This window comes from Hevea brasiliensis, chromosome 5, assembly GCF_030052815.1.
Source record: "Hevea brasiliensis isolate MT/VB/25A 57/8 chromosome 5, ASM3005281v1, whole genome shotgun sequence".
Classification (NCBI taxonomy): Eukaryota; Viridiplantae; Streptophyta; class Magnoliopsida; order Malpighiales; family Euphorbiaceae; genus Hevea; species Hevea brasiliensis.
The window spans coordinates 4,526,320-4,670,498 of record NC_079497.1 but is presented as its reverse complement, the minus strand read 5'-3'; the positions used below and the strand labels follow the sequence as shown (position 1 = coordinate 4,670,498).

Genomic DNA, 144,179 nt, shown 5'->3' with positions numbered 1-144,179 from the left:
TTTATTAAACTTTATCCTAAAAATGCAATTCTAATCCTACACACGCAAGTAATTCACAAAAGGATTGTTGTTTACACACAATTTTCATGCACAAGTAATTCCTATCTATGGGGTTGCTAATTATTTAAATGATATTTACCAGATGACTAAAATTAATTTATTATTGAGAATTTAATTTACAAACAAATTCAATTTCAAATAACCCTACGTTTCTATTTAACATAATTAATTAATTTCACCAAGTTACCCTAAGGATAATTAAACTAAGTTAATTATGTACATGTGTAATTTATTCTAATATCACATAAGGCCCAAACAATCACAACCTAATAAAGATTTCTAACATGCAAATTTATTTTACAATTACCAAGTATTAAATTAAATTTATTTACATGCCAATGTTAATTTAATTTACAAACAAGATTAATTTTAATTTACAAAGTATTTATTTAAATTAATTACATGCAAAAGTCAGTTAAATTAAAAACAAAGTTAATTTTAATTTACCAAATAAAAGTTCTATTATTACTACAATTTCATGCCAATGGTTATTCGAGAAGTTTAGAGCTACTTACCTGTTGTTAAATGCAGTTGCCATTGGGGCAAGCTACACTTAAAAAAAGGGTCTTCTCTTCTAGTATGACAATGATATCCCTGGCTTACTCCCGTTTAGCTCCATATAAGCTCCACGCAAATGCCCTCTTTGGTACTTACCTTAGAGCTACTTACCAATTTTGTTTGTAATAAAAAATAAAGAAACTAAAGAAAATAAAAGAAATAAAGAAAATATTAATAACAATTTACATTGGATTCTAACTCTGGTCTCCTAAAGGGTTAAGACTCTTAATTAGTTACAACTATCTAATAGTCTAAGTCTTCTAACATGATCCAAACACTTTATAACACTTCTTGAATTAAAAGAATACAGAAAATAGATCAAATATCAATTAAAACCTAAGAAAATACAAGAACATGCACAAATATATAATTTTCAAATTCTGGCAGATTAACAGTAGCAACAAATTCGATTTTTTAAAAATAGTTAAACACGCCTAAAAATCATAAAAAAATTACAGAAGACAGCCTATATATCATACAATAACATAAAATTTATAAATCAAACAAAACCCTAGCCGAATGATCTACATAAATCGTAACTCTTCTAAGTGACAGAATCGTACTACTTTTTTGTAAAATTCATAACTCATTAACCACAAAAGATATGAATGCAAAACCAATTGGAAAAGATTCATAAGATTCTGAAGTTAATTTTAGACACTAGATTTGCACAAAAATATTAAGGAACAAGGGAGATATGGGCTCCACAAGTCGGATATCCTGCAAATCAGATTTTACAGGAACCCTAACTTCAAACAGCCATAACTTACAAAATATTAAAGCTTTTTTAGTGATTCTTGAGCGTAAAATTAATGGAATTTCGTGTAGAATATGAATATAATTTTTACAAATTTTTTACAGATTCAGAAAATAAAGAAAAATAATAAAAATACGAGAGACAGAAACTAAACATGTGCAGAGTTGTGTATCCCCTCAAATTAAACATGATTACATGATCAATATGAACGTATAAAATAAATTGAAGACAAAGAGCATAGAATTAAAATATTGTGTGGCATAGATCTTGAATCTTGAAAAGAAAACAACAAAAACTGACCTTCCAGAAATCTTGTATGAAAATCTTCTTGAAGAAAAGAAAAAATAAGGAAAAACTCAAAGAGTCTTGAATATCTCCAAATTTCCTGTAGCTCTGAATTTTCTCTTCCTCTTTCCTTTCATCCCCCTCTTTTTTTTTTTTTTTCTCCAGTAGGGTATTTATAGGGTTTTGGGAGAGAGGTGTGATAGGGTTTGGAGTCTTAGGATGATAAAATTTAGATGACTTAAACAACTACGATTGTAGAATTCGAATAAGACTGGGATATGGGAGAGGTGTTTCAACCAATAGGAAGACAGGAAAAAATGGAAGGCACCAATAGGGAATGAGGAAGAGGTGTGGTAGGATTTGGAGTCTTAGGGTGATAAAGTTTAGATGACTTAAACAATCACATTGCAGAATTCGAATAAGATTGGGATATGGGTGAGGTGTTTCAACCAATAGGAAGACAGGAAAAAATGGAAGGCACCAATAGGGAGTGAGGAAGAGAGTGGGGTCAAGGAGGAGAGAGATATTTTGTTATTTTAATTTTTAGAAAATAATTAAATGGGTCCCATTTAAAATTCCTAACTAGGCTTTCTTAGGCCCATAGAGCCCAATTAAACTTAATTAGATTCATTTAAGAACTACCCATATTAAATTTAAACAAAATAAAATTTTATTTAAATTTAATTAAATTAATTTCCCCAAAATTTTATTATTATTTTTATTTTTTTCAAGATCATGCCACGGAATTAATAATTCAGCTCCATGCCTCCAATTACATCTTACAGTCATATAATTTTTCATCATCGGGTTTCCCACGGCCTCAATGTACATACTCATCACAAAATAAGGGTCTACACCAACATATAGGGTGCCTTCCACGACTACAAGGATCTCTGTGGCACGAGGATGGGTGTGAGGAGGATTTAAGCCATCATTGGGTGCAAAGTCTAACCGAGCGAGAGAAATACCAAGAGTATTAAGTCCAAATAGTTTATCAACATTCACGAGGGTGACATTGGATCCAACTCGATTTCCTGTATTTCCAGGAACATTGAGTCCCGGAAAAAAGAAATCTTCAGCTACAGTAAGGTTTGGGTTCTTGCAGAACTTCCCATTGACAAACACTGCATTAATATATCAAAGTAATTGTCAGTAACCATTGAACATGCATATAACAAAATGAGAAAAAGATTTCTATACAGGAAATACTGATATTTATAGGATAATGCTATGACAGAAACATGAAAGAAAGCCGAAAAACTGAAAGCAAGCTTATATATACCAGCATTCTTAGGTTCAGGTATGGCAACACAGAAGTCCTGGAGAGGGCTAGGGTCAAAGGCAGAGGCAAAAGAGAAAGCCAATGCCAGAGACAATAAGACAAGGAAATGAAAGCTCTTCATTATATGACTACTTTCTTTAGCCTTTAGTCGTTGAGGGGAAGATGTGAAAAATCTTGCATGAATAGATGAGTATTTATAGATGAAAGTCTCTCAAAATTCTCTAATGTGAAAGGTTGCCAGGTAGTCGTTAATGGTTACCTTTTTTTTATTTCACCAATGACCAATTCTTCTACAATTGTATATGCATACATTTAATCATTAAATCATCCCTCCTTTTGAATTAATTTGCAATATCAAATTGGACTGATTCAACTCTTTCAAGCTTCTGAGAGTTGTGATGAAGTTCTTCATTTTCACCTCCTAGAGTTAATTAATTTTCTTTTTTTCACCCCTGTTTTTGCTTCAAGGGCGAGAGAGGGTATAAGGATTTGTACAACTTTTTCCATTATAACATAAACACAGACACACACACACACAGACACACACACACACACACACACACACACACACACACACACACACACACACACACACACATATATATATATATATATATATATATATATATTTTTTTTTTTTTTTTCTTTTTTGAACTGCCCATTTTGATATTTAAAAGCTCAAAGTTGTCTACATTATCCTTAATTACTGTGCGTGAAAAATTAGTTAATAAAATGGGCAACTAAAATTCAATAAAACTTTGGTAAAAAAAATTTGATAATATATTGCACAACCACTCGATTAAAGTAAAGTAATTTAATTTTGGCACAAAAAATTAATCGTTGTAGCTTATGTGATAATAGAAACGTATTTGGATTAAGGATCCTTGAATTAATTAAAAAGAAAATTTCATATGCTATCGTGGATTTAATTAATTGGATTGGATGAGTCAAAGTAATCTACTATTAATTAATTGTGATAGTTGGATTAAGATATCCTTAAGATTATAATCATGCACATAAAGTCGAATGGTAAGGACTTTGAAAGTCAATAAAAAATAAATTACTTAAAAATAATCAAGCACATAAAGTCGAATTGGCTTTTGTTGTCCTTCTATGTTGGTTTACATTTTGAAAGCTATGGCCTCCAAACTGCACTTTCTATCTTCAGATAATTAGGAAACCCACCAACAGCGGGCATCGAGTCCCTAAGATTTTAAAAGTTTGCAGGAGTGTAGTGGTAATTTTTCAAAAATTAATTTTTTTCCTAAAATAATCTATAATTTCATCTTTGATATTTGGTGAAATATATAATTTAGTTTCTATATTTTTAAAATCAAACAAGTTAGTCCTATTTTTAATCCATCAAGAAAATAGTACTTATTTTTAATATACTCTTAACACAAATTTCAATTGAAACAATTTAATTATTATCATTTTGACGAAACCAATAATTTAATCTTTATATGTTTAAGATTAAACAAATTAATTCATTATTTTTTAAATTTTATATTTACATAGTTAATATATTTTATATTTAAATAATTATATACATATATTATTTCGCAAATGTAATAAATATAATTTTTTTATTAAAATATCATGTATGTATCGTATCTTAAATTATTACAATTAAATGTGCTAAAATATATGTATTCATGTTTATAATTTATAGATAAATCCATTAGATATATGTAAGTGTAATCAAACACATTTACAATTAGGATGGTTAAAATAATTTTTTAATATTTTTTTTGAAAAAAGAGTAGATTTTAAATAAATTGGACAAGGTTTTTTTTTAATTGTAAGTCATTAATATATATTTAAGTTCAATAATTTATAATATAAAATATTCATTTTATTTTTGAATTTATAACAAATCTATTTAATTTTTAACAAATTAATTTTGTTGAAAAAAATTAAGATGTTTATTTTTATCACTATAATTTATTTATAACAGAGTATTAACTTTTTCTCTGTTAACTTATATTTATTTTATTTATATTATTTTTACAAATTATAATTTAATTAGATTTTCCTAAATTAAATTTCTTTGTCTGTCACCACCCGCCTAACACATGTACATTTCATAGTCCAGCAATTCAAGCAATCTTAAAATATATGTAATATTTTAATTCATTAATTAAATTTTATTTAATTATTTTAATAATATAATTGAAAATGAGAATATACTCCTGCTTAGAATATCTTTTATCGAGGTCAGATACATAATGCATATTTAAGGACGTGAAGAGTAGTTGGATTCCTGAAAAGGATAAGATAACTTGAGCTGACTATTTTAACAAACATTAGTATTGAACTCACCCACCCATTGCTTTCTATTTACATTACATGAATGATTAGGCACTCTTACTTTTATAAGATAATAATTTAATGATAATTATTCATAACTGAGATTTTCAAAATCAAGAGATCCTTCATATTTATATTTGCAGATTTTATTTTCTCTAATATCTGAATAATTTTTCACCAATAAAATATTTTTTTTGGGTGAAGTTTATTTTATCAAAAACAAATTTTGTTGGGTCTCTTAAGATTAGGGCCGCCATGCATTTGCATTGTATTTTTACTGATTTTTGTCTTATCAATAATTCAAGGTCCCTGAATTATATTGAAAACTGATCACAATGTTGACAGTTCAACAGAAGATTAAAAAAATGTTTGCATATTTGTAACGAAACACATATAATTAAATCTGTAATTGCACCTAATCCAGAACATAAATTATATATACAGAAGAACACGGGACATATTATATATAGTCTTACGTGATCCTCTTTACTTATTCAATCCATGATAACAGGCATGTCTCTTTATTTTTTTAATCCATAAAGAATATGACATTAGGTAGCTACCTTAATTAGTCTTTGGTAATTTCCTCTTTAATTAACATTCACCACATTTTTTTTATATAGAAATGAAAAATATTTTATTAATTAGGCATAAAGTTAATATATATATATATATATATATATATATATATATATATATAATATTCAACATATTATATTTTTACATAAATGAAACTAATCACTCGTATAACAAATAATATAAAAATTTTGAAAAATCCAATAGTATTAATAGAGTATGTAAATTTACTAATATACGGGTTGCGCATTCTACTCTTCGACTCTATGGTCTTTTTTATGAATTGATATATGCATTTTATATAGTCATTTGGATTAAATTTCATAGTCATTTTACAGTCATAAGCCCTTACCTTTTCACATTAGTTTTAGATGAACTGACGAAACATATACAAGAGAGTATTCCTTGGTGCATGATGTTTGCGGATGATATTGTTCTGATAGATGAGACATAAGAAGGAGTCAATAGGAAGCTAGAACTTTGGAGAAGTACTCTAGAGTCAAAGGGTTTTAAGTTAAGTAGAACGAAGACAGAATACATGCATTGCAAGTTCAGTGAAGGCCAAACTGGTGATAGGGAAGGATTTAGTTTGAATGGAGTGGTACTGTCCCAAAGTAATCACTTTAAATATCTAGGCTCAGTCCTTCAAGTAGATGGGGGATGTGAGGAGGATGTTAGTCATAGGATTAAAGCCGGATGGTTGAAGTGGAGACGTGCCACAAGAGTTTTATGTGATCGTAAGATTCCCAATAAATTGAAAGGAAAATTTTACTGTACAGCCATACGACCGGCTATGTTATATGGTAGTGAGTGTTGGGCACTGAAAGAGTCGTATGCATCTAAGATAAGAGTTGCAGAGATGAGAATGTTAAGGTGGATGAGTGGCTATACTAGACTAGATAAAGTCCGTAATGAAAGTATTAGAGAAAAGGTAGGAGTGGTGCCAATTGAAGATAAGTTGAGAGAAGGGAGATTGAGGTGGTTTGGTCATGTGAAGCGTAGACATACGGAGGCTCCAGTTAGACAAGTAGAGCACATTAGGTTAGAGGATAGAAAGAAAAAAAGGGGTAGACCTAAATTGACTTGGAGGAGAGTAGTACAATATGACTTAGAAGCATTACACATTTCTGAGGATTTAATCCAAAATCGTTCAGAGTGGAAAAAGCGAATCCATATAGCCGACCCCAAATTTTTGGGATAAAGGCTTAGTTGAGTTGAGTTGAGTTGAGAATTATCAATTTTTGGACTAATTTGTAATTTTTGCTTTTGTTTTGTAGATTAAATGGTGTTTTTGAGGAACTAAAAAGTAATTGTGCAAGTAAGGAGTGATTTCAAGATCCAAAAGTGCTAAAACGAAGCTTGGAAATTGAAGAATGCGAAGTTGCAGAAATCTGCACAACTTATTGCACAGGCTGTGCAGTTTTTACACAGGAATCAGAAGAAATTATAAACCTACTGAAAAGTGCACAATATACTGCATAGCTTATGCAGGCCTCTTATGCAGCTTCACGAAAGAAATCTTGCACCTGTTGAAATCTGCACAACGTGCGGCACAGCTTGTGCACTTTCACACCTTCACTTGTGCAGTTTCACGGAAGGAATTCCTAACTGACTGAAACTTGCACAGTTTGCTGCATAACCTGTGTAGCTCGATTGTGCACTTTTATGGAAGATTTCAAAACATGTAGGAACTTGCACAGGCTCTGGAAACTATCAGATTTGTATAAGATCTTGCATAACCTGTGCACATCTTCATAAATGAGCTAGAAAGGAGATTCTCCCATGTGAATCATTACCTTACACACGCCATTTTAGGACTTTTATCAGGGAATATAAATAGAGACATTTTACCTCATTTGACAACGGGAAGAAAAGGAGGAAGACAGAGAAAAGGAAAGGAAGCAAGTAGCAGCCGGCATTTTTCTATTCCTTGCCCAGATTTGGAAACATCTTATTTTTTTCACCATTTTTCTACATTTCTTTCACTAGGTTTCTTAGTTCTTAGATCATTTTCCAAATTTACTGCCTAATTTGCTTAGAATTCTTTCTATTAAATATGGATAGTGAGTAGTTTTTCCTAAGATTCTGGAGTTTGGGTACGTAATATTTAAGATATTTTATGGATTTTAGTTGGGTAATCCACATTTTATGGTTTTTATTAGGTTTTATTTATTTCTTGTGTGCCTAATGACATGCTTAGTGTAGGATCCTATTAAGTATTGTTCATAATCCTTAATTGAAGCAGCGAAAGGAGAAAATCTTATGAAAGATAATCAAGAACTTGGACTTAATTAACTTAGATCTAGAGATAAACTAAGGATTAAGAGGATTAATAGATTTATTAAGGAACCTAATGGGTTTTAGTTAATTTCAACTCCACGAAAGTAGGATTGAGTTAATTAAGACACTCATTGTCGGGAAAATTACTGTACGGGTGTCTCATGGAAAAGAAAATATGGAAAAAGCGTTGAAAATTCAAAAATTATCAGAACGGGGTGAGTTGAAAATACAGACGCGAATCAAAATAATATTTTTAGTTGGGACGCTATCAAGGATAGCGTACAGAGGCAAATCAGTTGGAACAGCGTCCCAAGAAATACGACCATTCCCGTCCAAATTTAAAAAAAAAAAAAAAAAAAAACTAGACGCTACTTATAGTAGCGTCCAGCTTTTGTTTTAATTTCTTTTAATATTTTAAATAAAATATAAATATTATTTTAATAAATAATATTATAATAATTAATATTATATATTATAATATTTTTATTATAAAAAATTATTTTTTAATTTAAAATTAAATTAAATTTTAATTAAATAAAAAATTAAAATATAAAATATTATTATAGTAAAAGAATTAAAAAAATTAAATAAAAATCTGGACGCTACTTATAGTAGCGTCCAGCTTCTTATTTAATTTTTTCATAATTTTATTTTTATATTTTAAATAAAATATAAATATTATTTCAATAAATAATATTATAATAATTAATATTATATATTATAATATTTTTATTATAAAAAATTATTTTTTAATTTAAAATTAAATTTTAATTAAATAAAAAAATTAAAATATAAAATATTATTATAATAAAATAATTAAAAATTAAAATAAAAAATCTGGACGCTATTTACAATTGCATCCAGATTTTATTTTTCATAATTTTATTTTATATTTTAAATAAAATATAAATATTATTTCAATAAATAATATTATAATAATTAATATTATATATTATAATATTTTTATTATAAAAAAATTATTGTTTAATTTAAAATTAAATTTTAATTAAAGAAAAAAAAATTAAAATATAAAACATTATTATAATAAAATAATTAAAAATTAAAATGAAAAATCTGGACGCTATTTACAATTGCATCCAGATTTTATTTTTAATTATTTTATTTTATATTTTAAATAAAAATATAAATATTATTTTAATAAATAATAGTATAATAATTAAAATTATATATTATAATTTTTTATTATAAACAATTATTTTTCAATTTAAAATTAAATTAAATTTTAATTAAATAAAAAATTAAAATTATTTTAAAATTAAATTAAATTTTTTTTATATTTTTTTAATTTAATTTAATTTTAAATTGAAAAATAATTTTTTATAATAAAAAATTATAATATACAATTTTAATTATTATACTATTATTTATTAAAATAATATTTTTATTTTTATTTAAAATATAAAATAAAATAATTAAAAAATTAAAAATAAAATCTTGACGCTATTATAAATAGCGTCCAGATTTTTTATTTTAATTTTTAATTTTTTATTATAATAATATTTTATATTTTAATTTTTTTATTTAATTAAAATTTAATTTTAAATTAAACAATAATTTTTTATAATAAAAATATTATAATATATAATATTAATTATTATAATATTATTTATTGAAATAATATTTATATTTTACTTAAAATATAAAAATAAAATAATTAAAAAATTAAATAATAAGCTGGACGCTACTATAAGTAGCATCCAGATTTTCATTTAATTTTTTTAATTCTTTTATTATAATAATATTTTATATTTTAAATTTTTATTTAATTAAAATTTAATTTAATTTTAAATTAAAAAATAATTTTTTATAATAAAAATATTATAATATATAATATTAATTATTATAATATTATTTATTAAATTAATATTTATATTTTATTTAAAATATTAAAAAAAATTAAAACAAAAGCTGGACGCTACTATAAGTAGCGTATAGCTTTTTTTTTTTTTTTTTTTTTAAATTTGGACGCGAATGGTCGTATTTCTTAGGACGCTGTTCTTAACAGCGTCCCAACTGATTTGCCTCCGCACGCTATCCATGATAGCGTCCCAACTAAAAATGTTACTTTGACTCGTGTCTGTATTTTCAACTCACCCCGTTCTAATAATTTTTGAATTTTCAACCCTTTTTCTGTATTTTCTTTCCCATGAGACACCCGTACGGTAATTTTCCCCTCCTTGTCTCACTCGAAAGAGTATTCAAAAGATTTAAGAATTAATCTCCTTGAAACCCATAATTTTCATTTGTTTGGATAACTGATTTAAAATTCCAAAATAGTTTGAATATTATACCCTAAACTCCGAAATAACTTTATTATTATTTTTGATTGTTAGTTAATTTTAATTGATTACTACTTTAATTCTTGCCTTATTTCATTTGTTGAGTCTATTTCCTACGATTTTAGTTAAATTTTCCATTTAGGTTATTTCTTAGTTGAATTTGCTATTATACCCCTTAATTCCTAATCTCTTCCTCTAATTACTTTTTAGCTAAAATTTAGCTAAAATTAGTTAATTTTATATCAAAAATTCAATCATTAACACAACTCTTCGAGGGAACGATATCTTATCTACATTACTTGTGTGACCCGTGCACTTACAGTTGAGCCACATCATGAACCCATCAGTTAACCTACAAATTTAAATCTCCTATCAAAAGATTTGCATCTTACATAATACTCTTATATGAAGAAACAAAATATTCTAATAACAAAAACACAATAATTTTATTGAATGAGAGAAAACACCACAAAAACTTAAAATCTACCAAGATAGATTTGAGGTTTATTCACTCAAAAGCTATTAATAATTATAAATATTAGTAAATATGCCTAAAATTTTCAAATGGTCACATATTTGAAAGTTATTAGAAAAAATAAAATAAAATAAAGGGAGAAATTGCCATCGGTGAAAACACTCACCGGTAGCTATCCAAAAAAGAGATTAAAGGAAGGAAGGATGGAAGAAAGAAGGAAAGATAGGAAAAAATGAGATTTCTAGAAAGAGGGCAGAATCCCTCTCTCTAGAAGCTTAATTTCAACTTCATTTCCTTCGTTTACTACATCTGATTATTTTCTTAATCAAATTGATTTTTTAAATAAATAAATATGTTATATTTATCAATTGAAAAACAATTATTTAAAAATTTATAAACTTAAATGGGATATTTTATTATATCAGTTCTGTTAATTTCGACTTGAGAAAAACAAATTACAAACATGGCCTATTATCAAGGTTAGCTTAATATTTAGAGGTGGGCTCAGTTTAGGGTTTGAAAAATTCCGAAATTCAATTCAAACTCCCTTTTTTTTTCTATAAATTTGCGCAATTACTATTTTTCTAATTTTTTAAATTTCTAATTTTAAGAGAATTTTAATTTAAGTTAAATTTTTAATTAATATATGGTTTAAAGTTATCAAATTGAATCAAAATAAAAATTCTATAACATTTAAATTTTAAATGTTTAATACTGTTAAATATAAATTGAGAGGAAAATAAGAAAGGGATATACGACCATTCATGGTGTAAATAGACTAACTGATGTTACAGTAATGGGAGGGCAGGAAATCAACAGACGACAGTGACGTTGAGGCTGCCGGAGGAAGTCCATCACAAACAAATCGATTTTGTTTTTTGTACCGGATGTGCATGCTTCCATAAACCCAACATTGTGAAATATATCTAACATTATTTTTTGGTTTTTTATCACATAAAATATCAATTTATAAGAATTTTCTATCAATTCAAAAAATAATAATTTTTTTAAAATAAATATATAAATATTATAATTTAATCATATTTTTTAAGAAGAATATTATATAATTATGATTTTGATTATTATATAATTTTAGAATAATATAAATTCTATTATTTAAAAAATCACAATATCAATTGTATTATACTAACTTCACGGACATAAAAGTAAAAAAATAAATATAAACTATATAAAAAAAATTAGTTTAGATAACATGATAATACAAGAAATAAAAAATTATTATTGAACTAATAATTGGCCATTTATCTTATGGCACAAGAAGTATCAAAAGAAATAATAAAATTTATTAGGCTTAGCTTGATGATGGTTGATGTGTCTCAACCGCAAGTGCACGGGTCGTTCAAGTAATATAGAAAAATATATCGTTCCCACAGAGAGTTGTGTTTTCAATTGAATTTTTGATATAAAATAAAATATGTTAAAATTGTATTTTAATCAAATAAATAAAAGAAATTTGGGAATTTGAAGCATAAGGTATGAAAATGCAAAACTAAATTCAAACAATGGCTAATTTAATAATTTGCAAAATAAAGAAATTGATAATATTAATAATGAAAATTAATAAAATGAGATTAAACTAAACACTCAAATGTAAAATCCAAGCAATAATTGATAAAAAACGATTCTGGAGTTAAGGGTTCATATTTAAGTCATTTTGGGATTTTTCCTAGCTAGCCCAATCCATGAAATTTATGGGTTTAAAGGAGATTAATTCTAAAATCTTTTGAAAACTCTTTCGAGTGAGACAAAGAGTGCCTTAATTAATTTAATCATACTTTCGTAGAGTTAAAATTAATCAAGACCCATTAGGTTCTTTAATCAATCTATTAAAACCCTCTTAACCCTTAGTCTATTTCTAGATCTAAGTTAATTAGGTCTAATTTCTTGATTAACTATCATTTGGTTTTCTCATTTCAGTGCTTCAACCAAGGATTAAGAACATAACTTAATGGGGCTCTTCATTAAGCATGTGAATAAGCACACAAGAAATGGATTAAATCTCATAAATTTCATTAAATTGAGACTAACCCAATTCAAATCTACAAAAATAACTAAAATATTATATCCCTTACTCCAGAATCAAAGTAAAAGAGGAAATAAATCATGAAAATAAACTAAAACTAAAGAAACTCGGTTGGAGAAATGTAAAAAATGGTGAAGAAAAGAAGAAGAAGCTGGATTCTCCTCCCCAAGAATGAAAGTCAACTGCTCCTCTGTTTTTCTGCCCCCCTTTTTTTTTTTGTCTTCCTCTCCTTCTTCTTATCGCCAAAAATGAGGTAAGGGCATTATTTATACTTTCAGACAAATAACCCTAAAAATGGTGTGTTTGAGGAAGGGATTCATGTGTAAAAATTCTTTTGCCAGCTCATTATGAAGACTTGCACAAGTTGTGCAAGCTCCTTATGCAGATTCTGAGCAAATTTGGTAATTCCAAGTGCTTCCCGTGAACCTGCATAAGCAGGGCGTGAACCTGCATAAGCAGGGCGTGAGCCTGCATAAGTTATGCAGGTAAGTCATGCAGATTTCGGCAGGTTTAAGAATTTGCTTTTTCTCCCTGTGCAAAACTGCACAACTTATGCAGCAGGTTATGCACATTTCAGTCACTTTGCATTTTTCAACTTTCAAGTTTTGTTTTTGACATCTTTGGCCATAGGAATCACTCCTCACTGGCAAAATTACTTTTTAGTCCCTTAGAAACACCATTTTCACCTATAAAACAAAAGAAATTACAATGTAACCCATAAATTGACAATTATGAAAAATCATCTAAATAACTAATAAAATTAGCTAAAAGTGACTAACAAATAAATGAAATGGCCATGAAATTAAACCTAAATGACTATGCAAAATGCATGTATCAAATACCCCCAAACTCAAATCTTTGCTTGTCCTCAAACAAACTTTAAAATATAATACAATTTTAGGGGTGCCTTGTCCAAAGAGCTATGAAAGTCACATATTAAAGTAACTTAACATACCTTTAGCCATACCAACAATCTATATACCCGTCCTTCAAGATGCAAAGAATCTAATGCTTGTCCAAGCTTTCACCGTTTAGCCATCAAGTCAATTATCATCCAAAATTCCCAAACCAACTAATCAAAAGAGAGAGTCATGCTCAAAAAGAACTATAGAACAATCAATAATCAAAGTGTCTCTATATAGAATGATGGAATTGAATGAATGAATGAGTAAGCTCCAATCCTATAAGCAAACTTCCTACCCCTATCTCCACTAATGTAGCAAGTACTATTAAGAGATCAAAGGTCTTTTTAGGAATGTAATGGGCCATGGGGTTCAAAATGAGGTTAAGAAGAAGAAGGATAAAAAGGATTCAAAGCATGAGAATATTTTCAATCTTGAAAGCATAAGGTACACTTCTTATTTATTTTTTTTCCTTTTTTTTTCTTTTTCTCTTTTTTTTTTATATATAAAGAGGAGAGAAATACACAATGAGAATTTTCAAGTGCTAGCATATTTTACAAAATACATAAAAAACACCACCCCCAAACTCATTTCCTTTAATTACTTTGGGTGGATTTTCTTTCAATTTGAATGACAATAATGAAAAATACATACATTCTAGCATTTTTACAGCATGATAAGCATTTCTTCTCCCTTTTATTATTATTATTATTATTATTTTCTTTCTCCCCCCCCTTTTTTTTTATAGTGTACCTAATATTATAAATAATTATTCTCATGAAAAGGGTTGGAGTGTTTGGTTCATTGGCTAGGTAGCAATAAGAGTTTCAAGAAAAATTAGGAATATAAAGGCTTAAAGGGGTTTACAAGGGTTAATTTTAATTGGGAAAAAGGCCAAAGATTTAAAATGAAAAGGTTTAAATTAAAGAATGCCTAATCATCTCTCTTTTCAAGTACAAGCTAGTATTTCACCTCGAAAGGTTTAGAAAATTTGTTCTAAGATTGGTGAGACATCACTAGACTACTTTTTATCCTATAGCTGCCTCTAAACACTTCCATGTTTAAATGACTAGTTGGGTTGCTTTTTGGCTAAGAAAATATAGGCAAACGATAAACACTTCAAAACTTTGCACCTCTTAGGAAACTTTCAATCCACAAACCCAACTAAAGGTAAGTCAAATGACTCTCATAAGCTACTTCTCATTACTCAAGGGATTTGGCAAAAGATTTTATGCAAAAATTTTATTGCATGAATGCATAGTTCCTAAAAATGAAAAATGCATTAACTAAGCAGAAGAAATCTATTTGTATGCAATATGTACAATTTTTAAATGGTTACTGTATGATGTATGGTATGTATGTATGTGTGTATAAAATATTTACAATATGAATATATGATGCATGGAATGAAATGAAGTGCATTTAGACTAAAAATGCTAAAATTTTTAAGCAAAAATAAGTGAAAATCTTACACCCCCAAACTCAAAATTGGACATTGTCCTCAATGTCTAAGGTAGTGCATAGTGAAATTCAAGACAAAAATGAATAACCAGGTATTAGTGAAATGAAAAGCAAAGGTGAAAGGTTACCTGGCATAGGATAGTGATTTAGCAACTTAAAGTGCATAATGCATGTTGCATAAGTAGATTGCATAAGTTATGCAGTAGGAATGCTCTGTAAAATAAGTGCATAAGTAGGCTGCATAAGTTATGTAGGTTCTTATGCAAGTTTTGGCAAAAATGAAATAACAAGAAGTTGAGTAATGTGAAACTGCATAAGTTATGCACTAAGTTGTGCAGGTTTTGGCAGAAATGAGAAATAGGGCAAAAATGAAGTATAAAAACTACATAAGTTGTGCAGTTTGCCTATGCACAATTCAGCAGAAACAAAAGTTGATAAAATCACTTTGCAAATTTGGAAATTGCAAGGGAAAATGACTTTTAATGTTTAAACTTCATTAAAAATGAGAATTTTTAGCCAAAAAATTGCATGAATCATTAAAAGTTAACATAAAAATTCATTAACATATGCAAATCCAAATTAGTTGCACATTCAAGTTCATGATAGCAAAAATTTCTGCACAAAAACTTGTGAGCAATATCATTTCAACTCAAAACCTGCAGCTTGACATTAATCACATCTTAAGCTTAGCAAGAACCAATACCACTGCACTACAATCAGAAAGTTGCATTTATCCACAAAAGCAAATCATGCATACTCAGTTTTTCCAATCAAATGCAGCATCATAAAATTGAATGACACAACCCAATTGAGCCCACAATCACAAAAATGAACCACTCACCATAATACTAACATTAAAGGCACAGAAAATAATACACCTAGCCTCAGCTAATAAGAATAACCAGATAGTTGACAGCTTATATTGCAGAATTAGCACACAGAAATTTCTTTGCACAAGCCTAAAAGGATCTGCAACAAAGGCAATTAAAACAAATCAATTTTAGAGAAGTAGACAATCAAAATATCAAGTAAGAATAACTTCCCAACAGTGCAATAGACTCTAGTTCTTCAAAATGAATCTATAAAAGGAAAAATTCAATAATGTCAAAATTGAATTTGAGGGATATTTAAAACAAAACAAAAATAATGCAAATAGAATAAACTTAATAAAAATAGAATAAAGAAACTTGGGATGCCTCCCAAGAGCGCTAATTTATGGTCCTTAGCTTGACCTTTGTGATGTTTCATGGTGGCTGGAATTGGAATTTATTGCCTCTATTTCCAATAGGTGCTTCAATGAATCTATACTTCATTTTCTTTCCATCACATGAGAAGATCCTTGTTGCTTTGTCTAAAAATCCAACCATTTCTTTCTTGACAACCTTTGGTGCATCTTTTTCTTTGAGAGATGGTTGTTTGACCTCACTTTTCTCCACTTGCTCAAGTTGAAAGATTGGTGCCATATGACAAGGTGGATTACTCTTTAAATGTTGTGCAAATGTAGCCTCTTTTGGATTTTCATCATTGATAGTCCCTTCATGGACAAGATAACTTTCAAGAGAAGCCTTTGGATAACTCTTTCTAAATGGCTCTTTTGCTAACTCATCAACTATATCAATTCTCAAACAAGAGTCTACATCTTCATATTGCTTCTTTTTGCCATTGCCAATGTTGAAGACTAACAGATCCTCTTCGACTCTAAGAGTAAGCTTTTTACCTTTCATGTCAATCAAAGCACCAGTTGTAGCCAAGAAAGGCCTCCCTAAAATGATTGGCATATGAGAATCCTCTTCCATGTCCAAAATGACAAAGTCAACTGGGATGTAAAATTTTCCAACCTTCAGTGGTATATTTTCCAAGATCCCTTCTGGATACTTAATTGATCTGTCTGCCAACTGAAGAGAAATGTGGGTTGGCTTAAGATCTCCCATGTTAAGCTTCTCATAGATGGAGAGGGGCATAAGGCTTACACTAGCCCCTAAATCACATAAAGCTTTTATAGAACATGATTCCCTAATGTGGCATGGAATTGAAAAACTCCCTGGATCCTTGAGCTTTGGAGGAAGTTTCCTTTGGAGGATAGCACTGCATTCCTCAGTTAAGGCTACAGTCTCATAATCTTCAAGTCTTCTTTTGTTTGAGAGAATTTCTTTCAAAAACTTAGCATAAGAAGGCATTTGGGAAAGAGCATCAATAAAAGGCACATTTATATATAGCTTCTTCAAAACCTCTAAGAACTTCCCAAATTGCTTATCAAGCTTGGCTTTTTGAAATCTCTGTGGAAAGGGAAGTTGTGGCTTGTAAGGCTCTGGAGGTATATATTTTTCTTCTTTCTCTTCAACCTCCTTCTTACCTTTTCTTGCACTCCCTTTTTCACTCTCTTATTTTTCATCTCCCTTAACATTTTTCTCATTTTCTCTCTTCTCAACTTTTTCACTCTTCTCATTATGCACTATTTTACCACTCCTCAGTGTGATGGCATGACACTGCTCCCTTGGATTTTCTATTTGACTAGGAAGTCTTCCCATTGATTTGGTACTTGAGGAGCTTGCTTGTTGTGCAATTTGATTTTTTAGCATCCTATTGTGTGTTTGCATTTGTTTCAGCCTTGCTTTCATCTCTCTCATCTCCTCATCATGCTTAATTTGATTGGTAAGAATTTGTTGTAACAAAGCTTCAGTTGTAGACCCTTGTTCTTGCTGTTTTGGTAGAGGTGTAGGATTTGCATTCCTTTGTTGAAAACCAGGTGGTGGTTGCCTAGGTTGTTGGTATTGATGCCCTTGTTGTTGTAGTGGAAAGTTTTGAGTTGAAGATTGATTTTGTTGATTCCCCCATGAAAAATTGGGATGATTCCTCCAAGCATATGAAGGATAATCTACTCTACAACTCATTATTCCTTCTACATAAGTAACTTGTTGAGAACTTCCAGAACATGATGATGAACTGACTAGCATACTTAAATCCTCCATTTTCTTAGCAAGGACATTAGTGAGTGCATCAAATTTGGCATTGATCATGTTTAATGGATCAAGCTCATACATTCTAGCAACTTGCCTTTTTTGAGTTAGAGTTGACCCTTTTGGACTACTCCATAGATGACTGTTCTTTGCTATTTTCTCTAACAACTCATAAGCTTCATCTTCATGCTTAATGATGAATTCCCCTCCAGTTTGAGCATCAATGATTCCTCTGATAGCAGGAGTGACATTTGTGTAAAATTTTGGTTTATCATCCATTTAGGAATGGCATGAAGTGGACATTATCTCTCCAACTCCTTCCATCTCATCCATGACTCATAAAGAGTCTCATATTCTCTTGGTCTAAAAGTAATCATTTGATTCCTCAACTCTTGAGTTTTTCCAGGTGGAAAGTATTGGGTGAGAAATGCATCAGTGTGTGATGCCCTTTACCTGTCTACTGTATAGCCGAGCAAGAAGTGCCACATTCGGTGCCGGAACACTCTATCTTGTTTTATCATATCTATTATAAACTTTTGATGTCATTTAAAATATGTATTCTATGTGAAGAATTTTTTTTTTGTTTTTTATATCTTATTTCTGTGGAGACCCAGACAGAGCCTCCCCTGTTTTATTAGCATCTGGCGGGTTCCGCTAATCACCTGTTAACATGTTCATATTCATTTCACAAATTTCCATATCATATCATTTACAATTGTTTATGAGATCTAAAAATGAAGTATCATCTATTGCATTCATATAGAAATTCATAGATAATAAATTACAAGTTTTCATTTCAATCTCAAAGTTTAATTACAAGGAAATACATCATGACTAGATATAATGAACCAAAATACTAGTCTATACATGGGCCCTACCAAAATACAAAAGACCGGTGAGGTGATTCTGGACAGTGGCAGATCTGGTCGAAACTTTGTCCGAACACTACTGTGGCGGCTGCTGCTGTGATGGCTGCTGATCTCCAGTACCTACGCGATGGAAAACCAACGCGCTAAGCATAACGCTTAGTGGTGCATAATTTATAATAACAATAATTTAACAATTGAAATAATAATTGCAATTCGTAATTTCTGGGTCTTTTACATTTTTTTTTGTTACACTTTGGAAACAATTAACATTATCGAGATCTTTTATGATTACTTATTATATTTTAAGTCTCAATTAATTTTTATCAGTGCCCAAGAAACCTATAACAAATTATAAAAGCTGGATACACGGGTGTATACTAGTTAGACAGCTATATATCTATCCAGTATACGTCTGTCAGGCACGAGGCCAGCTGTCGGGCATGAGACCCGCTGTCAGGCTTGTAAAGCCAGAAATAAAGTAGGCACAATGGCCAATAAGTAGGCATATAGCCTGTATAACAATCATGCCAGACATATATTGTCAGTTCATGATTTTCTCGGTAGGCAGTACTGCTATCTGTAGTCCCTAATTGGTATACCAATTTATCCAAACTAAATAAATAAGTCTAGGTATACTATGGGCAATTAAATATTTTTTATTATTTTAGCACTATTCACTGTTATTATTTTCTGGTACTGTTCGTTGGTACCATTAATTTCATATTAATAGGACATTAGTCCCAATTTACATATTCATATCATTTTTAATATTTAATTATCCTCATGAGTATTTTAATTATCATATATAGCATTTTTTTCTCATGAACCTTTCTTTAGGTTCATTTTCATGTATTATTTTATCTAGGAATTTGACTAGGTTAGGATGTCTATTTGGTCACACTTCCTGCATAACAAATGCTCCTCTATGTTTAAACTTGAATTTTAGTTTTTGAATCACTGAATTTGGGGTTATAGAACTCAAGTTATGATCAAAATACCATAATTGGTCCCTTTGCCTCTAAGCTGTCTAAAATTTACAATTTCTGGTCAATAAACTTTGACCAATCATTTGATCATTTTTTGGTCATTTTTAGACTTAGGTTCCTTCACAAGATATGTTCCTCTATGTCTTAGGGACTCCCAGGTACAATTTCATAATTTTTCAAGCTTGGTATAGTGAGTTATAGTCAATGTATTAACCTGGACTCTCAATCCTATAAGGGCAATAACCTACTTCAGGGCAGTATATTTGACCCTCTTTTTAGGGTCTTTACACTTAGAATTTGGCAAAGGTGTCTAAATCAATGTTGTAGCCCTAAGTATCATGTTTCTAGATCATATTGGCACATCTCAAATGGAATTTCCTTGTGGGAGTTATGGCCAAATGAACACACGGGTATCAAATGGCATTCTGGGTTCAACTTAACATTTTCCAGATTTCAATTCGTAACTTTGGCTAATATTTTCCCTAGGATGCAATGGTTTCTAGAGCTTGGTCAAAACATAAAAATTGTTGTGCTATGTCTTATAAAACTTTTGGCACTAGTTTCACTCAATTTGCAGCTTTGGAGACCAAGTTATGGCATTTTTGCCAAAACTGGTTAAGCATACCAAAGGAACAATATTTTGGACAACTTCTGGGTTGGCAGTTTTAGTGACTTAAATTGTACTAACAATTTGATTTGGTTAAAAGCAAAACTGGGTCAAGTGGTCTTCATGAAAAGTGTATCCCTATGTCTAAGCTTTCCATTGATGAAATTTTAGGTCATTTGGACTAGTATAGAGAGAGTTATGACCAAATGAACACGTACTGTTTATTTGGTCATTTTCTGGGTTGGCAGTTTTAGTGACTGAAATTTTGCTAACAATTTGATTTGGTTAAAGGCAAAACTGGGTCAAGTTCATGAAAAGTGTAGCCCTATGTCTAAGCTTTCTATTGATGAAATTTTAGATCATTTGGACCAGTATAGAGAGAGTTATGACCAAATGAAGTACTGTTCATTTGGTTATTTTCTGGGTTGGCAGTTTTAGTGACTGAACTTGTGCTAACAATTTGATTTGGTTAAAGGCAAAAATGGGTCAAGTGGTCCTCATGAAAAGTGTAGCCCTATGTCTAAGCTTTCCATTGATGAAATTTTAGGTCATTTGGACAAGTATGGAGAGAGTTATGACCAAATGAACACATACTGTTCATTTGGTCATTTTCTGGGTTTGGTGCAGGGTAATCCGGATTTGGGCAGTATTTTGGTCAAGTTTTGAGCAGAATTTAGGCATGATTTCTTTATGGAAAATGGGCCATGTTGAGTCTAATTTCACCTCCAATTGGCCTCATACCAATTGGAGTCACACATTTTCAGTTATGGGTCAATAAACCCACTGGACTCATTGAGTCCAAACCTACTGAAAATTGAACACTCTCAATATCTCAATTCCTCCAACTTCCTTACATCAATTTGCATGCAATACACTTCTATAAGCAACAATCTCAAATCAATAGGTCAATTTCAATATTTTACACAAAGTCCTCAACATTTACAAAAACCCTAGTTTTCAAAGTTTTAAATTTACACAAACACTACACAATCAAACTCCCATCCATTTCAACTCATCACACATTCGCATGGAACCATTTTTCATCACTTAAAAGCAACAAACCTCCAGTTTCATGGCTGCCAAAAATTCAAGGGTTCTTTGCTCAAGATTTTCTTTTTATTTTCATGGTATTTATACTTGGCTAAATTTGCTTTTCATGTTTAATAAAGAGAAGAAGAGGGATTAGTGCACTAACCTTACTTGAGCTTCCCTAACTTCAAATTTCTTGCTTCCAATGGGTTTCTGTAGCTTCCTTAGGGTGTGGGGAGTATTTTTTGTGAAGTGAGCTATGGGTTTTGGTGTGTAGAAGCTTGGGAAATCAAGCTTGGAAGCTTGACAACAATGGAGGAAATGAGGGAAAGAGAGAGAGAAGAAATGGAGGAAGACGATGGAAGTGGGTGAGAGTTTGTCCTCTAGTGCCTATTTATATATATATATTTTTTTTGAATTTTCCTAAGCTTTTTCTTTTCTTTTCTTTTCTTTTCTTTTCCTTTCTTTTCTTTTCTTTTATTTTCTCATCTCATTTTCGTAATCTATTTCATAAATTTTAATTAATATTAATTATTTTATTCTCTAAATTTTTTTTTTGACATTTAGGTCAAAATTTACTTTTGGGGGTGAAATGACCAAAATGCCCTTAGTAGTGCATATTGGGTTATTTTTATTATTTTTGTATCAATTTATAAATTCTCTAAACTTTAAGTTATTTTTTTTCTCTACATTTTTTCTATATTTTTTTAACATTTATTTCTTCGATTTATGCCTCCTCACTATAGTCTAGGTGTAGTTCTAGACATTTTAACTGTCCGAACAGATATTAGTTGTCGGAATAGTAAAATGTATGGACTACCTACAGTGAGGGCATTACAATTCTTCCCCTCTAAATAAAATTTCGTCCTCGAAATTTACACAGTGTAAATAATCGAGGGACCACTATCTCCTTGTCTTTTCACCTTTTTGTGTTATAATACTTTACTTTTTCTTTAGTCTGTCTTATTAATCCTAGCTCTACAATCTTATCCTTATCTTGATTTACTATTGAAAATACGTAGCTCTACACAATAGTCCCAAGTTGGTATTGTAATCTGCAGCTTACAGCACAAACATCAAGAGCATTGCATAGTTACCACGGTATAATCCCAATAGACTAACTCTTTTTTTTTTCAACCAGTTTTGTACTCATCTTCTTTCATCTTATATACAGCCTCCTTCTCATTTTGATCTATTATCTTTGATACGATCCTTTTCGATTGATAATCTACCATAACCTTATGATTCAAAGGGTTGGTGACAAGCATGTCATCTTCTAACCTATCTCTCGGTATCCTCTTTTAACAGGAGGTACAATGTATATATAGGGGTGAATATAATTAGGGTCTATCAATACATACTTAAAGGTATTCTAATTAAGAAATGTACCTCTGATAACATTTACTGGATTTGGCTCATCTCGAGCCATAGCGTACACACGGGGTGCTACTCCAACCTCGGGCCGTTCTGTAGTCTCAGAAGCCCTCTGTAATGTACCAGTTATCTCAAGCCTCACAGGTCTTCTACCCCTTTACACTATCGGGTAGACCTCTCAGTCGGTGTTAGTGTAGTGGGAGCACTCCCTTATGGACAACTTCGTATGAAATGATTCGTAGACCCACATCTAAAACATCCACCAATCAACAGTCGACACTCCCCTCTGTGTATCCTGCCACAGTGGGTACATTCTGGCACTAAAATTGATTCTCTTGTTACTGTACCCGGGGAACTAGCTATAGATACTTCAGACTGGCCCCTCTGGCCTTGTGTCTGGCTCTGTGAACCCTTATGCTTCTTACTACTAGTAGCTGGTGCACTAATCTAGCCCTGTCCAGGACCTCTCTTGCGTTGCCTATCCTTTCTGGACTACTCTTCATTTCTGACTCTCTCCACATCAAGGGCTGATGCTACCAACAGAGAGAAATCTATGAAGTGATGAGATGTCACTATCAACCTGATGTTGTCATTCAGTCCATCCTCAAACCTTCTGCACTTATCAACCTTTGTAGGCATTAGCTCTAATGCATATCTATTAAGTCTCATGAATTCCTGCTTATATTAGGAGACTGTCAGCTGCCTCTGTCTCAGTGCCAGGAATTCTCTCCTTCTGGCCTCCAAGTACACATGACTGATGTATTTCTTTCTGAATTCAGCCAGAAAGAACTCCCATGTGATCTGTGCAGGTTGTACTACTCTAGATACTGTCACCCACCATCTATATGTATTCTCCTATAGAAGTGACAGAGCACACTCTAACTACTACTCTGGGGTGTAATGCAACTGCTGCAATACCCTCTCTGTCCTCTCCAGCCAATACTCTGCTGCGGCTGGATCATCATCCCTCTTACCTCTAAAGTCAACTGTCCCATACTTCCGCAGTCTCTCTAGTAGAGATTTGTGTACAGGTTGCGATTATGGGGGTGGAGGTGGCTGTATAGGTGGTGGTGGTGGTGGCGGCTGTGGCTGTGGCTGTGGATGTGGAGGTGGCTGTAGCTGAGGAATGGCTCCGGCGACCTGACGGAATAGCTGTGTCATCTGTTCATAGAAGGCCTGTTGTGCCCTACTCACAGTACCTTGAGATAACTCTGCTTTACTACCACTTCTCCCCTGACTAGGAGCAGGTGCGTGACTCTCTACTTCCTCCTCTATCGGTCCTGGAGGTCCGTGCTCTGAAGGATCAGATGCCATCGATCCTATAAAACAGACAAAGAACAGATCTGCATTAGTGTCACCTCGACTCTATCTAAAGGCCCATGCATGTGATGCAACTATTTCTTTCTATCTATTTAGGTCTAGGACCGCCTAAACCTCTGCTCTGATACCACTAAATGTGACGCCCCTTACCCATCTACTGTATAGCCGAGCAAGAAGTGCCACATTCGATGCCGGAGAACCCTATCTTGTTTTATCATATCTATTGTAAACTTTTGATGTCATTTAAAACATGTATTCTATGTGTAGAAATTTTTTTTTGTTTTTTATATCTTGTTTCTGTGGAGACTCGGACAGAGCCTCCCCTATTTTATTAGCATCTAGCGAGTTCCGCTAATCACCTATTAACATGTCCATATTTATTTCACATACTTCCATATCATATTCTCTTGTATCATATCATTTACAATTATTTATGAGATCTAAAATGAAGTATCATCTATTGCATTCATATAAAAATTCATAGATAATAAATTACAAGTTTTCATTTCAATCTCAAAGTTTAATTACAAGGAAATATATCATGACTAGACATAATGAACCAGAATACTAGTCAATACATGGGCCCTACCAAAATATAAAAGACCGGTGAGGTGACTCTGGACAGTGGCAGATCTAGTCGAAACTTTGTCCGAACACTACTGTGGCGGCTGCTGCTGTGATGGCTACTGATCTCCAGTACCTATGCGATGGAAGACCAACGCGCTAAGCATAACGCTTAGTGGTGCATAATTTATAATAAAAATAATTTAACAATTGAAATAATAATTGCAATTCGTAATTTCTGGGTCTTTTACGTTTTTTTTTATTACACTTTGGAAACAATTAACATTATCGGGATCTTTTATGATTACTTATTATATTTTAAGTCTCAATTAATTTTTATCAGTGCCCAAGAAACCTATAACAAATTATAAAAGTTGGATGCACAAGTGTATACTAGTTAGACAGCCATATGTCTATCCAGTATACGTCTGTCAGGCACGAGGCCAGCTGTTGGGCATGAGACCCACTGTCAGGCTTGTAAAGCCAGAAATAAAGTAGGCACAATAGCCAGTAAGTAGGCATATAGCCTGTATAACAATCATACCAGACATATATTGTCAGTTCATGATTTTCTCGGTAGGCAGTACTGCTATCTATAGTCCCTAATTGGTATACCAATTTATCCAAACCAAATAAATAAGTCTAGGTATACTATGGGTAATTAAATATTTTTTATTATTTTAGCACTATTCACTGTTACTATTTTCTGGTATTGTTCGTTGGTACCATTAATTTCATATTAATAGGAAATTAGTCCCAATTTACATATTCATATCATTTTTAATATTTAATTATCCTCATGAGTATTTTAATTATCATATATAGCATTTTTTTTCCCATGAACCTTTCTTTAGGTTCATTTTCATGTATTATTTTATCTAGGAATTTGACTAGGTTAGGATGTCTATTTGGTCACACTTCCTTCATAACAAATGCTCCTCTATGTTTAAACTTGAATTTTAGTTTTTGAATCACTGAATTTCAGGTTATAGAACTCAAGTTATGGTCAAAATACCATAACTGGCCCCTTTGCCTCTAAGCTGTCCAAAATTTACAATTTCTGGTCAATAAATTTTGACCAATCATTTGATCATTTTAAGGTCATTTTTAGACTTAGGTTCCTTCACAAGATATGTTCTTCTATGTCTTAGGGACTCTCAGGTACAATTTCATAATTTTTCAAGCTTGGTATAGTGAATTATAGTCAATGTATTAACCTGGACTCTCAATCGTATAAGGGCAATAACCAACTTCAGGGCAGTATGTTTGACCCTCTTTTTAGGGTCTTTACACTTAGAATTTGGCAAAGGTGTCTAAATCAATGTTGTAGCCCTAAGTATCATGTTTCCAGATCATATTGGCACATCTCAAATGGAATTTCCTTGTGGGAGTTATGGCCAAATGAACACACGGGTATCAAATGGCATTCTGGGTTCAACTTAACATTTTCCAGATTTCAATTCCTAACTTTGGCTAATATTTTCCCTAGGATGCAATGGTTTCTAGAGCTTGGTCAAAACATAAGAATTGTTGTGCTATGTCTTATAAAACTTTTGGCACTAGTTTCACTTAATTTACAGCTTTGGAGACTAATTTATGGCATTTTTGTCAAAACTTTTTAAGCATACCAAAGGAACAGTATTTTGGATAACTTCTGGGTTGGCAGTTTTAGTGACTCAACTTGTACTAACAATTTGATTTGGTTAAAAGCAAAACTGGGTCAAGTGGTCTTCATGAAAAGTGTAGCCCTATGTCTAAGCTTTCCATTGATGAAATGTTAGGTCATTTGGACTAGTATAGAGAGAGTTATGACCAAATGAACACGTACTGTTTATTTGGTCATTTTCTGGGTTGGCAGTTTTAGTGACTGAACTATCTTTCTAATGGTTAAGTAGTCATTTTCTGGGTTGGCAGTTGTGAGGTAAAGAATCAAACCAATCCAATGATCTATCTTTCCAGGAGAATGGAAACAATTTTAGCCTTGCTGCATCATTAGACACTCCTGGCCACTTTTGCATGTCACAGATCATAACAAACTTCTTAAGATGAGTATGAGAATTTTCTGAAGGATGTCCCCCAAATTGGAAATTTTGAATCATTTGTAATACCCTAAAATCCATTTTGTAGCTGTTTGCATCAATTCTTGGTCTTGCTATACTCTCTCTCAAATCATCAAAATGAGGAAATGCATGATCCATCATACTTCCCCTAGGCACATTAGCATTTACAACCTCTTCACCTTGGACTGCATTTTCATTGTTTCGATCATTTTTAACATTACCACCACCAATTCTAATTCTTTCATCAGCCATTTCTGCCTCGATTTTAGTTGCTCTCAAGGCTTCTTTTCTTTTTTTGGTTTCTTTCTTATTGGCTCTACAAAATTTCTCAATTTCAGGATTAAACAATAAGGATGTGTCACTTGTGCTTCTAGCTCTTCTCATAAAAGATTAAGAGTACCTAAAAAGAACAAACAAACACAAAAAATGAAAAGATAACAAAAGTAAAAAAACTATAAACAACTAAAATAATCAAGAATTCAATCTTAAACAAACAACTCCTTAGCAATGGTGCCAAAAACTTGATGTGTCCCAACCGCAAGTGCACGGGTCATTCAAGTAGTATAGAAAAAGATATCGTTCCCACGGAGAGTTGTATTTTCAATTGAATTTTTGATGTAAAATAAAATATGTTAAAATTGTATTTTAATCAAATAAATAAAAGAAATTTGGGAATTTGAAGCATAAGGTATGAAAATGCAAAACTAAATTCAAACAATGACTAATTTAATAATTCGCAAAATAAAGAAATTGATAATATTAATAATAAAAATTAATAAAATGAGATTAAACTAAACACTCAAAAGTAAAATTCCAAGCAATAATTGATAAAAAGACGATTCTGGAGTTAAGGGTTCATATTTAAGTCATTTTGGGATTTTCCCTAGCTAGCCCAATCCATCAAATTTATGGGTTTAAAGGAGATTAATTCTAAAATCCTTTGAAAACTCTTTTGAGTGAGACAAAGAGTGCCTTAATTAATTTAATCCTACTTTCGTGGAGTTAAAATTAATCAAGACCCATTAGATTCTTTAATTAATCTATTAAAACCCTCTTAACCCTTAGTCTATTTCTATATCTAAGTTGATTAAGTCCAATTTCTTGATTAACTATCACTTGGTTTTCTCCCTTCGGTGCTTCAACCAAGGATTAAGAACATAACTTAATGGGGCCCTTTATTAAGCATGTGAATAAGCACACAAGAAATGGATTAAATCTCATAAATTTCATTAAATTGGGACTAACCCAGTTTAAATCCACAAAAGTAACTAAAATATTACATCCCTTACTCCAAAATCAAAGAAAACTACTCACAATCCATGTTTAACACAAGAAATTCTAAGTAAAAGAGGAAATAAATCATAAAAATAAACTAAAACTAAAGAAACCCAGTTGGAGAAATGTAGAAAATCGTGAAGAAGAGAAGAAGAAGCTGGATTCTGCTCCTTAAGAATGAAAGTCGACTGCTCCTCTATTTTTCTGCCCCCTTTTTTTTTTTTTGTCTTCCTCTCTTTCTTCTTATCGCAAAAAATGAGGTAAGGGCACTATTTATACTTTCTAACAAATAACTCTAAAAATGGTGTATTTGAGGAAGAGATTCATGTGTAAAAATTCCTCTGCCAGCTCATTATGAAGACTTGCACAAGTTGTGCAAGCTTCCTATGCAGATTCTGAGCAAATTTGGTAATTCCAGGTGCTTCCCGTCATGTTGCATAAGTGAGGCATGAGACTGCATAAGTTATGCTGCTGGTTATGCACATTTTGACAAGTTTAAGTGCTCTTCCGTGAAGCTGCATAAGCAGGGTGCGGGACTGCATAAGTTATACAGTTTTCTGTGAAGCTGCATAAGCAGGATGTGAACCTACATAAGTTATGCAGGTAAGTCATGCAAATTTCGGCAGGTTTAAGAATTTGCTTTTTCTCCCTGTGCAGAACTACACAACTTATGCAACAGGCTATGCACATTTCGGTCACTTTGCATTTTTCAACTTTCAAGCTTTGTTTTTGACATCTTTGACTATAGGAATCACTCGTCACTGGCACAATTACTTTTTAGTCCCTCAGAAACACCATTTTCACCTATAAAACAAAAGAAATCACAATTTAACCCATAAATTGACAATTATGAAAAATGATCTAAATAACTAATAAAATTAGCTAAAAGTGACTAACAAATAAATGAAATGGCTATGAAATTAAACCTAAATAACTATGCAAAATGCATGTATCAATGGTGTAATATTTGATTTGGAAAAATTAATTTGAGTTCATTCCCTTCCTTTCTAGTACAGCAAAGCCCAAATTGGTGTCCCCAATCTTCTTTATTACTAAACAAAAAGAAGCCATCCAAATGTCAAAATTTATTGGTGAAACATAATGAGGGTCCTTGGATTGAAAAGTGAAGTTGATGTGTTATCGTGTAGTTGATTAACTGGATTGGATGAGTCAGACTAATTAATAATTAATTAATTAATTGATTACAATTAAAATGTAATAGTGATGTATCCATTTCAAGTGTGACGTAAGCTTCTTTTTACCTTTTTTACTATCAAATTTGGATTACCTCAGTTTTAAACGTCACTTTGATTGAATCTATTTCGATTTATCATTTATATGGGTCAAAACACAAATGTATTTAAATTTTATTTTAAAAAATTTCTGGGTGAGGCCCATAACTATCGGATAATGTTACCTTACATTGGTTTGAGATAAATAATTTGTGATAAATATAAGACTCAATAAACTTCATTCCCTTTAGTTAGTTTTTGGAATAGAGTTAGGTCCGATCTATTTTGTTTAAATGGTATCAAAGCCTCGCAAATGTTTATGCTTGCAAATGTTCATACTTGGATGTGAGACGTGCATTGTCAATTTATGCTAAATATAAGAGTTGACTTAACTTTTGATGTGAAATTAGGCCCGATCTATTTCTCTAGTAATCAGAATTGACAATTTAATTGTCAGCCAACTTTCAATAGATATTGAAATTCTGGTCCACTGAGCTGCTGAAAAATAGCAGAAAAGCTTATATGACAAAATTCCAATATTTCATACTACATCCAAAATGAACATAGACAACAGCACGTGATAGGAAACCATTCCTTCGTTTTATTCTATTCATGGAATTACAATAAGGAATATTGAACAACATTATCAAGCAATTAAGGTTACTATTCTTTTATTATTATTATTATTATTATTATTATTATTATTATTATTATTATTATTATTTGCATGTCACCCAACTTGTCACCAAACTTCACCCGAATATTTTTGACAACTTTCTTATCCAGCCGGAAGGCCTTAGCCAGAACATCAGTGTAACATCCCTAATTTTTAAATTATTTATTTTATGGGTAAATATAATATTTTATTTTATTAAAATTTCGAGAAATTATTTGAAATTTTTTAAATTTTAGTAATCGAGTTTGATTTTTTCAAAATCAATAAACTTTGTTAATTTTTACAAATTAATTTAAAGACCACGTGGCAAAACTAAAAATATATTTAAACTTTACAAATTTTTCTGAGTTTTCTGAAATTTTTGGGCATCGTTTTTTGTCTCAAGGCAAAATAAAAATTTAATTTTTGGTATCCTGAATCGAACCGGCCGAATTGAACTGAATCGAATCGAACCAGTCTCCTTCCTTCTTTTCTTCTCCTTTCTTCTCTCTCCCTGATGCCCCAATTCTCTCTCCTCCCTCTCCCTCCGCGCTAGCCATCGCCTCCACTCTCCTCCCCTCCCCCCATCACCAGTGACCTTCCCCGCCCCTCCCCCACCGCCGACTGGCCTTCAGGTCACCGGAAAACCGTGCCAAAAACCTCCCCTGTGCGAGCACGCCGGTTCAACTTCCCAGGCAGATTTTGGCTGATCCGGCCACCAATTGGACCAAGTCTTGTCCCAAAACCTATCTACACCTCAAGAGCTTTCCATAGACACTAAAAATACAAAAATCCATCTAACAGTTTATCCAATTATTATTCGGGAAGTTTTAGCCCATTTTGATTTTTGGGCTAGATTTCTCACAAACCGTGAATCCCATAAAAAATTCAAGAGTATCGGAGTGCTCCCCTAGATGAAAGCTTTGCGGCAATATCTATTTCAAAATTTTCTGACATCATTTTTCGGTGGATCCTATGAAACTTTGTAGTGTTTTTTCGGGCATTAAATGAGCTTAATAAATTCCGTAAAAATTATGTATTAACCCCCGTGTTATGAGCTTCGCGTTGGTATGCTCATTTTGCAAAAATTCGACAGTTGCTCGGGTCTGCAATTTTAGGTCGGGCAAGCAAGCTACCAAGAAAGCTTCAAAATTGGGTCAAGATTTTAGACTACCCCATCATTTTCAGACGTCCTGGAGGAGTCCTAAGGGTCGAAATTGGCATAGGTAAACCCGAATCCTCATTTTTCTTAATTATCTAGGCTTGATTTCGATTAAAAATCTATAAAATATTCGTAGTAGGTTAGAAAATTATAATTTCTTTTATATTAGCTTAATAATATTGCTAAGGACCACATGGCAAAATTTTAAAATTTTTAGAGCTCATTTGGGTAATTTTTACAAAAGGATTAGTTGTAGGGACTAAATGGTAATTTTTTAAATTGTTGTTGTTGACTGTTTGGATGGGCCTAAGAGGGGCCATGTGATAATTAGGGAATTAATATCTTAATCATAATTTAAAAAAAATATATCTTTAATTAATTTTTCTAAATGATAATAAAACAGAATCTTGTCTGCTGTCTAATTTCATTTGGCAAGGAACATGCTACACGTGGGTGGTTGAGCAGTCATCGATTACCGAAAAATGGGTACATCATTTGTGAGCTAATAGCTGCTGAACAATATTGTCTTATAATATTTATCCAAAAAATTTAATCGGAAGCTTTTTTTTTTTCCCGCAGGTGCTGCTTTGGCGTACCTGTAAATATTTGTATATTTTGGGAAGTCAAGTCATCAAATTACGTTCATATATTAGTGGTATTAATTAAACATTGAATTCTAACTAATTAAGAGCATATTCAAACAACTTTGAGCATCTATCTAAAACATTATGTTATGTTAAACAAAAAAAAGCAACAACAACAACTACTTGATGTTGAACACGGCGTTAACACATGGGACTGACCAATCCGTAAGACTAGAGAATCAGTGAAGCAAACTAGTGTAATTATATTTTTGTTAATAACAGTTAAAATAATAATTAGTATAATGATAATGCATTATTTGAGTTGATTTCAGATCTCCTTCCCTTAGAGAAGTAAATGAATAAAAATGCAATACTGTAACCAAAATAAATCAACACACACACACACACACATATATATATATATATATATATATATATATATATATATATATATATATATACACACATATAGGAAAGGCAGAACAAGAACACATCTCTCTATGTCATTAGAGTAGGCACACCAAGAAATTACATCATTTTATTTTATTAGGATACGCTTGCTCAATTATTGGAGACACTGCATCGAACATAACTAAACTTTATTCTTAAACAGTGAGCAGCACTGACTTAATTTAAATGGTTGTTTTATGCATTGGCAAACAGTTTCTGAAGTTTTACCACTTCATCGTTGTCCAATTGGAAGGCCTTAGCAAGAACATCAGGATTAATGGGTGGATTAGGCCCGAAGATTGCATTTGCTATCGTGATGACACCTGGGTTTTGGCTGCTTAGACCAGCAAAGGCAACTGCATTGGTCTTTGCAATATTAAACTGGAAGTGAATGAGACCAATTGGAAATACAAAAACATCTCCTGGGTATAAGACTTTAGTGAAAAGGCGATTATTAGGGTTGGATGTCACAAAGCCAACATAAAGGGTGCCTTCCACGACTACAAGGATCTCTGTGGCACGAGGATGGGTGTGAGGAGGATTTAAGCCACCATTGGGTGCAAAGTCTAACCGAGCGAGAGAAATACCAAGAGTATTAAGTCCAAATAGTTTATCAACATTCACGAGGGTGACATTGGATCCAACTCGATTTCCTGTATTTCCAGGAACATTGAGTCCCGGAAAAAAGAAATCTTCAGCTACAGTAAGGTTTGGGTTCTTGCAGAACTTCCCATTGACAAACACTGCATTAATATATCAAAGTAATTGTCAGTAACCATTGAACATGCATATAACAAAATGAGAAAAAGATTTCTATACGGGAAATACTGATCTTTATAGGATAATGCTATGACAGAAACATGAAAGAAAGCCGAAAAACTGAAAGCAAGCTTATATATACCAGCATTCTTAGGTTCAGGTATGGCAACACAGAAGTCCTGGAGAGGGCTAGGGTCAAAGGCAGAGGCAAAAGAGAGAGCCAATGCCAGAGACAATAAGACAAGGAAATGAAAGCTCTTCATTATATGACTACTTTGTTTAGCCTTTAGTCGTTGAGGGGAAGATGTGAAAAATCTTGCATGAATAGATGAGTATTTATAGATGAAAGTCTCTCAAAATTCTCTAACGTGAAAGGTTGCCAGGTAGTCGTTAATGGTTACCTTTTTTTTATTTCACCAATGACCAATTCTTCTACAATTGTGTATGCAAACATTTAATCATTAAATCATCCCTCCTTTTGAATTAATTTGCAATATCAAATTGGACTGATTCAACTCTTTCAAGCTTCTGAGAGTTGTGATGAAGTTCTTCATTTTCACCTCCTAGAGTTAATTAATTTTCTTTTTTTCACCCCTGTTTTTGCTTCAAGGGCGAGAGAGGGTATAAGGATTTACAACTTTTTCCATTATAGGATAAACACACACACACACACACACACACACACACACACACACACATATATATATATATATATATATATATTGTTTTTTGAACTGCCCATTTTGGTATTTAAAAGCTAAAAAATGTCCACATTATCCTTAATTATTGTGCGTGAAAAATTAGTTAATAAAATGGGCAACTAAAATTCAATAAAACTTTGGTTAAAAAAATTTGATAATATATTATACAACCACTCGATTAAAGTAAAGTAATTTAATTTTGGCACAAAAAATTAATCGTTGTAGCTTATGTGATAATAGAAACGTACTTGGATTAAGGATCCTTGAATTAATTAAAAAGAAAATTTCATATGCTATCGTGGATTTAATTAATTGGATTGGATGAGTCAAAGTAATTTACTATTAATTAATTGTGATAGTTGGATTAAGATATCCTTAAGATTATAATCAAGCACATAAAGTCAAATGGTAAGGACTTTGAAAGTTAATCAAAAATAAATTACTTAAAGTGATGTCCCTCGAATTCAATACCTTATTTCCAGGATTTGAATTGGCTTTTGTTGTCTTTCTATGGCCTCCAAACTGCACTTTCTATCTTCAGATAATTAGGAAACCCACCAACAGTGGGCATCGAGTCCCTGAGATTTTAAAAGTTTGCAGGAGTGTAGTGGTAATTTTTCAAAAATTAATTTTTTTCCTAAAATAATCTATAATTTCATCTTTGATATTTCGTGAAATATATAATTTGGTTTCTATATTTTTAAAATCAAACAAGTTAGTCCTATTTTTAATCCATCAAGAAAATAGTCCTTATTTTTAATATACTGTTAACCCAAATTTCAATTGAAACAACTTAATTATTGTCATTTTGACGAAACCAATAATTTAATCTTTATATTTTTAAGATTAAACAAATTAATTCATTATTTTTTAAATTTTATATTTACATAGTTAATATATTTTATATTTAAATAATTATATATATGTTATATTTAAATATAAATATGATATATACATATATTATTTCGCAAATGTAATAAATATAATTTTTTATTAAAATATCATGTATGCATTGTATCCTAAATTATTACAATTAAATGTGCTAAAATATATGTATTCGTATTTATAATTTATAGATAAATCCATTAGATATATGTAAGTGTAATAAAACAAATTTACGATTAGAATGGTTAAAATAATTTTTTAATATATTTTTTTAAAAAAGTAGATTTTAAATAAACTGGATAAGGTTTTTTTTTTAATCGTAAGTCATTAATATATTTTAAGTTCAGTAATTTATAATATTAAATATTCATTTTATTTTTAAATTTATAAAATTTCATTTAATTTTTAACAAATTAATTTTATTTAAAAAATTAAGATGTTTATTTTTATCACTATAATTTATTTATAACAGATTGTTAATTTTTCCACTGTTAACTTATATTTATTTTATTTATATTATTTTTACAAATTATAATTTAATTAGATTTTCCTAAATTAAATTTCTTTGTCTGTTCCTACCCACCTAACACATATACATTCCGTAGTCCAGCAATTCAAGCAATCTTAAAATATATGTAATATTTCAATTAAATTTATCATTAAGTAAATTTTATTTAATTATTTTAATAATGTAATTGAAAATGAGAATACACTCCTGCTTAGAATATCCTTTATCGAGGTTGGATATATAAATGCATATTTAAGGACTTGAAGAGGAGTTGGATTCCTGAAATGGATAAGATAAATTGAGCTGACTATTTTAACAAATATTAGTATTGAACTTACCCACCCATTGCTTTCTATTTACATTACATGAATGATTAAGTACCCTTACGTTTATAAGACAATAATTAATCCTTAATTTAATGATAATTATTCCTAACTGAGATTTTCAAAATCAAGAGATCCTTAATATATATATATATATATATATATATATATATATATATATATATATATATATATATATATATATATATATATTATTGTTTTATCAAAAACAAAATTTGTTGGGTCTCTTAAGATTAGGGCCGCCACGCATTTGCATTTTATTTTTACTGATTTTATTTTGTCTTATTAATAATTCAAGGTCCCTGAATTATATTGAAAACTGATCACAGTGTTGATAGTTCAACAGAAGATTAAAAAAATGTTTACATATTTGTAACAAAACACATATAATTAAATCTCTAATTGCACCTAATCCAGAACATAAATTATATATACAGAAGAACCTGCGACATATTATATATAGTCTTACTTGGTCCTCTCTGCTTATTCAATCCATGATAACAGGTATGTCTCTTTACTTAATCCGTAAAGTATATGACATTAGGTAGCTACCTTAATTAGTCTTTGCTAATTTCCTCCTTAATTTGTTCACCACATTTTTTTTCATGGAAATAAAAAATATTTTATTAATTAGACATAAAGTTAAAATATATATATTATTATTATTTTGCATAAATGAAATTAATCATTCATATAAAAAATAACATAAAGAATTTGAAAAAACTGATAGTGTATCAGAGCATGTAGATTGACCAATAAGCATACTGTGTACTCCGCTCTTCGACTTTATAATCTTTTTATAACCTGTTAGAAAACCTTCAAATTTAAATCTCCTATCAAATGAAGCCTATGCACCTCAAAAACAAAATATTCTTATTACAAAAACACATAATAGCTTTATTGAATGAGAGAAAACACCACAATGATAGATTTAAGGTTTATTCACTCAAAAGTTATTAATAATGATAAATATGAGTAAATATGCCTAAAATTTTTAAACGGGCACTTTTCTGGAGTTATTAAAAAAAAAAAGAAAATAAAGGGAGAAGTTGCCAGAGGTGAAAATACCTTATCTGGAGTTATTAAAAAAAAAAAAAAAGATTTTAGTGGTTTACCTGCTTCAAGACGATCCAAATCAAACCTAATATGAATTTGGTAGTTCAACCCTTCAATGTGGCGTTGGACCAGACAATGACCATTTTTTGTGATTAATTAATATTGTAGATTATATATAAAATAAATTATATATACCTTTGAATATTTCCATTTTTAGTTTATCTTAATGTTTTTAATTGAGCTGGATGCACGGATAAAAACCAAACATGTATATGCATATATGCATTTTTTTATTATTAAATTTAAACTGCGAATACATCATTTCACCTTAATTTTTATTAAAAAAAGAATTATTTAACATTTCACCTTTAGTTACAACCCATTACCTTTAGTTACAACCCATTTAATAACTAAACTTTATAAAAATGTAAATAATTTAACCCTTAATATTTACACAATTAAGTCATTTGACATTTGATTTTATAAAATATTAGTTATTTAATCTTTATAATTGGTAACTTACATTCATTTTGTCGTATATAGTAATGATGACTTTACTAAGTTCATTGAAAAACATGGACAAATTAGGCTTAGTTAAATAATTAAAAAAATAATAAAAAAAAACGAACATGGACACAAAAGTGTCTAGTTCATCCCCTTGCACCTTTTGTTTTTAGCTTGCGAGAATTTGATGTTGTGTATTGTAATCCGCAAGTGCACGGGCCACAGTAGTATAGTTTTAAAAAAAAAAATGATATCGATCCCACAGGGAATTGTGCTTAAATTGGAAATAAAAGTATAAGCTAATTAGAATGACAAAATTTAAAGATGTTAAAAATGAAATTTGAAATTAAAATTTGTATTTGAAGAATTTAAGCTAAATCAAACAATTAACTAAATTAATTAAACTAGATTACCAAGATTTAAATTGAAATTTCTATTTATGAAATTGGGAGGAATTAAATCTAAATTCAATAAAAATTAAAGTGATTCTAGAGAATGGATTTTCAATATTGTTTGCATGTGGTTTATCCCTAATTTAGCCAAACACATGAGAATTGCAATTTTGAGGGAAATCAATTCTTAAATTTTTGAAACCTTTTTCAAGCATCTCAAAGTTAGTTTTCATTAAATCAAACCCTGTTTTCACGGTATTTCAAACCTAACAAAAACCCAATTAATGCTCTAATTGATTTTGGAAAGTCCCCTTGATCCTCTTAGCTTATCTCTAACACCAAGAAAATAAAGTTTATTGCAAGATTATCTATCCCTAATATTCACTTTTCAATCCATCTATTAAGGATTAAAGCTTAACTTAATGAGGGCCCATTCATCAAGCAAGGCAACAAGCTCACAAGCAATAAATCAAAATGTAACAACCTCATTTAAATGGCTAAATCAGTTCAAAACCACAATACAAAACAATATTTACAAACCCATCTCTAGAATCTCAAATAACTACTCACAAATCATAGTTTCTAAACAAACCCAAATGTATAAGTGAAGAAATAATGGAAATGTAAGCTAAGGAGTAGAAAAACCCAGAAAAATGCAGATGAAGCTGCTGCAGAAAAGTGCAGAATGAGCTCCTGCTGCTGCTGAAAAAATGAATCCCGTGCTCCCTCCTTCTCTCTTTCTTTTCTTGCCAAAAATTGCCTCCCTTCCTCTTTGTGGAAAGAAAATGATAAAGGAGGCTTTATATGGGTTAGGGATCTGCCCTAGAATGGGTAAAAAGGGGGAAGGTTCCAGAGAAAGTGAGGTAAAAAGTCAGAGTAATGCAAATGCCACGTCAGCCATTTCCAGTAAAAACGACATAAGCTGGATCGGTTGTGTCGCGGGTTGTGTTGCGGGTTGTGTAGCTCTCGGCCTGAATATCTGACGATCGACACAAACTGCGACATAAGCTAGTTCGGTTGTGCTGCAGGTTGTGCAACAATCTGCCTGAATATCTGACGATTCGACACAACCTGCGACATGAGCTAAATCGGTTGTGCTGCAGGTTGTGTCGCTCTCGGCCATTTTTTTACTCAACTTCAAAAATTTTTGCAATTCAACTCTAATCTCCTCCAAATGGCTACTCTGATCAAAATACATCAAATTTCTCCAAATTTAACCTACAAAACAAATAAATTCTAGAAATTAAACTAAGAAGTGTGAAAATTGTAAAGTTGACTAAATATGTGCTAATATCTATAGTAATAGCTATGAACAAGGGTAAATTATGTGTAAAAATTACACCTAAATGATGATATTAAATGCATGCATCAAATTCCCCCATACTCAAACTCTTGCTTGTCCCCAAGCAAAAATTTCATTGAAACTCATTTGGAAGGGAATAGAATCAGTCTTTGAAAATACAAAATTCACTAATCCAAACTACCAACTTACCTCTAGCCACCAACATTCCAAATTCCCACCAGCAAAAGCACAAAGAATGAAGCAAGCACTCTCAACAATTACAGAATAGCTAAGAATTAACTAATCAACCCAAGCAACAAATACCAACCAACTACAAGAGTCAATTGTGCCAAAACAAACCTAAATGAAATAGATAGCCAATGTGTCTCAAATAGATGGTAAGTAATGTATGGAAGATTATATTGCCAAACCCATATGCAAGCATAAAAGATCTAACTCTACTAATGTAACAAGCATTTTTCAAAGAATCATTAGGTCTTTTTAAGGGTTGTAATGGGGTCAAATAGGGTAAAATTGTGGTTAACAAAGAAAGGGAATAAGGTAAACAAAATATGAGAATAATATTAATCATGAAACTCAAAGTGCATCCATTTTTTTTTTATCAAGAGGAAAGAAATTCACAATGAATCTCAAGTGCTATCACAATAAAGAGACTACTTTTACAATATATATATATATATATATATATATATATATTTTTTATTTTGTATGCGTCCCTATTTCATGTCACACCCAAAATTACTTTTGGGAAATTTTGGTGACCTTTTTTTTTTTATCAACTTTTCACAATTACTCTAGCACTTTTCAAGATGTTTCAATCCTCCATGTTTTTTTTTTTATAATTTTTTATGCACTTAATTGCTAAAATATTATTCTCATAAATAGGTGGTAGTGTTTAGGTTTAATGGCTAGGTAAATGATTTGGGTTCCAAAGAAATTAGGGAATTAAGGTTCAAGGGGGTTTGCAAGGGTTGAAATGAAATTAAGGTAGGTTAAGGCTAAATATGAGGTTTAAAATATGAAGGAATGCCTAAGTCATATTCTTATCAAATGCAAGTTAAAAATTTCGCTTTGAAAGATCTAGGACGCTTGTTCTAGCAATGGTGAGATGACAATGACCATTTTCTTCCTTAAAGGCTTATCCAGACACTCAAAAACTCAAAATAACTAATCAGAATCTGCATACCTAGATAGATATATTAATTTTCAGCTATTAAGTAAGAGAAAGAATAATGCTTAAGACTTTGTACCCAGCTGGAACTTTCATTCCACTAACCATCTAAAGGCAAGTTGGATTGCTTGAATAAGTGGCTTATGGACTTCAAAGACTGGTTTAAAAATTCAAAAAAAAATTTAAATGAACAAATGAAATGCATGAATGTATAAATGTATAGTCAACCTATATGTAACTAAGTATGTATAACTAAGTGTATGAAGCTATATGCAGTGTATATAGGTGAATATGTACAAGTATGAAGTAATGAGTGTGTCGCTATATGCAAATGAAAAAGGAAAAAGTAATTTTTGCAAAAAATTTACCCTCTCCCCCATACTCAGAATGAACATTGTCCTCAATGTTAAAAGAGTGCAAGGAATGGGATAATTGGGTTATATGTGCAGAAAATGGGTAGCTCATGTGTGCATAAAGAATTATTACCCTGTTGCATAAGCGATAGCACAACTTGTGTTGAAAGGGACACAAGCTGAGATGAGAATTGTTACCTCATTGAAGTGCAGCCAATTTAATTAGATAAAATTTGGACAGCTGCTGCGCTCATTGCAAAAGAAACAGTGCAATGGAATCCATTAAATCAATTAAACTAAAAAATTTGGAATAGGGAAGTTAAGCGCAAAAATATAACCATGAAGTGTAAATTCCGAAGGAGCATATCAAAGCAAGTGAGCAATGTACTAAAGATATAAAAGAAAAATGTATTTTATGAGGAACTAAAAAAAAACTGAATAAGTAAATGGTTCAAGTAAAGGAAAAACAACACAAGCAAAATATTAACTAAATAAGTTCAAAATACTAATTAATTAAGCAACGAAATTAAAGACATGAAATGTAAATGGAGAATAAAAGCTGGTCAGTCAGGTATGAGAACTCCTTTGCCCTTGCCATCTTGTGGAGGTTGTGGTGCTTTTGGTGGTTGCTGTGGAGAGATGATGCTCAAAATCAGTGCCTGGTTTGTTTCGATCTTCTCCAGCTTAGCTCGTATGACTTTCAACTCGTCTTGCATTTCAGCACTTCTATCCAAATATATGTCAGCTAAATCTCGTAATGTCTGAAAAGAGACATCCGTCATTTGCCGAAAAGAATAGATCTCATCACTCAGATTCTCCATGAATGTCAGAAGAGTTGCTATGGATGGTCCAGAAGCTGTTGATGAAGCAGGTTGGACAGCTGGTGGAGCCTGGCGTGAAGGATGTGTAAAAGGCTACTCAAATGGTCGCTTAGATGCTGAGGAGGAGCTAATTGCAATGGGAGAACCAGGTGGTGGTTTTGTTAGTGCAGGATTCTCATACAGCTTGGTAACCTCATTTTTGATACAAAATTTTTGGTTGGCCAAATGAGGTCCATCCAAAAATAGCAAACCAGTTGGAAGAGCAGGACACTTGTGAATTTGAGGATTAAAGCCAAAATAATGTGCAATGGGTGTGACCAAACCTCCAAACACAATGTTACCAGTACCCCTAGTAGTCTGGCGGATCACATGACGGCAAAAATAATAACCAGGGGAAGCCCTTTTGCCAGTTTTTGCACACCACAAAAAGAATAGATCATACTGTGACATTGTGCCAACACTAGTTCCTCTTCCTAAAATTGTATTTGCAATTAGTCGCTGAAGCAATCTCAAGGCATGATTCTCAATCTTGGAGGCCTTACTGTGCCCCGGTTTGAAGGTACCTGCTGAAGGTGCAATTTGCTGCCAAAATTCATACCCATTATAGTCCCTTTGGCTAGCAGGTATTTTGAACAGACCATCAGGTGGAAAGCCAAATATATGGTGAAAATTATCCATAGACAGCACCTTATCTTGACCAAGGCATCTAAAATTGATTGTCAAGTCATTATCCAATGCAATTTTATGCTCATTAGTGGACAGGGAGGCCATAAATTCCTGCACTAAAATGGGGTAGACCAGTTCCTGTTTATGTGCAAATCGCACCCAACCTAAAGCATCTAACAGAGTCTGCATTTCATCATATATCTTCAAGGATTTAAGTGTAGACACATCCAAATACCGAGTTTGGACCATTTGTCGAGCTACGACTCTTGCCTTATTTCTTTTCATGTCGGCAGTAGGTAATACCCAGTGTGTAGCAGTAGGCAAAGAGGAGGGAATTGCAAAGTTACCTTTAGATGTACCGGGACGCTTGACCGCCGACTTTGGGATGCCACGTCGGACAGCAGGTGCGGCAGGCATCGGAGGCGGGATTGGGGGTTGTTGTGTGGCCGGTTCGGGTCGCTTCCTCTTGACGCCGCCCGTTGATTTGTGTGGCTTAATGCTTTTCGCCTTTTTCTTCTTGTATGTGGCGATCGGGGCGTCACCAGAATTGGCCGGCGATGGGTCAGCATGCATTGGCGGGGTGGTTTGGGGCTGCGGCGGCTGTGAGGAGTGGGGAGGTGAGTTTTCGAAGGATAGTGGGGAGTCGGGCATGGCGAAATGGAGGGGCGTGATCGGAAAAGGAAGAGAATGCAGAGAAGTAATGATGGTTTGGATGGGGGTTATGGAGGTGACGGTGAGGATGAAGATTACGGCGAAGAGAGAGGGCTGTGTCGGGGGCGATGTCGAGAGGAAGAAGGAGGGTTATGGGTTTACGGGTTATGGGCTTGGGGTATGGGGTTTAATCGGTTGGGCTATGGGTTTTAGGTTTGGTTTTGGGCTTGGGCTTATGGGGTTTAATCGGTTGGGCTATGGGTTTTAGGTTTGGTTTCGGGCTTGGGCTTATGGGGTAGCTACTGGCCCATTCTGGTGAAGCAAGTTTTTATCCTGCAAAACAAATAGGCGACACAAGTTAGAACATAAGGATAGGGGGGTTATGTCGCAGGTTGTGCAACAATCTGCCCAAAAATGTGCCCAGCGAACATAAGCGGTGACACAAGCAAACCCGGTTATGTCACAGGTTGTGCAACCTGCTGCCCAAATTTGACCAGATTTCATAGCACCTAAAAAAATTGAAACAAATTAGATTTCAAATGATTAAACCTTCATAACATGAATTCTAATTGTTCAATTTGTCATGTTCATCAAATACTCATAAAAAATAATTTTTCAAAGCACCAATTCACACATCCAAATAGTTTTCCTTTTAAACCAAGATGTCAAAATTTGGAAAAACTTTCTCTTAAAATTAACCAAAAGGGCAATGAATCCAGCAATATGCACCAGCAAATACTCAACAATAGAAAGATGAAAATGGTAAGTGAACAAATTTAAAACTAAAATTTAAAGCTAAAATTTAAAGCTAAAACTAAAGCAAAATTTTTAATGCTCATTTGCTTGCAATGCATTGCATCCCATCTGCACAAGGAAATTAGAACAATGTTAAACTCTGAATAAGGAGTATAGAAAAACTTAAAACAAATATATATATAAAGGAAATAAGGAATCAATGAAAAATTTTGAGTTATGCATAAAAATGCTAAGTTTAGGTCTTTAGCTTGACCATACTCACTCAAGATGTTTATGGAGAATGAGAGAGATAGCAAGTTGCTATCTTCTCAATTGGCTCACCAACTGAATAGTGCCTCAACCTTTGCCCATTTACCTTGAAATTACCGGATTTTTCACCAAAGATTTCCACAGCACCATGAGGGAAAACTTTTATAATTTTGAATGGACCGGACCACCTTGATTTTAATTTTCCTGGAAAAAATTTCAACCTTGAATTGAATAAGAGAACCAAATCTCCTTCTTTAAAGTCCTTTTTCTTGATATGCTTATCATGCCATTTTTTAGTTCTTTCTTTATAGATCCTAGCATTTTCATAAGCATCAAGTCTCAATTCTTCTAATTCATCAAGTTGCAAAAGTCTTTTGTGTCCAGCAGCTTGTAAATCAAAATTGATTGCTCTAATGGCCCAATAAGCTTTATGTTCTAACTCTACGGGCAAGTGGCATGATTTCCCAAAAACTAACCTATAAGGTGTAGTTCCTATGGGGGTTTTAAATGCTGTTCTATATGCCCAAAGAGTGTCATCTAATTTAAGGGACCAATCTTTTCTGGACTTATTGACAGTTTTCTCCAAGATTTGCTTGATTTCTCTATTTGTGATTTCTACTTGGCCATTTGTTTGAGGGTGATATGGTGTGGCAATCCTATGCCTTACCCCATACTTTCTCATCAATTTTTCAAATTGGTGGTTGCAAAAATGGGTACCACCATCACTGATTATGGCACGTGGGGCACCAAATCTGGTTAAAACAAATTTTTTCAGAAATTTTACCACAACTTTTGCATCATTGGTAGGTGTAGCAATAGCTTCTACCCATTTAGATACATAGTCCACTCCTACCAAGATATATTTATTCCCATAAGAAGATGGAAATGGCCCCATGAAATCAATTCCCCACACATCAAATAATTCAACTTCTAATATGGACTGTTGGGGCATCTCATCTCTCTTGGAAATGTTGCCTACCCTTTGACACCTATCACACTTGCTTACAAAGTCTCTCACATGTTTAAACATTTTAGGCCAATAGAAACCTGATGTCAAGACATTTTCAACAGTTTTTGAGACACTAAAATGACCACCATATTCAGAGGAATGACAATGGTAAATAACATCATTTATTTCTTCCTCCGGTATACATCTCCTAATTATTCCATCATTACATCTCCTAAACAAAAGAGGTTCTTCCCAAGAATAAAATTTAACATCATGCAAGAATCTTTTCTTTTGCTGCCAAGATAAATCAGGTGGCAAGACACCACAAGACCAGAAATTCACAATATCGGCAAACCAAGGAAGTGAAGATTTCAACACATACAACTGCTCATTCATGAAAAACTCATCAATTGGCACAATTTCATCATATCTATTTTCAGTTTTTATCCTAGAAAGGTGATCAGCCACCACATTCTCAACACCTTTTTTATCTCTTATTTCCAAATCAAATTCTTGAAGTAACAAAATCCATCTAATCAACCTAGATTTAGCTTCTTTCTTGCTCATTAGATACCTTATTGCTGCATGATCAGTGAAAACTATTACCTTTGAGTTGACCAAATAAGAACGAAATTTATTGAGTGCAAATACCACCGCAAGGAACTCCTTTTTAGTTATAGCGTAATTGACTTGAGCTTCATCAAGGGTTCAGCTTGCATAGTAAATGGCATAAGGTTTTCTATCTTTTCGCTGGCCAAGGATAGCTCCAACAGCAAACTCGCTTGCATCACACATGATTTCGAACGGCAAAGTCCAATCCGGGGGTTGCATGATAGGAGCTATTGTTAATGCCGTCTTCAACCTGCAAAAAGCAACCATACAATCTTGATTAAAATCAAATTTAGCATCATGATTCAAAAGATTTGTTAAGGGTTTAGCAAGTTTAGAAAAATCCTGAATAAATCGCCGGTAAAACCCAGCATGTCCAAGAAAACTCCGCACTCCTTTGACAGTGGTTGGAGGGGGCATTTTTTCAATAATTTCTATTTTGGCTCTATCCACTTCAATTCACCTATTTGAGATCAAATGCCCTAAAACGATCCCCTCTTGGACCATAAAGTGGCATTTCTCCCAATTCAACACCAGATCATTATCAGCACATCTCTGCAAAATTTTAGACAAATTAGTCAAGCATGAATCAAAATTAGTGCCATATATTGAAAAGTCATCCATGAAGACCTCCATAATTTGTTCAATAAAATCAGAAAAAATAGCCATCATGCACCTTTGAAAGGTTCCAGGCGCATTACACAATCCGAATGGCATCCTTCGATAGGCAAAGGTGCCATAGGGACAGGTAAAGGTAGTTTTTTCTTGGTCATCAGGATGTATTGGAGTTTGAAAGAAACCAGAATATCCATCTAAGTAACAAAAGAAAGAATGCTTGGCTAATCTCTCTAACATTTGATCCATAAAAGGAAGGGGAAAATGGTCTTTTCTTGTAGCATTGTTCAACTTCCTATAGTCTATGCACATTCTCCAACTGTAATGATTCTAGTGGGTATCAATTCATTATTCTCATTTTTAACAACTGTCACCCCACCTTTTTTTGGTACAACATGCACAGGACTAACCCACTCACTGTCAGAAATGGGGTAAATAATTCTAGCAGCTAGTAACTTTAGGATTTCCTTTTTCACAACATCCTTCATTGTAGGATTCAATCTTCTTTGGTGTTCAATGGAGGGTTTACTATTTGGCTCAAGGAAAATCCTATGCATACAAACTGTTGGACTAATTCTCTTTATATCATCAATTCCATAACCCAAAACTCTTCTATATTCTCTCAAAACTCTCAACAATTTTTCATTCTCAATATCAGTCAAAGATGCATTAATTATAACAGGATATGTTTCATTTGGTCCAAGAAAAGCATACCTGAGGTTGGAAGGAAGAGGTTTAAGATCTACCTTTGGGGCATCCACTACCTTTAATGATGGTGGTTTGATCTCCAAATTTTGCACTCCTTCAAGTTGAAAAATTGTGGCTTCAGGATTTGGTGGAGAACTCTCCAAGTGTTGTGCAAAAGCAGCTATGTTATGATTATCATCATCAATGCTCCCACCATGGACTAAGTAATTTTCAAGTGGGTCTTGTGGATAGCTTTTTCTAAAATGCTCTTGAACAATCTCATCAATAATGTCTACCCATAAACAAGACTCAACTTCTTCATGTTTGCTTTTCATGGCAGGATTGATGTTGAATATCATTTGATCATCTCCCACTCTAAGTGTCAATTTCTCACCCTTTACATCAATTAATGCACCAGCTATTGCCAAAAAGGGTCTTCCCAATAAGATAGGAACTTTTGTGTCTTCTTCCATATCCAAAATGACAAAGTCCACCGGAATGTAGAATTTCCCAACCTTGATAGGCACATTTTCAAGAATGCCTTCCGGATATTTAATTGAACGGTCAGCCAATGAAAGATACATGTTAGCGGGCTTTAACTCTACCATATTCAACTTCTCATATATTGAAAGTGGCATTAGGCTGACACTAGCTCCAAGGTCACATAAGGCATTTGCCACACAATTATCACCAATATGACAAGGAATGGAAAACACACCCGGATCTTTGAGTTTGGGAGGTAAGTTCTTATGAATTATAGCACTGCATTGCTCTCCCAAGTTGATGGTATCATAATCTTCTAGCCTTCTCTTGTTGGAAAGAATCTCCTTCAAAAATTTGGCATAACTTGGCATTTGGGATAGTGCCTCAGTGAATGGCACATTGATATATAACTTCTTTAGCACTTCAAGGAATTTGCCAAATTGTTTATCTAGCTTATGCTTGATGAATCTTTGAGGGTAGGGAAGGGTGGGCTTGTAAGGTTCAGGTGGGATGTATGGTTTCTCTCCCTCATCTTGCTCACTTTTGCTTTCTTCTTCTTTTTCATTTTTCTTGCTCTCAACTGTATTTTCTTCTTTTGTGCTCTCTTTTTCTTCACTCTTGTTTTCACTCTCTTGACCAATTTTCTTACCACTTCTCAAGGTCACAACCTTACATTGTTCATGAGGGTTTTGTGGTTGGCTAGGTAATTTCCCATAGGATTTGCCTCCCGATGAGCTTGCTTGTTGCGCCAATTGAGTCTCCAACATGCGGTTGTGGACTTGTAATTGATCCATGGTTTGTCTCATGTGTTGCATTTCTTCCTCCAATTTGCTATTCATCTTGCTTTGTTCAGCAAAAAATTTCTCCATCATGCTTTCCAAGGTTTGCTTCGGTTCATGAGGTGGAAGGGATTGTTGTGCTCTTGCTTGATATCCAGATTGTGGCTGCCTTGGGGGCTAAAATTGAGGCTAAAACTGAGGCTGAAATTGAGGCCTATTCTGCTGCATATACTGCTGGTTATGAGCATAGTTTGAGCTTTGACCTTGTTGAGCAAAAGTTGCTTGTGGTCTCCATGTTGAGTTGTTCACATTAGAGTAAGCATTTCCCATAGGTTTTTGTTGATAACCTCCTACATAAGTAGCTTGTTCTTGCAAATAATCATCACCATAAGAAGAGTAATCAACTCCACAACTTTGAGTTCCATCTGTGTAGGCAACTTGTTGCATAGTTGTAGGAGTTGAGGTAGTTGCTTTTGTGCAAAAATCACTAAGAAGCTGAGTCAACTGATCAAATCTTGCATTCATATAGTTAACTGAGTCAAGTTCATAAATCCCAGCCTTCTTTGGCTCAAGTGCTCTAGGATTTCCCCATAAATGAGTATTATGAGCAATTTTCTCTAATAAATCATAGCATTCTTCACTTGTCATTCTCATGAAATCTCCTCCTGCTTGTGAATCAATTGTGTTTCTTATGGCTGGAGTAACTCTGGTGTAGAAATTCTGAACAATCATCCATTTGGGTATTTCATGATGAGGACATTGCCTTTCAAGCTCCTTAAATCTCATCCAAGATTCATACAAAGTTTCATCATCCCTTGGCTTAAAAGCTACCATCAAATTCCTCAAATGAGTGGTCTTCCCAGGTGGGAAAAATTGAGATAGAAAAGCTTGAGATAGCTGCTCCCAAGTAGCTATAGTAGCTTGTGGAAGTGAGTCATACCACTCCAATGCTGAATCCCGAAGAGAGAATGGAAATAAGGTGAGCCGAATAACTTCATCTGAAACTCCAGGTTGCCTTTGTGTACCACATATCATCAAAAATTTTTTCAAATGAGAATGAGGATTTTCAAGTGGACTACCTCCAAATTGTGAATTCTGAACCATTTGAATGAGACCAGTCTTTAACTCAAATTGATTAGCTCCAATGATAGGTCTGTTATCTCTCACATCTGCACATCTAGGAAAAGCATAATCCAACATGGATCTTCTTTGAGGATCATTTTGATTAACAACTTCATTTTGCCTATTTTGCTCATTTCCTCCATTGTTTCCACCAATAGCTCTATTTTGATTCTCCATATTTTCAATTGTCTCCTCTTGCTCAAATCTTTGTTATTCTTCTTTTTCTGCTTCCTTTCTTCTCTTGTATTCCTTTTTGTTGGCGCGGCAGAATTTTTCAATTTCAGGATTGAACAACAATTCAGTATCACTTGTGCTTTTCGATCGTCTCATAAACAAGAAAAGTACCTGAAAAACACAAGGAGTAGTAGTGAAAATAAAAGAAAATAAAAATTCTAATTAGCTTAAAACAATTAAAATCCAACTTAAAAACAAACAATTCCCCGGCAACAGCGCCAAAAACTTGATGTTGTGTATTGTAATCCGCAAGTGCACGGGCCACAGTAGTATAGTTTAAAAAAAAAATGATATCGATCCCACAGGGAATTGTGTAATGCCCTCACCATAGGTAGTCCGTACAATTTACTGTTCCGATGACTCATATCTGTTCGGACAGTCAAAATGTCTGGAACTACACTTAAATTATAGTAAAGAGGCATAAATTAATGAAATAAATAAAAAAAAATATAGGAAAAATTTTGAGAAAAATAAATTAAAGTTTAGAGAATTTATAAATTGGTATAAAATAATAAAAATAACCCGATGAGTACCATGAAAGGCATTTTGGTCATTTTACCCCTAGAGGTGAATTTTGACTTAAATGTCAAATTAAAATTTGGAAATAGAATAATTAACATAAATTAATTTTATGAATTTGAATTTGGAAAATGGAAAGGGCAAGAAAAGAAAAGGAAAGAAAAGAAAAGAAAGGAAAATAAAAAGACTTATGGCATTTAAAGAAAAGAAAAAATAAGCTTATGAAAATTTAAAACAAAATTAAGTACAATAAAAATATAAATATATAAAGCACAAGAGACAAAACCCACCAACTTTTCTCTCCATCTTCTTCCCCACTCTCCCTTTCTCTTACCGTCCACCCTGGTGCTCCCTCTCCACCATTTTTGTCAAGCTTTCAAGCTTGATTTTCCAAACTTCCACACACCAAAACTCATAGCTCCATTTACAAAAAATACTCCCTACACCCTAAGGAAGCTTTAGATACCCATTTGAAGAAGAGAAATTGAAGTTTGGCAAGACACCCAAAAAGGTTAGTGCACTAATCCCTCTTCTTCTCTTTATTAAACATGAAAAGCATGTTTAGCTAAGCATAAATACCATTAAAACAAAAAAAATCTAGAGGAAAGAACCCTTGAATTTTTGGCAGCCATGGAACTTGAAATTTATTGCTTTTAAGTGATGAAAAATGGTTCTATGAGAATGTGTAATTAGTTGAAATGTTTGGGTGTTTGATTGTGTAGTGTTTGTGTAAATTTGAAACTTTGAAAACTAGGGTTTGTGTAAATGTTGAGGACTTTGTGTAAGATGTTGAAATTGATCTATTGGGATGAGATTGTTGCTTATAGAAGTGTATTGCATGCAAATTGAAGTAAGGAAGTTGGAGGAGATTGAGTTTTGGAAGTGTCAATTTTCTGCAGGTTGTGTTTGTTGAGGGCAGTGTACATTCTAGGCCATAAATAAAATTGTGTGACCCCAATTGGTATGAGGCCAATTGGAGGTGAAACTAGACCCAAAATAGCCCATTTTCCATGAAGAAACCATGCCCCAATTCTGTCCAAAACTTGACCTAAATACTGCCCAAATTCGGATTTCCCTGCAACCCAACCCAGAAAATGACCAAATGAACAGTACGTGTTCATTTGGTCATAACTCTCTCTATACTGGTCCAAAAATCCTAAAATTTTAACCATGGAAAGTTTAGACATAGGGATACACTTTTCATGAAGACCACTTAACCCAGTTTTGCCTTTAACCAAATCAAATTGTTAGCACAAGTTGGGTCACTGAAACAGCCAACCGAGAAAATGACCAAATGAACAGTACGTATTCATTTGGTCATAACTCTCTCTATACTGGTCCAAAAATCCTAAAATTTTAACCATGAAAATTTTAGACATAGGGCTACACTTTTCATGAAGACCACTTAACCCAGTTTTGCCTTTAACTAAATCAAATTGTTAGCACAAGTTGGGTCACTGAAACTGCCAACCCAGAAAATGACCAAATGAACAGTACGTGTTCATTTGGTCATAACTCTCTCTATACTGGTCCAAAAATCCTAAAATTTTAACCATGGAAAGTTTAGACATAGGGCTACACTTTGCATGGAGACCACTTAACCCAGTTTTGCCTTTAACCAAATCAAATTGTTAGCACAAGTTGGGTCACTGAAACTGCCAACCCAGAAAATGACCAAATGAACAGTACGTGTTCATTTGGTCATAACTCTCTCTATACTGGTCCAAAAATCCTAAAATTTTAACCATGGAAAGTTTAGACATAGGGATACACTTTTCATGAAGACCACTTAACCCAGTTTTGCCTTTAACCAAATCAAATTGTTAGCACAAGTTGGGTCACTGAAACTGCCAACCCAGAAAATGACCAAATGAACAGTACGTGTTCATTTGGTCATAACTCTCTCTATACTGGTCCAAATGACCTAAAATTTTAACCATGGAAAGTTTAGACATAGGGCTACACTTTTCGTGAAGACCACTTAACCCAGTTTTGCCTTTAACCAATTCAAATTGTTAGCACAAGTTGGGTCACTGAAACTGCCAACCCAGAAAATGTCCCAAAATACTATTCCTTTGGTATTTTGACCATAACTTGAGTTCTATAACCCCAAATTCAGTGATTCAAAAACTGAAATTCAAGTTTAAACATAGAGGAGTAATTGTTATGAAGGAAGTGTGACTAAATAGACATCCTAACCTAGTCAAATTCCTAGATAAATAGAACACATCAACATGAACCTAAAGAAAGGTTCATGGGAAAAATGCTATCTATGAAAATTAAAATCCTCATAAGGATAATTAAATATTAAAAATGATATGAATATGTAAATTGGGACTAATTTCCTATTAATATGAAATTAATAGTACTAATGAACAGTACTAGAAAATAGTAACAGTGAATAGTGCTAAATTAATAAAAAATGTTTAATTGCCCATAGTATACCTAGACTTATTTATTTAGTTGGATAAATTGGTATACCAATTAGGGACTACAGATAGCGATCGCCTACCGAGAAAATCATGAACTGACAATATATGTCCGGTATGATTGTTCTACAGGCTATATGCCTACTTTATTTCTGGCTTTACAAGCTGACAATGAGCCTCGTGCGATACCGCCTCGTGCTGATGACGATATCTTGGATAGACATATGGTGTCTAACCAAGATACACCCGTACATCCAGCTTTTATAATTTGTTATAGGTTTTCTTGGGCACAAAAAAAATAAATAATTAAGACTTAAAATACAATAAGTAATCATAAAAGATCCCAATAATGTTAATTATTTTCAAAGAGCAATAAAAATGTAAAATACCCAGAAATTATGAGTTGCATATATTATTTCAAATTATTAAATTATTGTTATTATAAATTATGAACCACTAAGCGTTATTCTTAGCGCGTTGGTTTTCCATCGCGTGAGGTCTTGGAGATCAACTGGCAGCGCGGCACGATGAGTACAACCGTGAGCCTTGATCAGATCTGCCATTGTCCAGAGTCACCTCACCGGTTTGTTGTATTTTGGTAGGGCCCATGTATAGACTAGTATTTTGGTTCATTATGTTTAGTCATGATGTAATTACTAGTTTATGATGTATTTCATTTTGGACTTGTAATTAAACTTTGAGATTGAAATGAAAACTTGTAATTTATTATCTATGAATTTCTATATGAATGCAATAGATAATACTTCATTTTGAGATCTCATAAATAATTGTAAATGATATGATACAGGAGAATATGATATGGAAATGTGTAAAATGAATATGAACATGTTAACAGGTGATTAGTGGAATCCGCCAGATGCTAATAAATAAGGGAGGCTCTGTCCGGGTCTCCACAGAAATAAGATATAAAAAAAAAAAAAAAAATTTCTACACAAAGAATACATGTTTTAAATGACATAAAAAGTTTACAATATATATGATAAAACAAGATAGGGTGCTCCGGCACCGAATGTGGTACTTCTTGCTCGGCTATACTGTAGACGGGTAAGGGGTGTCACATTTAGTGGTATCAGAGCCTGGTTTAGGCGGTCCTAGACCTAGATAGATAGAAAGAAATAGTTGCATCACTTGCATGGGCCTTTAAATAGAGTCGAGGTGACACTAATGCAGATCTGTTCTTTGTCTGTTTTATAGGATCGATGGCATCTGATCCTTCAGAGCACGGACCTCCGAGACCGATAGAGGAGGAAGTAGAGAGTCACGCACCTGCTCCTAGTCGGGGGAGAAGTGGTAGTAGAGCAGAGTCATCTCGAGGTACTGTGAGTAGGGCACAGCAGGCCTTCTATGAACAGATGACACAGCTGTTCCGTCAGTTCGCCGGAGCCATTCCACAGCCACAGCCACAGCCACAGCCACCTCCACCTCCACAGCCACAGCCACAGCCACCTCCGCCTCCACAGCCACAGCCACAGCCACCACCACCACCACCACCACCTGTACAGCCACCTCCACCCTCACAGCCGCAACCTATACACAGATCTCCACTAGAGAGACTGCGAAAGTATGGGGCAGTTGACTTCAGAGGTAAGAGGGATGATGATCCAGCTGCAGCAGAGTATTGGCTGGAGAGGACAGAGAGGGTATTGCAGCAGTTGCATTGCACCCTAGAGCAGCAGTTGGAGTGTACTCTATCACTGCTACAGGAGGATGCATATAGATGGTGGGTGACAGTATCTAGAGTAGTACAGCTGCAGATCACACAGGAGTTCTTTACGGCTGAATTCGAAAGAAATACATCGATCATGTGTACTTGGAGGCCGAAGAAGAGAATTCCACCGAGGCAGAGGCAGCGGTGATCTCGAATATGAGCGTAGAATTCGTGAGACTTAGCGAATATGCATTGGAGTTGATGCCAACAGAGGTTCATAACTGCAGAAGATTTGAGGATGGACTGAATGACAACATCAGGTTGATAGTGACATCTCACCACTTCACAGATTTCTCTCTGTTGATAGCATCGACCCTTGATGTGGAAAGTCGAAATGAAGAGCGATCCAGAAAGGATAGGCAACGCAAGAGGGTTACCTGCAGTCGGTCAGGTTCAGCGGACACGGGTAGTAAGAGACCCAAGGTGTCTCGAGTCGGACTCAAGGTCGGGGCAAGAAAGCAGAAGTCTCGGTTTGCTCAAGGAGAGGAGGAGGACAATGCGGTGCATCGGTGGGTAGTTCACAGTGCGATTACAGGATCGGCCCACCACTGCTTGTGTACATTGTGGTAGACCCCACGGAGGAGAGTGCAGATTGTTGTGGTGGATGTTTGAGATGTGGGTCTACGGATCACTTCTGAAGGATTGTCCACAGAGGAACACTAGTGCTCCCCCGCTCCACCTCGGATGGAGAGGTGCGCCCACGAGAGGGTAGGAGACTGCGAGGCTGTCTGGTGGCACATCACACGAGGCTTACTGCAGAGAGGCAGTCGAGGCGGGAGATTAGGGTAGCACCTCGTGCTTATGCCATGAGCTCGAGATGAGCGAGCGGTGATGTCATTAGAGGTACATTTTCTTTTTATGACTGCTAGTATGTACATTGATTGATCGGGTTCCACACATTCATATGTGTGCATCACACCACCAATTGATAGAGGGTACAAGTAGAGGAGCTAGAGGAGGACATACAAGTCACAAACCCTTTAGGCCATAGTGTCATGGTGAAAAAGGTCTACAAGGGTTGTCCTCTGAAAACACAAGGGTATGAGTTTTTAGCTGACTTGATTGAGCTACCATTCCATGAGTTCGATGTGATACTAGGTATGGACTGGTTATCACATCATCAGGAGATGGTAGATTGTCGGCTAAAGAGGATGTCACTCTGAGATAGATGGGGATGTGATTACGGTTGTGGGTGAAGGCAGGTTGTCTTTCCACCATCATATCAGCCACAACAACGGAAGATTGATAAGAAAGTGTGAGGCTTTCTTAGCACATGTGGTTGATACCGGGAAGACTAGCCCAAGCATGCGGGAGATCCCCATCAGTATGTGATTTTCCGGATGTGTTTAGGAAGAGTTGCCGGTTGCCACCCAATAGAGAAGTGGAGTTGCTATAGAGGTTATGCAGTCTTGCACCAATGTCCATTGCTCCATATAGGATGGCACCTCTTGGTGAGAGAGTTGAAAGTTCGATTCTGGAGCTACTAGACAAAGGCTTCATACGCCCTAGTGTGTCACCACAGGAGCACCGGTGCTATTTGTGAAGAAGAAGGGCGGTACCCTTGGCTATGTATAGACTATCGGCAGCTGAATAAGGTGACTGTGAAAAATAAATATCCTTTACCTCAGGTAGATGACCCATTTGATCAGTTGAGGGGAGCTGAAGTATTCTCCAAGATAGATCTCAGATCAGGCTATCACCAGTTGAGAGTGAAGGAGACAGATGTTCCTAAGACTGCTTTCAGGACCAGGTATGGACACTATAAGTTTTTAGTGATGCCATTTGGGCAAACGAATGCACCAGTAGCTTTTATAGACCTAATGAACCGCATCTTTCATCCCTACTTGGATCGGTTTGTTGTGGTCTTTATAGATGATATCTTGGTGTATTCTAAGAATCGGGAAGAACATGATGAACACCTGAGAGTAGTGCTACAGACACTGCGGGAAAAGCAGTTGTATGCCAAGTTATCCAAGTGTGACTTCTGGTTGGATGAGATATCCTTTCTTGGACACATTGTGTCGTGAGATGGAATCGGGTAGATCCAAGGAAGATTGAAGCAATAGTTGAATGGAAGCCTCCCAAAAATGTAAGTCGAAGCTTTTTGGGGTTAGTGGATACTCTGAGAGATTTGTGAAGGATTTTCCCTTATAGCATTGCATGACTAAGTTCTTGCATAAGAATGCAAAGTTTGACTGGAATGAAAAATGTCAAACCAGTTTTGAGAAGCTAAAGGCTATGCTTCTGAAGCTCCAGTGTTGACACACGGCCAGTCGAGAAAGACTATGTGATCTATAGTGATGCCTCTCACAATGGGCTTGGGTGTGTTCTAATGCGGGAAGGAAAGTAGTTGCCTATGCTTCTAGGCACTAAGGCCACATGAAAAGAACTACCCAGCTCATGATCTAGAATTGGCGGCAATAATATTTGCATTGAAGATATGGAGGCATTACCTATATGGTGAGAAGTGTTACATCTACACTGATCACAAGAGTCTAAAGTACTTGCCAACTCAGAAGGAACTCAATGCAAGCAGAGGAGATGGATTGAATTCCTTAAAGACTATATTGTGTGATCGACTACCATCACAGGAAAGCAAATATAGTGGTGACGCCCTAAGCAGGAAGTCCATGATGGCTTTGAGAGCATTGAATGCTCGACTATCTTTAGCACAGGATGGGGTACTTTTGGCTGAGTTGTGTGTAAAGCCAAGTTTGTTCTGACAAATACAAGAGGCCTGATTAAGGGATGAAAAGTTGCTAAGCTGTTATGGGCGAGAACTCAAGAGGAAGGAGGCGATTATGAGTTGAAAGGAGATGGGTGCTGTCTATAAAGCGGAATATGTGAACCAAGAGATGAGGAACTGAAGAAGAATATCTTAAAAGAGGCGCACAGTAGCTTCCATGCTATGCACCAAGGAAGTACCAAGATGTACTAAGACCTGAAAACACATTATTGGCGGCCTGAAATGAAGAAAGAGATTGGTGATTTTGTGACTAAATGTTTGACATGCCCAGCGAGTTAAGGTGAGCATCGAGTTCCATCGGGGTTGTTGCAACCTATATCCATACCGAATGGAAATGGGACCGCATTACCATGGATTTTGTGATTGGGCTACCATTGACACAGAGGAAGCATGATACTATATGGGTGATTGTGGATAGATTGACCAAGTCAGCTCATTTCCTACCAGTTAGAACCAGCTACTCATTAGAGAGATTTGCAGAAATTTACATAGATGAGATAGTCCGGCTACATGGAGTGCCAACATCGATCATATCGGCGAGACCCGAGATTTACTTGAGGTTTTGGAAGAGGCTACAGGAGTCTTTAGGCACTCGACTACACTTGATGCGACTTTTCATCCACGCAGACGGATGGGCGATCGAGCGGGTGATTCGTAACCCTTAGAACCTAGTAAATTATTATAAATGTTAAAAGACTACTAAAAATGACATGAATCACATAATAGGTATTGGAGGATATGTTGAGAAAAGCATCATTGATTTTGAAGGAAGTTGGGAGAAGTATCTTCCTTTGGTAGAGTTTGCTTACAACAACGACTACCAAGCCAAGATAAAAATGGCTCCATATGAGCGTTGTATGGGAGGAGATGTAGAACTCCCTTATCTTTGGACAGAAATGGGTGAGGAGAAAATAGTGGGCCCAGTTTAGTGAGGCAGAGACAGAGGAAAAAGTGAAACTCATCGAGAGACAATTTGAAGGTCGCCTTGGGAGCATGAAGTCATATGTCGACCTGAGGAGAAAGGATATAGAGTATGAGGTTGGCGAGAAGGTGTTTCTAAAGGTATCACCTTGGAAAAAAGTGCTAAGATTTGGTAAAAAGGGTAAGTTGAGCCCTAGGTTTATTGGTCCATACGATGTCATTGAGCGTGTGGGTCCAGTAGCCTACAGGCTAGCTTTACCACCTGAGCTGGACAAGATCCACAGTGTATTCCATGTGTCGATGCTCAGGAGATACAGATCAGATCCTTCACATGTCATTTCAGCAGAGGAGATAATTGTGCAACCTGATTTGACATATGAAGAAGAACCAGTTAGAATCTTGGCACGGGAAGTGAAAGAACTAAGAAATAAGAGGATCCCACTAGTGAAAGTCTTGTGGAGACACCACAACACGGAAAAAGCGACATGGGAGAGCGAGGAGACGATGAGGCAGCAGTTCCCTCAGCTCTTCACATTAGGTAAATTTCGAGGACGAAATTTCTATTAGAGGGGAAGAATTGTAATGCCCTCACCATAGGTAGTCCGTACAATTTACTGTTCCGACGACTCATATCTGTTCGGACAGTCAAAATGTCTGGAACAACACTTAAATTATAGTAAAGAGGCATAAATTAATGAAATAAATAAAAAAAAATATAGGAAAAATTTTGAGAAAAATAAATTAAAGTTTAGAGAATTTATAAATTGGTATAAAATAATAAAAATAACCCGATGAGTACCATGAAAGGCATTTTGGTCATTTTACCCCTAGAGGTGAATTTTGACTTAAATGTCAAATTAAAATTTGGAAATAGAATAATTAACATAAATTAATTTTATGAATTTGAATTTGGAAAATGGAAAGGGCAAGAAAAGAAAAGGAAAGAAAAGAAAAGAAAGGAAAATAAAAAGACTTATGGCATTTAAAGAAAAGAAAAAATAAGCTTATGAAAATTTAAAACAAAATTAAGTACAATAAAAATATAAATATATAAAGCACAAGAGACAAAACCCACCTACTTTTCTCTCCATCTTCTTCCCCACTCTCCCTCTCTCTTGCCGTCCACCCTTGTGCTCCCTCTCCACCATTTTTGTCATGCTTTCAAGCTTGATTTTCCAAGCTTCCACACACCAAAACTTATAGCTCCCTTTACAAAAAATACTCCCTATACCCTAAGGAAGCTTTAGATACCCATTTGAAGAAGAGAAATTGAAGTTTGGCAAGACACCCAAAAAGGTTAGTGCACTAATCCCTTTTCTTCTCTTTATTAAACATGAAAAGCATGTTTAGCTAAGCATAAATACCATTAAAACAAGAAGAAAATCTAGAGGAAAGAACCCTTGAATTTTTGGCAGCCATGGAACTTGAAATTTATTGCTTTTAAGTGATGAAAAATGGTTCTATGAGAATGTGTAATTAGTTGAAATGTTTGGGTGTTTGATTGTGTAGTGTTTGTGTAAATTTGAAACTTTGAAAACTAGGGTTTGTGTAAATGTTGAGGACTTTGTGTAAGATGTTGAAATTGATCTATTGGGATGAGATTGTTGCTTATAGAAGTGTATTGCATGCAAATTGAAGTAAGGAAGTTGGAGGAGATTGAGTTTTGGAAGTGTCAATTTTCTGCAGGTTGTGTTTGTTGAGGGCAGTGTACATTCTAGGCCATAAATAAAATTGTGTGACCCCAATTGGTATGAGGCCAATTGGAGGTGAAACTAGACCCAAAATAGCCCATTTTCCATGAAGAAACCATGCCCCAATTCTGTCCAAAACTTGACCTAAATACTGCCCAAATTCGGATTTCCCTGCAACCCAACCCAGAAAATGACCAAATGAACAGTACGTGTTCATTTGGTCATACCTCTCTCTATACTGGTACAAAAATCCTAAAATTTTAACCATGGAAAGTTTAGACATAGGGCTACACTTTTCATGAAGACCACTTAACCCAGTTTTGCCTTTAACCAAATCAAATTATTAGCACAAGTTGGGTCACTGAAACAGCCAACCCAGAAAATGACCAAATGAACAGTACGTGTTCATTTGGTCATAACTCTCTCTATACTGGTCCAAAAATCCTAAACTTTTAACCATGGAAATTTTAGACATAGGGCTACACTTTTCATGAAGACCACTTAACCCAGTTTTGCCTTTAACCAAATCAAATTGTTAGCACAAGTTGGGTCACTGAAACTGCTAACTCAGAAAATGACCAAATGAACAGTACGTGTTCATTTGGTCATAACTCTCTCTATACTGGTCCAAAAATCCTAAAATTTTAACCATGGAAATTTTAGACATAGGGCTACACTTTTCATGAAGACCACTTAACCCAGTTTTGCCTTTAACCAAATCAAATTGTTAGCACAAGTTGGGTCACTGAAACTGCCAACCCAGAAAATGACCAAATGAACAGTACGTGTTCATTTGGTCATAACTCTCTCTATACTGGTCCAAATGACCTAAAATTTTAACCATGGAAAGTTTAGACATAGGGCTACACTTTTCGTGAAGACCACTTAACCCAGTTTTGCCTTTAACCAATTCAAATTGTTAGCACAAGTTGGGTCACTGAAACTGCCAACCCAGAAAATGTCCCAAAATACTATTCCTTTGGTATTTTGACCATAACTTGAGTTCTATAACCCCAAATTCAGTGATTCAAAAACTGAAATTCAAGTTTAAACATAGAGGAGTAATTGTTATGAAGGAAGTGTGACTAAATAGACATCCTAACCTAGTCAAATTCCTAGATAAATAGAACACATCAACATGAACCTAAAGAAAGGTTCATGGGAAAAATGCTATCTATGAAAATTAAAATCCTCATAAGGATAATTAAATATTAAAAATGATATGAATATGTAAATTGGGACTAATTTCCTATTAATATGAAATTAATAGTACTAATGAACAGTACTAGAAAATAGTAACAGTGAATAGTGCTAAATTAATTAAAAATGTTTAATTGCCCATAGTATACCTAGACTTATTTATTTAGTTGGATAAATTGGTATACCAATTAGGGACTACAGATAGCAGTACTGCCTACCGAGAAAATCATGAACTGACAATATATGTCTGGTATGATTGTTCTACAGGCTATATGCCTACTTTATTTCTGGCTTTACAAGCGGCATCGACAATGGCCTCGTGCGACGGTAACCTCGTGCACAGACGATATCTTTGGATAGACATATGGCTGTCTAACCAGTATACACCCGTACATCCAGCTTTTATAATTTGTTATAGGTTTTCTTGGGCACTGAAAAAAAAAATAAATAAATAATTAAGACTTAAAATACAATAAGTAATCATAAAAGATCCCAATAATGTTAATTATTTCCAAAGAGCAATAAAAATGTAAAATACCCAGAAATTATGAGTTGCATATATTATTTCAAATTATTAAATTATTGTTATTATAAATTATGCACCACTAAGCGTTATGCTTAGCGCGTTGGTTTTCCATCGCGTAGGTACTGGAGATCACCAAGTGATGACACAGCAGTGAGCTTTGATCAGATCTGCCATTGTCCAGAGTCACCTCACCGGTCTGTTGTATTTTGGTAGGGCCCATGTATAGACTAGTATTTTGGTTCATTATGTTTAGTCATGATGTAATTACTAGTTTATGATGTATTTCATTTTGGACTTGTAATTAAACTTTGAGATTGAAATGAAAACTTGTAATTTATTATCTATGAATTTCTATATGAATGCAATAGATAATACTTCATTTTGAGATCTCATAAATAATTGTAAATGATATGATACATGAGAATATGATATGGAAATGTGTAAAATGAATATGAACATGTTAACAGGTGATTAGTGGAATCCGCCAGATGCTAATAAATAAGGGAGGCTCTGTCCGGGTCTCCACAGAAATAAGATATAAAAAAAAAAAAAAAAAATTCTACACAAAGAATACATGTTTTAAATGACATAAAAAGTTTACAATATATATGATAAAACAAGATAGGGTGCTCCGGCACCGAATGTGGTACTTCTTGCTCGGCTATACTGTAGACGGGTAAGGGGTGCACAAATTGTGCTTAAATTGGAAATAAAAGTATAAGCTAATTAGAATGACAAAATTTAAAGATGTTAAAAATGAAATTTGAAATTAAATTTTGTATTTGAAGAATTTAAGCTAAATCAAACAATTAACTAAATTAATTAAACTAGATTACCAAGATTTAAATTGAAATTTCTATTTATGAAATTGGGAGGAATTAAATCTAAATTCAATAAAAATTAAAGTGATTCTAGAGAATGGATTTTCAATATTGTTTGTATGTGGTTTATCCCTAATTTAGCCAAACACATGAGAATTGCAATTTTGAGGGAAATCAATTCTTAAATTTTTGAAACCTTTTTCAAGCATCTCAAAGTTGGTTTTCATTAAATCAAACCCTGTTTTCACGGTATTTCAAACCTAACAAAAACCCAATTAATGTTCTAATTGATTTTGGAAAGTCCCCTTAATCCTCTTAGCTTATCTCTAATACCAAGAAAATAAAGTTTATTGCAAGATTATCTATCCCTAATATTCACTTTTCAGTCCATCTATTAAGGATTAAAGCTTAACTTAATGAGGGCCCATTCATCAAGCAAGGCAACAAGCTCACAAGCAATAAATCAAAATGTAACAACCTCATTTAAATGGCTAAATCAGTTCAAAACCACAATACAAAACAATATTTACAAACCCATCTCTAGAATCTCAAATAACTACTCACAAATCATAGTTTCTAAACAAACCCAAATGTATAAGTGAAGAAATAATGGAAATGTAAGCTAAGGAGTAGAAAAACCCAGAAAAATGCAGATGAAGCTGCTGCAGAAAAGTGCAGAACGAGCTCCTGCTGCTGCTGAAAAAATGAATCCCGTGCTCCCTCCTTCTCTCTTTCTTTTCTTGCCAAAAATTGCCTCCTTCCTCTTTGTGGAAAGAAAATGATAAAGGAGGCTTTATATAGGTTAGGGATCTGCCCTAGAATGGGTAAAAAGGGGGAAGGTTCCAGAGAAAGTGAGGTAAAAAGTCAGAGTAACGCAAATGCCACGTCAGCCATTTCCAGTAAAAACGACATAAGCTAGATCGGTTGTGTCGTGGGTTGTGTTGCGGGTTGTGTAGCTCTCGACCTGAATATCTAACGATCGACACAACCTGCGACATAAGCTAGTTCGGTTGTGCTACAGGTTGTGCAACAATCTGCCTGAATATATGACGATTCGACACAACTTGCGACATGAGCTAAATCGGTTGTGCTGCAGGTTGTGTCGCTCTCGGCCATTTTTTTACTCAACTTCAAAAATTTTTACAATTCAACTCTAATCTCCTCCAAATGGCTACTCTGATCAAAATACATCAAATTTCTCCAAATTTAACCTACAAAACAAATAAATTCCAGAAATTAAACTAAGAAGTGTGAAAATTGTAAAGTTGACTAAATATGTGCTAATATCTATAGTAATAGCTATGAACAAGGGTAAATTATGTGCAAAAATTACACCTAAATGATGATATTAAATGCATGCATCAGAATTTCTTCACAAGAGATTATTCGGTGCATCTAGTGTACATGCATTCTTTCTCTAAATATATAGATTCCACTTCTCTAAAATAAAAATAAAAAAATTAATTTTTTTTGTCTCCAAAGGAGTACTATCTTTTAGTACTCTAGGTGTATATAATAATTCTTGCTTCCTTTACACCTTGATTCCCTTTCTTTTTTATCTTTTTTTCTCTTCCTCTGGTAGCACCCACTAGCGCCTACCACTCTAAAAACTAACCCCCTTTCCTTTGGGAAGCTGATGATGGTAGAGAAATGCTCAAACGGCATAAGCAATGACACAAAGGACATTTTTCCTTCTCAGTGATGTGCAATGGACAGGATCTTCAGGTAGCTATATCGGTTGTTTTTGGCGATCAGCATAGGTGATATATGCACCAATTAACTCCCCTCAACCCTAACTTCTTCTCCAATCAACGGTACTTAATTTGGTGGAGTTTTCCAACAATAAGAAGAGAGGATAAAGAATTAGAGTAGCTATTATAATTTAATTAGTTTCATAATTAAAGCACATTTGTAATTTTTTTTTTATTAGTTAATTAGATATTATTTTAATTCAGTAGTCTAAATAACAATATAATCACATAGGCTTTTGGTACTTAATATCTAATCTTTGTTGGATCGATAATTCTCTTATCAATGTATTATTTAAGACGACACCATGCACTTGTGGATTCGGTCTATTATAGTTATAACACCCTTATCCACACTGAAAGTCATTCTTCCCTTGCTTTACAGGACCATGGAGTCTAGCCAGTCGGAGCATCTAAAACCATTAAACTGATACTCAACATCCATCTTATATCACCTGCAAAACTGGTGAGTTGGGAGGGGTGAGCTTCTAGGGAAAGACTTAGTGAGTTAGCATTTACAATACACATCATGCAATAGAAAGAACTAGGGAATAAGAAGCCAAACGAATAAGTTTGATAATAAAATTTTTGGAACAAGTTGAATAAAATAGATAATAAATTTCAACATTATGTTATGCAAGTTCTAAGATCTCCATATTAATCTCAAAATAAATTCTTCCTAGTCTCCAATCATTCCTCACATATGTAAAAATATCGATAATTTGGCTCTTGACATCCAAGGATATGCTAAGGTATCAAAATAGATATCAAAATCATATCCATACTGTGTTAATCTCGCAGTGGTGGCTCCACCTCTTTATGGATAGCCCTTTCCTAGTGCAATAATTAAACTAAAGACATCTCTCTAGCAAGAGAAAATATGCTAAATATAATTCAGTATCTCATAATGATACTAAGGCATATCATAGTTGTTAAAACTATAAACCATTAAACTCATAACCTCAATAACATAATTATGCTAAATAAAAATGCATTGCTAACCAAAGTAGCTAAATAATCAATCAATCATCATGCTAATCTACAATCTCATAATATTTCTTATAATTCTAAAATATTAAATCATATTTGCTAAATTTTGCTACTATCGCTCCATAATGTACTACTAATCTCATTACCACCTCCATTCTCATAATCTCTTAACTCTCTTTCTAGACTTGCTAATATGTATGAAATAAGATTTGAATAATAATGAAGAATTATATAATAGAGTCGAATTGAATCAAAATAAGAAATCAATTTATGAGAATATAGTAAATGATATCAGAAGCAAATAACAACTTTTGAAGGAACAAGAATCAATCAAGAAGCAAATTCATGTTATATATTGTAAAATACCACTCACCTGTATTGCAAGATACCAACTCACATATGTCACTTTTTCATCCATATAAATCATAATCCTAAAGCTCCTCCTAAACCATAACAATTTAACAATCAAAATCAACTATAAGCTTCACTTTCCATATTAAATACCTAATGAAAATTCGATAGCATTTCCTCTTAAAATTAAACTAAACTCCATGTCACAAACTCAAATCCACAATTCAAAAATTATATCAACACATCCATATTCCAAAGTCATATCTCCATATCAATATTTTTCCCAACACTTCCTACTCAAATCTCAATAAAAAATGTTCTATAATGTATCCATAACACCAAAAATCCATCTAAACATATATAATTCTTTCTCAAAAATATTCCACAATCACATAAAAATTCAACAACTTCATATTCTATCTCAAAATAGTTTTAGTTCCATCAAAATCACTTATTCAATTTAACCCAACCATTAATACCTAATCTAGTAGCTTGTACATTCAAATTTATATATAATGATCCATTAGGTAGATAAATCCCAAATTTAAACCATATATTCAAGACATCTATATACAACATTAGTAAAAATTTTATCATCAAATTAGCTCTACATCATGAGATATCAACATATTCATCCAACCCTTCAAAATCTAAAATTTTCAGAAATCATTCTTAATCAGACAACTCATACAAAATAATTTATATCTCATAAACCACATATCTAAAATTCAAAAAATTTTAACACAACAAGCTCAACATCCTAAAGATCATCTGTACTAAATTTCATAATTTTCTAAGAATTTTAACTATTTATTTTCCACAAATTTCAGTGGCCAAAATTCAGAATTCCAATTGCAGATAGCCTGTGTTCAACAATTTATTTCTCTAAATCCAACTGTTGAAAAATTACCAAATTTTAACCATAACTTCTACACATATAGAGCTTAAACATATCCAAAAATAAATGGTAAAAGTTAAATGAAACTTACCTAAACGGAAGATAAAGCTACTGCCCCTGCTCAACTCCTGTTTTTGCTACTATTCACCTTCTTTCTCCCTTTTCTCTTTTTAATTTTTGGTATCTTAGACCAAAATCCTTCTTTTCTCCTTGTTGGTGTTCTTTCTTTCTAGAGAACCTCAAAAAAAATCCAGCACCATCTCCCTCTTCCCTTCTCTTCTTCTCCTTCTTCCTTTCTTTATTTCTTTTCCTTTCTTCCCCCTTTTTTCTTCCTCTTTCCCGATTCTTCTTCTTTATCCTTTTTTTTTTTTTTTGTTTCCCACTGGAGAGTTGTGCCAGCTGTTCCCTTTTAAAACAAATTTCATTTTAGTCCTTCAACTTTTCAAAAATCCTATTTTCACCCCAAAACTTCTAAAACTTTTTTTCAAGTCCAAGTTCAAATTAAATTTTTCTCCCCAAAGCTTTATAAATTATATTACCATTCAAATAATAACCATATTTAATATTTCTTCAAAAATTAGGGTGTTACAATTCTCTCCTGCTAAAAATGAATTTCGTCCTCAAAATTTCACAGCTTAAGGAGCTAGAAATTCCAATCCAAAACCACCATACTTTTGCTGAAATTAAACTCTTTTTCTCCATATGATCAAAGTAACTATCATACACCCATCACTTCAGAACTCAGTAAAACAAGACAAAACCTAATGCTCTGATTACTAGAGTCCACTTCAGAACCTATGCTCCCATTTCAGTTCTAGATACTTCTTTTATAATATCTCTCTTTGTATTATTATATTGTGCATAGTTAGTCCTTAAACCCATAATCAAATATTTATTCTTGATCTTAGTAGAGCTAGCTACAAATTATCTTATAAACTTAACTATTTATACCTAATAGAATTGTGTTCTGCATAACCTTTATAAATTTAAAACACACCTACCTTAATCTTCAAATAATTAACCACTGATTTATCTAAAACTCTTAAACTGTAGTCTACTTGATGCTATGAAAACAACTAACTAATTATTATTCCTTTATAACATCTATTACTATTTCACCATAAGTATAAGACATTTATAGCATGCTATTTCTATAATCTTATGCTCTTCACTTTATACAACTACGACAATTGAGTCATTCCGATAACTGATTGTACATCATTGTCATCAAACATCAAAATTCATTATTCAAGTCAACATTTGCTATACAAAGCTATACAATAGTCCCATAATCCCCAAAGGATGCAAATTCCTCTTTAATATAGATACCGTTATCTCCATAATACTTGTCAAACTATGATTGATACCCCATTTGAAAATTCTATCCATTTCATTATTTCTCACTCTAAAATTTATTACTGATTAAGACTCCAAATTAATTTCCAAGGCATTGATCCCATTACACTCAGATATGTATCCTGCTAGATCTGCTGGCATCTCAATTGTATATAATAAACTTTGACAGCCTGAGAGCAATGCTGACATCTTGGGCTCTATAATGACACTGTTGAAGGCCCAAAAGCAATAAAAATACTAGTCATACATAATGGGCAAAGCGGTCCCCAAAGGGCAAATAAGCTGGCATCCACCTAGAAGAGCAAATGCTGACTCCATGAAACTAACTATCCAGTGATGTTGATGCTGATGTTGATGCTAATGCAGAGACAAATGCAAATGCTGCTGGCATCACTCTAGGGAAGCAATTAAAAATAAACTGGTCATACGCATGTGCAGAGCTAACTCCAAAGGGAGAACCACTTGATATATGCCCCAAAGGCTATGTGTATATCAAGCGCTGTCCCAAAGATAGTATAATGCTAAAATATAAACCCCATCATCAAAGGGCGATCTAACAAGTACATATAATAATGTAACAAGGCTCTTAATTCACCTTAATCATTCATAATCCTCATTAGAACCAACAATTCTTTCTCATCATGTAAGCATAGGACTCCCAATAAAATTCAATGATCACACATTATAACCTCTTCTTATTGCTAACACTCTTATATTCACATATCATATTTGATACCTTCAGAAGACTCGTAGTTCTCTTATAGCACTCCATCAAGATATATGTTCTATAATATAATATTTAAATAAAAATTTCTAGTTACTGATATATCTCATGCTTCTTAATATTTTGAATTTACTAGCATCAACAACCACCATAATTGTCATTTACAATCATAATAACAACATAGTCACGTTGAGCCAATTCCTTCAATAAAATCATTGCCATCAAGTATATCATGATCACATAACTTATATAACTATAATCTTAAAAATATATCATCACCAGACTAATTTAATTTTTCCAACTCGTATTTACTTTCTAGTTCACTCTATCACATATTCACATTTTTACTGTCCATATTATACTTGCCAAGTTTCCACTTTCAAATTTTCTTTCCTTATAATATCCTTCACAAATATATTTTAAAGTCTAATCCTCTCAACTAGGATTCCAAACTCATTCCTTAATTAAAAACAATTTCATAACTAACACACTTCTAATTCAATATAGAGCTTCTAGCTCATAATATCACCTTACTAGACAAAATTCTAACTCTTTAACTATTATCAAAAATTAAAATCTCAATGCTCTATTCATCAACAAGTTCAAAACTGATCTTTTACTTATATCCATATTAACCTAAACATTTTAGCACTTGCCACTCTAAAAACTAATCCCTTTTCCTTTGGGAAGCAATTGATGGTAGAGAAATGCTCAAACAGCATAAGCAATGACACAAAGGACATTTTTCCTTCTCAGTGATGTGTGATAGACAGGATCTTCAGGTAGCTATATCAGTTGTTTCCGGCGATCAGCACAGGTGAAGTATGCACCAATTAACTCCCCTCAACCTAGCTTCTTTCCAATCGACGGTGCTTAATTTGGTGGAGTTTTCCAACAATAAGAAGAGAGGATAAAGAATTAGAGTAGCTATTATAATTTAATTAGTTTCATAATTAGAGCACATTTGTAATTTATTTTGTTTTTTTTTTTATTAGTTAATTAGATATTATTTTAATTCAATAGTCTAAATAACAATATAAACATAGGTTTTTGGTACTTAATATCCAATCTTCGTTGGATAGACAATTCTCTTATCAATGTATTATTTGAGACAACACCGTGCACTTGTGGACTCAGTCTATTAAAGTCTTCAATATAAAGGCTCAAACAATCCTCCCCTTAAGATAACTTTTAGAATTGAATTAGTCGAATCTATTTTCTCTGCAGTCATATATTTCAAATAGAAAATAAATATTTGCATTATACCTTATTAATTAAGCTAAGTCTCATAAATAATAATCCATATCTTGAAACCAAAAGGTAATTTAGCATACAAATATAGTGATTGACTAATTATATTGATATTCAGGTCTTGAAAAAACATAAAATTTTTATTTGCTATCAATTAATTTTAATCTAAACGTTTTATATTTATACCATTTTTAACAATTATTATTTATATTATCCTTTCGTACTATTCATCACCGGAATTATATTGGATTATTCGAGATATGAAGGTTGGAAAAGAAGGGGGAGAGACGAGGTATTAGAACTCTGAGAAGGAAAAATAGAAAGATTAAAATTAAAATATATTTAATTAATTAATACCATTTTTAACAATTATTATTTATATTATCCTTTAGTACTATTCATTTCCAGAATTATATTGGATTATTTGAGATAAGAAGGTTGGAAAAAAAGGGGGAGAGACGAGGTATTAGAACTCTGAGAAGGAAAAAAAGAAAGATTAAAATTAAAATATATTTAATTAATTAATAATAAAATACTATTTTATTAATTTAAGTCGATTGTTAAAATTTATGCAAATATAAAATTTTAAAAAGTACATAAATAGAATTTGAAAAACTGTTAAAATTAATAATAATATTAGAAAAAAAATGTCTCCCCAATTTAAGTAGAAGCCATTTTAGCTTTGCCACGTTGGAAGCGAGGTCAATGTAGTAATTTTATAACTTTATACATTGAATTCAAGCAAGTAATAGCATGCCCCATTCTCCACAATTTTTTAGCATCTAACTTAAAAGTTATTATAAATTAAGATTTAATTTGTTTTGTAGAAAATAATTTTTATATAAAAAATATTTTTTGTTATTTATTTATAATATCAGACTAATAATTGTATATATCGTGTATATATAAATATTTTCACATTTTAATAAAATTATCAAAGTTTAAAAAATAAAAAATAATTTAGTTTTCTTTATTAAGAAAATATTTTTTTATCAATCTATTCTTTTAAGAAAACGTTAGAAAATATATAAAATATTTTCCGTGAAACAAACGAAACCTAATTTATTAACGCTAGTTCACTGAACAACAATTATAATGAAGAAAGACTTTATCCCACTAAAATATATTTCTCTCACTGTTCACATCGATTATAATTTATTATGAGATAAAACTATACTTGATGAAATAATATATTATTTATAAATTTTATTTTTATGAAACCTGGGAGTATTATCAAATACACCGTTGTAAAAGAAATATGGATATTGAAATTGAAATATTGGTGCATACAAAATGTGCAATGCAGGAAAGGGGTCGGGCTAATTGACAAACTGCGGCCACTATATTTCATATAATCATATATACCGTCTTCAAAAACATATGCATATAAAAATTAATTAAAAGCATCTCCTTATTTAATTAATACTTGCTTGTGGCAATACAGAGAATGTTGAACACCATTATAATTAAATGGTTTTATGGTTGTTTTATGCATGTATGTCTCTCTGATTAATTGCTTTCCCAGGATAACTTCTGAAGATAGTTGACAACACTCTTGTCTAATTGGAAAGCCTTAACTAGAACATCAGGATTAATGGGTGGATTTGACGCAAACAATGCGTTTGCAGTAGTGATAACACCAAGGTTTTGGCTTCTTAGATCTGCAAGGGCAACTGCTAGGAATTTTGAGTCACCAAAATGAGAAATTATTAGCTACAGTGAGGTTTGGGTTCTTGCAGAACTTCCCGTTGACAAACACTGCATAAAAGAAACGTTATGCATATATCAAAACGGGAAATTAAGGATTTCAGAATAATGGCCTTTATATATAGGAAATACTAAAGCAGAAATTATAACTAAAAACAAGGTTATATGTACCAGTGGTTCATGGGCTTACGGAAACTATATGGGATATACGTATAACTTAGACCTTATTCCTAGATAGCTTGGGTTATTCATTTTGAATCATATGGTTTAAGGGCCTAAAACTTATTTGAGTTAATTGGGCTTAAGTTGTTACATATAAATAACCATGTTCGAACAGCCCAAGATAGGCATTCATTGTTTAATTAAAGTTTAATTCGCCCATCCTATTTAATTGAGTTGATTATATCAGCCAAGGCATTATAGAATGAGATAAGCTGATTATATATTTCAGTTACTTGCCCATTACAAACCTATATGTACAGAAGAAATTAACACTATGTCAAGAAGTGGTATTCTGCCTATGTAATTAATCAGAGTTGTTATAAAAATTGGTAGGTGCTGTGTATGAAAATGTGATAAATTTGATGAAAAAAATAGGGAAAAAAAGAAAAAGACTTAAAATGATATGAAAGAAAGTAATTTAAAAAAGATTTTTAATTTTTAAATATTAATATAGAATTTATCTCAAATGAAGTATATATATGTATCTCAAATGAAGTATATATATGTATTAATATAGAATGGGCTGCTTGTTTCTGATTTCCATGTGGCATAATTGTATTCATGCTAGGTCATTACATTATTTATAGCTAGAACCAACATTTAGTAATCTCATGCCTCATAATGTAAAGATTAAGAGATATTAGTTAAATCTTTACGACTTAACAAATAAATATTGACTTAATCTTGGGAAAAAGTCCAAGTTATAAATTAAAATTCGCTTGCTTTTACTTAATCATCAGAACAGGGAACAGGTTATAGTTAAAACTTGGGAAGTTGTTGAAATTAGAAGGATGCACCTAAGCCATCCGATTAAGCCATGCAAGTGCAGAAATTTCTTACATATATATATATATATATATATATATATATATATATATATGTGTGTGTGTGTGTGTGTGTGTGTGTGAAATTAATGAAGCGATCATGAACAATTTACCCTACGCGAAATGTCCTCTTTTTTATTACTAGAATCATCCACAATCCCACTTTTTATTTTTTTAATTATAAGTAAAATTTTTTATTAAAGATATGAAAATTAGGAAAAACTTAACATGATTATTGCCAATTAAACCAAGTTAATAGGCCTCTCTAATATACTCAATTTAAACAAAAGTATTCTAAGTATAAAAAAAAAAAAAAAAAAAAAAATCTAAAGGATACGGTATAAAACTAAGCCAAACAAGATAAACTAAGCTAATTGGTACAAAACTACAAGGCCCACTTGCCCATGAACTCGCAAAACATAACGTGTGTGATAAATATATGTACAGAGAATTCTGTCCCTTTGTATGTAGAGAAAGTCATTCAAATTTATTTATTTTTATTCTATATATATGTATATATAAAACAGACTCCATATCACCAATAAAGTATAATATTTAGTTTGTTCCAGGCATATCATTCACTTAATAAATAATTTAAGTTCTTACTCTCCTAATGTAACGACTCAAGTTAGGAGCCGTTACTGCGCTTAGGATCGTGTCGCTTTAAAGGTCACAAACCCGTAATAAGTCTAAAACCTATAAATGTACCGTTAACACTTGTACTATTATTACTTGAAAGTATAACAAACCATCACACTTTAGTCTCCTCATCCATACACAAACATCTTTAACATAAAAGTAGTTTACAATTTGAACATCAGCATATATAAAACTCTAAAGCATAATGGTCTAACATGTATTGTGACGCCCCTTACTCGTTTACTGTATAGCCGAGCAAGAAGTGCCACATTTGGTGCCGGAGCACCCTATCTTGTTTTATCATATCTATTGTAAACTTTTGATGTCATTTAAAGGTAGTAATCCATGTGTAGAATTTTTTTTTTATATATAACTTATTTCTGTGGAGACCGAGCAGAGCCTCCTTTATTTTATTAACATCTGGCGGGTTCCACTAATCACCTGTTAACATGTTAATATTCATTTCACACATTTCCATATCATATTTTCTTTTATCATTTCATTCATAATTATTTATAAGATCTTAAAAATATTATCTATTGCATTCATATAAAAATTCATAGATAATAAATTACAAGTTTATATTACAATCTCAAAATTTAATTATAAGTCCAAAATGAAATACATCATGACTAGACATAATGAACCAAAATACTAGTCTATACATGGGCCCTACCAAAATACAAAAGACTTGTGAGGTGACTCTAGTCGGTGGCAGATCTAGTCCGAGCTCTGTCAGTGCACTACTAGGATCTAGGATCTCTAGTACCTACGCGATGGAAAACACCAACTCGCTAAGCATAACTCTTAGTGGTGCATAATTTATAATAACAATAATTTAACAATTGAAATAATAATTGCAATTCGTAATTTCTGGGTCTTTTACATTTTTATTACACTTTGGAAACAATTAAAATTATTGGGATCTTTTCTGTTTACTTATTGTATATTCAGTATTAATTAATCATTATCAATGCCCAAGAAACTTATAACAAATTATAAAAGCTGGATGCACAGGTGTAAACTAGTTAGACAGCCATATGTCTATCCAGTATACGTCTGTTAGGCACGAGGCTAGCTGTCGGGCACGAGACCCGCTGTCAGGCTTGTAAAGCCAGAAATAAAGTAGGCACAATAGCCAATAAGTAGGCATATAGCCTGTAGAGCAATCATAGCAGACATATATTATCAGTTCATGATTTTCTCGGTAGGCAGTACTGCTATCTGTAGTCCCTAATTGGTATACCAATTTATTTAAACTAAATAAATAAGTCTAGGTATACTATGGGTAATTAAACATTTTTAATTATTTTAGTACTATTCACTGTTATTATTTTCTGGTACTGTTCAGTGGTACCATTAATTTCATATTAATAGGACATTAGTCCCAATTTATATATTCATATCATTTTTAATATTTAATTAACCTTATGAGTATTTTAATTACCATGTATACTATTTTTCCCATGAACCTTTCTTTAGGTTCTTTTGATGTATTATCTTTATCTAGGAATTTGGCTAGGTTAGGATGTCTATTTGATCACACTTCCTTCATAACAATTGCTCCTCTATGTTTAAACTCAAATTTCAGATTTTGAATCACTCAATTTGGGGTTATAGAACTCAAGTTATGGTCAAAATACCATAATTGGTCCATTTGCCTCTAAGCTGTCCAGAATTGATAATTCCTGGTCAATAAACTTTGACTAGTCATTTGATTATTTTATGGTCATTTTTAGACTTAGGTTCCTTCACAAGATATGTTACTCTATGTCTTAGAGACTTCCAGGTACAATTTCATAATTTTTCAAGTTTAGTATAGTGAGTTATGGTCAATGTATTGACTTGGACTCTTAATCCTATAAAGGCAATAGTCAAACCTCAAGGCAGTATGTTTGACTCTCTTTTTAGGGTCTTTACACTAAAATTTGGCAAAGGTGTCTAAATCAATATTGTAGCCCTAAGTATCATGTTTTCAGATCATATTGACACATCTTAAATGGAATTTCCTAGTGGGAGTTATGGCGAAATGAATACACGGATATCAAATGGCATTCTGGGTTCAATTTAACATTTCCATATTTCAATTCCTAACTTTGGCTAATATTTTCCGTAGGATCCAATGGTTTCTGGAGCTTGGTCAAAACATAAAAATTGTTGAGCTATGCCTTATAAAACTTTTGGCACTGGTTTCACTCAATTTGCAACTTTGGAGACCAAGTTATGGCATTTTTGCCAGAACTGGTCAAGCATACCAAAGGAACAGTGTTTTGGTCAATTTTTGGTTTAGCAGTTTTAGTGACCCAACTTGTGCTAACAATTTGACTTATTTAAAGGCAATACTGGGTCAAGTGGTCTTCATGAAAAGTGTAGCCCTATGTCTAAGCTTTCAATTGATGTAAATTTTAGGTCATTTGGACCAGTATAGAGAGAGTTATGACCAAATGAACACGTGCTGTTCATTTGGTCATTTTCTGGGTTTCAGTGTTTGGTCATCCGGGTTTGGGCAGAGAATTGGTCATGATTTTGATAAAATTTGGGTAGGGTTCCTTCTTGAAAAATGAAGGTTTGGATGTCCCAAAATACCTCCAGTTGGCCTCATACCAATTGGGGTAACCCAAAGGGAGATATGGCAATAAAAAGCTATTGGATTTAACAACAACACAACCTGCAGAAAATTCACACTCCCAATTTCAATCTCCTCCTTCCAAACTCCAAATAAGCATATATGAAACTTCTATAAGCATCAATCTCAACTCAATTAGGTCAAATTCATGCATTTACACAAGATTCTCAATCATTTCCACAAACCCTAGTTTCCAAAGTTTCAAATTTACACAAACCCTACACAATCAACTCCCAACAATTCAACTCATCACACATTCTCATGGAACCATTTTTTCATTACTTAAAGGTAGCAAACTTCAAGTTCCACGGCTGCCAAAAATCAAGGGTTCTTTCTTTCAATTTTTTTTTTCAATTTCACACAAATTTTCACTTGATTTAGCATGATATTCATGCTTAAAGAGAAGATTAAAAGTTTAAAGCACTAACCTTTTTGGGTGTTTTGTTAAACTTCAATTTTCTTGTTTCTTTTTGGTATCTATAGCTTCCTTAGGGTGTGGAGAGTATTTTTTGTAAAGTGGGCTATGAGTTTTGGGTGGATTAAGCTTGAGAAATCAAGCTTGGAAGCTTGATAACAATGGAGGGAAATGGGAGCAAAGGTGCTAGCCAAGAAAGAGAAGAGGGAGGGAGGAAGAAGATGGAAGTGGTTGGGTTTTGTCTTGTAGTGTCTTATATATTTTTGTACTTTAATTAATTTTTTTTTTTAAATTTCCATAAGCTTTTCTTTTCTTTTCCTTTCTTTTCTTTTCTTTTCTCATTTTTCCTAATTTATATTCATGAATTTAATTTATGTTAATTATTTTATTCTCTAAATTTTAATTTTGACATTTAGGTCAAAATTCACCTCTGAGAGTGAAATGACCAAAATGCCATTCATAATGCATATCTTGTCATTTTTATTATTTTTTTACTAATTTATAATTTCTCTAAATTTTAAATTTATTTTTCTCTAATTTTTTCCTATATTTTCTTAACATTAATTTATTTCTTCAATTTATGCCTCCTCGCTATAATTTAGGTGTAGTTTCAGGCATTCTGACTATCTGAACAGACATTAGTAGTCAAAACAGTAAAATGTATGGACTACCTATGGTGAGAGCATTACAATTCTTCCCCTCTAATAGAAATTTCGTCCTTGAAATTTACCTGATGTGAAGAGCTGAGGGAACTGCTGCCTCATCGTTTCCTCGCTCTCCCATGTCGCTTGTTCTGTGTTGTGGTGTCTCCACAAGACTTTTGTTATACTCATTTCATATAGGCATTTTAGGGTAGTTTTGCATCCATTTTGCCCTTATATTTTAGTATATTTTATGTTTTTAGCTTTATTTTAGCTTATTTGTTAACTTTAGATACTTTATATTTGATTTTTATAATTTTGTTGTTTTTGATAGGTTTTTGTGGCAAATTGAAGATCAATGAGTGCATTAGGAAGTGATTTGAAGAAATTTGGAGTTCTTTAAGCATGGAGGAAAGTTGAAGAAATCAAGCCTTGAAAGAGCAAGTTAGCCGAAATTTGCTTGAGACTTTGCTTATGATGTTACTTAGGGTATGTCATATAAGCTTAACCTTAAGCCTATTCAAGCTGAAAGTCAAGCACGGCTTAAATCCTACATATTCAAGCTTTTACTCCAAAACCTACAGAGAATTGCTTAAGATCCTGCATAGGGTAAGTGGCAGTGCCTAAGGTCAAGCTAAAAGTCAAGGTAAAAGTCAAGCATGAGCAAAAAAGTCTATTTTACTCCAAATCTGCAGAGATTTGCTGAGGGTCTGCTTAACCCTAAGCAGACAGTGCAACCACAGGCCGAAATTTACTGAAGAAGCTGCTTAGGGTAAGCAATACCCTAAGTAAACTGCCCAAAACGTGAATGACTCTGCTGACTTGGATATTTCTACACCTCATTTCCTATCTACTCCTTGGCTCTTATTCACTTTTAGGGTAACTTTTTGGGACCATATAAAATCATCATTTTCTAGTTTTTTCCACAAGAGGAAACGGGAAGAAACAAAGAAAAGAAAAAAAATTATAAATAGAGAGAGGAGGAGGACGCCATTTTTCTGAGGGAGGAGCTGCTGCAACCATCTTTGGGAGCTTTAGAAATCAGAGTTTTGGGTTCTTCTACCTGAGTTTTTCTATTTTTAGTTCTCTTATCATGTTTTTCTTTACTTTTCCATCAATCTTTCTTGTAAATACCAATATGAGTGAGTAAACTCTTTGGATTTCAGAGTTGGTAAAATATGTTTTAGATTAATTTGTGGATTTGTACTGGTTATTTTCATATTTTATATAAATATGAGTTTTGATTCCTTCCTTGTGTGCTTGATTTACTTGCCTAATATTGGTACCCATTGGGTATTGTCTTAATCTTTGATTGAAGGACGGAAAGGTGAAAGTCATTGATAGATAATCAATGATTAGAACTTAAAATTACCTAGATTTAGAAATAAACTAGGATTTTAAGAGGAATTAATGATTGGTTACAAAACTTAATTGGTTTTAAAGTAATCAAATAACATACGATAGTAGGTTTGGTTATTTTAGAATACACTTTGATTTGCTTGAAAAAGATATCAAAGGAATTTAGAATCAATCACCTTCAAACTCTATTTTTCCCTAAAAATTTTATTGAGAAAATGCCACCCCCGACATCTGTGAAAGGAGTGAGGAGTTTCCTGGGCCATGTTGTATTTTACAGGAGATTCATCAAGGATTTTTCTAAGATTTCTAAACCTCTTACCAATTTATTGAGTAAAGATGTGGAATTTCATTTTGATACTGATTGTATGAATGCTTTTTGCAGGATAAAGGAAGCTTTGATATCTGCTCCTATTATGCAGCCACCCGATTGGTCATTACCTTTTGAGTTGATGTGTGATGCTAGCGATTATGCCATTGGAGCTGTTTTGGGACAAAGGAAAGATAAGAAGGTGTATGCAATATATTATACAAGTAGGACCTTAGATGATGCTCAAATAAATTACTTTACTACAGAGAAAGAGTTTTTGGCAGTGGTATTTGTAACATCCCCGCTGTACGTGTTTTGTACGTTCAATTGCTCCAGTAGTCAAATAACAGTCCAGGCAAGTCAGTATGTCTGGAACTACAGTTCGGTGATAGTGAACAGACATATAATCATGAAATAAAAAAAAAAAAGAAAATACAAAAAAAATCAAACAAAAATGAAAGAGAGAAAATGATGTTAAGTTAAACGAGCCAAAGCACATAACGATGGGTGACACCGCAGGAAGGCCATTGTCCACCCAGATCAGTGGAACCCTCGGAATTTAATTTTGAGACATAAATAAAGGTTTATTGAAATGTAATTGACACTAGAAATATTAAAAAAATTAATAAATTAGTACAAAGAAAAATGAAAAATCGAGAAACAGACAAAAATTAGTGTTACTGAAAAATCGGGAATATAACCCGAAGTGGGGTATTTTGGTCATTTGACAGCTAGTATTGCCTTTTGACCTTAATGTCCATTAAAAATAAATGATATTACACTTTAGAAATGACATGAAAAATTAAATTATGATACATTATGTAAATTGTGAAAGAAAGGAGGTAAATGTGTAAATAAGGGAAACTTAATATAATTAAACATTAAACAAATCATTAGTGCTCCATTAACTACATTATAAACTACATAAAATAAACCTTAGTGGGCAGAATTGGGTCATCTTCAACCTTGAGAGAAGCTTGCCGAATTGATCCTCTCAAAGTCCTCCATGGCCGCCATGCATGAAGCTTTCTCTCTCCATCATCAAGCCCTCATTTTCACTTGCTTCCTTCATTAAAGCTTGCTTATTCACCTTGGGAAAGATATTGGCAACAAGAAAAACCAGATTTGGTGAAGTTTTGATAAGCATCAAAAGTTGTAAGTGTCCAAAACCTCTCCCTTGCTTTAGTAAAGCTTGTGTTTAGGTTGAGGTGAGTGTTTTGGTGAAGAGAAATGAAAGAAATAGTGAGAAATGGACTTGTCCATTTTCGGCAGCCATGAACCCTTGTTGAGCTTGAGTTATTTTTACTTCTAATGAATGAAAATGAAGGTTGATTAATTCAAATGAAAGTTGTAGTAAGTTTGTGCATATGTATGTGCATGTAGTGTTTAGATTAAAGGTGTGAAATGGAACCTTGATGTCTTGAGCAAACTGCCATGTTTGGCAGCCCCTAATAGCATGAATTTGTGTGTGAACATGTGTTTATTAATGATATATGTTAATGTTAAATTGTGGGCAGCAAGTGTAAGTGATATTGAAGTATGAATATATTGAAGTATATGTGTAATATTAACATTGAAGTATGTTGAATTTTGGTGGAAGTGAATGTTGAACTTAATAATGAATTGTGTGCATTGAGCACTTGAACATTCTACCCAGAATTGTTGCTGAAATTGTGTACAATATATGTATGGAAGTGTTGTTGATTGAATATTGTAGTAATGAGGAGGAGAAGGAACATCTAATTGGGAGTGTATGTGCTTTGTGCAGGTTGTGTATTGAAGGCAGCACCTAAATTAGGCCATAAGTGCCAAACCGTGAACCCAATTGGTATGAGGCCAATATGGGGTGAAACTAGACACCAAATAGGCCAACTTTCATGTTAGAAATGTTGCCAAAATTCTGCCTAGAAACTGACCTTAAAAAGTGACCAAATCCGGATTAGTGCATTTAAGGCCTGAAAACTGACCATTTGGGCAGCAGTTAGTGTTTAGGTGATAACTCACTCAAAACAGGTCCAATTGACCTGAAATTTTGACCATGAATAGTTAAGACCTATATCTACAAGTCTTATGAAGACACCAAAGCCCATAAATGACCAGAACCAAGTCAAATGGCTTGCACAAGTTCGGGCACAAAAACTGCCGAACCAAAAGTGACCTAAAAATTGACCAAATTGTGCACTAAAAGTGCAATCTGTCCAGCTTTAGCAAATTGACCATATCTTGGTCTACACAACTCGGAATGACCTGAAATTTTGCCCCGCGTGCAATAAGACATAGAGCTACAATTTTTCTTCTTTGACCAGAAGCTAAAAACCAAGGAAAATAGGACTTTAAGCTAGGCCAATCTAGCACACAAAAATTGAGAATTTGACATTTTGCATACAGTGATGCTTGAAGCATTTTGGCAATGAATGCCAACTTGTAAAAATGGTAAATTGCACTATATTGGCAGCATATTGAGATATAAATTTTGACATATTGATGCTAGAAACAACTTATCCATATTACCTAAAAAGGTCAACATATGCATTGACTTGTGAATTATATAATAGTTAGTAAACTCCAAAGATTGAAGAATTAAATAATTAATTTATAATGTGCCCTAGTTTGCCTAGTTGACTAGTATGGATAGGTTGGCATGCCAATAGGATTCTGACAGCTGTTTTGTAAATGGCTTTATGCCATACTGTATTTTTACGGCTTATTATGCTGCACTGTGACTTTAATAGCCTACGGCTATACATATTGTGTATTTATTTTTGGCTTATCGCCAGATTGACTATATGGCTTTTTAGCCACGCTATTTGCACATCTAGAGACACTTTGTTACTGATGGTGTGACGGCCTGAGGTACTAGGTACCCAGTGCCAGTATATCCATTTATCTAGTCTGGTCAGTATATAGGCTACACGGGCAGTAATTCAAGTACTATTAAATTTAAATAACTAAATTCAGTCTTCTGACATACAACACTACCAAAATTAGCAGATATTAAAATGTTAGCAAATAAAGGTAGAATCAACAATTGTGAAGAACACCGATGCCATAAATTTATTTACTTTATTTTAGTGTATATTTCTTTATATTTGGCACCACTAAGCAAAATTGCTTAGCGCGTTGCTTTTGTAACGCGTAGGTATTGGAGACACAAATGAGCCCAAAGCAGCCTACCACCGGGTGAGACATCAGATCTGCATAGGAGTCCAGAGTCATCTGCACTGCATTGCATACATGGTAGGACTTAGGATATCTTGTATTTTGTACTTTTGTTGTATATTTGAAATTCGGCCCTGTATTTAGTAATGTTATAAAAGCTTTAAAGTTTGTAATATTTTGTACATATTAAATAACATGAAGATTTTCTGTATATATTTAAATTATTATGGACTGTATTATGGAACTGTTTAATGACTGTAAAAGTCTATAGACTTTATTGAGAAATAGAGACTGTGAAATATTTGAGAATTTGATATTATCATATTAAACTGTTTTCAATAGGTTTGGAAGGACAGTTTGTCCGAAATACAGATGGCACCTTGCCAAATTTTTATTACCATTTTAAAACACTGATTTTATTAAAGTGTGAAAATAGAACCAGTATGCTATGAATAGCACATAAAGACTTCTTAAAATCAAATTGAGTTTAGAAAATGTGATAATCACAGACTAAGTACTCCGGCACGCCGTGTAGCACGCCTTGCTCGGCTATTCTGTAGACGGGTAAGGGGTGTTACATTTAGTGGTATTAGAGCACGGTTTAGGCATTTCTGGACCTAGATAGATTGCATATCATGCATTGCATTGTAAGTGTTAATATGACTCTAATGCAGATCTTTTGATTTGTTTTGTTATTTTAATCAGAATATGATCTCCACATCGCAGAGAGCGGTCGATAAGGAAGTGGAAAGTCATGCTCCATCTATGACTGAACCAGGAGACAAGAGGGAACCTGCTCCACCAATACCAAATGCATCAGCCACATTTCAGCAAATGGCTGAGTTCTTTAGACAGATGGCAGGAGTTATGCCACCACCACCACCTCCACATCAAAAATCTCATATGGAGAGACTCAGGAAGTTTGGAGCAGTGGACTTTCTGGGAAAAAGGGAAGATGATTCTGTCATAGCTGAAAACTGGTTTGACAGAACTGGAAGAGTCTTGAAACAACTTCATTGTACTCCAGAGCAGAATTTTGAAGCTGCCATATCACTACTGCAAGATGATGCATACCAGTGGTGGGATACAGTAACTAGTGAGGTGCCATCAGAACAGATAACTTGGGATTTCTTTCTCACTGAGTTCAGAAAGAAGTATGTGGGCAGTGTATTCTTGAAAGAGAAGAGAAGGGAGTTTATTACCCTACGCCAGAGACAGCTGACAGTGGCTGAATATGAAAGAGAATTTGTCAGACTGAGCCGCTATGGGCAGGAAATAGTCCCTAATGAGGCAGAGAGATGCAAGAGATTTGAGGAAGGACTCAATGATAACATTAAAGTAATGATTACAGCTTTGGGGATTACAGAGTTTGCCAAGTTAGTGGAAGTCAGACCAAGGTTTAAAAAGTTAGAATGAATGAGCAGAACAGAAGGGACAGACAGCAGAAAAGAGGTCAGGGTTAGACCGATACATCTTCTGCCCCTAGCAAGAAATTCAGAGGTTCACCTACTCAGAGTTTCAGTAGAGCACCAAGTCAGGGTCAGTCACAGAGGCCCAAATCTCAATTTGCACCAAGGAGAAGTCAGTCGACCACTTCAATGGCTAGCTCTCCAGGGACAGGGTACAGGGGACCAGCCCCAACAGTATCTGTTGCTTGCCCACATTGCCAAAAATGGCATAAGGGTGAATGTTGGAGGATGATAGGTGCTTGTTTACGGTGTGGATCTACATACCACCTAGTCCGAGATTGTCCACGCAGAACTGCTACATCCTCTTCGGTATCAATCGATAGGCTCGCCTCTCCACCCAAGGGGTAGAAGGTCGTAAGGCCGAGGCAGCTGCATTTCACGTAAAACCCGTGTCGAGTCGTGGAGAGAGCAGGCGTAAAACCAGCCAGAGCCTATGCTATACGGGCACAGGAGGAACAGGATGCTCCAGATGTCATCATGGGTACGTTCCTCCTTTATAATACTTCTGTGCATGTATTAGTGGATCCTGGATCTACTCATTCATATATTTGTCGCCTGTAGAAAAGGGAATACTAGTGGAGGAAAGTGACCAAGACATCATGGTCACAAATCCGCTAGGCCACAGTGTGGTAGTAAACAAGGTGTATAAGGGCTGTCCATTGAAGATTCAAGGGAAAGAGTTCTTAGCAGACTTAATCGAACTACCTTTCCATGAGTTTGATGTGATTTTGGGAATGGACTGGTTATCCCATCATCAGGCAATAGTAGATTGTAAATTGAAGAGAATCTCTCTGAAAACTGCTGAGAACGAAGAAATAATAGTTGTGGGTGAAAGGACAGATTTCTTGTCCAATGTCATCTCAGCTACAGTTGCAAGGAGATGGCTGAGAAAAGGGTGTAAAGCCTATCTGGCACACGTGGTTGACACTAGGCAGGGTAAACTTAACTTGTCTGACATACCCACAGTAAGGGATTTCTCTGAGGTATTTCCTGAGGAATTGCCTGGTTTACCACCAGAAAGGGAAGTTGAATTTGCTATTGAGATTATGCTGCACACCCAATTTCAATTGCTCCGTATAGGATGGCACCTGCTGAATTGAAAGAGTTAAAAATCCAGCTACAAGAATTACTAGACAAGGAGTTCATACGCCCCAGTGTGTCACCATGGGGAGCTCCGGTATTGTTTGTAAAGAAGAAAGATGGGACATTGAGGTTATGTGTTGACTATCGGCAGTTAAACAGAGTAACAGTGAAGAACAAGTATCCGTTGCCTAGAATTGATGATCTGTTCGATCAGTTGAAGGGAGCCGGTGTTTTTTCTAAGATTGATCTCGCATCGTATCATCACTAAGGGTTAAGGATGCAGATGTGCCTAAGATCGCATTTAGAACCCGGTATGGGCATTATGAATTCTCGTGATGCCATTTGGGTTAACAAACGCCCAAAGAAGATTTATGGACCTTATGAACCGTATCTTCCATCCATACTTAGATCAGTTCGTAGTGGTCTTCATTGATGACATCCTGGTGTATTCCAAGGATAAAGTAGAACATGATGAGCATTTGAGAATTGTTCTGCAGACTCTAAAAGAGAAAAAATTGTATGCTAAATTGTCCAAGTGTGAGTTCTGGTTGAATGAGATTGCATTCCTTGTAGTATCAGCTGAAGGGATTAGAGTGGATCCTAAGAAGATTGAAGCAGTGATGGGATGGAAGCCTCCCAGAAATACAACTGAGATCAGAAGTTTCTTGGGGTTAGCTGGATATTATAGAAGATTTGTTAAGGGATTTTCCCTGATAGCTGCTCCAATGACCAAATTACTACACAAGAATATGAAATTTGACTGGAATGACAAGTGTCAAGCCAGTTTTGAGAGGCTGAAGGCTATGTTGACAGAGGCACCAGTGTTAACACAGCAATGTCTGGAAAAGACTTTGTAGTCTACAGTGATGCCTCACACAATAGTTTAGGATGTGTATTCATACAAGAAGGGAAAGTGGTCGCATATGCTTCCAGGCAGTTAAGGCCACATGAAAAGAATTACCCTACTCATGATTTAGAATTAGCAGCAATTATCTTTGCATTGAAGATATGGAGGCATTACCTGTATGGAGAAAAATGCTACATATACATAGATTATAAGAGTCTGAAGTATCTGCCAACCCAGAAGGAACTTAATTTGAGACAGAGGCGATGGATTGAATTCCTGAAAGATTATGATTGTGTGATTGACTACCACCCTGGGAAGGCAAATGTAGTCGCTGATGCTTTAAGCAGAAAATCTATTATAGCATTAAGATCTCTGAATGCCCAACTGTCCTTAACTCATGATGGAGTTATTTTGGCTGAGTTGCAAGTGAAGCCGAATCTGTTACAGCAGATACAGGATGGGCAGAAGACAGATGGGAAATTAATGGTTGTTTTGGGCAAAATCACTGAGGGGAAGGAAACTGAATATGAAGTGAAAGAAAATGGGTGCCTATACTATAAAGATAGAGTATGTGTACAGATGATAAAGAGTTGAAAACCAGTATTCTGAAAGAAGCACATAACATTGTGTATGCTATGCACCCAGGAAGCACAAAAATGTACCATGACCTGAATCTCCGATACTAGTGGCCAGGTATGAAGAAGGACATAGTTGACTATGTAACTAGATGCTTGACATGTCAACAAGTCAAAGCAGAACATCAAGTTCCATCAGGTTTGTTGCAGCCCATAAACATACTTGAATGGAAATGGGACCGAGTCACTATGGACTTTGTCAGTGGTCTACCTCTCTCTCAGAAGAAGCATGATGCAGTATGGGTGATTGTGGATAGGTTAACCAAATCAGCACATTTTCTGCTAGTCAGAACTGACTACTCACTGGAAAAGCTAGCAGAATTGTACATCAGTGAGATAGTTAGACTACATGGAATTCCACTTTCCATTATATCTGATAGAGACCCGAGGTTTACATCTAGATTTTGGAAGAAATTATAAGAATCCTTGGGCACACAATTCCATTTTAGTACAGCTTTTCATCCTAAGACGGATGGACAGTCAGAAAGAATAATCCAGGTCCTCGAGGATATGCTGAGAAGTTGTGTTATTGAGTTTAAGGGAAGTTGGGACAGATACCTTCCACTGGCAGAATTTGCATATAATAATAGCTATCAAGCTAGCATACAAATGGCACCCTATGAAGCATCAGATGGGAGAAAATGCACACTGTATGTTGGACTGAATTGGGTGAAGATAAGCTAGTGGGGCTGCACTGATAAAATGACAGAGGAAAAGGTGAAACTGATAAAGGCCAATTTGAAAGTTGCCTCAGACCGACAGAAATCTTATGCTGACTTGAGGAGAAAAAACATTGAGTATGAAGTTGGCGAGAAGGTATTTCTCAAAGTATCACCGTGGAAGAAAGTGTTGAGATTCAGGAAAAAGGGAAAATTAAGCCCTAGGTTTATTGGCCCATATGAAGTTATTAAACATGTGGGACCAGTAGCCTACCGATTAGCCTTACCACCTGAGCTGGACAAGATACATAATGTGTTCCATGTCTCGATGCTCAGAAGATACAGATCAGATCCTTCACATGTCATCTCAGTAGAAGAAATTGTAGTACAACCTGACCTGACATATGAAGAAGAACAAATTAAAATCTTAGCACGAGAGGTAAAAGAGCTCAGAAATAAGACAATTCCACTAGTGAAAATCCTATGGAGACACCACAACACGGAAGAGGCAACATGGAAGAGTGAGGAGACAATGAGACAACAGTTCCCTCAGCTCTTCAAATCAGGTAAATTTCGAGGACGAAATTTTTATTTAGAGGGGAAGAGTTGTAACATCCCCGCTGTACGTGTTCTGTACGTTCAATTGCTCTAGTAGTCAAATAATAGACCAGGCAAGTCAGTATGTCTGGAACTACACTTCGGTGATAGTGAATAGACATATAATGATGAAATAAATAAAAAGAAAATACAAGAAAAATCAAACAAAAATGAAAGAGAGAAAATGATGCTAAGTTAAACGAGCCGGCACCGCAACGATGGGTGACCGCACCGGGAAGGCCGTTGTCGACCCCACGACCACAGGGAACCCTCGAAATTTAATTTTGAGACATAAATAAAGGTTTATTGAAATGTAATTGACACTAGATATATTAAAGAAAAATTAATAAATTAGTACAAAGAAAAATGAAAAATCGAGAAACAGACAAAAATTAGTGTTACTGAAAAATCGGGAATATAACCCAAAGTGGGGTATTTTGGTCATTTGACAGCTAGTATTGCCTTTTGACCTCAATGTCCATTAAAAATAAATGATATTACACTTTAGAAATGACATGAAAAATTAAATTATGATACATTATGTAAATTGTGAAAGAAAGGAGGTAAATGTGTAAATAAGGGAAACTTAATATAATTAAACATTAAACAAATCATTAGTGCTCCATTAACTATATTATAAACTACATAAAATAAACCTTAGTGGGCAGAATTGGGTCATCTTCAACCTTGAGAGAAGCTTGCCGAATTGATCCTCTCAAAGTCCTCCATGGCCGCCATGCATGAAGCTTTCTCTCTCCATCATCAAGCCCTCATTTTCACTTGCTTCCTTCATTAAAGCTTGCCTATTCACCTTGGTGAAGATATTAGCAACAAGAAAAACCAGATTTGGTGAAGTTTTGATAAGCATCAAAAGTTGTAAGTGTCCAAAACCTCTCCCTTGCTTTAGTAAAGCTTGTGTTTAGGTTGAGGTGAGTGTTTTGGTGAAGAGAAATGAAAGAAATAGTGAGAAATGGACTTGTCCATTTTCGGCAGCCATGAACCCTTGTTGAGCTTGAGTTATTTTTACTTCTAATGAATGAAAATGAAGGTTGATTAATTCAAATGAAAGTTGTAGTAAGTTTGTGCATAAGTATGTTCATGTAGTGTTTAGATTAAAGGTGTGAAATGGAACCTTGATGTCTTGAGCAAACTGCCATGTTTGGCAGCCCCTAATAGCATGAATTTGTTTGTAAACATGTGGTTATTAATGATATATGTTAATGTTAAATTGTGGGCAGCAAGTGTAAGTGATATTGAAGTATGACTATATTGAAGTATATGTGTAATATTAACATTGAAGTATGTTGAATTTTGGTGGAAGTGAATGTTGAACTTAATGATGAATTGTGTGCATTGAGCACTTGAACATTCTGCCCAGAATTGTTGCTAAAATTGTGTACAATATATGTATAGAAGAGTTGTTGATTGAATATTGTAGTAATGAGGAGGAGAAGGAACATCAAATTGAGAGTGTATGTGCTTTGTGCAGGTTGTGTGTTGAAGGCAGCACTTAAAATTAGGCCATAAGTGCCAAACTGTGAACCCAATTGGTATGAGGCTAATATGGGGTGAAATTAGACACCAAATAGGCCAACTTTCATGTAGAAATGTTGCCAAAATTCTGCCTAGAAACTGACCTTAAAAAGTGACCAAATCCGGATTAGTGCATTTAAGGCCTGAAAACTGACCATTTGGGCAGCAGTTAGTGTTTAGGCCATAACTCACTCAAAACAGGTCCAATTGACCTGAAATTTTGACCATGAATATTTAAGACCTATATCTACAAGTCTTATGAAGACACCAAAGCCCATAAATGACCAGAACCAAGTCAAATGGCTTGGACAAGTTCGGGCACAAAAACTGCCGAACCAAAAGTGACCTAAAAATTGACCAAATTGTGCACTAAAAGTGTAATCTGTCCAGCTTTAGCAAATTGACCATATCTTGGTCTACACAACTCAGAATGACCTGAAATTTTGCCCCGCGTGCAATAAGACATAGAGCTACAATTTTGCTTCTTTGACCAGAAGCTAAAAACCAAGGGAAATAGGACTTTAAGCTAGACCAATCTAGCACACAAAAATTGAGAATTTGACATTTTGCATACAGTGATGCTTGAAGCATTTTGGCAATGAATGCCAACTTGTAAAAATGGTAAATTGCACTATATTGGCAGCATATTGAGATATAAATTTTGACATATTGATGCTAGAAACAACTTATCCATATTACCTAAAAAGGTCAACATATGCATTGATTTGTGAGTTATATAATAGTTAGTAAACTCCAAAGATTGAAGAATTAAATAATTAATTTATAATGTGCCCTAGTTTGCCTATGTGACGCCCCTTACTCGTCTATTGTATAGCCGAGCAAGAAGTGCCACATTCGATGCCGGAGCACCCTATCTTGTCTTGTCATGTCTATTGTAAATTTTAATGTCCTTTAAATCAGGTAATTTAAGTGTAGAAATTTTTTTTTATATCTTATTTTTGTGGAGACCCGAACAGATCCTCTTTTGTTTTATTAGCATCTGGCGGGTTCCACTATCACCTGTTAACATATTCATAGTCATCTCACATATTTCCATATCATATTTTCTTTTATCATATCATTCACAACTATTTATGAGATCTCAAAATGAAGTGTCATCTATTGCATTCATATTGAAATTCATAGATAATAAATTATAAGTTTTCATTTCAAGTCCAAAATAAAATACATCATAAACTAGTCATGACTAGACATAATGAACTAAAATACTAGTCTACACATGGGCCCTACCAAAATGCAAAAGACTGGTAAGGTGACTCTGATCAGTGGCAGATCTAGTCGGAACTCTGTCCAAATACTACTGTGGCGATTGCTGATCTTCAGTACCTACGCGATGGAAAACCAACGCGCTAAGCATAACGCTTAGTGGTGCATAATTTATAATAAAAATAATTAAACAATTGAATTAATATTTACAAATCATAAATTCTGGGTCTTTTACATTTTTTTTATTACACTTTGGAAACAATTAAAATTATTGGGATCTTTCCTATTTACTTATTGTATATTCAGTATTAATTAATTATTATCAATCCCAAGAAACCTATAACAAATTATAAAAGCTGGATACACGGGAGTATATGGGCTAGACAACCATATGTCTACCCTCAGAACATCCTGTGTGCACGAGGCCAACCGTCGCACGAGACTACCGCCGCTTGTAAAGCCAAAAATAAAGTAGGCACAATGGCCAGTAAGTAGGCATATAGCCTGTAGAATAATCATACCAGACATATATTGTCAGTTCATGATTTTCTCGGTAGGCAGTACTGCTATCTATAGTCCCTAATTGGTATACCAATTTATCCAAACTAAATAAATAAGTCTAGGTATACTATGGGCAATTAAACATTTTTAATTAATTTAGCACTATTCACTGTTACTATTTTCTAGTACTGTTCATTAGTACCATTAATTTCATATTAATAGGACATTAGTCCCAATTTACATATTCATATCATTTTTAATATTTAATTTTCCTTATGAGTATTTTAATTATCATATATAGCATTTTTCCCATGAACCTTTCTTTAGGTTCATGTTGATGTGTTATCTTTATCTAGGAATTTGACTAGGTTAGGATGCCTATTCAGTCACACTTTCTTCATAACAATTGCTCCTCTATGTTTAAACTTGAATTTCAGTTTTTGAATCACTGAATTTGGAGTTATAGAAGTCAAGTTATGGTCAAAATACCATAACTGGTCCCTTTGCCTCTAAGCTATCCAGAATTTACAATTCCTGGTCAATAAACTTTGACCAGTCATTTGATCATTTTATGGTCATTTTTAGACTTAGGTTCCTTCACAAGATATGTTCCTCTATGTCTTAGGGACTCCGAGGTACAATTTCATAATTTTTCAAGCTTGGTATAGTGAGTTATAGTCAGTGTATTAACCTGGCCTCTCAGTCCTATAAGGGCAATAACCAACTTCAGGGCAGTATGTTTGACCCTATTTTTAGGGTCTTTACACTTAGAATTTGGCAAAAGTGTCTAAATCAATATTGTAGTCCTAAGTATCATGTTTCCAGATCATATTGGACATCTCAAATGGAATTTCCTAGTGGGAGTTATGGCCAAATGAACACACGGTATCAAATGGCATTATGGGTTCAACTTAACATTTTCTAGATTTCAATTCCTAACTTTGGCTAATAATTTCCCTAGGATGCAATGGTTTCTAGAGCTTGGTCAAAACATAAAAATTGTTGTGCTATGTCTTATAAAACTTTTGGCACTAGTTTCACTCAAATTGCAGCTTTGGAGACCAAGTTATGGCATTTTTGCCAAAACTGGTCAAGCATACCAAAGGAATAGTATTTTGGACAATTTCCGGGTTGGCAGTTTTCGTGACTCAACTTGTGCTAACAATTTGAATTGGTTAAAGGCAAAACCGGGTTAAGTGGCCTTCATGAAAAGTGTAGCCCTATGTCTAATCTTTCCATGGGTAAAAGTTTAGGTCATTTGGACCAGTATAGAGAGAGTTATGACCAAATGAACACGTACTGTTCATTTGGTCATTTTCTGGGTTGGCAGTTTCAGTGACCCAAATTGTGCTAACAATTTGAATTTGTTAAATGTAAAACTGGGTTTATTGGTCTACATGAAAAGTGTAGCCCTATGTCTAAACTTTCCATGGGTAAACTTTTAGGTCATTTGGACCAGTATAGAGAGAGTTATGACCAAATGAACACGTACTATTCATTTGGTCATTTTCTGGGTTGGGTTGCAGGGAAATCCGAATTTGGGTAGTATTTAGGTCAAGTTTTGGACAGAATTTGGGAATGGTTTCTTCATGGAAAATGGGCTATTTTGGGTCTAGTTTCACCTCCAATTGGCTTCATACCAATTGGGGTCACACAATTTTATTTATGGCCTAAAATGTACACTGCCCTCAACAAACACAACCTGCAGAGAATTTGACACTTTCAAAACTCAATCTCCTCCAACTTTCTTACTTCAATTTGCATGCAATACACTTCTATAAGCAACAATCTCATCCCAATAGAACAATTTCAATATTTTACACAAAGTCCTCAATATTTACACAAACCCTAGTTTTCAAAGTTTCAAACTTACACAAACACTACACAATCAAACACCCAAACATTTCTACTAATTACACATTCTCATGGAACCATTTTTCATCACTTAAAAGCAATAAACTTCAAGTTCCATGGCTGCTAAAAATTCAAGGATTCTTTCCTCTAGATTTTCTTTTTGTTTTAATGGTATTTATGCTTAACTAAACATGTTTTTCATGTTTAATAAAGAGAAGAAGAGGGATTAGTGCACTAACCTTACTTGAGCTTCCCAAACCTCAACTTTCTTGCTTCTTATTGGTATCTATGGCTTCCTTATGGAGTGGGGAGTATTTTTTGTGAAGGGTGCTAAAGGTTTTGATGGGTAGAAGCTTGGGAAATCAAGCTTGGAAGCTTGATAACAATGGTGGGGAGGGAGAGACCAAGGGAGACGGCAAGGAGAGAGAGGGAAGAGGAAGAAGAAGATGGTTGGTGGGGTTTTGTCTCTTGTGGTTATTTATACATATACATTTATGTGTACTTTATTATTTTTAAATTTCATAAATCTATTTCCTTTCTTTTCTTTCTTTTCTTTTCTTCTTCTTTCTCTTCTCATTTTTCAAATTCAAATTCATAAAATTAATTTATGTTAATTATTCTATTTCCAAATTTTAATTTGACATTTAAGTCAAAATTCACCTCTAGAGGTGAAATGACCAAAGTGCCTTTCATGGTGCTCATCAGATTATTTTTATTTTTTATACCAACTAATAAATTCTCTAAATTTTATTTTATTTCTCAAAATTTTTCCTATATTTTTTTAATATTTATTTCATTAATTTATGCCTCCTCACTATAGTTTAAGTGTAGTTCCAAACATCCTGACTGTCCGAATAGATATTAGTCATCTAACAAGAAATGTACTGACTGACTACCTACGGTGAGGGCGTTACAATTCTTCCCCTCTAAATAAAATTTCGTCCTCGAAATTTACACACTGTAATTAATCGAGGGACCGCTATCTCCTTGTCTTTTTCACCTTTTTGTGTTATAATACTTTACTTTTTTTTTTTAGTCTGTCTTATTAATCCTTATTCTATAATCTTATCCTTATCTCGATTTACTATTGAAAATACGTAGCTCTACACAATAGTCTCATGTCGGTACTGTAATCTACAGCTTACAGCACAAACATCAAGAGCATTGCATAGTTACTACGGTATATCCCAATAAACTAACTCTTTTTTTTTTTCAACCAGTTCTGTACTCATCTTCTTTCATCTCATATACAGCCTCCTTCTCATTTCCATCTATTATCTTCAACACGATCCTTTTCGGTTGATAATCTACAATCACCTAGTGACCTAAAGGGTTGGTGACAAGTATGTCATCTTCTGACCCATCTATCGGTATCCTCTTTCAACAGGAGGTACAATGCATATATAGGGGTGAACATAGTTAGGGTCTATCAACACATACTTAAAGGTATTATAATTAGGAAATTTACCTCTGATAACATCTACCGGATTTGGCTCCTCTCGAGCCATAGCGTACACGCGGGATGCTACTTCAGCCTCGGGGTGTTCTATAGTATTAGAAGCTCTCTATGATGTACCAGTTACCTCTGGTCTCATCGGTCTTCTACCACTCTATACTGTCGGGGTAGACTTCTGAGTCTGTGGTGGAGCTGTGGGAGCACTCCTCCGTGGGCAATCTCTTAAAAAAAAAAAAAAAGCTTTATGTACCCACATCTGAAATATCCACCCGTTAGTAATCTACACTTTCCTCTGTGCTTCTTCCTATAATGTGTGCAAACTGGCATCGGGATTGATCTCCGTGCTATAGGACCCACAGAATTTTCAATTGATACACTCATCTGACCTCCTCTCCTCGGGGCAAATCGGAACCTCTGCCTCTATTCTCTACTCTGAATTTAACCCTGAGACCCCCTGGGTCTCTTGCTCTCAGCAGCCTATGCCGGATCGGCCAGTCTGCACCTCTCTTGCACTGCCTGTCTCTCCTAAACTGCTCATCATTTCTAACTCTCTCTACTGGGGTCCTATATACTAGCTGGGGAGGTGGTGGCATAGCTCTAGTGACCTAACGGAGCAATTGAGTCATTTGCTCTAGGAAGGCCTGTTGTGTCCTTACTAAAGTACCCAATGATGGTTCTGCTCTACTGCTACTGCGCCCCTGATTAAACGTAGGTGCAGGTGCGTGAATCTCTACTTCCTCCTCTATCGGTCTTGGAGGTCCGTGCTCTGAAGGATCAGATGTCATCGATCCAATAAAACAGACAAAGAACATATCTGCAATAGTGCCACCTCGACTCTATCTAAAGGCCCATGTATGTGATGCAACTATTTCTTTCTATCTATCTAGGTCTAGGACCGCCTAAACCTCTGCTCTGATACCACTAAATGTGACGCCCCTTACCCATCTATTGTATAGCCGAGCAAGAAGTGCCACATTCGGTGCCGGAGCACCCTATCTTGTCTTGTCATGTCTATTGTAAATTTTAATGTCCTTTAAATCAGGTAATTTAAGTGTAGAAATTTTTTTTTTATATCTTTTTTTTGTGGAGACCCGAACAGATCCTCTTCTGTTTTATTAGCATCTGGCGGGTTCCACTATCACCTGTTAACATATTCATAGTCATCTCACATATTTCCATATCATATTCTCTTTTATCATATCATTCACAACTATTTATGAGATCTCAAAATGAAGTGTCATCTATTGCATTCATATTGAAATTCATAGATAATAAATTATAAGTTTTCATTTCAAGTCCAAAATAAAATACATCATAAACTAGTAATTACATCATGACTAGACATAATGAACCAAAATACTAGTCTACACATGGGCCCTACCAAAATATAAAAGACTAGTGAGGTGACTCGATCAGAGCGATCCGGCCTAACTCATTCCAAATACTACTGTGGCGACTGCTGATCTTCAGTACCTACACGATGGAAAACCAACGCACTAAGCATAACGCATAGTGGTGCATAATTTATAATAACAATAATTAAACAATTGAATTAATATTTATAAATCATAAATTCTGGGTCTTTTACATTTTTTTTATTAAACTTTGAAAACAATTAAAATTATTGGGATCTTTCCTATTTACTTATTGTATATTCAGTATTAATTAATTATTATCAATGCCCAAGAAACCTATAACAAATTATAAAAGTTGGATACACGGGAGTATACGAGTTAGAAAGCCATATGTCTACCTCAGATACATCCTGCTGCATGAGGCCACCGTCGCACGAGACTCAGCTAGGCTTGTAAAGCCAGAAATAAAGTAGGTACAATGGCTAGTAAGTAGGCATATAGCCTGTAGAACAATCATACCAGACATATATTGTAAGTTCATGATTTTCTCGGTAGGCAGTACTGCTATCTATAGTCCCTAATTGGTATACCAATTTATCCAAACTAAATAAATAAGTCTAGGTATACTATGGGCAATTAAACATTTTTAATTAATTTAGCACTATTCACTATTACTATTTTCAAGTACTGTTCATTAGTACCATTAATTTCATATTAATAGGACATTAGTCCCAATTTACATATTCATATCATTTTTAATATTTAATTTTCCTTATGAGTATTTTAATTATCATATATAGCATTTTTCCCATGAACCTTTCTTTAGGTTCATGTTGATGTGTTATTTTTATCTAGGAATTTGACTAGGTTAGGATGTCTATTTAGTCACACTTTCTTCATAACAATTGCTCCTCTATGTTTAAACTTGAATTTCAGTTTTTGAATCACTGAATTTGGAGTTATAGAACTCAAGTTCTGGTCAAAATACCATAACTGGTCCATTTGCCTCTAAGCTGTCCAGAATTTACAATTCCTGGTCAATAAATTTTGACCAGTCATTTGATCATTTTATGGTCATTTTTAAACTTAGGTTCCTTCACAAGATATGTTCTTCTATGTCTTAGGGACTCCGAGGTACAATTTCATAATTTTTCAAGCTTGGTATAGTGAGTTATAGTCAGTGTATTAACCTGGACTCTCAGTCCTATAAGGGCAATAACCAACTTCAGGGCAGTATGTTTGACCCTCTTTTTAGGGTCTTTACACTTAGAATTTGGCAAAGGTGTCTAAATAAATATTGTAGCCCTAAGTATCATGTTTCCAGATCATATTGGACATCTCAAATGGAATTTCCTAGTGGGAGTTGTGGCCAAATGAACACACGGTATCAAATCGCATTCTGGGTTCAACTTAACATTTTCTAGATTTCAATTCCTAACTTTGGCTAATATTTTCCCTAGGATGAAATGGTTTCTAGAGCTTGGTCAAAACATAAAAATTGTTGTGCTATGTCTTATAAAACTTTTGGCACTAGTTTCACTCAATTAGCAGCTTTGGAGACCAAGTTATGGCATTTTTGCCAAAACTGGTCAAGCATACCAAAGGAACAGTATTTTGGACAATTTCCGGGTTTGCAGTTTTAGTGACTCAAAGGCAAAACCGGGTTAAGTGGTCTTCATGAAAAGTGTAGCCCTATGTCTAAACTTTCCATGGGTAAAAGTTTAGGTCATTTGGACCAGTATAGAGAGAGTTATGACCAAATGAACACGTACTGTTCATTTAGTCATTTTCTGGGTTAGCAGTTTCAGTGACCCAATTTGTGCTAACAATTTGAATTTGTTAAAGGTAAAACTGGGTTTAGTGGTCTTCATGAAAAGTGTAGCCCTATGTCTAAACTTTCCATGGGTAAAATTTTAGGTCATTTGGACCAGTATAGAGAGAGTTATGACCAAATCAACACGTACTGTTCATTTGGTCATTTTCTGGGTTGGGTTGCAGGGAAATCCGAATTTGGGCAGTATTTAGATCAAGTTTTAGACAGAATTTGGGCATAGTTTCTTCATGGAAAATGGGCTATTTTGGGTCTAGTTTCACATCCAATTGGCCTCATACCAATTGGGGTCACACAATTTTATTTATGGCCTAAAATGTACACTGCCCTCAACAAACACAACTTGCAGAAAATTTGACACTTCCAAAACTCAGTCTCCTCCAACTTCCTTACTTCAATTTGCATGCAATACACTTCTATAAGCAACAATCTCATCCCAATAGATCAATTTCAACATTTTACACAAAGTCCTCAACATTTACACAAACCCTAGTTTTCAAAGTTTCAAATTTACACAAACACTACACAATCAAACACCCAAATATTTCCACTAATTACACATTCTCATGGAACCATTTTTCATCACTTAAAAGAAATAAACTTCAAGTTCCATGGCTGCCAAAAAGTCAAGGGTTCTTTCCTCTAGATTTTCTTTTTATTTTAATGGTATTTATGCTTAACTAAACATGTTTTTCATGTTTAATAAAGAGAAGAAGAGGGATTAGTGCACTAACCTTACTTGAGCTTCCCAAACCTCAACTTTCTTGCTTCTTATGGGTATCTATGGCTTTGTTATGGACTGGGGAGTATTTTTTGTGAAGGGTGCTAAAGGTTTTGATGGGTAGAAGCTTGGGAAATCAAGCTTGAAGCTTTATAACAATGGTGGGGAGAGAGAGGCCAAGGGAGACGGCAAGGAGAGAGAGGGAAGAGGAAGAAAAAGATGGTTGGTGGGGTTTTGTCTCTTGTGGTTATTTATATATATACATTTATGTGTGCTTTATTATTTTTAAATTTCATAAATCTATTTCCTTTCTTTTCTTTTCTTTCCTTTTCTTTCATTTTCTCTTCTCATTTTTCAAATTCAAATTCATAAAATTAATTTATGTTAATTATTCTATTTCCAAATTTTAATTTGACATTTAAGTCAAAATTCACCTCTAGAGGTGAAATGACCAAAATGCCTTTCATGGTGCTCATCAGATTATTTTTATTTTTTATACCAGCTAATAAATTTTCTAAATTTTATTTTATTTCTCAAAATTTTTCCTATATTTTTTTAATATTTATTTCATTAACTTATGCCTCCTCCCTATAGTTTAAGTGTAGTTCCAAACATTCTGACTGTCCGAACAGATATTAGTCATCGGAACAGTAAAATGTGCGGACTACCTACGGTGAGGGCGTTACAATTCTTCCCCTCTAAATACAATTTCGTCCTCGAAATTTACACACTGTAATTAATCGAGGGACCGCTATCTCCTTGTCTTTTCACCTTTTTGTGTTATAATACTGTACTTTCTTTTTTTAGTCTGTCTTATTAATCCTTATTCTACAATCTTATCCTTATCTCAATTTACTATTGAAAATACGTAGCTCTACACAATAGTCTCATATCGGTACTGTAATCTGCAGCTTACAGCATAAACACCAAGAGCATTGCATAGTTACTACGGTATATCCCAATAAACTAACTCTTTTTTTTTTTTTAACCAATTATGTACTCATCTTCTTTCATCTCATATACAGCCTCCTTCTCATTTCCATCTATTATCTTTAACACGATCCTTTTCGGTTGATAATCTACAATCACCTGGTGACCGAAAGGGTTGGTGACAAGTATGTCATTTTCTGACCCATCTATCGGTATCCTCTTTCAACAGGAGGTACAATGCATATATAGGGGTGAACATAGTTAGGGTCTATCAATACATACTTAAAGGTATTATAATTAGGAAATGTACCTCTGATAACATCTACCGGATTTGGCTCCTCTCGAGCCATAGTGTACATGCAGGATGCTACTTCAGCCTCGGGGTGTTCTATAGTCTTAGAAGCTCTCTGTGATGTACCAACTACCTCTGGTCCCATCAGTCTTCTACCACTCTGTACTATCGGGGCAGACTTCTGAGTCTGTGGTGGAGCTGTGGGAGCACTCCTCCGTGGGCAATCTCTCAAAAAAAAAATGCTTTATGTACCCACATCTGAAACATCCACCCGTTAGTAATCTACACTTTCCTCTGTGGTTCTTCCTATAATGTGTACAAACTGGAATCGAGATTGATCTTCGTGCTATAGGACCCACAGAATTGTCAATTGATACACTCATCTGACCTCCTCTCCTCGGGGCAAATCGGAACTTCTGCCTCTATTCTCTACTCTGAATCTAACCCTGAGACCCCCTGGGTCTCTTGCTCTCTGTAGCAGCTACGCTGGACTAGCCAGGTCCAGACCCTCTCTTGCACTGCCTGTCTCTCCTAAACTGCTCATCATTTCTAACTCTCTCTACTGGGGTCCTATATACTAGCTGGGGAGGTGGTGGCATAGCTCCAATGACCTGATAGAGCAATTGAGTCATTTGCTCTAGGAAGGCCTGTTGTGTCCTTACTAAAGTACCCAACGATGGTTTTGCTCTACTGCTACTGCGCCCTTAATAAAACGTAGGTGCAGGTGCCTGAATCTCTACTTCCTCCTCTATCGGTCTTGGAGGTCCGTGCTCTGAAGGATCAGATGTCATCGATCCTATAAAACAGACAAAGAACAGATCTGCAATAGTGTCACCTCGACTTTATCTAAAGGCCCATGCATGTGATGCAACTATTTCTTTCTATCTATCTAGGTCTAGGACCGCCTAAACCTCTGCTCTGATACCACAAAATACGATGCCCCTTACCCATCTATTGTATAGCCGAGCAAGAAGTGCCACATTCAGTGCCGGAGCACCCTATCTTGTCTTGTCATGTCTATTGTAAATTTTAATGTCCTTTAAATCAGGTAATTTAAGTGTAGAAAATTTTTTTTATATCTTATTTTTGTGGAGACCCAAACATGTCCTCTTCTGTTTTATTAGTATCTGGCGAGTTCCACTATCACCTATTAACATATTCATAGTCATCTCACATATTTCCATATCATATTCTCTTTTATCATATCATTCACAACTATTTATGAGATCTCAAAATGAAGTGTCATCTATTGCATTCATATTGAAATTCATAGATAATAAATTATAAGTTTTCATTTCAAGTCCAAAATAAAATACATCATAAACTAGTAATTACATCATGACTAGACATAATGAACCAAAATACTAGTCTACACATGGGCCCTACCAAAATACAAAAGACTGGTGAGGTGACTCTGATCGGTGGCAGATCTGGTCGGAACTCTGTCCAAATACTACTGTGGTGACTGCTGATCTTCAGTACCTATGTCTAAACTTTCCATGGGTAAAAGTTTAGGTCATTTGGACCAGTATAGAGAGAGTTATGACCAAATGAACACGTACTGTTCATTTGGTCATTTTCTGGGTTGGCAGTTTCAGTGACCCAACTTGTGCTAACAATTTGAACTTGTTAAGGGTAAAACTGGGTTTAGTGGTCTTCATGAAAAGTGTAGCCCTATGTCTAAACTTTCCATGGATAAAATTTTAGGTCATTTGGACCAGTATAGAGAGAGTTATGACCAAATCAACACATACTGTTCATTTGGTCATTTTCTGGGTTGGGTTGCAGGGAAATCCGAATTTGGGTAGTATTTAGGTCAAGTTTTGGACAGAATTTGGGCATAGTTTCTTCATGGAAAATGGGCTATTTTTGGTCTAGTTTCACCTCCAATTGGCCTCATACCAATTGGGGTCACACAATTTTTTTTATGGCCTAAAATGTACACTGCCCTCAACAAACACAACTTGCAGAAAATTTGACACTTCCAAAACTCAGTCTCCTCCAACTTCCTTACTTCAATTTGCATGCAATACACTTCTATAAGCAACAATCTCATCCCAATAAATCAATTTCAACATTTTACACAAAGTCCTCAACATTTACACAAACCCTAGTTTTCAAAGTTTCAAATTTACACAAACACTACACAATCAAACACCCAAATATTTCCACTAATTACACATTCTCATGGAACCATTTTTCATCACTTAAAAGAAATAAACTTCAAGTTCCATGGCTGCCAAAAATTCAAGGGTTCTTTCCTCTAGATTTTCTTTTTGTTTTAATGGTATTTATACTTAGCTAAACATGCTTTTCATGTTTAATAAAGAGAAGAAGAGGGATTAGTGCACTAACCTTACTTGAGCTTCCCAAACCTCAACTTTCTTGCTTCTTATGGGTATCTATGGCTTCCTTATGGAGTGGGGAGTATTTTTTGTGAAGGGTGCTAAAGGTTTTGATGGGTAGAAGCTTGGGAAATCAAGCTTGGAAGCTTGATAACAATGGTGGGGAGGGAGAGACCAAGGGAGACGGCAAGGAGAGAGAGGGAAGAGGAAGAAGAAGATGGTTGGTGGGGTTTTGTCTCTTGTGGTTATTTATACATATACATTTATGTGTACTTTATTATTTTTAAATTTCATAAATCTATTTCCTTTCTTTTCTTTTCTTTTCTTCTTCTTTCTCTTCTCATTTTTCAAATTCAAATCCATAAAATTAATTTATGTTAATTATTCTATTTCCAAATTTTAATTTGACATTTAAGTCAAAATTCACCTCTATAGGTGAAATGACCAAAGTGCCTTTCATGGTGCTCATCAGATTATTTTTATTTTTTATACCAACTAATAAATTCTCTAAATTTTATTTTATTTCTCAAAATTTTTCCTATATTTTTTTAATGTTTATTTCATTAATTTATGCCTCCTCACTATAGTTTAAGTGTAGTTCCAAACATCCTGACTGTCCGAATAGATATTAGTCATCGGAACAGTAAAATGTACGGACTACCTACGGTGAGGGCGTTACAGCCTAGTTGACTAGTATGGATAGGTTGGCATGCCAATAGGATTCTGACAGCTGTTCTGTAAATGGCTTTATGCCATACTGTGTTTTTACGGCTTATTATGCCGCACTGTGACTTTAATAGCCTACGGCTATATATATTGTGTATTTATTTTTGGCTTATTGCCAGATTAACTATATGGCTTTTTAGCCACTCTATTTGCACACCGAGAGACACTTTGTGACCGATGGTGTGACGGCCCGAGGTACTAGGTACCCAGTGCCAGTATATCCGTTTATCCAGTCTGGTCAGTATATAGGCTACACGGGCAGTAATTCAAGTACTATTAAATTTAAATAACTAAATTCAGTCTTCTGACATACAACACTACCAAAATTAGCAGATATTAAAATGTTAGCAAATAAAGGTAGAATCAACAATTATGAAGAACACCGATGCCATAAATTTATTTACTTTATTTTAGTGTATATTTCTTTATATTGAGCACCACTAAGCAAAATTGCTTAGCGCGTTGCTTTTGTAACGCGTGGGTATTAGAGACACAGCTGGGGAGCCCAGCAGGCCTACGACCGGGTGAGACATCAGATCTGCACAGGAGTCCAGAGTCATCTGCACTGCATTGCATACATGGTAGGACTTAGGATATCTTGTATTTTGTACTTTTATTGTATATTTGAAATTTGGCCCTGTATTTAGTAATGTTATGAAAGCTCTAAAGTTTGTAATATTTTGTACATATTAAATAACATGGAGATTTTCTGTATATATTTAAATTATTATGGACTGTATTATGGAACTGTTTAATGACTGTAAAAGTCTATAGACTTTATTGAGAAATAGAGACTGTGAAATATTTAAGAATTTGATATTATCATATTAAACTATTTTCAACAGGTTTGGAAGGACAGTTTGTCCGAAATACAGATGGCACCTTGCCAAATTTTTATTACCATTTTAAAACACTGATTTTATTAAAGTGTAAAAATAGAACCAGTATGCTATGAATAGCAAATAAAGACTTCTTAAAATCAAACTGAGTTTAGAAAATGTGATAATCACAGACTAACTGCTCCGGCACGCCGTGTAGCACGCCTTGCTCGGCTATTCTGTAGAAGGGTAAGGGGTGTTACAGTATTCGTAGTAGATAAATTCAGGTCCTATCTTGTGGGGACTAAGGTAATAGTGTACACAGACCATGCAGCTATCAAGTATCTCCTTCAGAAAAAAGAGGCCAAACCTAGGTTGATAAGGTGGGTACTGCTCCTTCAAGAGTTTGACTTGGAAATTAAGGACAAGAAAGGAGTAGAAAATGTAGTAGCAGATCATTTGTCTGGATTGAGGCAAGAACAAGGAGATCAATTTGTGGAGAGAGCTTCCAATAGATGATTATTTTCCTAATGAGCAGTTGTTGGTAATCATGAGTGCAAAAATCCCTTAGTATGCAGATTTCATGAACTATTTGGTGTGTGGAATCCTTCCACCTGATCTAACATGGTAGCAAAATAAGAAATTTCTTTTTGATCTGAGGGATTACGATTGGGAAGAACCATTTTTGTTCAAGAGATGTAGAGATGGGTTAATTAGAAGATGTTTATCTGATGTGGAGATAGGGAATGTTATTAAAGATTGCCATTCTTCACTTTATGGGAGTCATATGAGTGTTACAAAGATTACAGAAAAAGTTCTTCAAGCAGGGTTCTTTTGGCCACATATATTTAGAGATGTGAGAAAGTTTGTAAATACATGTGATAGGTGTCAAAGGATGGGAAATATCTCAAAAAAAGATGAAATGCCCCTCCAAAACATATTGGAAGTAGAACTATTTGATGTGTGGGGCATTGATTTTATGGGACCCTTTCCATCATCCTTTGGACACAAGTACATTTTAGTTGGGGTAGATTATGTGAGCAAATGGGTTGAAGCTATACCATCTCCAACTAATGATGTTAGAGTTTTGATCAAATTCCTTAAGAAGTTCATTTTTACAAGATTTGGAACTCTACATGCCATTATAAGTGATGAAGGTTCTCATTTTTGCAACCATCAATTTGAGAGATTATTACAAAAATATGGAGTAAAGCATAAGGTTGCAACACCCTACCATCCACAAACTAGCAGTCAAGTGGAAATCTCAAATAGAGAGTTGAAAAGAATTCTTGAGAAAACAATGAATAGTTCAAGGAAAGATTGGTCACTAAAGTTAGATAATGCTCTTTGGGCCTATAGGACAGCTTTTAAAACTCCCATTGGCACCACCGCTTTTAGATTGGTTTATGGGAAAGCTTGTCATTTACCTTTAGAGTTGGAGCATAGAGCATATTGGGCCATAAGGACACTAAATTTTGACTTAAAGACTGCATGAGAAAAAAGAATGTTACAATTAAATGAACTTGAGGAACTTAGATTGGATGCTTATGAAAATACCAAGCTTTACAAGGAAAGAACTAAGAGATGGCATGATAAGCATATTAGGAGGAAAGAATTTCAAGAAGGGGATGTTGTTCTCTTATATAATTCTAGGTTAAGGTTATTTCCCAAAAAATTGAAGTCAAGATGGTCAGGGCCTTACACTGTTACAAAGGTATATCCATATGGAGCTGTGGAGATAGGGAATGAAACGTTAGGTACTTTCAAAGTTAATGGGCAGAGATTAAAGCATTATATTATTAGAGAGCCCACACAAAAGGTTGTAGAGGTTTTATGGCTTAGTTCCCCAACTGGGGATATTTAGGTGATTTGGAGTGGAAGGTCAAGCTTAAGACCTTAAACAAGCGCTTCTTGGGAGGCAACCCAAGTGTATCCTTTTATAGTTTATTAATTTTCCGTTTCATTTCATTTTTAGTTTTTACCCTCATAAAACTCAAAAGTGACATTTGTTTATCTTTTATAGGTCATTCATGAAGATTGGGCAAATTGACACTTATAGTAAAAAGAAAGAATTGAAAGGGAGCAAGTATAGAGCAAATTTCTGCACTTTATCCATTCCCTATGAATAGTAACACTTTTAAACTTGTGCTAAACTGCTGATATTGAAATCTACTTGATAACACATGTTTGACTTTGTGTCTTTTGTACATTTTTGTGAAATGCAACTTAAGGGAGGATCAATTTTGATGTTTAGGACTGATGTGAGCTTTATTGGAATGCAAAATTAGTATTTGTTGAGTTTTACCTTTTAGTGTATATATAGTTTTTGTGGTCTATTAGAATTTGCATGTTTTTGTTTGAGTTACTATTTATGTTACTGTTCACGCTACTGTTCATGCTACTTAAGAGGTCAATTTTTATATCTTTTCTGCAATTTTTGAATGCTTGGAATCTATCTCAAATGTTATGGAAAATGTGCTTTGGGTATAAGCTTAGGAATAAGACCATTTCATTAGGTTTGCAAAGGGTAATCACAATCCATGCCTAATTTGAGCTATTTGCCTTTCAATTCCCTTATGGTTGTATTATGTTTGATAAGTTTATGAGAGATGATGAGCTAAAATTCTTGAATTTTATGGTGTTTATGTGTATTTGAGATTTGCTGAGGGTCATGATAGTATTCCATAGCATTTAGACTGTTTTTGATAAGTGAAGTCACAAATTTTCCCAATGTAACACCCCTCACCCGTCTATAGTGTAGCCAAGCAAAGTGTGCTACACGGCGTGCTGGAGCACCTAGTCTGTGATTATCTCATTTTCTAAACTCAATTTGATTTAAGAAGTTTTTTATGTAAAATTCATATCATACTGGTTCTATTTTCATACTTTAATAAAATCAGTGTTTTAAAAAAAATAGTAATAAAAATCCGGTAAGGTGTCGTCTGTATTTCAAATAAACTGTCCTTCTAAACCTATTAAAAATAGTTCAATATGATAATCTCAACCTTCCAACTAATTTTTTATTATCAAAATTTCATAATTTCAAAATACAATCCATCATAATTTACATTCATCCAAATACTCTCCATGGGAGTTTAATATGTACAAATTATTACAAACCTTAAAGTTTTATGATATACATATTACATAACAAAATGTCAAAATACAACTGATAGTCATTACACAAGATCCTAAGTCCTACCATGTATGCAGTGTAGTGCAAATGACTTTGGACTCCTGTACAAATCTGATGTCTCACTCGGTCGTAGGTCTGTTGGGCTCTCCAGCTGTGTCTCCAATACCTATGCGTAGCAAAAGCAACGCGCTAAGCAATTATGCTTAGTGGTGTCAAATATAAAGAAATATACACTAAAATAAAATAAATGAATTGTTTATGAATTTATGACATCGATATTCTTTGCAGTTACTATTTCTACTTTTATTTGCTAACCTTTCATTTTTGCTAATTTTGGTGGTGCTGTATGTCAATAAACTGAATTTTGCTATTTGAATTTAATAATGTTTAAATTAACTGCCCGTGTAGCCTATACACTGACTAGACTGGATAAATGGATATACTGGCACTGGGTACCTAGTACCTCGGGCTGTCACACCATCGGTCACAAAGTGTCTCCCAGTGTGCAAACAGTGTGGCTAAAAAGCTATATGGTCAATCCGGTGATAAGCCAAGTATAATAACACAATCCGTATAGCCGTAGGCTATTAAAGTCACAGTGTGGCTTAATAAGCCATAAAAACACAGTATGACATAAAGCTATTTACAGAACAGTTGTCAGAATCCTATTGGCATGCCAACCTATCCAAACTAGTCAACTAGGCAAACTAGGGCACATTACAAATTAATTGTTTAATTCTTCATTTTTTTGAGTTTACTAGTTATCATGTAATTCACAAGTCAATGTAAATATTGACCTTTTTAGGTAATATGGATAAGTTGATTCTAGCATCAACATGTCACAATTTGTAATTCAATATGCTGCCAATATAGTGCAATTTACCCTTTTCACAAGTTGGCATTCATTGCCAAATTACTTTAAGCTTCATTGTATGTAAATGTCAAATTTTCAATTTTAGTGTGCTAGATTGGTCTAGCTTAATGTCCTATTTCTCTTAGTTTTTAGCTTCTGGTCAAAGAAGCAAAATTGTAGCTCTATGTCTTATTGAACTTTTGACACAAATTTTAGGTCATTCTGAATTGTATAGACCAAGATATGGTTAATTTACTAAAGCTAGATAGATTGCATCTTTAGTGCAAAATTTGGTCAATTTTAGGTCAAATTCAGTTCTGGCAGTTTTGGTTCCCAAATTTGGGCAAGTAATTTGACTTGTTTATGGCCATTTCAGGGCTTTAGTGTCTTCATAAGAATTGTATCTCTATGTCTAAGCTTTTCATGGTAAAAATTTCAGGTCATTTGGACTTGTTTTGAGTGAGTTATGGTCATCTTAGTGACTACTGTTCATATGGTCAAAAATCTGAGCTCGCACTTACCAATTCCGGATTAAGTCATTTTTAAGGTTAGTTTTTAGGTAGAATTTTGGCAACATTTCTACATGAAAGTTGGCCTATTTTGTGTCTAGTTTCACCTCTCATTGGCTTCATACCAATTGGGATCACCAATTGTCACTTATGATTCAATTTACCTACTGCCTTCACAACACAAAATCTGCACACAAAGAACACTTACAAATGACACTTCTCCTCCTCCCAAAACTACAAATATACATTCATAACACTTCTATACCATTCATCATATCTCAATCATGTCCATTTGGACAGAATATACAAGTGCTCCATGTACATTAGACAACCCTAATTTGCAAAGTTAAATTCAACATAATATATACATGAAAACACTTGATTATAACATATACCTCCCAACCATTACTTCACATACACTACCCTCAATTCATCTTCACCATAATTCATCAAGAAAATTCATGAAACCAAACACTAATTCATGAATTTAAAGGCTGCCAAAATTGACAGTTTACTAAGATATACAAATTGCTTTCCAAACCTTCAAATTCAAGTACTCAATGTACATATACATAGAAACTAAATTGCTACAACTTTAAAATGACTAAATCAACATTATTTTCCATCCATTAGAGGAAAGAAAAACTCAAGTTACATAGGTTCTCATGGCTGTCGAAACTAAACAATACCATAACTCAATAAATTCTTCCATTCTCTTTACCATTCAACTCACCTCAAACTAAACATGAAGTTTACTAAAGCAAGGGAGGGGATTTGGTCACTTACTTCTTTTGGAGCTTGCTAAAAACTCACTAAACTTCCTTCTTTTTGCTCCAAGTATGCTGCTCAAGGTGTGTAGACAAGGTTTAGTGAAGAGAAGTGTGAGAACCATGGCTTGATGATGAGTTGATGAAGCTTGCAATGTGTGCGGCCATGGAGGTTTTGGTTGAGAGCTCTATTTCGGCAAGAAGAAGATTGTAGAAGAAGAAGATGAAATGAGTGGGATCTGCTGTCCCAATGTCCCATATGTGTCCCAAATTAGGAGTTAGTAGAGCAGTTAGGTTAGTTTTATTGTTTAATTATTCAAAGTTTCATTATTTGCACATTTACCTCATTTCTTTCACTATTTATATAATGTATCACAATTTAATTTTTCATGACATTTTCAAAGTGTAATACCATTTATTTTTAATGGACATTTAGGTCAAAAGGCAACTCTAGGTGTCAAATGACCAAAATGCCCCGTTTCGGGTTGTATTCCCAATTTTTCGGTAACACCGATTTTTGTCTGTTTCTCGATTTTTTTTTATACTAACTTATTAATTTTTCTTTGATATTTCTAGTGTCAATTACATTTCAATAAACCTTTAATTATGTTTCAAAATTTAATTCCGAGGGTTCCCCGCAGTCCTGGGGTCAGCAATTGCCTTCGCCGTAACTTCCTAGTGCGGTCACCCATCGCTACGGTGCCGGCTCGTTTAACCTAGTTTCATTTTCTCTCTTTCATTTTTCTTTAATTTTTCTTATATTTTCTTTTTATTTATTTCATCATTATATGTCTGTTCACTATCACCGAAGTGTAGTTCTAGACATCCTGATTTGCCCGGACTGACATTAGGTCACCGGAGCAACAGAACGTACAGAACACGTACAGGGAGGATGTTACACCCAGAACCTGCCAAAATTTGCTGAAGGTATTGGTTACCCTAAGCTGTACCCTATGCAACTCCTGCTTAACCCTAAGCAAATTTCTACTTAACCCTAAGCAACACCAGAATCTTTAGTAGATTAATAGATTTCTACTTAACCCTAAGCAAATTTCTACTTAACCCTAAGCAAACTTAGATCTAGAGATAGACTAAGGATTAAGAGGATTAATAGATTTATTAAGGAACCTAATGAGTTTTAGTTAATTTCAACTCCACGAAAGTAGGATTGAGTTAATTAAGACACTCTTTGTCTCACTCGAAAGAGTATTCAAAAGATTTAAGAATTAATCTCTTTGAAACCCATAATTTCCATGTGTTTGGATAACTGATTTAAAATTCCAAAATAGTTTGAATATTAATCCCTAAACTCCGAAATAACTTTATTATTATTGTTGATTGTTAGTTAATTTTAATTGATTAATAATTTAATTCTTGCCTTATTTCATTTGTTGAGTCTATTTCCTACGGTTTTAGTTAAATTTTCCATTTAGGTTATTTCTTAGTTGAATTTGCTATTATACCCCTTAATTCCTAATCTCTTGCTCTAATTACTTTTTAGCTCAAATTTAGCTAAAATTAGTTAATTTTATATCAAAAATTTAATCATTAACACAACTCTTCGAGCGAACGATATCTTATCTACATTACTTATGTGACCCGTGCACTTACGGTTGGGCCACATCATCAACCCATTAGTTAACCTGCAAATTTAAATCTCCCGTCAAAAGATTTGCACTGTACATAATATTCTTATTTGAAAAGACAAAATATTCTAATAACAAAAACACAATAATTTTATTGAATGAGAGAAAACACCACAAAAACTTAAAATCTACCAAGATAGATTTGAGGTTTATTCACTCAAAAGCTATTAATAATTATAAATATTAGTAAATATGCCTAAAATTTTCGAGCGGTCACATATCTGAAAGTTATTAGAAAAAATAAAATAAAATAAAGGGAGAAATTGCCATCGGTGAAAACACTCACTAGTAGCTATCCAAAAAAGAGATTAAAGGAAGGAAGGATGGAAGAAAGAAGGTAAGATAGGAAAAAATGAGATTTCTAGAAAGAGGGCAGAATCCCTCTCTCTAGAAGCTTAATTTCAACTTCATTTATTTTGTTTACTACATCTGATTATTTTCTTAATCAAATTGATTTTTTAAATAAATAAATATGTTATATTTGATCAATTGAAAAACAATTATTTAAAAATTTATAAACTTAAATGGAATATTTTATTATATCAGTTCTGTTAATTTCGACTTGAGAAAAACAAATTACAAACACGGCCTATTATCAAGGTTAGCTTAATATTTAGAGGTGGGCTCGGTTTAGGGTTTGAAAAATTCCGAAATTCAATTCAAACTCTCTTTTTTTTTTTCTATAAATTTGTGCAATTACTATTTTTCTAATTTTTTAAATTTCTAATTTTAAGAGAATTTTAATTTAAGTTAAAATTTTAAATAATATGTGGTTTAAAGTTATCAAATTGAATCAAAATAAAATGTCTATAAAATTTAAATTTTAAATGTTTAATAATGTTAATTATAAATTGAGAGGAAAATAAGAAAGGGATATACGACCATTCATCGTGTAAATAGACTAACTGATGTTACAGTAATGGGAGGGTGGGAAATCAACAGACAACAGTGACGTTGAGGCTGCCGGAGGAAGTCCATCACAAACAAATCGAATTTGTTTTTTGTACCGGATGTGCATGCTTCCATAAACCCAACATTGTGAAATATATCTAACATTATTTTTTGGTTTTTTATAACATAAAATATCAATTTATAAGAATTTTCTATCAATTCAAAAAATAATAATTTTTAAAATAAATATATAAATATTATAATTTAATCATATTTTTTAAGAAGAATATTATATAATTATGATTTTGATTATTATATAATTTTAGAATAATATAAATTCTATTATTTAAAAAATCACAATATCAATGTATTATACTAACTTCACGGACATAAAAGTAAAAAATAAATATAAACTATATAAAAAAAAATTAGTTTAGATAACATGATAATACAAGAAATAAAAAATTATTATTGAACTAATAATTGGCCATTTATCTTATGGCGTAAGAAGTATCAAAAGAAATAATAAAATTTATTAGGCTTAGCTTGATGATGGTTGATGTGTCCCAACCGCAAGTGCACGGGTCGTTCAAGTAGTATAGAAAAAGATATCGTTTCCACGGAGAGTTGTTTTCAATTGAATTTTTGATATAAAATAAAATATGTTAAAATTGTATTTTAATCAAATAAATAAAAGAAATTTGAGAATTTGAAGCATAAGGTATGAAAATGCAAAACTAAATTCAAACAATGACTAATTTAATAATTCGCAAAATAAAAAAATTGATAATATTAATAATGAAAATTAATAAAATGATATTAAACTAAACACTCAAAAGTAACAATAATTAATAAAAGATGATTCTAGAGTTAAGGGTTCATATTTAAGTCATTTTGGGATTTTCCCTAGTTAGTCCAATCCATGAAATTTATGGGTTTAAAGGAGATTAATTTTAAAATCTTTTGAAAACTCTTTCGAGTGAGACAAAGAATGCCTTAATTAACTTAATCCTACTTTCGTTGAGTTAAAATTAACCAAAACGCATTAGGTTCTTTAATCAATCTATTAAAACCCTCTTAACCCTTAGTCTATTTCTAGATCAATTAAGTCCAATTTCTTGATTAACTATCACTTGGTTTTCTCATTTCAGTGCTTCAACCAAGGATTAAGAACATAACTTAATGGGGCCCTTCATTAAGCATGTGAATAAGCACACAAGAAATGGATTAAATCTCATAAATTTCATTAAATTGGGACTAACTTAGTTTAAATCCACAAAAATAACTAAAATATTACATCCCTTACTCCAGAATCAAAGAAAACTACTCACAATCCATGTTTAACACAAGAAATTATAAGTAAAAGAGGAAATAAATCATGAAAATAAACTAAAACTAAAGAAACCCGGTTGAAGAAATGTAGAAAATGGTGAAGAAGAGAAGAAGAAGCTGGATTCTGCTCTCCAAGAATGAAAGTCGACTGTTCCTCTGTTTTTCTGCCCCTTTTTTTTTTGTCTTCCTCTCTTTCTTCTTATCGCCAAAAATAAGGTAAGGGCACTATTTATACTTTTTGACAAATAACCCTAAAAATGGTGTGTTTGAGAAAGGGATTCATATGTAAAAATTCTTCTGCCAGCTCATTATGAAGACTTGCACAAGTTGTGCAAGCTTCCTATGCAGATTCTGAGCAAATTTGATAATTCCAGGTGCTTCCCGTGAAGCTGCATAAGCAGGGCGTGAACCTGCATAAGTTATGCAGGTAAGTCATGCAGATTTCGGTAGGTTTAAGAATTTGCCTCTTATCTCTGTGCAGAACTGCATAACTTATGCAGCAGGTTATGCACATTTCGGTCACTTTGCATTTTTCAACTTTCAAGCTTTGTTTTTGATATCTTTGGCTATAGGAATCACTCTTCACTGGCACAATTACTTTTTAGTCCCTCAGAAACACCATTTTCACTTATAAAACAAAAGAAATTACAATTTAACCCATAAATTGACAATTATGAAAAATCATCTAAATAACTAATAAAATTAGCTAAAAGTGACTAACAAATAAATGAAATGGCCATGAAATTAAACCTAAATGACTATTCAAAATGCATGTAACAATGGTGTAATATTTGATTTGGAAAAATTAATTTGAGTTCATTCCCTTCCTTTCTAGTACAGCAAAGCCCAAATTGTGTCCCCAATATTCTTTATTACTAAACAAAAAGAAGCCATCTAAATGTCATAATTTATTGGTGAAACATAATGAGGGTCCTTGGATTGAAAAGTGAAGTTGATGTGTTATCGTGTATTTGATTAACTGGATTGGATGAGTCAGACTAATTAATAATTAATTAATTAATTGATTACAATTAAAATGTAATAGTGATGTATCCATTTCAAGTGTGACGCAAGCTTCTTTTTACCTTTTTTACTATCAAATTTGGATTACCTCACTTTTAAACATCACTTTGATTGAATCATATTTCGATTTATCATTTATATGGGTCAAAACACAAATGTATTTAAATTTTATTTTAAAAAATTTCTGGGTGAGGCCCATTACTATGGGATAATGTTACCTTACATTGGTTTGAGATAAATAATTTGTGATAAATATAAGACTCAATAAACTTCATTCCCTTTAGTTAGTTTTTGGAATAGAGTTAGGTCCGATCCATTTTTTTTATATGGTATCAAAACCTCATAGATGTTCATGCTTGCAAATGTTCATACTTGGATGTGAGACATGCATTGTCAATTTATGCTAAATATAAGAGTTAACTTAACTTTTGACGTGAAATTAGGCCCGATCTATTTCTCTAATAATCAGAATTGACAATTTAATTATCAGCCAACTTTCAATAGATATTGAAATTCTGGTCCACTGAGCTGCTGAAAAATAGCAGGAAAGCTTATATGACAAAATTCCAATATTTCACACTGCATCCAAAATGAACATACACAACAGCACGTGATAGGAAACCATTCCTTCGTTTTATTCTATTCATGGCATTACAACAAGGAATATTGAACAACATTATCAAGCAATTAATGTTACTGTTCTTTTTTTATTATTATTATTATTTTTTGCATGTCACCCTACTTGTCACCAAACTTCACCCGAAGATTTTTGACAGCTTCCTTATCTAGTTGGAAGGCCTTAGCCAGAACATCAGTGTGACATCCCTAATTTTTAAATTACTTATTTTATGGGTAAATATAATATTTTATTTTATTAAAATTTTGAGAAATTATTTGAAATTTTTTGAATTTTAGTAATCGGGTTTGATTTTTTCAAAATCAATAAACTTTGTTAATTTTTACAAATTAATTTAAAAACCACGTAGCAAAACTAAAAATATATTTTGACTTTAGAAATTTTTCTGAGTTTTCTGAAATTTTTGGGCCTCGTTTTTTGTCTCATGGTAGAGCAAAAATTTAATTTCGGTTATCCTAAATCAAACCGACTAAATCGAATTGAATCGAATCGAACCAGTCCCCTTCCTTCTTTTCTTCTCCTTTCTTCTCTCTCCCTGATGCCCCAATTCTCCCTCCCGTTTCTCTCTCCTCCCTCTCCCTCCGCGCCGGCCGCCACCTCCCCTCTCCTCCCCTCCCCTCATCGCCGGTGACCTTCCCCACCCCTCCCCCACTGCCGGCTGGCCTTCAAGTCTCCGGAAAACTATGCCAAAAACCTCCCCGGCGCAAGCACGCCGGTTCAACTTCCCAAGCCGGTTTTGGCCGATCCGGCCACCAATTGGACTGGGTCTTATCCCAAAGCCCATTTACACCTCAAGAGCTTTCCATAGACACCAAGAACACAAAAATCCATCTAACAGTTTGTCCAATTTTTATTCGGAAAGTTTTAGCCCATTTCGATTTTTGGGCTAGATTTCTCGCAAACCGTGAACCCCATGAAAAATTCGAGAGTACTAGAGTGCTCCCCTAGATGAAAGTTTCACAGCAATATCTATTTCAAAATTTTATGACATCATTTTTCGGTGGGTCCTATGAAACTTCACAGTGTTTTTTTTAGGCATTAAATGAGCTTAATAAATTTCGTAAAAATTATGTATTAACCCCCATGTTATGAGCTTCGCGTTGGTATGCTCATTTTGCGAAAATTCGACAGTTGCTCGGGTCTGCAATTTTAGGCCAGGCAAGCAAGCTACCAGGAAAGATTCAGAATTGGGTCAAGATTATAGGCTAACCCATCATTTTCAGACGTCTCGGACGCGTCCTAAGGGTCGCAATTGGTATAGGTAAACCCAAACCCTCATTTTTCTTAATTATCTAGGCTTGATTTTGATTAAAAATCTATAAAATATTCGTAGTAGGTTAGAAAATTATAATTCCTTTTATATTAGCTTAATAATATTGCTAAGGACAGCGGGGCAAAATTTTAAAAGTTTTAGAGCTCATTTGGGTAGTTTTTACAAAAGGGTTAGTTGTAGGGACTAAATGGTAATTTTCTAAATTGTGGTTGTTGACTATTTAGATGGGCCCAGGAGGGGCCATGTGATATGATTGAGTTGTGGTTGTGAGACTTGTGGATATAAAAGTGTATTTTGAGCCCTTTTGCAGGTTGGGTAGGTCTTAGGTATAGTGAGAACTCTACGAGATTTTCAGCACGACTTAAGGTGTCTTTGATTTTTTTTAAGCTTGTATTGAGTCAATTATATTAAATAATTATAATGAAATTATCAGGAGAGCCGGAATAGCCTTCCTCCTCCGCCCAGCCACCACAGTGACCTCGATTCAAGTCTGTGAATAAAATATTGATTTTAATTATAATTTCAATATTATTATATGTTCAAATATGCTCATGCATCACTTATGAATATATATTTATGTAGTTAAATACTAGGCATATTTTATATTGTATCTTTATTTGATGAAATGCTATAAATGTTGTTTTATAGTAATTTAGAGCAGTGTGCATGTATTGGCGTGCACGTGGTGTGTGGTATTGGATATGGACAGGACGGGTAGATGCGGCTAAAGCTTGACTCGCTGGGACCCAATCCTTTTATGGATAAGTCGGGGTAGGCATGACTCGAGATGATCTCGCTGGCCCCCGCATTTGGTCTATTAAGCGAAAGTTCGACTTGAGATGCACTCGCTGGCAGAGGTTGGATTAAGAGTGCTGTATAGGGGATTAGCTCCCATATATGTACTGTTTGAATATTATATGGGTGTGTGAGTGCTCCAAATTACCCTTTTTATTGTTTATGATGTGATTTGTATGAAAACTATGAAGGTGTTGCATTCCACTCTTTAGGATACATTAGCTTTAGATAGCTATAAAAATTGTACTTAAAATAGGTATTTTACTCTCTGAGTCAAACACTCACTCCTGTTCACCTTATTTTTCCATGATACAAGAGATTTGTTATTGAGTTCTAACCTACCTCTCTCCTTCGCAGGCAATCAATTAATACCTGTTATGTTTTGTATAATTTTACTAACTTTCAGAACTTCTCATGTGTTAGAAGTATTTTATTTAAATTGGGTCTGTACTATAATGTCGTGTTGGATTTGTAAATTTATTAGATGCATGTATGATTGGATTGGATGAGGGAGCTGAGCCCCCATTTGATTTTATGACATTATGAGTATGTGGAGGGTGAGCTGAGCTCCCCAAATTGTTATATATTGTGCTTATAGGTCGGGCTAGTAAAAAACTCTCCATTGTATGGTCCATGTTATGACCGGACTTTGTCCAGTTGAATTATTGAAAATGGGCTTAAAATGGGCCTTAGGATTGGGTTAAAGAATAATTAGGCTTACTACGGGCCTCGGGGGCTTTAGGCTGGCTCAGGTCCTAGTGTCGGTCCGGCTCATAGGTTGGGTCATGACAATCAGGATTAATAGGTGGATTATAAGATCCAAAGGCTACATTTGCTATAGTGATAAATCTAGGATTTTAGCTGTTTAAACTAGCAATGGCAACTCCATTGGTCTTTGCAATATTGAATTGAAAGTGAATCAGGCCGATTCGGAACACAAAAACATCTCCTGGGTTTAAGACTTCACTAATAAGGCGATTGGGTTTGGATGTGACAAAGCCAATGTAAAGAGTGCCCTCAAGGACTAAAAGGAAATATTTCTGTAGCACGAGGACGAATGTGGGGAGGATTTAAACCATCATTCTATACGAGCGAGGGACATACCAAGAGTGTTAACTTTTGGTATGTGCTCAACGTTTAAGAGGGTTACATTTGATCCAACTTGATTTCCTGTAGTTCTAGGAATATTGAGTCCCGAAAAATTAAGAGAAATCATTGGCTACAGCGAGGTTGGGATTTTTGCAAAATTTTCCATTCACGAACTGCATGACATAAATGTTAACTATTACCATTCCATGTAAATCAAAATAAAGGACTGTTAAAAAAAACGTAGGTATATGTAGGACAAAATTATGACACACAGAAGTCCTGGAGAGAGCTGGGGTCATAGGCAGGGGCATATGAGAAAGCCAAAATCCAAGAATGCGAAGGCTAGAAGGAAATGACACTCTTCATTTGATCAAACAGTCTCTAGCTTGATATAGCTTTAATTTTGATGAGAGAAATCTTGCGTGATTACATTTCTATTTGCAGATGAAGGTCTGGATAAACCATGTCTAAATTGTTTACTGGGAATTTTAATTGATAAACAACTTCAAAATTTTAAGTAACAGCTCGATTAATATATAGTCTTGCAACAGAACTTTTTTTTTTTTCTTTTGGATAAATTCTTGCAACTGAACTAGAAGACCATGCAAATTTTGGTGGCATAATTATAAGTTTGATTGCTGCTAAATCATTTTTTAATCTCTAATAATGATATGGTGTTAATATTAATTATGTACATATACAACAACGAAAAATAACGATTTTTCAAGGAGTGGTTTTGGTTGGCCATCTTCTTCAAGCTAGCTATGATCCAATCCAAGACGAGTTAAGCAGTACTCATTCAGCAGGACCATGGAGACAAAGGGAACAAATGACCTTATTCTGGTAATTCTATAACTAATTGGAAATCCTAGGTTGGGTATTTTGTGAAGGGCTTGTCCTGGGTTTAGCTGATTTTTTATAAGCATAAGATCCATTAAATATAAAAAAAAAAAACGAGGAGAAAAACTAATTAATTTGTCAATATATAGTTGTAGGTGTATAACGGAAAACAAACTTATTTAAAAATGCAACTTTCTATACATTTTCCAAGAAGTGGTTTGGGTTGGGTATCTGCTTCAACGCAATCTCAGTTAAATTATAGTTCAACGCTCAATGATTGTGACCATGGAGACACAGTAGATAACGGTTGTCTAAGTGTGTCAAATATAAGACTTAGATAAATATTCTTGTTAAAGTTAACTTTTTTAATGAAATTAGGTTTGATCTATTCTCTCAATGTTAGACTACTCGTAGATGTGTTTACTTGCCAACTTTACATTTCAGATATTCAGGCTTGAACTTAAGGAGTATATTGTCTCATATTAATCTGTATAAAGTATTTATATTAAATATAAGATATAGGCAAAATTCCTCCTTTATAATAAATTTTGGGGTGAAAATAATGCCCGTACATTTTCTTTGCAATAACTTTCTGTGCTTGTATCTAATTGAAAGCCCCATATAGTAAAATCACATCTAAAATTGTAAGTTTTTGGAGTTTGAATCTTAATTAAAAAACAGAATCTCGTCTGCTGTCTAATTTCATTTGGCAAGGAACATGCTACATGCGGGTGGTTGAGCAGTCATCGATTACCGAAAAATGGGTACATCATTTGTGAGCTAATAGCTGCTGAACAATATTGTCTTATAATATTTATCCAAAAAATTTAATCGGAAGCTTTTTTTTTTTTTCCGCAGATGTTGCTTTGGCGTACCTGTAAATATTTTTATATTTTGGGAAGTCAAGTCATCGAATTACGTTTCATATATTAGTGGTATTAATTAAACATTGAATTCTAACTAATTAAGAGCATATTCCAACAACTTTGAGCATCTATCTAAAACTTTATGTTATGTTAAACCAAAAAACAACAACAACAACAACTACTTGATGTTGAACACAGCGTTATCTCATGGGACTGAACAAGAACACATCTCTTTATTTAATTAGAATAGGCACACCAAGAAATTACATCATTTTATTTGATTAGGATACGCTTGCTCAATTATTGGAGACACTGCATCGAACATAAGTAAACTTTATTCTTAAACAGTGAGCAGCACTGACTTAATTTAAATGGTTGTTTTATGCATTGGCAAACAGTTTCTGAAGTTTTACCACTTCATCGTTGTCCAATTGGAAGGCCTTAGCGAGAACATCAGGATTAATGGGTGGATTAGGCCCGAAGATTGCATTTGCTATCGTGATGACACCTGGGTTTTGGCTGCTTAGACCAGCGAAGGCAACTGCATTGGTCTTTGCAATATTAAACTGGAAGTGAATGAGACCAATTGGAAACACAAAAACATCTCCCGGGTATAAGACTTTAGTGAAAAGGCGATTAGGGTTGGATGTCACAAAGCCAACATAAAGGGTGCCTTCCACGACTACAAGGATCTCTGTGGCACGAGGATGGGTGTGAGGAGGAATTAAGCCACCATAGGGTGCAAAGTCTAACCGAGCGAGAGAAATACCAAGAGTATTAAGTCCAAATAGTTTATCAACATTCACGAGGGTGACATTGGATCCAACTCGATTTCCTGTATTTCCAGGAACATTGAGTCCCGGAAAAAAGAAATCTTCAGCTACAGTAAGGTTTGGGTTCTTGCAGAACTTCCCATTGACAAACACTGCATTAATATATCAAAGTTATTGTCAGTAACCATTGAACATGCATATAACAAAATGAGAAAAAGATTTCTATACAGGAAATACATATCTTTATAAGATAATGCTATGACAGAAACATGAAAGAAAGCCGAAAAACTGAAAGAGCCGAAAAACTGAAAGCAAGCTTATATATACCAGCATTCTTAGGTTCAGGTATGGCAACACAGAAGTCCTGGAGAGGGCTAGGGTCAAAGGCAGAGGCAAAAGAGAAAGCCAATGCCAGAGACAATAAGCCAAGGAAATGAAAGCTCTTCATTATATGTCTACTTTCTTTAGCCTTTAGTCGTTGAGGGGAAGATGTGAAAAATCTTGCATGAATAGATGAGTATCTATAGATGAAAGTTTCTCAAAATTCTCTGACGTGAAAGGTTGCCAGGTAGTCGTTAATGGTTGCCTTTTTTTTATTTCACCAATTACCAATTCTTCTACAATTGTATATGCATACATTTAATCATTAAATCATCCCTCCTTTTGAATTAATTTCCAATATCAACTTGGACTGATTCAACTCTTTCAAACTTCTGTGAGTTGTGATGAAATTCTTCATTTTCACCTCCTAGAGTTAATTAATTTTCTTCTTTCACCCCTCTGTTTTTGCTTCAAGGGAGAGAGAGGGTATAAGGATTTGTACAACTTTTTCCATTATAAGATAAACACACACACACACACACACACACACACACACACACACACACACACACACACACACACACACACACACACACACACACATATATATATATATATATATTTTTTTTTTTCTTTTTTGAACTGCCCATTTTCATATTTAAAAGATCAAAATTGTCCACATTATCCTTAATTACTATGCGTGAAAAATTAGTTAATAAAATGGGCAACTTAAATTCAATAAAACCTTGGTTAAAAAAATTGATATTATATTATACAACCACTCGATTAAAGTAAAGTAATTTAATTTTGGCACAAAAAATTAATCGTTGTAGCTTATGTATAGAAACGTATTTGGATTAAGGGTCCTTGAATTAATTAAAAAGAAAATTTCATATGCTATCGTGGATTTAATTAATTGGATTGGATGAGTCAAAGTAATTTACTATTAATTAATTGTGATACTTGGATTAAGATATCCTTAAGATTATAATCAAGCACATAAGTCGAATGGCAAGGACTTTGAAAGTCGATAAAAAATAAATTACTTAAAGTGATGTCCCTTGAATAATCAATGCCTTATTTCCAGGACTTGAATTGGTTTTTGTTGTCTTTGTATGTTGGTTTTCATCTTGAAAGCTATGGCCTCCAAACTGCACTTTCTAACTTCAGATAACTAGGAAACCTACCAACAGCGGGCATCGAGTCCCTGAGATTTTAAAAGTTTGCAGGAGTGTAGTGGTCATTTTTCAAAAATTAATTTTTTTTTTCTAAAATAATCTATAATTTCATCTTTGATATTTGGTGAAATATATAATTTAGTTTCTATATTTTTAAAATCAAACAAGTTAATCCTATTTTTAATCCTTCAAGATAGTAGTCCTTGTTGTTAATATACTGTTAACCCAAATTTCAATTGAAACAATTTAGTTATTGACATTTTGATGAAACCAATAATTTAATCCTTATATTTTTAAGATCAAACAAATTAATTCATTACTTTTAAAATTTTATATTTACATAGTTAATATATTTTATGTTTAAATAATTATATATATATATATATATATATATATATATATATATATATATATGTATATATATATATATATATATATATATATATATATATATATATATTTAAATATAAATATAATATATACATATATTATTTCGCAAATGTAATAAATATAATTTTTTATTAAAATATCATGTATGCATCGTATCCTAAATTATTACAATTAAATGTGCTAAAATATATGTATTCGTGTTTATAATTTATAGATAAATCCATTAGATATATGTAAGTGTAATAAAACACATTTACAATTAGGATGGTTAAAATAATTTTTTAATATTTTTTTTGAAAAAAAAAAGTAGATTTTAAATAAATTGGACAAGGTTTTTTTGTAATTGTAAGTCATTAATATATATTTAAGTTCAATAATTTATAATATAAAATATTCATTTTATTTTTGAATTAATAACAAATCTATTTAATTTTTAACAAATTAATTTTGTTAAAAAAATTAAGATGTTTATTTTTATCACTATAATTTATTTATAACAGATTATTAACTTTTTCTGTTTTAACTTATATTTATTTTATTTATATTATTTTTACAAATTATAATTTAATTAGATTTTCCTAAATCAAATTTCTGTCTGTCACTACCTACCTAACACATATACATTTCATAGTCCAGCAATTCGAGCAATCTTAAAATATATATAATATTTTAATTAAATTTATCATTAATTAAATTTTATTTAATTATTTTAATTATATAATTGAAAAGGAGAATATACTCCTGCTTAGAATGTCCATTATCGATGTCAAATACATAAATGCTTATTTAAGGACTTGAAGAGCAGTTGGATTCCTGAAATGGATAGGATAACTTGAGCTGACTATTTTAACAAATATTAGTATTGAACTCACCCGCCTATTGCTTTCTATTTACATTACATGAATGATTAGGTACTCTTACTTTTATAAGATAATAATTTAATGATAATTATTCATAACTGAGATTTTCAAAATCAAGAGATCCTTCATATTTATATTAGCAGATTTCATTTTCTCTAATATCTGAATAATTTTTCACCAATAAGATATTTTTTTCGGGTGAAGTTTATTTTATCAAAAACAAATTTTGTTGGGTCTCTTAAGTTTATTTTATCACCCATTGTGACGCCCCTCACTCGTATACAGTGTAGCCGAGCGATGAGTGCCACATTCGGTGCCGGAGTACCCTATCTTGTCTTGTCATGTCTATTGTAAATTTTAATGTCATTTAAATCAGGTAATTTATGTGTAGAATTTTTTTTTATATCTTATTTCTGTGGAGACCCGGACAGATCCTCCTCTGTTTTATTAGCATCTGGCGGGTTCCACTATCACCTGTTAACATATTCATAGTCATCTCACATATTTCCATATCATATTCTCTTTTATCATATCATTCACAACTATTTATGAGATCTCAAAATGAAGTATCATCTATTGCATTCATATGGAAATTCATAAATAATAAATTACAAGTTTTCATTTCAATCTCAAGTTTAATTTCAAGTCCAAAATGAAATACATCATAAACTAGTAATTACATCATGACTAAACATAATGAACCAAAATACTAGTCTATACATGGGCCCTACCAAAATACAAAAGACTGGTGAAGTGACCCTGGACAATGGCAGATCTGGTCAGAGCTCTGTCAGTGCACTACTGGTGCTGCTACTGCGGCTGTTGGGACTGATCTCCAGTACCTACGCGATGGAAAACCAACGTGCTAAGCATAACGCTTAGTGTTGCATAATTTATAATAACAATAATTTAACAATTGAAATAATATCTGCAAATCATAATTTCTTGGTCTTTTACATTTTTATTGCTCTTTGGAAGCAATTAACATTATCGGGATCTTTTATGATTACTTATTGTATTTTAAGTCTTAATTAATTTTTATCAGTACCCAAAAAACTTATAATAAATTATAAAAGCTGGATGCACGGGTGTATACTAGTTAGACAACCATGTGTCTATCCAGTATACGTGTGTCAGGCACGAGGCCAGCTATCGGGCACGAGACCCGCTGTCAGGCTTGTAAAGCCAGAAATAAAGTAAGCACAATGGCCAGTAAGTAGGCATATAGCCTGTAGAATAATCATACCAGACATATATTGTCAGTTCATGATTTTCTCGGTAGGCAGTACTGCTATCTGTAGTCCCTAATTGGTATACCAATTTATCCAAACTAAATAAATAAGTCTAGGTATACTATGAGCAATTAAACATTTTTAATTATTTTAGCAAAACTGTTACTATTTTCTGGTACTGTTTATTGGTACCATTAATTTCATATTAATAGGACATTAGTCCCAATTTACATATTCATATCATTTTTAATATTTAATTATCCTTATGAGTATTTTAATTATCATATATAGTATTTTTCCCCATGAACCTTTCTTTATGTTCATTTTGATGTGTTATCTTTATCTAGGAATTTGACTAGGTTAGGATGTCTATTTGGTCACACTTCCTACATAACAAATACTCCTCTATGTTTAAACTTGAATTTCAGTTTTTGAATCACTGAATTTGGGATTATAGAACTCAAGTTATGGTTAAAATACCATAACTGGTCCCTTTGCCTCTAAGCTGTCCAGAATTTATAATTTCTGGTCAATAAATATTGACCAGTCATTTGATCATTTTATTGTCATTTTTAAACTTAGGTTCCTTCACAAGATATGTTCCTCTATGACTTAAGGACTCCCAGGTACAATTTCATAATTTTCCAAGCTTGGTGTAGTGAGTTATAGTCAATGTACTTACCTGGACTCTCAGTCCTATAAGTGCAATAACCAACTTCAGGGCAGTATGTTTGACCCTCTTTTTAGGGTCTTTACACTTAGAATTTGGCAAAGGGGTCTAAATCAATGTTGTAGCCCTAAGTATCATGTTTCCAGATCATATTGGCAGATCTCAAATGGAATTTCCTAGTGGGAGTTATGGCCAAATGAACACATGGGTATCAAATGGCATTCTGGGTTCAACTTAACATTTTCCATATTTCAATTCCTAACTTTGGCTAATATTTTCCCTAGGATGCAATGGTTTCTAGAGCTTGGTCAAAACATAAAAATTGTTGTGCTATGTCTTATAAAACTTTTGGCACTAGTTTCACTCAATTTTCAGCTTTGGAGACCAAGTTATGGCATTTTTGCCAAAACTGGTCAAGCATACCAAAGGAACAGTATTTTGGACAATTTCTGGGTTGGCAGTTTTAGTGACTCAACTTGTGATAACAATTTGATTTGGTTAAAAGGAAAACTGGGTCAAGTGGTCTTCATGAAAAGTGTAGCCCTATGTCTAAGCTTTCCATTGATGTAATTTAGGTCATTTGGACTAGTATAAAGAGAGCTATGACCAAATAAACACGTACTGTTCATTTGGTCATTTTCTGGATTGGCAGTTTTAGTGACCCAACTTATGCTAACAATTTGAATTGGTTAAAGGCAAAACTGGTTCAAGTGGTCTTCATAAAAAGTGTAGCTCTATGTCTAAGCTTTCCATTGATGTAATTTTAGGTCCTTTGGACCAGTATAGAGAGAGTTATTACCAAATGAACACGTACTGTTCATTTGGTCATTTTCTGGGTTGGCAGTTTTAGTGACCCGATTTGTGCTAACAATTTGAATTGGTTAAAGGCAAAACTAGGTCAAGTGGCACTCATGAAAAGTGTAGCCCTATATCTAAGCTTTCCATTAATGTAATTTTAGGTCCTTTGGACTAATATAGAGAGAGTTATGACTAAATGAACACGTACTGTTTATTTGGTCATTTTCTGAGTTTCAATGTTTGGTCATCCAGGTTTGGGCAGAGAATTGGTCATGATTTTGGCAAAATTTGGGCATGGTGTCTACATGAAAAATGGGCTATTTTGAGTTTATTTTCACCTCCAATTGGCCTCATACCAATTGGAGTCACACATTTTCAGTTATGGATCAATAAACCCATTGGACTCATTGAGTCCAAACCTGCAAAAAATTGAACACTCCCAATATCTCAATTCCTTCAACTTCCTTACTTCAATTTGCATATAATACACTTCTATAAGCAACAATTTCAATTCAATAGGTCAATTTCAACATTTATACCAAGTCCTCAAGCATTTACACAAACCCTAATTTTCAAAGTTTAAAATTTTCACAAATACTACACAATCAAACACCCAAACATTTCAACTCATTACACATTCTCATGAAACCATTTTTCATTACTTAAAAGCAATAAACTTCAAGTTCCATGGCTGCCAAAAATTCAAGGGTTCTTTCCTCTAAATTTTCTTTTTGTTTTAATGATATTTATGCTTGGCTAAATAAGCTTTTCATGTTTAATAAAGAGAAGAAGAGGGATTAGTGCACTAACCTTACTTGAGCTTCCCTAACTTCAAATTTCTTGCTTCCAATGGGTGTCTATAGCTTCCTTAGGTTGTGGGGAGTATTTTTTGTGAAGTGGGCTATGGGTTTTGGTATGTAGAAGCTTGGGAAATCAAGCTTGGAAGCTTGACAACAATTGAGGAAATGAGGGAAAGAGAGAGAGAAGAAATGGAGGAAGAAGATGGAAGTAGGTGGAAGTTTGTCCTCTAGTGCCTATTTATAATTTTTTTTTGAATTTTCCTAAGCTTTTTCTTTTCTTTTCTTTTCTTTTCTTTTCCTTTCTTTTTCTTTTCTTTTCTCTTCTCATTTTCCTAATCTATTTCATAAATTTTAATTAATGTTAATTATTTTATTCTCTAAATTTTTTTTTATTTTGACATTTAGGTTAAAATTCACCTTTGGAGGTGAAATAACCAAAATGCCCTTAGTAGTACATATTGGGTTATTTTTATTATTTTTGTACCAATATATAAATTCTCTAAACTTTAATTTATTTTTTTCTCTATATTTTTCCTATATTTTCTTAATATTTATTTCTTCAATTTATGCCTCCTCATTAGTGTAGTTCCAGATATTTTAACTGTCCGAACAGACATTAGTCGTCAGAACAGTAAAATGTACGGACTACCTATGGTGAGGGCGTTACACCCATTGTTGCATTTTATTTTTGGTGATTTTTGTCTTATCAATAAGTCAAGGTCCCAGAATTATATTGAAAACTGATCACAATGTTGACAGTTCAACAGAAGATTAAAAAAATGTTTGCATATTTGTAACAAAACACATATAATTGCACCTAATCCAGAAGAACCTGGGACATATTATATATAGTCTTACTTGGTCCTCTTTACTTATTCAATCCATGATAACAGGTATGTCTCTTTACTTATTTAAACCATAAAGAATATACAGAATTATATATACAGAAGAACCTTCGACATATTATATATAGTCTTACTTGGTCCTCTTTGCTTATTCAATCCATGATAACAGGTATGTCTCTTTACTTAATCCATAAAGCATATGACATTAGGTAGCTACCTTAATTAGTCTTTGGTAATTTCCTCCTTAATTAAAGTTCACCACATTTTTTTTCATGGAAATAAAAAATATTTTATTAATTAGACATAAAGTTAATATATATATATATATATATATATATATAATATTCAATATATCATTATTTTGCATAAATGAAATTAATCATTCATATAAAAAATAATATAAAGAATTTGAAAAATCTGATAGTGTTGATAGAGCATATAGATTGGCCAATAAGCGGACTGTGTACTCCGCTCTTCGACTTTATAATCTTTTTATAACCTGTTAGAAAACCTTCAAATTTAAATCTCCTATCAAATGAAGCCTATGCACCTCAAAAACAAAATATTCTTATTACAAAAACACATAATAGCTTTATTGAATGAGAGAAAACACCACAATGATAGATTTAAGGTTTATTCACTCAAAAGTTATTAATAATGATAAATATGAGTAAATATGCCTAAAATTTTTAAACGGGCACTTATCTGGATTTATTAAAAAAAAAAAAGAAAATAAAGGGAGAAGTTGCCAGAGGTGAAAACGCCATATCCTCCCAAAGAGGAGATTAAAGGGAGGAAGGAGAGAAGAAAGAAAGAAAAAATATAAAGAAATTGAGGAGGAAAAGAGATTTCTAAAAAAAAAAAAAGAGACAAAGTCCCTCCTCTCTCTAGAAGCTTAATTTCAACTTCATTTTTTTTTTTTACTACGTCTGCTTATTTTCTTAATCAAATTGATTTTTTAAATAAATAAATATGTCATATTTGATCAACTGAAAAACAATTATTTAAAAAATTATAAAATTAAATGGAATATTTTATTATATCAGTTCTGTTAATTTCGACTTCAGAAAAACAAATTACAAACATGACCTATTATCAAGGTTAGCTTAATCTTTGGAGGTGGGCTCGGTTTGGGGTTTGAAAAACTCCGAAATTGAATTCAAACTCCTTGTTTTTTTCTATAAATTTGTGCAATTACTATTTTTCTAGTCTTTTTAAATTTCTAATTTTAAGAGAATTTTAATTTAATCTAAATTTTTAAATAATATGTTGATTAAAGTTATCAAATTAAATCAAAATAAAAAGTCTATAAAATTTAAATTTAAAATGTTTAATAATGTTAAATATAAATTGAGTGGAAAATAAGAAAGGGATATACGACCATTAATGATGTAAATAGACTAACTAATGTTAATAATTATATGGCATCATTTTGATTAAAAAAAAAAAATCACATCCTTTGAATAAACTTTTTTTTTTATATGAAATCTTTTCTGATATGAAATCTTTTCTGTATTATAATTTAATAGATAATTTAAATCAATTCACAATAAAAAAAATAAACCCAATTCAAATTTGAATAAATAAATAACTTGCAACTTAAACAATCTAAATCTTTTAATCTGAATCATTTTACATCTCTAATTATTATTTGTGAATTCGTTAATGAGGATATTATAATAATAATTTTCAATTTAAATCTTAATGTATGAAAAAATGATAATTTAATCCATCTATTTTAATGGAAAATTAAGTAATTATTGAGATATTAATATGTTAATATAGTCATTAATTATAGTAAAAAAAATTATTATTCAATCACAAATGATAGTTAATCTAAATATAAAAATTAAATTGTTATAAATTATTGTAGTTTTCAATCCTAAAGCTGCAAGGAAACGACTACAAATTATCACATATTTAATTATCACTGTTTGTCAATTGAAGTTTCAATTCCATTTTATTAGACTGGTTCAAGTTTTAACATGTAGTTGGTATATAACGGAAAATATTTTATTTTCTGGTTCTTATAAATTTGAAAGAAGTGATTTTAGTGGTTTACCTGCTTCAAGACGATCCAAATCAAACCTAATATGAATTTGGTAGTTCAACCCTTCAATGTGGTGTTGGACCAGACAATGACCATTTTTTGTGATTATTTAATATTGTAGATTATATATAAAATAAATTATATATACCTTTGAAAATTTCCATTTTTAGTTCATCTTAATTTTTTTTTTAATTAAGCTGGATATGCATATGCATATATGCACTTTTTTATCTCCTTGAGAACACCACTCTATTATATATATATATATATATATATGGAAGATCAAAATAATTAATAATCCTATTTAAAAATAAAATTATATAATAATTATTTATTACAACTGTTTAAAAAATATAGAAAATTTATTATCAATAAATTTAATTAAAAATTGCTACTTGCTATAAATGTGACCATTTTAAAATCTTATCTCTTCTTGAATTTATTTTATAAAATTTGAACAATCTCTTCATCAGAAAGCGAACATTGAATATACATAAATTAGTATATGTGTGATCATTGAGTATAATTAATAAATTAATATGATTAACTCTTAGTTTTTTCTATCTCTAATAAATTAAGCTTTTCTAGACATTTGTAATAATAATAATAATAATAATAATAATAATAATAATAATAATAATAATAATAATAATAATAATAATAATAATAATAATAATAATAATAACTCTTTATTATAATATTAAAATATAATAATTATATAATTTGTAACTTACATATACATAATTAGGAAATTAATAACTTAATCATAGTTTATAGAAATTGCATCATTAATTAATTTTTCTAAATAATAATAAAATAATATAACATAACATGATAAAATAATATAACATAACATGATTAATATTAACTAAATTAATGATATTAATTATTTATTAATATACCATAAAAAATATCAAAAAAATAATGAAAATTAAATATTAATATAAATTTATTGTTTATCATAACTATGAAAATAAATTTTTATTTCATTTCATTTTTCCACAATTCATTTTATATAGCATTCAATATATAATAAAAAATATATCTTTATTAAATGAATACTAAAATAAGATAAATAAAAATAAAATAATATTAAAATAAATTAAAAATTATTAAATACGTAAAAGAGGGAGAGAGAAAGCAAAGTATTTAATTACCTGTGACTATTTTCATAACATAATTTTAAATTATTTTATTAATTTTAATATATATATAATTCTTAAATTTTTATAATTAAATAAAATAATTAAAATTTTAAAAATTATTAAATGAGAAATTTATAAAATTATTAAAATATGTCTAATATTTTTAATTAGTTAACTATAATAATAATAATAATAATAATTATTATTATTATTATTATAATTATAGTTACTTATTACAATACATAAATTAGCTACTTAACACATGGGACTGACCAATCCGTAAGACTAGAGAATCAGTGAAGCAAACTAGTGTAATTATATTTTTGTTAATAACAGTTAAAATAATAATTAGTGTAATGATAATGCATTATTTGAGTTGATTTCAGATCTCCTTCCCTTAGAGAAGTAAATGAATAAAAATGCAATACTGCAACCAAAATAAATCAACATATATATATATACATATAGGAAAGGCAGAACAAGAACACATCTCTTTATGTCATTAGAATAAGCGACACCAAGAAATTACATCATTTTATTTGATTAGGATACGCTTGCTCAATTATTGGAGACACTGCATCGAACATAACTAAACTTTCTTAAACAGTGAGCAGCACTGACTTAATTTAAATGGTTGTTTTATGCATTGGCAAACAGTTTCTGAAGTTTTACCACTGCATCGTTGTCCAATTGGAAGGCCTTAGCGAGAACATCAGGATTAATGGGTGGATTAGGCCCGAAGATTGCATTTGCTATCGTGATGACACCTGGGTTTTGGCTGCTTAGACCAGCAAAGGCAACTGCATTGGTCTTTGCAATATTAAACTGGAAGTGAATGAGACCAATTGGAAATACAAAAACATCTCCTGGGTATAAGACTTTAGTGAAAAGGCGATTAGGGTTGGATGTCACAAAGCCAACATAAAGGGTGCCTTCCACGACTACAAGGATCTCTGTGGCACGAGGATGGGTGTGAGGAGGATTTAAGCCACCATTGGGTGCAAAGTCTAACCGAGCGAGAGAAATACCAAGAGTATTAAGTCCAAATAGTTTATCAACATTCACGAGGGTGACATTGGATCCAACTCGATTTCCTGTATTTCCAGGAACATTGAGTCCCGGAAAAAAGAAATCTTCAGCTACAGTAAGGTTTGGGTTCTTGCAGAACTTCCCATTGACAAACACTGCATTAATATATCAAAGTAATTGTCAGTAACCATTGAACATGCATATAACAAAATGAGAAAAAGATTTCTATACAGGAAATACTGATATTTATAGGATAATGCTATGACAGAAACATGAAAGAAAGCCGAAAAACTGAAAGCAAGCTTATATATACCAGCATTCTTAGGTTCAGGTATGGCAACACAGAAGTCCTGGAGAGGGCTAGGGTCAAAGGCAGAGGCAAAAGAGAGAGCCAATGCCAGAGACAATAAGACAAGGAAATGAAAGCTCTTCATTATATGACTACTTTCTTTAGCCTTTAGTCGTTGAGGGGAAGATGTGAAAAATCTTGCATGAATAGATGAGTATTTATGGATGAAAGTCTCTCAAAATTCTCTAATGTGAAAGGTTGCCAGGTAGTCGTTAATGGTTACCTTTTTTTTATTTCACCAATGACCAATTCTTCTACAATTGTACATGCATACATTTAATCATTAAATCATCCCTCCTTTTGAATTAATTTCCAATATCAAATTGGACTGATTCAACTCTTTCAAGCTTCTGAGAGTTGTGATGAAGTTCTTCATTTTCACCTCCTAGAGTTAATTAATTTTCTTTTTTCACCCCTGTTTTTGCTTCAAGGGCGAGAGAGGGTATAAGGATTTGTACAACTTTTTCCATTATAAGATAAAAACACACACACACACACACACACACACACACACACACACACACACACACACACACACACATATATATATATATATATATATATATATATTTTTTTTTTTTTTTTCTTTTTTGAACTGCCCATTTTGGTATTTAAAAGCTCAAAATTGTCCACATTATCCTTAATTATTGTGCGTGAAAAATTAGTTAATAAAATGGGCAACTAAAATTCAATAAAACTTTGGTTAAAAAAATTTGATAATATATTATACAACCACTCGATTAAAGTAAATTAATTTAATTTTGGCACAAAAAATTAATCGTTGTAGCTTATGTGATAATAGAAACGTACTTGGATTAAGGATCCTTGAATTAATTAAAAAGAAAATTTCATATGCTATCGTGGATTTAATTAATTGGATTGGATGAGTCAAAGTAATTTACTATTAATTAATAGTGATAGTTGGATTAAGATATCCTTAAGATTATAATCAAGCACATAAAGTCGAATGGTAAGGACTTTGATTACTTAAAGTGATGTCCCTCGAATTCAATACCTTATTTCCAGGATTTGAATTGGCTTTTGTTGTCTTTCTATGTTGGTTTACATTTTGAAAGCTATGGCCTGCAAACTGCACTTTCTATCTTCAGATAATTAGGAAACCCACCAACAGCGGGCATCGAGTCTCTGAGATTTTAAAAGTTTGCAGGAGTGTAGTGGTAATTTTTCAAAAATTAATTTTTTTCCTAAAATAATCTATAATTTCATCTTTGATACTTCGTGAAATATATAATTTGGTTTCTATATTTTTAAAATCAAACAAGTTAGTCCTATTTTTAATCCATCAAGAAAATAGTCCTTATTTTTAATATACTGCTAACCTAAATTTCAATTGAAACAATTTAATTATTGTCATTTTGACGAAACCAATAATTTAATCTTTATATTTTTAAGATTAAACAAATTAATTCATTATTTTTTAGATTTTATATTTACATAGTTAATATATTTTATATTTAAATAATTATATATATGTTATATTTAAATATAAATATGACATATACATATATTATTTCGCAAATGTAATAAATATAATTTTTTATTAAAATATCATGTATGCATTGTATCCTAAATTATTACAATTAAATGTGCTAAAATATATGTATTCGTATTTATAATTTATAGATAAATCCATTAGATATATGTAAGTGTAATAAAACAAATTTACAATTAGAATGGTTAAAATAATTTTTTAATATTTTTTTTAAAAAAAGTAGATTTTAAATAAACTGGATAAGGTTTTTTTTAATCGTAAGTCATTAATATATTTTAAGTTGAGTAATTTATAATATTAAATATTCATTTTATTTTTAAATTTATAAAATTTCATTTAATTTTTAGCAAATTAATTTTATTTAAAAAATTAAGATGTTTATTTTATCACTATAATTTATTTATAACAGATAGTTAATTTTTCCACTGTTAACTTATATTTATTTTATTTATATTTTTTTTACAAATTATAATTTAATTAGATATTAAATATTCATTTTATTTTTGAATTTACAACAATTCCATTTAATTTTTAGCAAATTAATTTTGTTAAAAAAAGGTATTTATTTTTATCACTATAATTTATTTATAACAGTTTATTAACTTTTTCTCTGTTAACTTATATTTTTTTATTTTTATTATTTTTATAAATCACATATTTTAATTAGATTTTCCTAAATTAAATTTCCATGTCTGTCACTACCCACCTAACACATATACATTTCATTGTCCAGCAATTCGAGCAATCTTAAAATATATATAATATTTTAATTAAATTTATCATTAATTAAATTTTATTTAATTATTTTAATTATATAATTGAAAAGGAGAATATAATCCTGCTTAGAATATCCATTATCGATGTCAAATACATAAATGCAAAGAATTGAAGAGCAGTTGGATTCCTGAAATGGATAAGATAACTTGAGCTGACTATTTTAACAAATATTAGTATTGAACTCACCCGCCCATTGCTTTCTATTTACATTACATGAATGATTAGGTACTCTTACTTTTATAAGATAATAATTTAATGATAATTATTCATAACTGAGATTTTCAAAATCAAGAGATCCTTCATATTTATATTGGCAGATTTTATTTTCTCTAATATCTGAATAATTTTTCACCAATAAAATATTTTTGGGGGTGAAGTTTATTTTATCAAAAACAAATTTTGTTGGGTCTCTTAAGATTAGGGCCGCCATGCATTTGCATTGTATTTTTACTGATTTTTGTCTTATCAATAATTCAAGGTCCCTGAATTATATTGACAACTGATCACAATGTTGACAGTTCAACAGAAGATTAAAAAAATGTTTGCATTTTTGTAACAAAACACATATAATTAAATCTCTAATTACACCTAATCCAGAAGAACCTGGGACATATTATATATAGTCTTACTTGGTCCTCTTTACTTATTCAATCCATGATAACAGGTATGTCTCTTTACTTATTTAAACCATAAAGAATATACAGAATTATACATACAGAACATAAATTATATATACAGAAGAACCTGCGACATATTATATATAGTCTTACTTGGTCCTCTTTGCTTATTCAATCCATGATAACAGGTATGTCTCTTTACTTAATCCATAAAGTATATGACATTAGGTAGCTACCTTAATTAGTCTTTGGTAATTTCCTCCTTAATTAAAGTTCACCACATTTTTTTTTCATGGAAATAAAAAATATTTTATTAATTAGACATAAAGTTAAAAAAAAAAAAATATATATATATATATATAATATTCAATATATTATTATTTTGCATAAATGAAATTAATCATTCATATAAAAAATAATATAAAGAATTTGAAAAATTTGATAGTGTTGATAGAGCATATAGATTGGCCAATAACCGGACTGTGTACTCCGCTCTTCGATTTTATAATCTTTTTATAACTTGTTAGAAAACCTCCAAATTTAAATCTCCTATCAAATGAAGCCTTTGCACCTCATAGGGTACTCTTATCTAAAAAAACAAACTATTCTTATTACAAAAACACATAATAGCTTTATTGAATGAGAGAAAACACCACAATGATAGATTTAAGGTTTACTCACTCAAAAGTTATTAATAATGATAAATATGAGTAAATATGCCTAAAATTTTTAAACGGGCACTTATCTGGAGTTATTAAAAAAAAAAAAAAGAAAATAAAGGGAGAAGTTGTCAGAGGTGAAAACACCATATCCTCCCAAAGAGGAGATTAAAGGGAGGAAGGAGAGAAGAAAGAAAGAAAAAATATAAAGAAATTGAGGAGAAAAAGAGATTTCTAAAAAAAAAAAGAGACAAAGTCCCTCTCTCTAGAAGCTTAATTTCAACTTCATTTTTTTTTTTACTACGTCTGATTATTTTCTTAATCAAATTGATTTTTTAAATAAATAAATATGTTATATTTGATCAACTGAAAAACAATTATTTAAAAATTTATAAAATTAAATGGAATATTTTATTATATCAATTTTGTTAATTCGACTTCAGAAAAACAAATTACAAACACGACCTATTATCAAGGTTAGCTTAATCTTTGGAGGTGGGCTCGGTTTGGGGTTTGAAAAACTCCGAAATTGAATTCAAACTCCTTGTTTTTTCTATAAATTTGTGCAATTACTATTTTTCTAGTCTTTTTAAATTTCTAATTTTAAGAGAATTTTAATTTAATCTAAATTTTTAAATAATATGTTGATTAAAGTTATCAAATTAAATCAAAATAAAAAGTCTATAAAATTTAAATTTTAGATGTTTAATAATGTTAAATATAAATTGAGTGGAAAATAAGAAAGGGATTGTAATGCCCTCACCAAAAGTAGTCCGTACATTTTACTGTTCTGACAACTAATGTCAGTTCGGACAGTTAAAATGTCTGGAACTACACCTAGATTATAGTGAGGAGGCATAAATTGAAGAAATAAATGTTAAGAAAATATGGGAAAAATGTAGAGAGAAAAATAAATTAAAGTTTAGAGAATTTATAAATTGATACAAAAATAATAAAAAAATAACCCAATATGCACTACTAAGGGCATTTTGGTTATTTCACCCCCAAAGGTGAATTTTGACCTAAATGTCAAAATAAAAAAATAAAATTAGAGAATAAAATAATTAACATTAATTAAAATTTATGAAATAGATTATGAAAATGAGAAGAGAAAAGAAAAGAAAGGAAAAGAAAAGAAAAGAAAAAGCTTAGAAAAATTCAAAAAAAAATTATAAATAGGCACTAGAGGACAAACTCCCACCCACTTCCTTCTTCTTCCTCCATTTCTTCTCTCTCTCTTTCCCTCATTTCCTCCATTGTTATCAAGCTTCCAAGCTTGATTTCCCAAGCTTCTACACACCAAAACCCATAGCCCACTTCACAAAAAATACTCCCCACACCCTAAGGAAGCTATAGACACTCATTGGAAGCAAGAAATTTGAAGTTAGGGAAGCTCAAGTAAGGTTAGTGCACTAATCCCTCTTCTTCTCTTTATTAAACATGAAAAGCATGTTTAGCCAAGTATAAATACCATGGAAATAAAAAGAAAATCTTGAGCAAAGAACCCTTGAATTTTTGGCAGCCATGGAACTTGAGGTTTGTTGCTTTTAAGTGATAAAAAAATGGTTCTATGAGAATGTGTGATGAGTTGAAATAGTTGGGAGTTTGATTGTGTAGCGTTTGTGTAAATTTGAAACTTTGAAAACTAGGGTTGTGCACTTGAAATTGAGGATTTTGTGACATTTTTGAATTTGACCTAATTGTGTTGAGATTGATGATACTAGAAGTGACATGTATGCTTATTTGGAGTTTGGAGAAGGAGGAGATCGAATTTTGGGAGTGTCAAATTTTCTGTAGGTTGGGACTCAATGAGTCCAGTGTGTTTGTTGAACCCTAACTGACAATGTGTGACTCCAATTGGTATGAGGCCAATTGGAGATGTTTTGGGACATCCAAACCTTCATTTTTCATGAAGAAACCATGCCCACATTCTGGTTAAAACTTGACCTAAATACTGCCCAAATTTGGATTACCCTGCACCAAACCCAGAAAATGACCAAATGAACAGTACGTGTTTATTTGGTCATAACTCTCTCTATACTGGTCCAAATGACCTAAAATTTCATCAATAGAAAGCTTAGACATAGGGCTACAGAGGACCACTTGACCCAGTTTTGCCTTTAACTAAATCAAATTGTTAGCACAAGTTCAGTCACTAAAACTGCCAACCCAGAAAATGATCAAATGAATAGTACGTGTTCATTTGGTCATAACTCTCTCTATACTGGTCCAAATGACCTAAAATTTCATCAATGGAAAGCTTAGACATAGGGCTACACTTTTTATGACGACCACTTGACCCAGTTTTTCTTTTAACCAAATCAAATTGTTAGTAAAATTTGAGTCACTAAAATTGCCAACCCAGAAATTGTCTAAGATACTGTTCCTTTGGTATGATTGACCAGTTTTGGCAAAAATGCCATAACTTGGTCTCCAAAGCTGCAAATTGAGTGAAACTAGTGCCAAAAGTTTTATAAGACATAGCACAACAATTTTTATGTTTTGACCAAGCTCTAGAAACCATTGCATCCTAAGGAAAATATTAGCCAAAGTTAGGAATTGAAATCTGGAAAATGTTAAGTTGAACCCAGAATACCATTTGATACCCGTGTGTTCATTTGGCCATAACTCCCACTAGGAAATTCCATTTGAGATGTGCCAATATGATCTAGAAACATGATACTTAGGGCTACAACATTGATTTAGACACCTTTGCCAAATTCTAAGTGTAAAGACCCTAAAAAGAGGGTCAAACATACTGCCCTGAAGTTTGGTTATTGCCTTTATAGGATTAGGAGTCTAGGTTAATACATTGACTATAACTTACTATACCAAGCTTGAAAATTTATGAAATTGTACCTGGGAGTCCCTAAGACATAGAGGAACATATTTTGTGAAGGAACCTAAGTCTAAAAATGACCATAAAATGATCAAATGACTGGTCAAAATTTATTGACCAGGAATTGTAAATTCTGGACAGCTTAGAGTCAAAGGGACCGGTTATGGTATTTTGACCATAACTTTAGTTCTGTAACCCCAAATTCAGTGATTCAAAAGCTGAAATTCAAGGTTAAACATAGAAGAGCAATTATTATAAAGGAAGTGTGACTAAATAGACATCCTAACCTAGTCAAATTCCTAGATAAAAATAACACATCAACACGAACCTAAAGAAAGGTTCATGGGAAAAATGTTATTTATGATAATTAAAATACTCATAAGGATAATTAAATATTAAAAATGATATGAATATGTAAATTGGGACTAATATCCTATTAATATGAAATTAATAGTACCAATAAACAATACCAGAAAATAGTAACAGTGAATAGTGCTAAAATAATTAAAAATATTTAATTGCCCATAGTATACCTAGACTTATTTATTTAGTTTGAATAAATTGGTATACCAATTAGGGACTACAGATAGCAGTACTGCCTACCGAGAAAATCATGAATTGATAATATATATCTGGTATGATTGTTCTACAGGCTATATGCCTACTTACTGGCCATTGTGCCTACTTACTGGCCATTGTGCCTACTTTATTTCTGGCTTTACAAGCCTGACAGCGAGTCTCGTGCCCGACAGCTGGCCTTATGCACCAGGACGATATCTTTGGATAGACATATGGCTGTCTAACCAGTATACACTTGAGCATCCAGCTTTTATAATTTGTTATAGGTTTCATGGGCACTAATAAAAATTAATTAAGACTTAAAATACAATAAGTAATCATAAAAAATCCCGATAATGTTAATTGTTTCCAAAGAGTAATAAAAATGTTAAAGACCCAGAAATTACAAATTGCAATTATTATTTTAATTGTTAAATTATTGTTATTATAAATTATGCACCACTAAGCGTTATGCTTAGCGCGTTGGTTTTCCATTGCGTAGGTATTGGAGATCAGCAGCCATCACAGCAGCTGCTGCCACAGTAGTGTTCGGACAGAGTATCGACCAGATCTGCCACTGTCCAGAGTCACCTCACCGGTCTTTTGTATTTTGGTAGGGCCCATGTATAGACTAGTATTTTGGTTCATTATGTCTAGTCATGATGTATTTCATTTTGGACTTGTAATTAAACTTTGAGATTGAAATGAAAACTTGTAATTTATTATCTATGAATTTCTATATGAATGCAATAGATGATACTTCATTTTTAGATCTCATAAATAATTGTAAATGATATGATACAAGAGAATATGATATGGAAATGTATGAAATGAATATGGACATGTTAACAAGTGATTAGTGGAACTTGCTAGATGCTAATAAAATAGGGGAGGCTTTGTCCGAGTCTCCACAGAAATAAGATATATAAAAAAAAAAAACTTCTACGCATAGAATACATGTTTTAAATGACATCAAAAGTTTACAATAGATATGATAAAACAAGATAGGGTACTCCGGCACCGAATGTGGCACTTCTTGCTCGGCTATAGAATAGACGGGTAAGGGGCGTCACAGGGATATACGACCATTAATGATGTAAATAGACTAACTAATGTTAATAATTATATGGCATCATTTTGATTAAAAAAAAATCACATCCTTTGAATAAACTTTTTTTTTATATGAAATCTTTTCTGTATTATAATTTAATAGATAATTTAAATCCATTCACAATAAAAAAATAAACCCAATTCAAATTTGAATAAATAAATAACTTGCAACTTAAACAATCTAAATCTTTTAATCTGAATCATTTTACATCCCTAATTATTATTTGTGAATACGTTAATGAGAATATTATTATAATAATTTTCAATTTAAATCTTAATGTATGAAAAAATGATAATTTAATCCATCTATTTTAATGGAAAATTAAGTAATTATTGAGATATATTTATGTTAATATAGTCATTAATTATAGTAAAAAAAAATATTATTCAATCACAAATCATAGTTAATCTAAATATAAAAATTAAATTGTTATAAATATTAGGAATACAGGATTAAATTATTGTAAATATTACAAATAAAAAGTAAATATTAAAGTTATATATATACATTAAACTGCGAAAAAAAAAATTAAAATTGTAGTTTTCAGCCGCAAGGAAACGACTACAAATTGTCACATATTTAATTATCACTGTTTGTCAATTGAAGTTTCAATTCCATTTTATTAGACTGGTTCAAGTTTTAACATGTAGTTGGTATATAACGGAAAATATTTTATTTTCTGGTTCTTATAAATTTGAAAGAAGTGATTTTAGTGGTTTACCTGCTTCAAGACGATCCAAATCAAACCTAATATGAATTTGGTAGTTCAACCCTTCAATGTGGTGTTGGAACAGACAATGACAATTTTTTGTGATTAATTAATATTGTAGATTATATATAAAATAAATTATATATACCTTTGAATATTTCCATTTTTAGTTTATCTTAATGTTTTTAATTAAGCTGGATGCACGGATAAACACCAAACATGTATATGCATATATGCATTTTTTTTTATTAAATTTAAACTGCGAATACATCATTTCACCTTAATTTTTATTAAAAAAGAATTATTTAACATTTCACCTTTAGTTACAACCCATTTAATAACTAAACTTTATAAAAATGTAAATAATTTAACCCTTAATATTTACACAATTAAGTCATTTGACATTTGATTTTATAAAATATTAGTTATTTAATCTTTATAATTGGTAACTTACATGCATTTTGTCGTAGATAGTAATGATGACTTTACTAAGTTCATTGAAAAACATGGACAAATTAGGCTTAGTTAAATAATTAAAAAATTAAAAAAATTAAAAATTAAAAAAAAAAAAAAACGAATTTCTTCACAAGAGATTATTTAGTGCATCTGGTGTACATGCATTCTTTCTCTAAATATATAGGTTTCACTTCTCTAAAATAAAAAAAAAATATATATTTTTTTTTTCTCCAAAGGAGTACTATCTTTTAGTACTCTAAGTGTATATAATAATTCTCGCTTCCTTTACACCTTGATTCCATTTCTTTTTTATCTTTTTTTCTCTTCCTCTGGTAGCACCCACTAGCGCCTGTCACTCTAAAAACTAACCCCCTTTCCTTTGGGAAGCCGATGATGGTAGAGAAATGCTCAAACGGCATAAGCAATGACACAATGGACATTTTTCCTTCTCAGTGATGTGCAATGGACAGGATCTTCAGGTAGCTATATCAGTTGTTTTCGGTGATCAGCACAGGTGAAATATGCACCAATTAACTCCCCTCAACCCTAACTTCTTTTCCAATCAACTGTACTTAATTTGGTGGAGTTTTCCAACAATAAGAAGAGAGGATAAAGAATTAGAGTAGCTATTATAATTTAATTAGTTTCATAATTAAAGCACATTTGTAATTTATTTATTTTTATTAGTTAATTAGATATTATTTTAATTCAGTAGTCTAAATAACAATATAATCACATAGGCTTTTGGTACTTAATATCCAATCTTTGTTGGATCGATAATTCTCTTATCAATGTATTATTTAAGACGACACCATGCACTTGTGGATTTGGTCTATTACAGTTATAACACCCTTATCCACACTGAAAGTCATTCTTCCCTTGCTTTACAGGACCATGGAGTCTAGCCAGTCGAAGCATCTAAAACCATTAAATTGATACTCAACATCCATCTTATATCACCTGCAAAACTGGTGAGTTGGGAGGGGTGAGCTTCTAGGGAAAGACTTAGTGAGTTAGCATTTACAATACACATCATGCAATAGAAAGAACTAGGGAATAAGAAGCCAAACGAATAAGTTTGATAATAAAATTTTTGGAACAAGTTGAATAAAATAGATAATAAATTTCAACATTATGTTATGCAAGTTCTAAGATCTCCATATTAATCTCAAAATAAATTCTTCCTAGTCTCCAATCATTCCTCACATATGTAAAAATATCAATAATTTGGCTCTTGACATCCAAGGATATGCTAAGGTATCAAAATAGATATCAAAATCATATCCATACTGTGTTAATCTCGCAGTGGTGGCTCCACCTCTTTATGGATAGCCCTTTCCTAGTGCAATAATTAAACTAGAGACATCTCTCTAGCAAGAGCAAATATGCTAAATATAATTCAGTATCTCATAATGATACTAAGGCATATCATAGTTGTTAAAACTATAGACCATTAAACTCATAACCTCAATAACATAATTATGCTAAATAAAAATGCATTGCTAACCAAAGTAGCTAAATAATCAATCAATCATCATGCTAATCTACAATCTCATAATATTTCTTATAATTCTAAAATATTAAATCATATTTGCTAAATTTTGTTGCTATCGCTCCATAATGTACTACTAATCTCATTACCACCTCCATTCTCATAATCTCTTAACTCTCTTTCTAGACTTGCTAATATGTATGAAATAAGATTTGAATAATAATGAAGAATTATATAATAGAGTCAAATTGAATCAAAATAAGAAATCAATTTATGAGAATATAGTAAATGATATCAGAAGCAAATAACAACTTTTGAAGGAACAAGAATCAATCAAGAAGTAAATTCATGCTATATATTATAAAATATCACTCACCTGTATTGCAAGATACCAACTCACATATGTCACTTTTTCATCCATATAAATCATAATCCTAAAGCTCCTCCTAAACCATAACAATTTAACAATCAAAATCAACTATAAGCTTCACTTTCCATATTAAATACCTAATGAAAATTCGATAGCATTTCCTCTTAAAATTAAACTAAACTCCATGTCACAAACTCAAATCCACAATTCAAAAATTATATCAACACATCCATATTCCAAAATCATATCTCCATATCAATATTTTTCCCAACACTTCCTACTCAAATCTCAATAAAAAATGTTCTATAATGTATCCATAACACCAAAAATCTATCTAAACATATATAATTCTTTCTCAAAAATATTCCACAATCACATAAAAATTCAACAACTTCATATTCTATCTCAAAATAGTTTTAGTTCCATCAAAATCACTTATTCAATTTAACCCAACCATTAATACGATCTAGCAGGTTGTACATTCAAATTTATATATAATGATCCATTAGTTAGATAAATCCCAAATTTTAACCATATATTCAAGACATCTATATACAACATCAGTAAAAATTTTATCATCAAATTAGCTCTATATCATGAGATATCAACATATTCATCCAACCCTTCAAAATCTGAATTTTTCAGAAATCATTCTTAATCAGACAACTCATACAAAATAATTTATATCTCATAAACCACATATCTAAAATTCACAAAATTTTAACACAACAGGCTAACATCCTAAAGATCATCTGTACTAAATTTCATAATTTTCTAAGAATTTTAACTATTTATTTTCCTCAAATTTCAGTGGCTAAAATTCAGAATTCCAATTGCAGACAACTGTGTTGAACAATTTATTTCTCTAAATCCAACTGTTGACAAATTACCAGATTTTAACCATAACTTCTACACATATAGAGCTTAAACATATCCGAAAATAAATGGTAAAAGTTAAATGAAACTTACCTAAACGGAAGATAAAGCTACTGCCCTGCTCAACTCTTGTTTCGCTACTATTCACCTTCTTTCACCCTTTTCTTTTTAATTTTTGGTATCCTAGACCAAAATCCTTCTTTTTTCCTTGTTGGTGTTCTTTCTTTCTAGAGAACCTCAAAAAAAAAATCCAGCACCATCTCCCTCTTCCCTTCTCTTCTTCTCCTTCTTCCTTTCTTTATTTCTTTTCCTTTCTTCCCCCTTTTTTCTTCCTCTTTCCCAAGTCTTCTTCTTTATCCTTTTTTTTTGTTTCCCACTGGAGAGTTGCGCCAGCTGTTCCCTTTTTAAACAAATTTCATTTTAGTCCTTCAACTTTTCAAAAATCCTATTTTCACCCCAAAACTTCTAAAACTTTTTTTTCAAGCCCAAGTTCAAATTAAATTTTTCTCCCCAAAACTTTATAAATTATATTACCATTCAAATAATAACCATATTTAATATTTCTTCAAAAATTAGGGTGTTACAATTCTCTCGCTAAAAATGAATTTCGTCCTCAAAATTTCACACTTAAGGAACTAGAAATTCCAATCCAAAACCACCATACTGCTGAAATTAAACTCTTTTTCTCCATATGATCAAAGTAACTATCATACACCCATCACTTGAACTCAAGAAACAAGACAAAACCTAATGCTCTGATTACTAGAGTCCACTTTAGAACCTATGCTCCCATTTCAGTTCTAGATACTTCTTTTATAATATCTCTCTTTATATTATTATATTGTGCATAGTTAGTCCTTAAACCCATAATCAAATATTTATTCTTAATCTTAGTAGAGCTAGCTACAACTTATCTTATAAACTTAACTATTTATACCTAATAGAATTGTGTTCTCCATAACCTTTATAAATTAAAAACACACCTACCTTAATCTTCAAATAATTAACCACCAATTTATCTAAAACTCTTAAACTGTAGTCTACTTTATGTATGAAAACAACTAACTAATTATTATCCCTTTATAACATCTATTACTATTTCACCATAAGTATAAGATATTTATAGCATGCTATTTTTATAATCTTATGCTCTTCACTTTATACAACTACCACAATTGAGTCATTCCGATAACTGATTGTACATCGTTGTCATCAAACATCAAAATTCATTATTCAAGTCAACATTTGCTATACAAAGCTATACAATAGTCCCATAATCCCCAAAGGATGCAAATTCCTCTTTAATACAGATACCATTATCTCCATAATACTTGTCAAACTATGATTGATACCCCATTTGAAAATTCTATCCATTTCATTATTTCTCACTCTAAAATTTATTACTGATTAAGACTCCAAATTAATTTCCAAGGCATTGATCCCATTACACACAGATATGTATCCTGCTAGATCTGCTGGCATCTCAATTGTATATAATAAACTTTGACAGCCTGAGAGCAATGCTGACATCTTGGGCTCTATAATGACACTGTTGAAGGCCCAAAAGCAATAAAAATACTGGTCATACATAATGGGCAAAGCGGTCCCCAAAGGGCAAATAAGCTGGCATCCACCTAGAAGAGCAAATGCTGACTCCATGAAACTAACTATCCAGTGATGTTGATGCTGATGTTGATGCTAATGCAGACAAATGCAAATGCTGCTGGCATCACTCTAGGGAAGCAATTAAAAATAAACTGGTCATACGCATGTGCAGAGCTAACTCCAAAGGGAGAACCACTTGATATATGCCCCAAAGGCTATGTGTATATCAAGCGCTGTCCCAAAGATAGTATAATGCTAAAATATAAACCCCATCATCAAAGGGCGATCTAACAAGTACATATAATAATGTAACAAGGCTCTTAATTCACCTTAATCATTCATAATCCTCATTAGAACCAACAATTCTTTCTCATCATGTAAGCATAGGACTCCCAATAAAATTCAATGATCACACATTATAACCTCTTCTTATTGCTAACACTCTTATATTCACATATCATATTTGATACCTTCAGAAGACTCGTAGTTCTCTTATAGCACTCCATCAAGATATATGTTCTATAATATAATATTTAAATAAAAATCTCTAGTTACTGATATATCTCATGCTTCTTAATATTTTGAATTTACTAGCATCAACAACCACCATAATTGTCATTTACAATCATAATAACAACATAGTCACGTTGAGCCAATTCCTTCAATAAAATCATTGCCATCAAGTATATCATGATCACATAACTTATATAACTATAATCTTAAAAATATATCATCACCAGACTAATTTAATTTTTCCAACTCGTATTTACTTTCTAGTTCACTCTATCACATATTCACATTTTTACTGTCC

General features: G+C 32.9%; 4 protein-coding genes, 1 non-coding gene and 1 pseudogene across 5 annotated transcripts in view; 1 reads left to right on the top strand and 5 right to left on the bottom strand.

Annotated features, from left to right (window-relative positions):
- LOC131180045 (germin-like protein subfamily 1 member 13) overlaps nucleotides 1-3,120 on the bottom strand; it is a 12,138-nt gene extending 9,018 nt beyond the window's left edge. The window contains exons 1-2 of the mRNA XM_058147633.1: nucleotides 2,943-3,120; nucleotides 2,522-2,784 (exon numbers count right to left, since the gene is read on the bottom strand). Coding sequence (XP_058003616.1) covers nucleotides 2,522-2,784; nucleotides 2,943-3,063 — 384 coding nt within the window. The 5' untranslated portion in view covers nucleotides 3,064-3,120. The remainder of the gene's footprint in view (nucleotides 1-2,521; nucleotides 2,785-2,942) is intronic.
- Nucleotides 3,121-32,483: 29,363 nt separating this feature from the next.
- Nucleotides 32,484-33,451, bottom strand: LOC131180194 (germin-like protein subfamily 1 member 13). Its single transcript, XM_058147828.1, has 2 exons — nucleotides 33,316-33,451; nucleotides 32,484-33,157 (listed from the first exon to the last, which is right to left on the bottom strand). Exons 1-2 carry the CDS (start codon nucleotides 33,434-33,436, stop codon nucleotides 32,610-32,612), a joined length of 669 nt encoding a protein of 222 aa, XP_058003811.1. The 5' UTR covers nucleotides 33,437-33,451; the 3' UTR covers nucleotides 32,484-32,609.
- Nucleotides 33,452-48,397: 14,946 nt separating this feature from the next.
- LOC131180457 (small nucleolar RNA R71) lies at nucleotides 48,398-48,504 on the top strand. The gene has a single exon (XR_009149229.1). It is a non-coding gene; the product is annotated as a small nucleolar RNA R71 (small nucleolar RNA).
- Nucleotides 48,505-70,420: 21,916 nt separating this feature from the next.
- Nucleotides 70,421-115,843, bottom strand: LOC131180044 (germin-like protein subfamily 1 member 20; annotated as a pseudogene).
- Nucleotides 115,844-117,595: 1,752 nt separating this feature from the next.
- LOC110670506 (germin-like protein subfamily 1 member 13) lies at nucleotides 117,596-118,567 on the bottom strand. Its single transcript, XM_021832576.2, has 2 exons — nucleotides 118,447-118,567; nucleotides 117,596-118,271 (listed from the first exon to the last, which is right to left on the bottom strand). Exons 1-2 carry the CDS (start codon nucleotides 118,565-118,567, stop codon nucleotides 117,727-117,729), a joined length of 666 nt encoding a protein of 221 aa, XP_021688268.2. The 3' UTR covers nucleotides 117,596-117,726.
- A 10,465-nt stretch (nucleotides 118,568-129,032) lies between these two features.
- LOC110670504 (germin-like protein subfamily 1 member 13) lies at nucleotides 129,033-129,898 on the bottom strand. Its single transcript, XM_021832574.2, has 2 exons — nucleotides 129,751-129,898; nucleotides 129,033-129,592 (listed from the first exon to the last, which is right to left on the bottom strand). Exons 1-2 carry the CDS (start codon nucleotides 129,869-129,871, stop codon nucleotides 129,048-129,050), a joined length of 666 nt encoding a protein of 221 aa, XP_021688266.2. The 5' UTR covers nucleotides 129,872-129,898; the 3' UTR covers nucleotides 129,033-129,047.
- Between the last annotated feature and the right edge of the window lie 14,281 nt (nucleotides 129,899-144,179).

What these genes read in the sequence shown, in the direction of transcription:
- LOC131180194 (XM_058147828.1), bottom strand. Translation starts at nt 33,436, where the DNA reads ATGAAGAGCTTTCATTTCCTTGTCTTATTGTCTCTGGCATTGGCTCTC. An exon ending in ACCTGAACCTAAGAATGCTG is followed by an intron (nt 33,158 to 33,315) that starts GTATATATAAGC and finishes ATATTAATGCAG; the next exon opens with TGTTTGTCAATGGGAAGTTC.
- LOC110670506 (XM_021832576.2), bottom strand. Translation starts at nt 118,567, where the DNA reads ATGAAGAGCTTTCATTTCCTTGGCTTATTGTCTCTGGCATTGGCTTTC. An exon ending in ACCTGAACCTAAGAATGCTG is followed by an intron (nt 118,272 to 118,446) that starts GTATATATAAGC and finishes ATATTAATGCAG; the next exon opens with TGTTTGTCAATGGGAAGTTC.
- LOC110670504 (XM_021832574.2), bottom strand. Translation starts at nt 129,871, where the DNA reads ATGAAGAGCTTTCATTTCCTTGTCTTATTGTCTCTGGCATTGGCTCTC. An exon ending in ACCTGAACCTAAGAATGCTG is followed by an intron (nt 129,593 to 129,750) that starts GTATATATAAGC and finishes ATATTAATGCAG; the next exon opens with TGTTTGTCAATGGGAAGTTC.